The sequence below is a fragment of the Dipodomys merriami genome, unplaced genomic scaffold, assembly GCF_024711535.1.
Source record: "Dipodomys merriami isolate MVZ:Mamm:240054 unplaced genomic scaffold, mDipMer1.0.p SCAF_6, whole genome shotgun sequence".
Taxonomy (NCBI): Eukaryota; Metazoa; Chordata; class Mammalia; order Rodentia; family Heteromyidae; genus Dipodomys; species Dipodomys merriami.
The window spans coordinates 72,676,506-72,798,401 of NW_027206179.1; the positions used below are offsets into that span (position 1 = coordinate 72,676,506).

The window sequence follows — 121,896 nt, forward strand, 5'->3', positions numbered from 1 at the left end:
AGATCATGGTGTCTTCATCATACTTCAAGGGAAAAGTAGTTTTAGGCTCTCTTCTTGTTTGCCAGACCAATCATTAAAGGCCAAGCCTTTCCTGGTTTTTCCAATCCTGACAAATGTTTTTCATTTCTACAGTAGGAAAAAAAGAAGAAAAAAAAATCTCTGTTTAGAAGGATACTCTCTGCTTACATATGTATAATTGACTTCCGGATTTTCTGTAGGTTTTCAATTCCCCTTGCTGTTTAAATTAGTGATAATTGAACTCCTAGAACAAATTGCCTAGCATTGTGGTAAGCCTAGAGTTCCTGGTTTAGTTACTAGTATTTACCAGTAATAAAATAAAAGTAGTGTGTATTGCTTCATAAGATAATATTAAATGTATAAATTAATCCACACAGGTAAAATGGGAAAAAGATAATATTAAAGGCCTTAACTATGCCCATTCAATAGTATGTTGATAGGCTTGCATACTGAGTGTCAGAAAGGCAGAAATGAATCTTAACTGTATGATTCTCACCTGTCTAGAACCCTCCTAAGTGCTGCTGGCTTCCATCTGTATTATACCCCTCTGGTTTCACACTGATTTACACTCAGCTCCACCAGAATGTATTTAAGTTACCCTGAACTCTCTCATCTGAAGCTTCTTTCCACAGAGCCCACTGTCTGGAAGAGAAATCTTTCATCTGTGGTCTCCTCCCAGGCTTTGGTCAGCGCCCACAGCCATGTTTGTGAAGAGTGGGCCACAGTTGGGTGGGCCTACATACAAGTACTTTATTTCTCTCTGCAGGTTTTAGTGACTTAGGAAGTTCATTTTTGACATTACCAGTGGACCTCTCCACTCATTTCCATCTGCTTGAAACACATTATTGAATTGAAATACTGGGATTTTTGTCATGAGCAAAGACTGACACATAAAAGATGAAGCACACATAGAACCTTCTCTTGGAGAGTTTGTTTGCAGTAGGAGGAGGTAAACGTGGTGGCCCCCACACTAGAGTAATACTGAATTCAGGCAGGTTTGAAAGGAGTCTGTTTCAGAGAACACACCTGGGCCATAACTTGGGAAAGAAGGTTGCGCCTACCTGGCTTTATATGGAGAAAATATGTGGAGAAAACGATACCAGTGTTTTGTATAAAGAACAGCTTTCAGCATTGCTTTGACATTTAAAAGTTTCAGATCTTTGGAGGCTTTCAGAAGCTCCACTCAACCTCTATACCCATGCACTGTATCTCAGCTCATGGATTCATACTACCTTGTCGTTCCTTCTGGTCTTGTTAATAGATGGCCATCTCCCATCTCACAGATAGAGAACTTGGGATTCTAATTGAGCATGTGACCTCCTATGACTGAGGTAGAAGTCTAGATCATTCCAAATTTCACCTACCCAAAAATCAGGCCAGGCAAACCAGATTGAAATGGGAGTATGGAAGAGGAGGCAAGAGGAAAGGAATAGAAAATGATCAAGGGCCAATGTGGCAACTGTCACCCAGGGAGATTGAAGCCCCTAATACCCCAGAAGGTGTATATGTATGTGTGTGTGTTTAAATAAATTTGAGGAATGTCTGACATAGGATTTCTACATAATCATGCAGTTTGTTAAGTGTTTTTTTTTTTCTTTTTCATACTAGGGTTTGAATTTGTGGCCTTGGGCTTGCTTGGCTGGTGCTGTACCACCAGATCCATGCTTCCATCCTGTGTTTTTGCTGCTTATTTTGAAGATACCAAGTCTGACATTAATTAATCCTCAGACCTCAACCTCCTAAGTAGCCACTGGCCCTTAGCCAATGTGATAAGTTTTGACATTACTACATTTTTTTTTTCCTCTGTATTGAGGCTTGAACTCAGGGTCTGGGCTCTGTCCCTAAGGTATTTTGCTCAAGGATAGCCCTCTACCACTTGAGCCACAGCTCCACTTCTGGCCTTTTGGGTTTTATTGGAGATAAGAGTCTCATGGACTTTTCTTGCCCAGAAATGGCTTCAGACAATGATCCTCAAATGTCTGCCTCCTGAGTAGGTAGGATTATAGGCACGATCTACTGGTGCCTGGCTATATATTCTGAATGAACATTTCATGCTGAGGCTTTCTTGTACTTTTGCATCAAAGGGCTCTTAAAAGCCTTTTCATTTTGCAATCATTTAAAAAGATATGTTTAAATAACAATGATTATAATAATTATATTAATAATAAATAGTAAAGTAAAAACAAGTTTAAAGACTTGTAAAATAGTAATAATAATATCCCTTTCACCCTTCACCAATTTTTAAATTTTTGCCACACTTGCTTGCATTTTTATGAAGCATATACCCACATTTGTGTGTTTTTGTGTGTGTGTATGATATGTACATACTTACATTTTATCCAACCTGTTCAAGAGTAGCTTCCATAATAAGCAAGTGCTCCTGCGTTCCTGAGATGCATATTCCCAAAGAACAGGAGCAGGACCCAGAGAATTGCTGTCACGTTCAAGAAATTGATTGTGAATACAGGATTGTTATGCATGTTTCAACTTCATTGGCTTCTCAGTAATGTTCTTAATTAAAAGCAGCTTTGTTCTCCTGGCACAGAATCCAGCTGAGGATCACACAGTACATTTAAGCATTACCTTTCTTGAATTGCCTTTGATTTGAACCAGTTGTTAGCTTTCCTATCATTTTTTCATGCCAATGACAACTTGGAAGAATTCAGGTGGGCTCTCTTGTGAACATGACCCACCTAGATTTGGGGAGGAACTGGTTTGAATGAAATAGATCTGAGCAGTGGGGAGGAGAATCTTTGGAGTGGCCTTGTGCTTTGATCCTGAGAGGCTCAGGCCCTAGGTCGGTGGAAGCTGCATGGGAGGAGGCATTGGCTGAAATAGCTTGGCTGTGGCTGAGTTGCAGAAGCCATAGTGATTGCAGGGCTCTGGTGAGCATGATCTAGGAAATGAAGGAAGAAAGGGGGAAGATGTATAGAGAAAAGCAAGAAAGCGCTTTCATGTCTAGGAATATTACGTATGGTAGCGCTGGTGCTGTGTTTAGATAAGAAGAGGGAATTTCTGTTGTGGATCTTGTGGCCAGGTTGAAATTTCTCACATGGAAGGCAGGTGCCTGTGGAGTTGCCCTGCATCACATTTTACTAGCCTTAGATGAAGGAAAGTTTTTGCCTGTTGCTTGGAAAAGTTGAGGATGGTATCCTAGGGTAGAGTCTGGTGGATGCAGTTTAGGAAAGTTCCTGGGTAGGTGCAACCGCCACTGGAGGACAAGCTCTGAAGAGAGGTATTGGAGGAGTTTTTCATCTTTGTTTTGTAGTCTAGATGTTTCTGTGTATTTAATAGTTCACTAACTGCAAAGGGTTACTTCTGAATACTTTTACACAGGATTGTAGGAGCAAGAAAATGTAGGGATTTCCATTGGCATAGAATTCTGTTCTTCAGTGTCTTTACACTTTCTTTTGCTAAGAATGAGCAGAGAACATTTACATGTCAAGGTGTGGGACACAAGCTCTTTCATAGATAGAATGGAGTTAGGTGATATTAAGTTTTCAGTTTTGTAAACTGTTCATTAGTAATTGTTGTCTTGTGCTTGAGACCAGTTTCTTTGTCAGGAGATTTGGGACTACCACATTCTTCAAAGATTTTTTTTGCTGTGTTTTGAGAAATGGGATTAGTCAGAAATATAGTTCATTTCCTAAAATGTCAGTTGGCTAAGATTTGTTCTCATCTTACTCTGTCTTAATAGAATGTGCCACATAGCAGGCATTTTTCTTTCAGAAATTTTTTCTTTAAAAAACATTTTTAAGGTAACGAAAGTTTAAAAAGGCTTTCTTTCATGGTCCTTAGACACATATTTCGTGTAAATTTCCCTATGTCTTTTTTAACATCTGCAAAATAGGGACTAGCACATATTCTTGCTTTTGACAATGTATGTACCTAAGGTATGTACCTAAGGTCTACAAATGGTAATGGGAAAGCTGGTAACTAAATTAAATCACAGCTACGTTTTCCTTTAATTAAAAAAAAATTTAAAAACATTTTTCTTTAATTATTTCCTTGACATATTTTAGTATTATTAGACTACATGCATAGTATTAGAGGGTTTCACTCTGATAATTACATAGGTATTATGTGCTGGGTACTTGGAACAAATTTATCCCCTTTACTGTCCTCCTTCTCTCTAGGTTTAAAGCGTGTTCACTGGGTTTCATTGTATTATGTACTGTGATTCTCTTTATCTCTAAATGTAGAGAGCTGCGAGAGGCCGCACCTGGAAGATGGCGCCGGCTTCCGCCCTCCGCCTTCCCGATGGCGAGTGCTCTCGTGGTAAACAACTCCTGATATGGCTAAGGCAAAGAATCTGGCTTGCTTCTGTGCACCTGAACCTATTGGCGGTTCCCACGTGGCGTATCAGGGTTGGCTACCCAGCGGGTATTTAAGGCTGTGGGGAATTCTCCCCGGGGTTGGGGTCAGAAGATTACTAAAAGGTCCTGAATAAACTGCGGAGAGAAGAGTCCGGTGTCGCGTCGTCATTACCGGCGGTAGCGACATCTAAATACTTTTTATCTTCTTACCCACTCCTGCTGACCCCTTCCCAGACAAATACCCCTTTTATACTGATGTGGTAATCATCATCAGCATTATCATCATCATCATGATTTTAGGTCTAGATTCTACATATGAATGAACACATGCTATATGTAGCTTTAAAATGTTTTATTTAAAAATTTTTGCTATTATTAGTTGTATAAAGAGGTTACAGTTCCATAAGTCAGGTTATGAACACAAAGCTTCTTGACCATGTTACCCCTTCCAATATTATCCCTCCCCTATTTCCATACCCATAAATAGTTACATAGTTTATGTTTTACATAGTTATATTTAGCCGAGTTTGGTTTATTTGAACATGGTCTACAGTTCCACCCATTTTTCTGCAAATGACATAATTTCATTCTTTGTGGCTGAATAATACTACATGGTCTATATTTACCACAGTTTCTTTTTTTTTGGGGGGGGGGTCCGGTCATTGGCTTGAACTCTGGGCCTGGGCGCTGTCCCTCAGCTCTTCAGCGCAAGGCTAGCGCTCTACCACTTGAGCCACAGCGCCACTTCTGGCTTTTTTCCCCCTGCTTATATGGTGCTGAGGAATCGAACCCAGGGCCTCACGCATGCAAGGCAAGCACTCTACCACTGAGCCACCTTCCCAGCCCAATATTTATCACAGTTTCTTCACGCATTCATTGATTTTTGGATCACCTAGGCTGATAGTATAGCTCAGCTATTATTGTGAACAGTGGCACAATGTACTTGGGTGTGCAGATATCTCTCCTGTGTGTTGATTTACAATATTTTGGATTACCCAAGTACAGCAAGGTCAAAATGTCGGTCTAATTTTTATTATTAAAAAAATTACTTTATTGTTATTATAGTGGTGATGTACAGAGGGATTACAATTACATGAGTCAGATAATGAATACATTTCCTTTTGTACAGTGTCTTCTGTTAGTATTTTGAGGAGCCTCCATACTGATTTCTATAGTTGTTACACTAGTTTACATTCCTATCAACAGCCGTCCGTACTTCCTACCTCCCTTGTCATCACCAACATTGATTGTTTCTTTGATGATTGCCCTTATGACTGGAGTGAGATGGAATCTCAGTATAGTTTTCGTATTATTTTATAGCTAAGCATCCCTTCATGTATTTATTTATTGGCTGCTTGTGTTTCTTCCTTTGAGAATTGTTCCTTCAATTCATTTGTCCATTTATTAATTGGATTACTTGTTTAGTGTTTACTTTTTATTTCTTTCTCTTAAAAGTATTTATCTAATTTGACAAATATAATTTGTATATATTTATCAAGTACAAAAATTACAAGGCAGTAGGTGTGGGCATTTATTTCTGTCTTTGATTTGTTCCATTGGTCTTTGAGTACCATGCTGTTTTTGATACTTATGACTCCTGTAATATAATTTGAAGTTCAGTACTGTGATTCCTCCAGCATTGCTCTTTCTGCTCGGGATTACTTTGTTATTTGGGATCTTTGATGTTTCCATATGAACCTTAGGACTTCTTTTTGTTTCTTCAAGGGATTTTTATTTCTACATTAAGATTTTGGTGGGATTTACATTGAATTTGTATATTGCTTTTGGTAGTTTAGGTATTTTTACAATAATCTTCCAGTCTGGGACATATTTTTCATCTTCTGGTGCTTTCTTTAATTCCTTCAACCTTTTAGTTTTCATTATAGAGGTCTTTACTTTCTTACATTAAAATATGTTGAAGTGACTGTTGCTTTATGTAAAATTTCCATACAATCATATAGCCACTTCCCTTTATATAAGTTAGACTCTTTAATTGCATTTACGCTGGTTAAGACTTGAAACTTACAAAAAGCAGTTTTGTACCTGTTCATCCCCTACCAAGCTACATATACATGTCTTTTGCTCTTGCTATCTTCAGTGTCAATGGCAAAAAAATTGGGATAATTACTAAAGTATTTAGAATTTGCTAGGAAAGCACTCTGTTGGCATTGGAAACTGCATGCATGCAGTATAAGTTGTGGATACTATATTAAAGAGGAGAAAGAGATTCCTTGAATTAATTTTTTAGGGGTGATACAACAATATACTAATGGTTATTGTATTAAAAATGTAAGAGAGGATATTAGTTCTAGTTTGTAATAAATATCAATATCCCAAATTCATGATACTACACACTGAAATGGGCCAGTCAAAACTCTGTACTTAAATGGGTAGATACCTTCATTACATTCAATGATACATTCATGAAAATAATGGAACCATACAACTTGAAGATATGGGTGGGGTTATGAAAGATGAAGAACAATGGAAGAGGTGACATTGATCAGGATGAATTGTATTTATAAACAGATTTGTTGAATTGAAACCCCTTTGTACGACTACTTAAAGATAATTAAGTATTCCTTTCCTTGTTAATGACAAAACAAAACAAGTACTAGACTGTATGCACATACCTCCTCTCACTATCCTGTCTTTTTTGTTGTTGTTTTTTGGGCGGTTGTGTGCTTGAATTCAAGGCGTGAGCATTGTCCCTGAGCTTCTTTGTGCTCAAGGCTAGCTCTCTACCACTTGAGGCACAGCACCAACTCCAGTTTTTGAGTAATTTATTGGGGATAAGAATCTCACGGGGACTTGTCGGGCTGGTCTGGCTTCGAACCATGCTCTATGGATCTCAGCTTCTTGTGTAGGTAGGATTGCAGGTGGGAGTCACTGGCACCAGCCATATCTGTCCTGTTTTTGAAACAGTCTTATAAGTGGCTCGGGCTAGCCTGGAAGCCAGTGATAGGCCTCCTGGGATTACGGGCATGTACCCCATGTCGCTCTTCACCTGGACTTTATTTTCAGGCAGTATTTGAAACTTTTGTAATCGATTGGACAAGAGCTGTAAGGCATAAATCTTTCCTGGGTGGGCGTGAGTGGGGGCGGGGCCTGGAGCGGCTTCCCAGAAGCTGAGCGAGCGCCTGCACGCATGTGTACCCGCGTAAGTGCGCATGCGCACGGGAAGGCCGGGACGTGGGACTGGTCGGCTCGGGGTTGGTCAGAGCGTGCGGAGGCGCGCACCAGAGCAGTGTGGGCAAGATGGCGGTTCTGGCGTTTTCCTGGCTTGTCTCAGCCATGCGCTGAACACCGATAAGGAGGAGGCAATGGGTCTGTGTTTTGGGGTGCCGGAGGAGGAGGAGGGGAGTAACTCCAGTGTTGCAAGTACTGGAGAGGAGATGGGCGCAGTGGCTGTGAAGGCCCAGTCCGCCGAACCGTCCCACAGGGACGTGCGCACCCAGGCCGCCCACCAGGTGCTGGCTCCAGGCTTCGTTGAAGGATAAACACACGACTACTGGCCATAGCTTATACCTGCTTCCAATCTGCCCGCGCCCCGAGGAGCGCGGAGTATGAGAGAATCCATGTTCTGACCCATATGGAACCTCGTGCCTCGAATCGCTGGTGGAGCTGCCCAGGATCCTGCGGGAGGAAGAGCCGGCCTTGTCTAGGAGGAAGTGCGTCGTTGCTATCAGGTCTCAGTAACCAGGCTCTGCCCTCTCTGTCTATGTGGATCATGTGTGCAGTCAGGTGTCCGTTGTCAGCGATCAGAGTCGAGCAAAACCAAGAGTTTTTACAGGAGTTGATCCAAGAGAAGAAAGAGCTTATAGAAAAACTTTCTTCTCTAAAATAAAAAAGTTGGTACCCAATATGCAATTACTTAAAACATTTGGAGGATGCATGTTCAAAGACTTCCTACAAAAGCCAGAAGTCATGGGAATTGTATTAGCAGTAATGTGGAACCGGAAGGAGAAAGATGCACACAAGGAGGCTGAAGCAATTGGAATCCACAGGTCAAACAAAAACAAGAGCCCCAAATCTTCAACCTAAATTTTACATCTCTACAAAAGTTCTCCGAATTTATCACGGATTTAAATGCAAGATGTAAAATTGTAATAAAAAAATTAGAAAAAAGTCATGGGGAAATCATTTTGAATGTTTTTCGGATTTCAAAAGCACAGTGTATAAGAAGAAAAACTTGGTATTTGACTTCATCAAAGTCAACATGTTTTGTTCTGCAAAAACAGTTTTAAAGACAAGCTACATTTTTAGAAATTAGTTGCAAACTGTAATATCTTCATCAGCGTGGAAAACAGCATACTGAAAACTTTCTGATTACATTTTAATTAGAAAATGTGCAAGAATTTAATAGATGTGTCACTGAAAATACGAATAGCAAGTAAGGACTGAAAAGATGCTGCACTTCGTAAGTCATAGGGAATTCAAATTAAAACCACAAGGATATATGACTTCACACATTTATCAGAATGGCTAATGGGAAAATAATGAACATATAGAATGTTGAGGATTCAAAATGGTTTCTCATCGATTGATGATAGGAATGTAAAATAGTATATCTACACTGGAGAAGAGTTTGGAAATTTCTCTATGAAGTTAATTTACTCTGCAACCCAACACTTGTACTTCTAGACATTATACCAGACAAATGAAAACCTGTTTTGGCACTGTACAGCTTCATTGCATCTTTATTTGTAAAAGTCCTAAACTGGAAACAAACCAGATGACTTGTAATGGGTAAATGGCTAAACAAATCAGCATTCTCATGGATGACTCTGTCAAAAAGGAACAGACTCAATAAATACAGCTTAGAGGGACCTTGGGGGGTATTTTGGTGCATTTAATAAAAGTCTCAAAAGGTTATATACTGTGTGATCACATTTGTATAACTAAAATGTCAAAGTTAAGTGAATAAAATTAGTGGTTGCTGGGGACAGTGACTGGGTAGAGTGCAGCATTCGTAAGAAGGTGAGTTGATCCAAGGAGTTCATTTGTGCAGATGGGATTGTCTGGTATATTGATTATAGTGCTATGACTGTATAGGTCTTTATAAGTCTGTAATCTACTTAGTATTATATTGTTACTATTTTGGTTAAGGGTATATAGAGTTCTGTAATGTTTTTGGAACTTCCTATAGGTTTATATTGAAAAAAGTTTTTAAGTTTTAAGTATATATCTTAAAAAAACAGCAAAATGCCTGTGTATTAATTCCATTACAGAGTTGCTAAATTATCATTTAATTTATGATAAGATGGGTACCTGGGCTGTAGGATTTTCTCTTGCCCCCATTAGTCCCATTCTCACAGTATGATACGAATCAGAACTATTACAAGTGATAGACTTGAAATACCTGGCAATTGATATTTGGTGTTTTGTGTTGTTTTGTTTGGTGGGTTGTGGGGCTTGAACTCAGGACCTGCACACTGGTTCATGAGCTTTTTCACTAAAAGCTGGCTCTCTACCATTTTGCACCACAACTCTAGTTCTGGTTTTCTGGTGGTTAATTGGAGATGAGTTTCATGGTGACTTTTCTGTGTGGGTCTGGCTTGGAACTGTGATCCTCAGCTCCCAGTGTCCTGAGTAGCTAGGATTACAGGCATGAGCCACTGAAAACCGGACAGGTGGTATTGTTCTTTGGCACAATTTTGAGATGTCGTAAATCGTTTTTGGGTGTTGTAGTAATGTTTATTAAAAATGAAGTTCCTGTAGCACAGTATCTCTGTATGTTCCCAGGAATGAATGGTATATAATAGCCAGCAACCATAATAGCTAATATCCCATGTGGCCCCCTTTATCACTTTTGAGCAAATTATTTTTTGCTTATAGAATAGCCTACAATGAATAAATATATAAACTGTTACGTCTGTGTCATTGTTTACTCCTGCCCCTTTGAGTTTTTGAGAGAGGGTCTCATTATGCAGCCTCAGGCAGGCCTCCAACTTGAGTTCCTGCTGTCACTGACTCATACCAGTGATTATACATGTGCATCACAATGCCTGTCTATTTTTATGGGAGAAATGCATCTCAATATAATGGCTAATATTTTTCAGGAGAAAAAGGTTTTACTTCCATTTTTCCTCTTTCCTTTTATAGCTTACTTGTTTTTGGAAGGAGGCACACTGGGGATGAATTCAAAGCCTTATATTTGTTATGTAGGAACTCTACCACCTGAGCCATGCCCTTGTAGTTTTTTGCCAGTTGTGGGGCTTGAACTCTGGGCCCTTCAGCTCTTCAGCTGAAGGCAAGTGGTCTACCACTTGACACACAGTGCCACATCTGGCTTTTCTGTTTACATGGTGATGAGGAATCCAATGCAGTTCCTCATGCATGTGAGGCAAGCACTCTACCACTGAGCCACCTTCCCAGTCCCTGTAGTTTCTTTTTTAAGAATTTAATTTTTATTGTTTGGTGCCAGTTCTGGTGCCTGAACTCTGTGCCTGGGCCCTATCCTTGGATGTCTTTAATCATCAGCCTTAAGCCAAAAAGGGAAGCTACAGTGTCCAGGCCCTGAGTTCAGGCATCAGCCTTAAGCCAAAAAGGAAAGGGACAGTGTCCAGGCCCTGAGTTCAGGCCACCGTAATAGCGCAAAAAAAAAAAAAAAAAAAAAAAAAAAACAAACAAACCAAAAGAAATAAAACTATTAACTATAAGACGACTTATTAGAGAAAAGGTGAATAAATGCCAGTAGGGGTTTGTTCTTTGTTCTTGAAGCTGGGCACCAAATACCATTTAATACACTTAAATCCCACTTAATACAACATGAAACATAGTCTTTGGGATCTGGAAACAAGTATGTGAGTGGATATTTATTCTGAATTGGTATTCTATATATAGTCAGTGCTTATGAATCTTGAACTGATGTGGAAGGGATATCTAGGACAGCAGATTTGTCATTTTGGCAGGAATGTTGCATGTGGATTTCTGTTTTACTGGTGAAGGAGGGAGGCTACCCAGAAGAGTATATGAGAGCTAGGCTACTCCATATCTCAGATTTACAGTTGCTTGGCATGCCCTCACATCCTACCTTCTCTTTTATTCTTTTCTGTAAGTTCTCTGGTAGACATCTTATTCTTCCCAATGTGTGTTTTGCCAAGGGCTTCACCTCTTCATGTGAAGTCCTTTTCCACCCTTCTAGTAGACTCATGAACTCATCTTTAACACTCATATTCCTCTACAGAATTTCTAGAGGTACCTGGTTCTTTACTTTTTATTTCCTTTTGTTGCTTGCATGCTAGGCAAGTACTCTACTACTGAGCTATATTCCTAGCTCTATTTTTCTATTGTTTTTTCTGTCTCTTTTATACTTCTTTTAGCTCTCCTGCAGGCTGCTTTTATTTTATTTTATTTTTTTGTTGTACGAGCTTGTATAGTATTCTTGTCTCATATTAAGAAATTTGCTTGTCAGTAATATTTTGTCAGTATTCCAAATTACTGGAAATATTTCTCATTATTTCCTTTTTCTTTCTCTTTCCCACATCTGATTGATCAACAAACTCTTAGTCATCTTACATTTTCAATATAGCAATAAGTGGTGTTCTGCAATATGGTATCGTTAGTTTCATAATTGTGGGAAGATCAAAATGTACTTAACATAAGCTAATACTACTGTGATCTCACTGGGTCATATAACCTTAGGGGAGACCACCCTTGTGTCATTCACCCAAGCAGTATTATGTGGCACAGACTGTATGTCCAGATTCCTCCATGTCTTACCTCTTCTCAAGCTGCCCTTGCTCCATGCCTCTGTAATTGCTACCTTGGTGATTGGTGCATCTCTTGACAGGCTTTCCTACGGCCAGAGAGATTCCCTGCTTTAGACCTGTTCCTGGTACCTGGATTACAAACATAACTAAGAGCACTTCTATTGGCCTACAGTTGTCTTTCCTGTCACATTCATCTCCTTTCAGGCCAAGCATCTTCCTGCCTCAGGATTTGACAACATCCTTTACTTCCGTTTGGAACATGGCTTGGCTGACTTCCTTTACCTCACCTCCCTTACTCAGTACCATCTTCCCTGGTCACTGTTGGTTATACACTGTACTGCCTCCTCTTCAGTGTATGCCTGTACTATCTTCTTTGCTGCTTCATTTTTTTTGTTTTGTTGATTGCCATTTGTCTTCACAAAGACAAACATCTTCTGTTCATTTAGTTAACTAGGGGCAGAATAGGACCTCAGGAACTGTAGTTCCCTGAATGTACTTTACCCGCACCTGTGTTCACTGTGAGCCTCTCAGTCTGACTGGGGTGAGGGAAGATGGAGGAAGGTCACTGAAACATCAGCTTGTTTTACTTTCCAGCTACACATGTCTCTGGAGTATAGGAGACACCTTCACACTGGGAGTGCTCATGGATTTCAAGGCAGGAGAGGCCAAGCATCCCAGGAGAAGTATATTAAATAACTGGCCTTAATTCACATGCAGTTCACACTCAACAAGGAGTTGAGAGGGGCCCTGTGCTCTCTGGTGCTGCTTTCCTTGCTCCCAGTCTTGACTTTGGTTTCTTTAATCGAAGAGGTGGTTGAAGGTTGCTCACCAGCTAGGACATGTATTGCTGAGCTGTGCTTCTCTGTGAGGCACGAAGCCTGGCTGTCACTGTGCAGCACTAAGAAACTTCTAGTATCATTCTGAAAACAAAACCTACATGAAGACAGGTGCTCGGCTTTTCACTGCTTCTAAGAGTCAACAACACTGAGTTAGGCGCTGATTACATTTTCTTGCCAGGGACCTTGTTGTGTACTGCTCTCTGGATAGTATTTTCAAGTGATTAAATTTGGGGTTATGATGTTGTGGGATTATGCTTTGAAATGAGGTGTAAGTGGGCATCCCAATCCCTGCCTTCCCATCGATCCATGTCCTGGTGATTATCTAACTTCAAAATTCCAGGCACTGGATGGAGTTGGAGATAGTAGACTAAGCACACAGTGAAGAGTTTGGCTTTTCTAGTAAAACGTGGACTTGCACAGAGCCAGTAGTACCATTTTAGTTCCTTGGGACTTTTGGGATAGTTGTCCACATATTGAACTCTGTTTTTATTTCTTCAGAAAGGCCACTGAAACCAGAAACGAGGACTGACGGGAAATACCTTTGGAAACTTACTATGTAGAGAAAAGGTAACTGCCAAAATGCTAGATTAGATGCTAGTTGTTATGTTTTGTCTTTTATGTTTTTGCTCTTTGAAGAGGGATTTACGTTTTCTTCTGCCTGTTAAAGTTCTTCATGGGTTTTTAAGAAAAAGGAGCTATTTAAATCTGATGAGAATGATCTTTTAGTCCTATGGATGACTATATAATGGAAAAGCTGGGGTTATCATGAAGATGAGGTGCTCCACTGTGGTTGTTCAGGTGACCTGAATGTGCTCCCCTCTTTGGGGACCAGCTTTAAACATAGCAGATGCCAGCACCAAGCTTAACCAAGTAAGAGTCAGGAAATTCAAACTCTTAGCACCTGTGACTAGTCCACGCTGTTCACACTGAAGCTGCATATGGGGGCCTAGTCACTGTTGCTGTAAGAACTGCAACTTTGAAGTTCCAGACTTTGATGTGATTAAAGTCTCAGTCTTAAAATCCCTCCATGTATCATAACATTTTTTGTTTGTTTTGCTCATTTGTTCATTTTGTTTCTGCTATTTCTATTTGCAATGAAACACTAAGCAAATGGTGCTTCTGTCAGTATATAACCATACAAACTGTATGTGTATATTATGTAGCTTTATGCAGAAATCACGCCCTGGCAGAAGTATATTTGGCCTTTCAAATTAAGTGCATAAAGCTACCAGCCAGATGTTTATTTCATCAAGGACAACAAAAGCAGCAAGTTTTCTCTTGTAGTTCAATCATGGGCACAAGTTATATTATGTAAAATAGAGGCTCTGCCATAAAGTTTTAGGATGTAGGGTACAAGAAGGGAGGTGATGAGCAAAATCTTCCATAAATGAAAGTAATTCCACATTGCTACCATACTCCATGAAACCCTGAGATGAACAGTAGTTCTTAAATGCCTGTGCTTGGATCCAGATCCACTAGGACACTTCAGTATGTTTCCAGCTGGCTCATCATCAACTTCCTGCTGTATCCATAGGCCAAAAATAGTGAGTCATTGGCAGGGAATGCTCGAATCATAGTAGGTTTCAATCCAGAATATAAAACTGTTATTCCTAGGAGACAAAATGGTGATGAAAGACTGTGAGAATCCAGTTAGGGATAGTCATGTGCTATAAAACCCATCAAATGAAGAAAGAATTTATTTCCAGGTATCCCTAAGGAAAATAGTCAAAACAAGACAAGGATCAGGCCTTCTCACAAAGGTGATTCATGGTAGGGGCAAAACAGTTCATTTCCATGCCTGGCTAACTCCTGGGAAATGGATGGTGCAGCACCAAGGCCTACCATGGCCAGAAAGAGGTAACTGGAGCCATAGGTGATAGCAAGAGCACCAACAGTGAAGGCTTTGAGGATGGATTGGATAAGGGAAGCATGCGTACTTTGTAAAACTATAGTGTCGTGCAAACTTAAGGAAGTTGGGGGTTACTAGTATTAAATAGAGTTTGTGTGCTATTGGGGCATGAATTAAACTCTGTGTGTGTGTGTGTGTGTGTGTGTGTGTGTGTGTGTGTGTGTGTGTGTGTGTGTGTGTGCGCGCGCTAATACTAAGTCTTGAACCCAGGACCTAGTTGCTATTCCTGAGCTTTTGTGCTCAAAGTTGGCATTCTATCAATTGAGCTACAGTTCCACTTTCAGCCCTTTGCTGGCTAATTGGAAATAAAAAGTCTCTTGAGCTTTCCTGCCCAGGCTGGCTTTGAATTACACTCCTCAGATGTCAGCCTCTCAAGTAGTAAGGGTTACAGTTGTGAGCCACCAGTGCCCACCCTAACCAAAGTTTTAAAATACATAATGGCTGCCAGAACAGGTTTTCACAGATTCCATGGAGTTGGTTACTATACAAGTTAACACTTAAAGTCATTATTCTCCTGCCTAACTCTAAAAGTTGTTCACAAGTCACTTCAGAAGCTGCTTGCTTATTTCTGACTTCAAAAATGTCATCACTAAGGATGTTGTACTTTCTGTAAACCCTTATTGGTCCTCTTACACATTATGTTTGCATAGATCTATACTTTCTAAGAACAAGTGATGTTAACTTCAAACCATAGGAAGTCCACATCTTCGACAATCCATTTAGGCTATTTAGAAAAAAAAATCATGCCAAACCCCTGCCCAGGTATTAGGGGGTAGTTGATAGGACCAACAACAAAAGAACCAATTGTTTTGGTGCACCTAATCTGTTTCTGTACTCAACACACTCACCTTCAGTTTTCAAAACACTAAGAAAGATTTCAACAAACCCTACTTGCTTTCCAGACATGGAAAGGACTTGAATTCTATATTTGATACAATCCACTCGGTAGACAGCAAGCCATAGGCAAATTCCACCAATTCTGACACTTAGCATCAAAGGCACAGGGCCTAGAGGAGAAAAATGGGGGGGGGGTCTTTTGAGGAACCTCCATACTGCTTTCCAAAGTGGATGAACAAGTTTACACTCCCACCAACTATGCAGTAGGGTTCCCTTCTGTCCACATCCCCTCCAGCATCTGTTGTTCTTAGAGTTCTTGATTATAGCCATTCTAACTGGGGTGAGGTGGTATCTCAATGTTGTCTTGATTTGCATTTCTTTTATGGCTAGAGAGATTGAGCATTTCTTCATGTGTCTATTGGCCATTCTTCTTTCCTCTTCAGAGAAGTTTCTTTGTAAGTCTTTAGCCCACTTATTTATTGGGCAGTTGTTTCTTTGAGGATTTGTTGTTGGGGGATTTAATTTTTTGAGTTCCAGGTATATTTTAGATATGAGACCCTTGTCTGTTGTATGGCTAGTGAAGACCTTCTCCCAACCCGTAGCCCTGCTGTTTTTGCCCTGTGTTGCAGCAGTAAAGGAGTAGGGCATGGAAGGTTGCATGATTTACATGGTTCCCTTCAAGCCTCAGGCTGCATCTCCCTGCAGAGGCAGCCAGAGGTGAGGGCATAGACAGCTGTGAGCGTCGCTTGGACATTTGGCTGGTCTGAACAGTATAAATAAATAAATAGTAAAGTGCTCTTGTATACAAAATTGAATGAAAGACAGTTCAGTTTCAGGTGATCCCCAGCCTTCCTCCAACTGAAGGTATTCACAGGCAAATTGGTCAAATGCCTTACTAACCAGGCAAGCCCTGGGAAAATGAACCTCAACAAAGATACTTCGTTTAAAAGAAATCTTGTCTTAAATCTTTGTTACCTAAAAATTATGGAAAATGTAAGACTGATTTTCATTTTTGTGCACTTTAAGATTTGTGTGAGTGAATGTGTGTGTGTGAACATGTTGAAGATGAAAATCGTCAGCATGTTGTAAAAAAAATGAGTGAGTTCAGGTTTGGATGTCAAATGGGTTAAAGGATTATTTTATCGTTTTAAAGAGGAACTTTAGTTAAAAGACTTTCTAAGAAATCTTTAATTTGAAAATTAAAAAATCTGTATTTTAAAATTTGGTATTTTTTAAATGCAAAAGCTGTTTACACTGTAATCAAGTTATCTGACTTAACAAAAAGATATTGGCTTTTGGGGATTTAGTTCCCTCTACTAAAATTTGGGGATAAATATTAGAAATTTAAACGAAAAAGTTTGTTTAACACTGTCAAAGGCTTCACCTGTTCTGTCTGTCTAAAACTGTGTGTTTCTTTCATGAACCAAGAGAAAAGAAAAGGGAAAATCTTAGAAGCCAACAGAAGACCTATCTTTAGAGGTGAGGGGTGAGCTGCAGAAGTGCAGCTCAGCGGTCATGCATTACTCAGTACTACATATACAGAAAAGGCCAGAAGCGGTGCTAGGGCTCAGGAGAGTGCTAGCCTTGAGCAAAAGAAACTCAAGGACAATGCCTGTGCCCTGAGTTCAAGCCCCAGGACTGGAAAAAATATAGGAATGGATTCCTGGATATAAAGTTTGGAAGTAAAATTGTTCTTAACATTTGTCTCAAAGTGCAAAAAGGAAAAATTAGAATTACCAAAATAATTGTTTTATTGCTATTTCAATTTGCTCTTTTAGGTTTTATGTAACAGTGCCCAGCAGACCCACAAAAAGGAGTGAGGATTTTAAAAAATTTGTCAGCTATATCTTTCGGCCCCTAATCAATTCCAGGTAAGACCATGCTTAAAAAAACTATTTCTAATGACCATCTTTATTTCTTTTAATTGGATTAAGTGGCCTTTTATAAGACTCACTGATCTGGAAATTGTGGTCCGAAGCTTGCCCGGGCAGAAAAATGTCCCTATGAGACTGTCACTTGTAATCAGCCAGCAGAGTTGGGGCTCAAAGTGTCAGAGTGCTAGCCTTGAGCCAGAGAGCTGAGGGACAGCATTCAGGCCCAGAGTTCAAGTCCAGTGACCAACCAAGGAAAATGCCAATGAGGCATTTATCCCAGCATGGAGAAGACACTCCTGGAACTAAAGCAGTGGGGAGCATCCAGAGGCAGTAAGCCACTGCTTGGATGCCAGAAATAATGTCAGATCCTAGAGTCGTTTGTGCTTGGTCCTTCAAAAATTGATCAGAGCCAGGAGATCATAGGAAAATAGTTTGTAAGCATATCCATGTCTGTCTACTTCACAACTGCATAAGAACTTAGCAGTCATCTGTGACAGTGGGTAATAAAAGAGGAGATAATTTAAAATTCCAACCCTCTGTATGTGCCAAAAGCCCTAAGTGACAATAACTTTTGAGCTGACACCAGCTACATAAAATTCATCTGTTCAGGAAAGAAAGTTTGTAAACCTGAGAATGTGTCCCTATTGATATCTGTCTGAAGGCCTGCATAGATTAGTTTCTTCAGCCAGCCAGAAAAATGCTTTTGCAAACCAAGTGCTAAGCAAGTTACACTGTTATAGTACCCCAAAAGGTCTGTGCAGTTGTGAAAAGTTAAAATATTGTTCTTAATGCATCTAACCCTGGTAACCACCCTGGTAAAATAGGCTAAGGTTATAGGTTCCTGGCTATGTAGGATCAACACCCCTGAGTCAGCTTGAAGTTACAGAAGATGGACCTTCACCCATCAACCCCCTTTTAAGATCAAGGGTCCAGAGTCAGTTTTGGAAAAAACTGATAGATAAAAGAAAGAGGCATGGGCTGGGAAGGTGGCTCAGTGGTAGAGCGCTTGCCTTGCATCATGAGGCCCTGGGTTCGATTCCTTAGCACCACACATAAGCAAAAAGAAAAAAAGCCAGAAGTGGTGCTGTGGCTCAAGTGGTAGAGTGCTAGCCTTGAGCTGAAGAGCTGAGGGATAGTGCGCAGGCCCAGAGTTCGAGCCCCATGACTGGACCCCCCCCCCAAAAAAAAAGAAAAAGAAAGAGGCATGAGAAATAGTGATAACAAGTGTGCAAGTGTGGAAACTGCACCTGTTGGAGATGCTTACAAGACTAAGCCTATGTCTTTACAAAAATATCTGGATAGTATAGAGTTGTCATCTTGGTAAATTGGCCTGGCTATTGTCTAAACTGTCTTAAAAACCAGTGGGGCCACAGCCTGCCAAGCCTATTAATGTATCCTTAACCAGTGTGTGTGTCGAAATTTGCAGCCTAGCAAGAGGTGTGACAGTCTCGTGGGGCCACTGACTCTGCTGCTACTGCATACCCTAATGGCTAAAGTTCAACAACAGCCTGACAGTCACCTGGAGGGAAATCTACATTGTCATCCTGACCACCTTCAGGATGGTAAAAGTGGACTGGACTCCTGCCTGACTCCATCACCCATGACTGCGTCTCAGGGGAAGACTGCTTCAGATCTGCTAAAAGTAAGATTTTGTGGTACATTCTTTCCATGATATCCAGCAATCCTCTCTACTCCCACAGTGGATACTGAGGGCAAGGACAACATCACTGGCCAGCCTTCGGTAGTCATGGTTATGGTTGGCTCTGGTATTACAGTCATCTGTTTCCTTCTGTGTGTGAGTAGGAGCAGCAATCCCACTAGACTGGCCATTCTCATCATTAGCCTGTGGGCGAACCTGGTTCCACGAGCCAAAGAAAAAAGTGGAAACTCAAGCTGCAAAGAAGCTCAAGAAAATGTATAAAGGGGGGCTGGGGGGAGCGGTGGGGAAACCAAGTTGTTAATGAGATAGGGAAGCAGGGAGTAAAAGGGATGGATGTGCTGCATTTTATAAGACAGAGCTTATAAAACAGCATAAAGGAAGACTTTGGAAAGAGAACTGAGGAAACATAAAAATGGTTTCCGTTAGATTAGAAAGGATTTGGAAAGTAGCTGGTGTCTTAAATGTTTACTAAAGAAAGAAATTTAAGACAAACCCAGAATGTTCAAGTAAGTTGCGGATGGTGAGTGTAAGTACAAGTTGGTGTGCGTATGGGTTGAGTTTTAAAATAGAGCTTATCTTTGTAAAAGACCTACTGAGAGCCTGAGGAGACCAAGGCCACATCTGATGCCCATGTCTCTGACTAATGCCCAGGCGGATGAGACCTCAAACATTGCTCATCTACCCGTTTAACTGTCACTCTTTTGCCTGATCTCACCAATCCTTGCCTGAGGTTTCTAAATTCATAGTGCTACATACTCAGGCTTGTCATAACCCCTGGCCAGAGAAAAAGATGAATTATTTCAAAGGTTTGGAATGTACATAACAGAAGGGGGAGTGTAATATCTGAGTTTCTGTTCATGGCAGAAAGTTCCTTCTGTTATCTGGCTTCAGTCCCTCCTGCTGTTGGAAATTTACTCTCTTCCCTCAACCCCCTTTTCCCTGGGAAAAGAACATCCATGGGAACAAAAATGTGAAATCAGAAATCAGAACAAAATTATTGACAAAGGGAAAAATCTCTTGGTATAGACACACCCCAGACAAAGGCTGACAGCCTTCGTCCCTTCTCCTCCTTGCTAAAAAGCAAAAGAACATCTCTCCCTCAGTCAAGTTTACCAAGCTGGCAGCTTTGCAGAAGGCTACGACAACCTTGAGGCTCATCACCAGCTGCAGTAAGTTACTGTATTAGTCAGGAGCTTATAATAAACTAAGTTCTGTAACAGTGTCAATAGCATTGATAGTATTAGTCATGCTGACCAAGTCAAGATTATGTTTTGCCTATGCTCCTCTGACTCAAGGCTATGTTTTTGCCATGTTTTGCTTCTGCAGCCTTGCTTGCTTGCTTGCCTTAGTAGCAGGGCCTTAAGCCCACCAATTGAAGACCACCACTCAGCGGTCCCACTATGAGTGGCCTATTGCAAATTACTACGTATGATATTTACCATAAAGAACAAATGAATTTAAAGGTCATCTAACTATAACCAATGAAAATGTGCCAAGCCTGCCTTGCATGGCTCGTCTATGTAACTCTATGTAATGTACCCCTATCAAAATGCATCCTACCCTGAGCTCAAGGCCATTCATTCTCCTATACTCCCGGTGGTAGGAAGCGGTCCCTGTGCATGGTAGTAATAAAGTTCCTAGCTCCTTTAACTGGGTGTCTTGTAGTCTCTTTGGATCTGGGATATATAATGTTTCATGTTTTCTTCTCAAATCCACTTGGCCCAGCAAACTTCTTCTAACACTGAATTTTAATGGTGCATGGGAGCCTAAAATGTTCTACAATTTTAGTGCAGCACTTATGTGCCTATGAAGAGCATCCTTACCAGTACCTGACCTACTTTTTTATTAATGTAATAAACCTAGTCATACCACTCAATATGTTTGCTTTTCAAAACAAGTAATGCCATTTAAGTTGTTTTAGTCCCAGGCCTCAGGAAATCTGGCTTGTCAGGTGTCGGTGGCTCATTCCTGTAATCCTTGCTATTCAGGAGGCTGAGCTGTGCTGGTTCTAAGATAGTTCAGGTAGGAGCTGTCTTAGAATTAAACAGCACAAAGCCAGAAGTGGAGTTGTGGCTCAGGTGGTAGAGTGCCATCCTTGAGTAAGAACAAGTATAGCCTTTACATTCAGTTGTCTCTTAGCTTGACTCTGCACCCTGTGTTCTTTTAATAAAAGCTGTATGAATGTGAAAGAGTTCTCAAATGTAGTCCCAGTTCTCATTTTGACTGCAATAACCATTTAGACAATGTAATTTCACAAGAAACACTATATAAAATAGCAACATAATTTGTGTGGAATTATAAAGAGGTCAATTAGTCTTCTGGGATATCTCCCAAAATTAATTCATGAACTCAACACATTGCCAATACGAATTTCAAGGTTTTTTTCTTTCATTACTCTTTCTCCCTCCCTCCTTCCCTTCCTTCTCTTTCTTTCGACCTTCCTTCCTTCCTTCCTTCCTTCCTTCCTTCCTTCCTTCCTTCCTTCCTTCCCTCCCTCCCTCCCTCCCTCCCTCCCTCCCTCCCTTCTTTCCCTTCCTCCTTTTCTCCCTCCCCCCCCCTTATAGCAACAGATAAGGTTACTGAAAACTCTGGAGAAGTATAATGAATGGAACACAAGAGACTCCTTTTTGTATCTGTGTTGTCCCTGGGGCTTCAACTCAGTGTTTCACACTCTCGCTTGGCTTTTCCACTCACATATGGTGCTCTACCATATGAGCCACACTACCAGTCTGGCATTCTACTTATTAGTTGGAGATACTGTCTCTTGACCTTTTCTATCTGGCTTTGAACTGTGATCTCAGCCTCCTGAGTAGCTGGATTACAAGTGTGAGTCACCAGTGCCCAGCTGACTCTTTCCTTCTTATCATGCATAAATAACATGCTAAAAAGGGAAAGAAATTCTCCAGTAACTCCTGATACAGGCTGTCTTCCCACTTTCACCAACAGAGGCACAGAGAGAATTCTAATTTAGAAACACTGATGTGATATTTCCTGTACTCCAGTATTATGAGAGAAAAAAAGTCACAATTAAAATGTATTGCTATTTACTCTTACACCTCTATGCGTTGTTCTTTCCCTATGACAGTTAGAGAAGCTAAGATACAGGGAAATTAACTGATTTTTGGTGGGCTAGCTCAAAACAGGAACCAGAAATAGGGAGCTCTTGGTATTGTGAGGAAAGATCTCCACGTGAGCAATATAAAGTTCAATCCAACTAAACACAAAAGGCTACTGAAGACTCGTGTCACTGAGAAGTTGAGATGTGATCTGGCTTTGGAAAATGGCATTCCTCTAGGGCTCCATGCCAGACAACATGTGGTATCTTCCTGTTTCCTGTCAGTTTTATCTCCTGTGCCAGCTTCATTCTGAAGCTTCATATGATGGCTACTGGCAAGGTCAGTATATTATCTTCTCAGCTTGAAATGCATCTGAAAATATGGCGCTTCATGTACCAGAGTTCATGCAAAAGTTTCATAGAGTCTGGCTAGCTCCAGTTTAGTCACATGAGTCCATCTGTTCATGGGTCACTGAGGCTGGAGGAATAGAAGTCTCCTTTTTCCAGCTTTGAAACACATGCCTGTGTCTGGCGTGTAGTAGAGTGAGAAAGACTATATAATATTTATACATTAACTGAGAGTGAAGAATGAGAGTTATTCTCAGTGTCCTTATTCTTTTTTTTTTTTTTTTTTTAGTCATGAGCCTGAACTCTGGGCCTGGGCGCTGTCCCTGAGCCCTTCAGCTCAAGGCTAGTGCTCTACCACTTGAGCCACAGCGCCACTTCCAGCTTTTCCTGCTTATGTGGTGCTGAGGAATCGAACCCAGGGCCTCATGTAGGCAAGGCAAGCACACTACCACTGAGCCACCTTCCCAGCCCTCAGTGTCCTTATTCTCAGAGGACATTAGAGATACTGTTTTCAAAATGGAAAATGAATGCTGGATGTCAAAATAAAAGCCCCTAGATCACTGCTTCCTTTCCTTACTGCTTATCTTCTGAGTGCAGAGCCATTCCATGGCTCTCTCAGGCTTTTAAGCCCATATTTAAGTGCGAAAGGCACATTCTGTGGAGATCTTGGGAAAGAGGGAGGGGGAGGGATGAGTACCAGTGTAAAGATCTTGAAGAGAAATAAAATTTCTCAGAAATCCCAATACCTATGACATTGTTTGGTTCAATAAGGTTGAATCTCAATTAGTAGACTTTTTAAGCTTAGATCTTTAGCTATACTTGAATTCAACTATAGCTACTTCTAGATCTTATAATCTAGAAGAGCTCTGTCTTTTAAAATGAAAAAGAAAAGGTCTAGAGCCTGGTGTGGGTGGCTCATGACTCTCCTACTTGCTACTTATGTGGCTGAGATCTGAGGATCATGGTTCAAAGCCAGCCCAGACAGCAAAGTCCATAAGACTCTTATATCTCCAAGTAGCCACCCAAATAAAAAGGCTGTAAGGGAACTGTAGCTCAGGAAGTAGAAGACTAGCCTTCAGCAAAATAGCTCAAGGATAGCACCCAGATCTGATGTCATGCATCAGCACAGGCGCACCCACGCACACACACAGAATCTAATATCCCACAGTAATATTCCATCCCTTTGATCTTTGTCTCATCTTTCCAGCCTATGTCTTCAGGATACCAATTCTTCAACATTTTTCAGGATCTTCAACCTGTTGATCTCCCTACTAACTCCTACCCATTGGCCATCTCTTCTACATTTTCTTTCTGCCTGTGGAAGATTTAATGACCTGTCACTGAACTGACTTGTAAAAGTATTTATTTAGTTATTATTAAGTAGTTGTACAAAGGGGTTTCAACTCTAAAAGTCAGGTTATGAGTGCAATTCATCTTGATGAATGTCACCCCTTCTTTTCCTCTCCCTTCCCTACCCTCAGATCCCTTAGTTCATAATGTACATAATATACATTGAATTTACTACCCTTTCTTTCTCCATTCAGAAGACGTTTTGGCTTCCTAAGATTAACTTTGTTGAATGGTTTGATATTAACTGACATTAAACAAGAAAACCTTGATATCTTCACCTGTAATCCTATTTAAGAATCTGAGGTCTGAGAACTGAAGTTTGAAGCCAGCCCTGTAGACCAAACCAGTAAGACTCTTACTTCCAATTAAGTGCAAAGAGCTAGTGGTACTAGTGGTAGAGCACCATTGATTGAAAAAAAATAAGCAAGAGCAAGAGGCCCAGTTCCAGCAAAAGACACACACACACACACACACACACACACACACACACACACACACACACAGATATATACACATTCATTCTCCACAAAACATTAATAATTTAAATATATTCACCCTATTTTTTTCATCATCCCTTCCACACAAATACAAACTCTGCCTCCTTCCAGACTTATCTTTTAGGACATGTTAAAATGATGGGTAGTAATAAAAATCATACAAGTGAAAACACCATTGCTACTAGCTCCATGGCCATATGGAAATCATTTATTCAGCCACTTCATTCATTCCATATGAAATAAGTACCCAGTTGCCATCTATTAGCTATATAATTTGTGCAAAACCACAGCAAGTTTTGTGACTGTGTAGCTTACATCATGTTCTATGTAAACTACCCAGTGTCTCATATACATAGGACTAATTGTGATCCCCTAGCCAAAGAGCTGGAGGCCCACTTGAGAGAAGACCCAAAGCCATCAGATGAGAGCTTTTCATCAGCAGGCCTTCCATGAGACTTGTATTACAGCCCCCTTTTCCTTTCTTTTATTTTGAAGAGATGATCTCTCTGGAGATTGACGGTCTTTTTCTTCATCCCAACAGTTTCACACTGGGACCCTTGGTCTTTGTGGTCTTCCAGATCTGGTGTGCCCCCTGCTTTGCCTGGGATTTGTGTGAATGAATTCTGGGAGCTCACTCTGGGGCAGGGCCAGTATCATGGGTGGAACTAATGCAAGGGTGAATGTATATATCAATGCCTATGCTAAGGGTGGGCTGAGGGTGGACTCTACGCTGAGGGCGGCACATATGCTGGGCCTGTCAATGCTGGGCTTGGGGCAACATTGAGGGTGGGCCTACCTGTAAACAAGCATGTAAGGATGTACCTCGGGGAAGGCCTTATGCTGGGAGCAGGCCTATGCTGGGGACAGGCCTATGCTGGGGGCAGGCCTATGCTGAGGGTGGTAAGGGGGCGGGCCCTATGCCACAACCAACCTATACTCAAGGCAGGCTTGTGCTGGGGGCAGGACCAATGCCAGGATTGGCCCAAGAAAGGGGCAGGTGCTATGCTGGGGCGGAGCTTATGCTGGTGAGTGGCCTGAAGGACAGACCTTTAAAAAAACTTTTTATTGTAAAGATACTGTACAGAGAGGTTACAGTTACATGAGCAAGGTAATGAGTCCATTTCATATAGAGCATTGTTACCCCTCCTCTGTTTTCCTCCTACCATCCCTTCCCTCTCCACCTCCCCAACTCTTCCCTCCTCCCCCCACAAAGTTATAAAGTTCTTTTCTACAGTCTTTTTTAAAATATATTTTTTATGATTATATTTAAGTAGTTGTACAAAGAAGTTCCCATTCAGTCTATGAATACAAGGTGTCTGACAACATTGTCACCCATATCTCCTAACCCATCCTTTCTCACACTTTTTTTTAATTGAGATTAGGTGGTTACATAAATTTCACATATTTCACAGTATTGTGGAATAGTGATATTTAGTTAAGGCACAGACACATTTTAACCTTCACAAGGCACATTGTCATTATCATGGTCGATACAGTTTGTGAATTTTATGAGCTTTGACAATACAAATTACTTCTTGGACATCAGGTGATGATTACATTTCTTTCCTTTTGCTTAGTGTAGGCTGTTCCCTCTTTCCCTCTCATTCCTCCCTTCCCATAGGTGCCTCGGGGTTGCTTCTGTCCAGTGCAGCTGATGGGCTCCTTTGTTGTATGTTGTTCAGTTTCCCCCTTATGCCGTGTTCTACTCATGGCTTCCCTCCATCGTGTGCATGTATCTCCCTCCCCTCCTCTCCCCCAAAGTTGTGAAGTTTATTTTCCTCAGTGTCTTGTACATCTTGTTACAATGGGTCATCCTCTATCCGGACAGAGCTTTGATAACCATTACCTCCAACTTTCCTCGAGGAAACTTAGTTCTGTCTCCAGCACTTTCCTGGGGCAAGATGTGGGGTCCCTTGCAAAGAGCTTCCCGAAAGCCTGGGAGACCTTTTGGCCTGCCGAGTTGCTCTGCAGCTCTGCTCATCTGTGGAGCCCACTGGCCTCTAAGCAGCCTGGGAAGCCTCAGGACCAGAGGCCGCTGCCTGGGAATCTTAGCTGCCAGGCCCGGATCGCTCTCCATTGGAGCTTGGTGGAGCAATACACCTTGGGTCATCTCTACTGCTGTTTATCTACCTCTTGAGTCCTGTGATCTGTGGGGCTTGGCCGAGTGGTGGAGCTGAAGGCCCCGACTTGCTGCGTGAGGGTGCCTACCTCACCCAGCTATGCAAACCATGCAGTGAAAAAAAAGGCACTTTAGGCGCTAGTGCCAGAGCGGAGGATTTTCCTGGTCACCCTGCTGAAGTTTTTCCATAGCTTTGGTGCACAACCTTATCCAGCCCCAAGAGCCGCAGTGTTCTAGAAACATCGGGCCTGGGTAGTAGGATCATGATTGCATGTGTGCCAGCTCTTTTGCTATTGAAGAGCAAGACACCAACCAAGTTCTCTCACTGCAGGACCTGTATCCAGAATGTGGAGATGACCCACATTTCTGCCAGGACTGGCTTCCAGAAGATTTGGGCTTGACCATGAAGTTCCTAATGTCCTCAATGAAGCAAGCAGGAACGGTGTGTAGAACGCAGGTGAAAGGACAAGCCAACCCAGGAGGCCGGGGCCAGGATCACCTTCCACAGACTTCAGGACCTCATTTCCGGAGCCATCGTGACAACTCCACCTGTAGGCTGGCTGTGTTCTAGGGCAGAGAATCTGAGACCAGTGTCTTCAAAGCCTCAGGAATTGAACAATTCTGCATGCATGGAGGGCCTAACATCCATCCCATGCACCTTCAGATGGCAATGTAGTTTATATTTGCCTCTCCTAGAGGTAGAGGGACATCTGGGGTTTTCAACCTATGTATTGAGATCCTACAGTTCACTCTTTTTGAGGTATACACTTCAATACACTTTATTTGCATTTACAGGGTTGGGAAGCTATCACTTAATATTACTATTCTATAATTTTAGACATATTTCTTCACTCCAGAAAGAAACTCTGTACTCAAGACTAGTCAGTCTCTTATTCTCTTACTGACTTCCCACCAGAATCTTAGGACAAACACTGAAGTATTTTTTTCTGCCCTGTGTTTTTATTCCAGACATTTCATGTAGCTATGACATGGCTTGTTTATGGAGCATATTTTCAGAGTTCACCCACCTTAAAGTACATATCTATCTATCTATACTTCATTGCTTTTCATTGTCAAATAATATTCTGTTGTATAGGTATCCCCTTAGTATCAATGACTAATTAATAGTAGTATGAACTCTTCTAAACTACCTTTCCATCTTCTAATGCCTTAATCCATGTTTCTTTTGAGATGTTGTAGTTGTAAGGGAGACTATTTAGTCCTTATTTAGGGTTATCCTAGGTAATTTTTATTTGAGGCTATTGTGGATTGCAATTCCTATTTAAACTTGGTATTGCCTAGTAACTACAAGTGGTATAGCCATATTTCTCATGCACATGCATTCCATTTTAATGAGAATCCCCTCTTCTTGCTCTTTCCCATCTCCCACCCCTGTATTGTTAGCAGCCTTTAGTGAGATTTCCACCTCATACATAGCTTCACTGTAATTTGATGCCATTTACCTTCCATTCTCCTCTCCTTTTTATTTCCCCAAACTGTCCCATAAGTTCTATGTGTGTGTATATACATATATATATACACACACACACACACACACACACACACACACACATATATATATATATATATGCCTTTAAAGTCTTCATTCTACAAGTGAGAGAAAACATGATATTTGTCTTTTTAAGCTTGGCTTGTCTCACTCAAAATGATGCTCTCCAGTCCCCTCCACTTTATTGTAAATGACATGAGTTAAGTATTTCTTTATGACTTGAGTAATATTACATGATATATATGTATATATGTGTATATATGCACTGTAATTACCTATCAGGTGTCAGGCACCTAAGCTGATTCTGCCATTTGTCTATTACAAACAAACCTGCAATAAACATGGGTATGTGGGTGTCTTCCTTGTATATTGATTAGACTCCTTCAGATATATATACCCAAGGGCAGTATGGCAGGGTTCTGACGTATACTATTTTTAGATTTTTAGAGCCTCCAGGGCATTTCACATGCATATGATGTCCTTTAATCAGATTGACTACCTTTGCTTACTCCCTCCTTCCCCATTCTCTCTACCCTTTATTATTCAACAGCTTTTATCTTTTATAATGAGCTTCATTATGCCATTTTCAGTTACAGATGCACTGTTTTCCAATAATTTTCAGCATTATTTTCCTTTCTTCTTCCTCTTAATGCTACAACAGCCCCTCAATGACAAAATGTTGTATGTTTGGGTGTATGATCTCCTGTATCTGTTTACATATGTGTTTTTCCACATATGAGAGAAAAAATATGACTTTCTTTTCTGAAGCTGGACTGAAAACAATATAACTTTACTCATCTTTATGGCTGAATGTTATTCTATTGTGCATCTCATATTTCTCATTGTGCATATCACATTTCTCAATCCACTTGACAGTTTCTAAGGCATCTGTTTCCATAGCTTGGCTATTGTAAATAATGCTACAAAGAAAGTATATTTATAGCTGCCTCTCTTATATTCTGATTTATCTTCCTTCAGATATATGCTGAAGAGTATTTTCACTGGATTGTGTGGTAGACCTGTTTGTTTTTTGAGGGATCTCCATACTGATTTCCTTAGAGCTTATACTTATTTACATTCCCATCAACAGTGCATTCTTTCTAGTATTTGCTGCTGTTTGTGTTCTTGGTGATGGCCATTTTGACTGAAGACAGGAAAACTCTTCCATGTTTTTATTTGTATTTCCTCAATGGCAAGGGATTTGAGCATCTCTTCACGTTTGTACTTTTTTCAAAATACATTTGTCTTTCTGGTTTATTTGCCCATTCATTGTGTTGCTGATTTTTATGGTAAGTTGTATATGGAAATCACCACAGAGTTATTTCTACTGCATTTAAAAAGTTTTATTTGTCTGGCATTTATTTCCTCTTTCAGGCTCATTCAATCATAAATAAGGGGTATAATGTTAATTTACAATTATTTATTTTTTCTCAATTCTTTATGTGTGTGGGAGCAGGACTTGCTTTTAATCTGGCCCAACATTGCTTTGTGTACTCCTTCTACTTCTACTTCCTTACATTGCTGGGGATGATAGATGTATACCACACATTCCAGCAGGCTTCCCTTGACGCTAGGATAACAAGTGTGTAACATTTTACTCAGTGATTGGTTGAGATGTTGTTTCATGAGCTTTTTATTCCCGGGATGACCTTGATTCACAGACTCCCCTCTCCGCATCCCAAGTAGATAGGATTGGAAGCTTCAGCCACCACTCAGCCCTGTTTCCTCCCAATTCCGTGAAATGGTAGCTTGAGTAATTAAAACATTTCCCACAAGGCAGTGGAGCCATGGCTTATGTGGTAGAGCTCAGGGATGGCACTCAGGCCCTGAGTTCAAGCCCAGCACCAACAGAATAGTCATTAAAAAATTCCCCAAGTCCTCTCTGTCCCTTTTGCCTATTTGAACCAAATTAGGTACTGTTCAGAAAACATCCAGGCCCTTGCTCATTCTGTCTAACCTATAGGGAAAGGCAAAAGATAATCAGAATACATTACACATAATTCTGAGATATCCTAACCTGTTACTGGGCATAGGATGAAAAATGGAGAGGAGATCCCCATCCAGGACTTCTCCACTTTGCATTGTCCTTCCCTTTTATTTGTAGCTAATGTAGGCTTTGTGTTATCATTCTTCCTGAATTTTCTCTTTTAAGTACCATGGTGACAATTTTCCTGTTACCTGTCATGTTCTCTCTGGAAGTTCGTTCCAGTACCAACTCTTTATTTTTAGCTAACATATGTCTCAGCTTAGTAAAGCCTTTTGTTTCAGAGATTTCTTAGTTTCATCAGTTTGGGTTAACAGAAGAATTCCCTCCATTAGATACAGGAGAAAAAAATGGGCAAGATAGTTGATGTTCTGAAATTATTATCCTAGGCTCTTTGGCCTTGGTACATGCTCCCCTCCTTGGGCTCCCAGTCTTTAAGGTGCCTGTGTCTTTAATTTTCTGTAGTTAGGAATGAACTACATTCCATTCCTCCTTCAGTGACATCAAGCTGACCAGTGACATCAAGCTGTTTGGGATTACCGTGGGAACAAAATTCGTATTCTCATATTTGTTGTTGAATGCCCAACAGGTAAAGACCATGGGGTGAGGGTCTGAGCAAGGGTAGCCTTACTGACTTCCCAATATGTCAGTTGGGCATGACTTCTCATCTTTACCAAAAGAATAAAAATAAAATGAATGAGTTTTTTTGAGGGAGGGCTTGTGGGATGGTATGTGGAGGACAGAGGGCTGGTGGGAGGAGATGTGGGAGAGAGAAGGCAGGCTGGGGTTTTTGGAGGTCAGCTGAGTGAAGTGTTTGGGTGTATGTGTTTGCTAGTACTGGGGTTTGGACTCAGCACCTGGGCACTCTCCCTTAGCTATTTTTGCTCAAGGATAGTGCTCTTCCACTTGAGCCACAACTTCACTTTTGGCTTTTTGATGCCCTACCATAGGAGATTAGAATCCTAATGGACTCTAAGTCCTAGTAGATTTGCCTGCCTGGCCTGGCTTTGAACTTCACTCTTCAGATATGAGCTCCTGAGTTGGGATTTCTGCTGAAGTTGAGTGGAAGATTTACCTGGAACCTCCCAGGGCCCACTTACCCTGAGCGTGAAATCTAGTTGTGATACTGTGTTGCTGGCCAGGAAATGGGTGATTTGTCTTAACAAGCAAGCTTGAATAGGGGGAATTAGGAATTAAAAATACTGAAAACAAAACAAAAATCCAGCAAAGTTCTTACCCTGAAAGGTAGCGGGAGAATCAACTGCCATCTAGATCTGGAATAGGGTTAGATCCTCCTTTATGTCCAGTTGTATATAAATTGAAAGATGTGAGACTGAGACCAATCATTTTGTCCAATCATTTCCTGCTGCCCCTTACCCTCTTTTGAACCACATCAACCACAGCAGAAGCAGGGCTGGCTACAGGTCTTCTGCTTTGCCTTGCCTCTTCCGGTTCACATCGGTGGGGCACCAGATGCTAGACTGAGAGCTTTGAGCATTCTACTTCCTTTGTGTGTGACCTGTATGGCTGGATGGGATGGGATTTACAAGTGTCTGCTCTAGGTCCAAAAGTCAGAATCAGTATTTTAGCCTGAAACTTTTATTATATATATATATATATATATATATATATATATATATATATATATATATATATATATATATATATATATATAAACAAGGAATATTTTCCTATTTGTTTCTATTTTTCTCTTTCTTGTCAAGGGTTTACAAAGTTACAGCACATTTCTGGTAGCCTCAGTGTAGACACCATATTATTACTTATTAACTTGGCCATTTATTTGGCAATTTTTTGTTTAAGGGGGAGTAATACTAGGGCTTTCACTGAGGTCCTCAAACTCTTGTAAAACTTTTCCACTCAAGGCTGATGCTTTACCTTTTGAGCCACATCTCCACTTTCAGCTTTTTTTCCTGGTTAATTGGAGTCTCATGGATTTGTCCTATCTTGGCTTGCTTTGAACCAAGATCCTCAGAACTCCTAAGTAGCTAGGTTTAAAGGTATGAGTCACCAGACCCTGGATGGTAACTGTTGACTTCGAATTTTCTTGTGTAACATATATCCACTCTATGAAATATTGAGGAGCATATCACTTTCTCTCTAATGCTTTTGAGTTATACTGTACAATGTTTCTAGATAGAAAATCATAAGTTATCATGATGTAGTGAAACTGGTTTTATTTAACTTTCTAAGTCCTCCTATGTAGCAATTGGATTAATCTGTAAAGTATCTTGTACTTTAGCTAAACTTAATATATTTTGAAGATTCAAAAAGTTTTTCTGTATCTGGAACTAAAATATGAAAGGCAATTGCAGAATGTATGTCTCAAGGAATTGATAAAATCTACAGAATTATAGATCTGATAACTTTGTGGGCCAAAAATTTGGAGATGCTGAACACTACCTAAAAGCTTGGTATTTGTGGCTTTCACCTTATTTTTAGTGATACTATAAGTCTGTTTTAGAAACAATGAATATAAAATTCTTATGTGCTTTCCTTTTCTTAGGATTATTTGAATTTGAGAGATTTGTATGTTCAGATCCATTTGCAGATCCGTGTGCCACTGGTTGGTACGCATCAGACGTAACAAGTAAGTCATAGCATTCAAATGTGCTAAATTTTGAGCAAAAATCCTAGGCTTGTTTAGTGAAATCAGGAACACAGCTATACCTTTTTTCTTAATAATGTAAAGTATATGGAAAATGTTATTTAACATGTTCACAGATTAAAGGCCTTGTTCTATGCCTTTACTGTTCGTTAAAATACTGAAGTTTAAGCACTGTGATAGCCATGTTCCAGTCCCTTTAAGTTTCACTCTGGGGGTGGCTGGTTATTCTAATAATAGTGGATAGTGTGTTAGGGATGAGAAACTGGTATTCAGCCTAGCTGTGTTCCACAAGGATGGCCACAAGGGCTTCAGGTAATTAATTAACACCAGAAACATACTTCATTACCATGATGAAGGTAAAATTAGTTTTTATTAGTGATATTAGTGCCTTACAATTCAGCATTATGTATGATAGACTCTGAAAACATAGTTGGGCATGGATGGCTGCAATCCTAACTACTCAGGAGGCTGAGATCTCAGGATTGTGGTTCTAAGCCAGCCCAGGTAGGTAAGTCCCATCAGATTTTTGTCTCCAATTAACCACCAAAAACCTAGATGTTATGCATATACCAAGTGATGGAGTGCTGGCCTTGAGTACCCAAACATTGAATTGAAGCCCCAGTAACTGGCACCAGAAAAAATCCAAAGGGAAGAAAGATGTGACTCAGCCAAAGTATTTTAACGGTAGCTCACATTGTATAAATAGGATGTAATAGTCTGAATAAGGCCTGTGGTGTATACCATTGGAAGAAGGTTGATTCTTATCAGATCCTGTCTTCAGCTGCTGGTTTATTCATGTCCCATGGAGAAGACAGTATCTGTGCCCCCAAGCAGCTTACTAAGGTAGTTTTTCAGGCTTCATAAAGTGCAGTTTTCCCTCACTATATTACAGTTCCCTTTTTGCAGCTTCACTGTATCACGGGTTAAAAATTAAATCCAGGGGGCTGGGAAGGTGGCTCAGTGATAGAGTGCTTGCCTTGCATGCATGAGTCCCTGGGTTCAATTCCTCAGCACCACATAAGCAGAAAAAAACTAGAAGTGGTGCTGTGGTAGAGTGCTAGCCTTAAGCTCTGGGACAGCACCCAGGCCCAGAGTTCAGGCCCCACTACAGACCCCCCCCCCCAAGCAAAAACAAATTCAAATCTGTATTGCAGAGTTTTTGCTATATCATGGGATTTTGCTGATAAAATTATGTAGGTTTAAGAGTATAGAAAGTGGGGCTGGGCATGTGGCCTAGTGGTAGAGTGCTTGTCTAGCACACATGAAGCTCTGGGTTTGAATCTTCAGTACAGAAAAAGCCAAAAGGGGCACTGTGGCTTAAGTGGCAGAGTGCTAGCCTTGAGCAAAAGAAGCCCAGTGACAGTACCCATCCCCTGAGTTCAAGCCCAGGACTGGCTAAATAAATAAATAGTGTAGAAAGTGTTTAAGAGCATGGGAGGTGTTTATAAGTATAGAGTGTGGTAAAGATTAATAAGAGAGTGGGAAAGGTTTACGAAGCCTTAAACTATAAGCATATATCTAAACACACACACACACACACACACACACACACACACACACACACACACACATACACACACTAAAATATACTGCTGCTACTTCACTGCTACTTTCATCTATCATAGGGGTTGATCATTGTATACTCAGTTAAAGGAGTTCTTATAGCATTCATAAATGTCTGATGCTTTGGAGCCCCAAATAGTTCACTAAGTAGTCTATATATAAGGGGTTTGTTCAGTATCTTCTAGTTTTCTTCCTTGACAGAAACCAACTGAAGTGTACATTCTTACTTTTCCATACCTTTGCATACTTTTTCGTGTTATAGTTCTGTGTTGGACTCCTGGTAGAAAGCAGTAGCTATGTAGAGATGACTTTGTTTTGGTTAAATTCAGTCTTTTCTGTTACTACTACCACTACTACTATGACGACTAGTACCATTATTATTATTATTATTTTGTATGTGTATGTGTATCTGTCTTTTTTGCTTTTTACTTTTTTCTTTTTCCCAGTGCTGAGGATCAAACTCGGGGCCCTTCTCATGTTTTTCCACTGAGCTAAATCTTAATTGTTTATAGTCTAACAAAATATCCTTTAAAAATGAATTCATAGGAAAGAAAAATCATTCTAATAAACTAATTTTTGAGGGCTTGAGCCCAGGAGATTACTTCATAAGTACTTCATAAAATGCTGTATAATTGAGCTCTATACCATACTGTACCATAATTTAGACCACTCTTGACCTGTTTACTGTCTCTTTCTTACAGAAGACTCAATAGCAATTAGTCCATGGTATTAGAATATTTGTTCTAGTGTTTTTACTTTTGTTTTTCTTCATAAACTATTACCTGAAACCATCCTTTCATTTCTGACTTACCCAGTGTTTCATTTACCAATGGATTCCAGGCTAGCCTGAATGGTACACAAAATAGGGAAGAAGAAGAGGAAATTCATGAATTCTAAACTTACCTTCTTTCCTTCTTCCTCTTTCCTTCACACACACACACACACACACACACACACACACACACACACACACACACACACACGATTTGTGCACCTATCAGATTATTTCAGGTCTCAGTTCTGTGCTCTGAAGTTGTTTCTTTAGCTCTGTCAAACTTTCTTGTTTGTATTTGTTTTGCTTTTTTTTCTTTTGCTTTTTTACTTTTCTATCCTGAAATCCTAAAGTACCAAAAGTCTCATTGCCTTCCAAAATGTCTGACTGCTTTTTTTGTGTTTTCTACTTTGTAGCAGAGTTATACATGTTACAACAGATACTAGAACAAACTATCCAGAAAATGAACAAAAGTAAGTTGACTTTACTAATATGAGTTGTAAAAGGCATTGGGACTTGATGACAGATTTCCTTAAAAACCACTAGTTTCTGTAGGTAAGTGGTAGAGAATTAGCCTCCAGCAAAAAAGCTCAAGGACAGCCCCCAGACCCAGAGTTCAAGCCTGGACCATTAACAAAAACAAATAAAGTAGCATACAACCTATTTCACAGCTCTAGAGGATCGAAGTGTCAGGTCAAAGAGCCTGCAGGGTTGGCTCTTTATCAGGTCTTTAAAGAATTTTCTCAACCCTTTCCCCCTATTTTGCTGTTTGTCCACAATTCTATGATGTGTATATTCATCCTATAAGTCTGCCTTATTTTGTAGAAGACATTTTTTCCTAGACCTAGAAAGATAATTTCTCATAAATCTGATTCCAAGGTTTCCAGTCAACAAGAACAATGTAAAGACATAACTTACCTTGGATAAAGGGCTTAATCCCTTGCTCTGTGACAAGATTGTATCTGCTTGAATCTGTGGTAACTGGATTTCCTAGTAAAATCTTGTTGCAGATTAGGGTATGTGTGTGTTTTTGTTGTTATGGCTAGAGTTCAGAGCCTTGTACCTATTCTGCTTTTTTATTAATGGCTGATGTGTTAATTCTTTAACCCTTTTTCAATCCACCATTTTGCTAGTTAGTTGCAGATGAACTCTCTAAGATATCCCAATTTGGGTAGCTTCAAATTGTTATCCTTTGTTCTCAGCCTCTGAGTAGGTAGGCTTATAGATGTGAGACAGAGACATGCCCAGCCATCCCAGATTATGTTGAAAGCACAAAAAGGGAGATCACTGAATAAGCCAGCAGAGAAAAAGTGTGACTTGAAATTGAGCACCTAGCTAGCAAGCACAGGGCTCTGAGTTCAGACTAAGTACTTGAGAGAAGTGGTTTAGGAATAGAAGAGCTGGAGGTTTAGCTCAAGAGACTGAGCCTGCTGCCTAAAACTGCCTAGCATGCCCAGGCCATGTTTTCAGTAGTCAGCACTGTAGAAAACAGTGTGATTTCAACTATACTGTCCAACTTAATTTCCTGTTTGTTTCTCATTTGTTCACAGCAGTACCAATGAAGGTGTAACTACTGGGTGAGTTGTTTTCTTTGGTGATCTGCATGGTAAACCATTTTGGAATATGATAACAATCGACAGAATACATGAGGACCTATCAAAAACTGTATGAAATAATTCTCAGTTTTGAAATTAAATAGAAAATGATAAAGCAGGTCAAAAGAGACTTGGTCATGGTCTGCTGTAAATTCAAGGACTGGCAGTCACAATCTTTAGAGGATCAGTGGCTGCATGCATACATACAGCTCATGAAGAGTCAAAGGAGGTGAAAATCCCTCTCAGAATCAAGCAGGTAGTCCCAGTTTTCTGCAGAACCCAGGAGAATGGAGCTCATCAACCCTGGACCAATGCTTCATTCTCTAGGACTCAGTAACCTTGAAGGCCCACCCCCCCATCACATTGGATGGATGTCCTGCTTCTAGCCTGGTGTCCCTATCTGATTCAAGGCAGCTAAGTCAGCCTTAATTCATGTAATTAAAGAGGGAATAGAGAGAACATGGGAAGCAGAATATTTTAAATTAGTCCACAATAAAAGAGAATTAAGTTCTGTTATGTGTACTCTGATAGAAATATTCTTTTGGGGCTGGGAAGGTGGCTCAGTGGTAGAGCGCTTGCCTTGCATGCCTGAGGTCCTGGGCTTGATTCCTCAGCACCACATAAGCAAAAAAAAAAAAAAAACAACAAAAAAGCTGGAAGTGCCGCTGTGGCTCAAGTGGTAGAGCGCTAGCCTTGAGCTGAAGAGCTGAGGAACAGTGCCCAGGCCCAGAGTTCAGGCCCCGTGACTGGACCCCACCCTCAAAATAATCATCATCATTTGTTTCTTATCTATTTTTGTTCCCATATTTATTTAAGCGGGGGTCAGGGCTGAGGCCCTGACCCTGAGCTTTATGTGCTCAAGACTACCACTTGATCCACAAGCCCAAATTCAGCTTTTTTGGTAGATAATTGGAGATAGGAGTCTCATGGACTTTTTGGTCCATGGTGGTTACAAGTGATCCTCAGAATTCTGCTGTTTGAGCAGCTAGAATTGTAGCCCTGACGCACAGGCACCTGCCTAGGACAAAATTATTTTATTTTACTTTTTATTTATTTATTTTTTTTGGTTCCGGTCGTGGGGCTTGAACTCTGGGGCTGGGCGCTGTCCCTCAGCTCTTCAGCTCAAGGCTAGCGCTCTACCACTTGAGCCACAGCGCCACTTCCGGCTTTTTTCTTTTTGCTTATGTGGTGCTGAGGAATCGAACCCAGGGCCTCACGCTTGCAAGGCAAGCGCTCTACCACTGAGCCACCTTCCCAGACCTTGGAAAAAATTATTTTAAAATCATGAATGTAACCTTTTTTAGCCAGGTGTACACTTGTAATTTTCCCCAGAAGCCTCATTTGTAGGGAAAGATAGAAATACTGCTTTTCGTGTAACTGAATATGTAAAATTTGATATTGTACCAATTTATTCATTCTGACCTAATTGTAGTTAACTTGAAAGAAAAAGTAAATTTATGAATTCACTTGGTGTTTGACTGTGTATAACTTAACCCTTTAGCCTGGAGAAGACTGAACCACCAGAGATAATCTATCTTACAACATGTAAACAAACAGTGAGATGTATATGCAACTTAAGATACAGAGATAATAAACTATGGAAACTATATGAAATGGTTGGGTATTCAAGTTATGTCTGTTACATTTCTCCCATTTCTCAGTTATTCGAAAAAATAAGAACCCAGCCAGAAGAGAGACATTGTGCTTTTTCAGTGAGCTCTGAAGAAAACCCTTAGAATGCTAGTAGATAGTCTATATAAAGTAGTATACATTTTCTGTGACTGTAGTAATCAGTTTCTACAAACTAAATATGCCATACATTCACAATTTATCTCACAGTCCTAGGAATAGAAGTTTCATAACAGGTTATAAAAAAATCTCTCTACACCCCTAAATGCTATTTGTTGACAATTTTATGACATATATACTCATCCTCTAGGGCTCTGCCTTATTTACTTGTTTGTTGTTTGTTTGTTTGTTTGTTTAGCTCAGGTCCTGTGGCTTGAATTCAGGTCTTGGGCACCGACTCCTGAGTTGTTGTGCTCAAGGCCAGTATGCTACCCCTTGAGCCATAGGTCAATTTCTGAATTTCTGAGTAGTTTGTTGGAGATCAGAATCTCAGGAACATTCCTTCTTGGGCTGGCTTCAAACCATGCTCCTCAGATCTAATTTGCTGAGTAGGTAGGATTACATGTGTGGGTCACCAGAGCCCAGTTCTGTCTTATTTTGAATGTGAAGTTCTTTGAATTCTAATTTTATTTTTTGGGTGGGGGTCAGGTCGTGGGGCATGAACTCTGGGCCTTGGTGCTGTCCCTCAGCTCTTCAGCTCAAAGCTAGCACTCTACCATTTGAGCCACAGCGCCACTTCCAGCTTTTTTCTTTTTGCTTATGTGGTGCTGAGGAATCGAACCCAGGGCCTCAGGCAGGCAAGACAAGCGCTCTGCCACTGAGCCACCTTCCCAGCCCTGAATTCTAATTTTTTAAAGTGTGAATTTAAGGTTTCTGACATTATGATATGAGTAGTGTAAGGACATGATTTACACTGGATAAAGGGTGAAATCGCTGGCACTATGACAGGTTTGTGACTACTTTAATGTGTTATAACTTAATTCCGTATAAAATCTTGTGCCACATGAGAAAGATTAGGGTGTGTGTACATGTATGTGGGGGGTATGTGTGTGTGTGTGTGTGTTGTTACTTATAAAGCTTAGAAAATTATTCCTATTCTGCTTTCATATTCTTGGCTGATTTGTTAACTTGAGTACTATACTTTCAGCTCAGCATTTTACTGGTTAATTGGAAATGTTCCACCCAAGACATTCTTAATCTCGGTGGCTTCAAATTGTTATCCTCTGGTCTCAGCCTCATGAGTAGATAGAATTATAATTGTGGGAAAGTGGCATACCTATCCATACCAGATTATGACGACAGAAAAAACAAGAAGATAATTGAAAAAGCCAGCATAGACAAAAGTGTGACTGTAAATTGAGCACTTAAATATCAGGAACAGGGTTCTGAGTTCAAACCTCCATATTTGAGAAAGAGGCAAAACAGCTGGCAATGTAGCTCAAGTAACTGAGCACCTGCTTAGTCTACACAGACCTTAGTTTAAAGGTCAGCACTTTGGTATATATAAAAAAAAAAGTATGTTTTTTTTAATTGTGAGAATTAAAGTTCTTTTTTTTCTTTTCTTTTTATTGTGAAAATACCATACAGAGGGGTTGCAATTACATGGGCAAGGTAATGAGTATACATAGTACAACTTAATTTTGTTTCTTTTTCTTTTCTTTTTTTATTGTAAAAATACTGTACAGAGGAGTTACAATTACATGGGCAAGATAATGAGTACATATCTTATCAAGCATTTTAGCTTCCTGCTTTGTTTCCCCTTCCCATCCCTTCCCATCCTCTCCCTGCCCCCCACCCAATCCTCCCCGCCCCCACCAAAGTTGTAAAGTTCATTTTCGATGTAACGACTTGTACATCTCATTGTTGCAATGGGTCCACCTGCATCCCCATTTAAATGATTTGTTTTTCCCTTTCCCCTCCACAAATTATACTGACATCAAATACAGTAAAAGCATGGATTATACTGTGAGGGAGGGACATTCAAAGCAACAAAGAAATAATTTTATAAATGTGTTAGAAACAATCTTATGAAAGAAAAAAATCATTTGAATATATATTTTAGGTTTCATTTCCCTAACATCACCTTATCTGACCTTTTCTACTTGACTCAGACATATACTAGATATTGCAACTAAAGGAAACCATGGGATCTCTGTTTCTTTGGGCCTGGCTTACTTCACTTAATAATTTTCCGTTCATGTTTCATTTGTTCACAGTGACACAGATACCAGACTAGATGTTAATATTTCTAATAACAACTTGACCACTAGGTGAGTTGCTTTCTTTTATCACCACAGGGTAAACCATTTTTTGGGGGGTATGATGACAATCGACAGAATACATGATAACCTATCAAATACTCTATAGTAATTTCAGTTTTGCAACTAATACAAATGCTAGAGCAGGTCAAAAGAGACTTGGTCATGGTCTGCTGTGAATTCAAAGACTGGCAGGCACAATCCTTAGTCAGAGTATCAACATGCATGTATGCAACTCATAAAGAGTCAATGGGGGGCTGGGAAGGTGGCTTAGTGGTAGAGCGCTTGCCTTACATGCATGAGGCCCTGGGTTCGATTCCTCAGCACCACATAAGCAAAAAGAAAAAAGCCAGAAGTGGCGCTGTGGCTCAAGTGGTAGAGTGCTAGCCTTGAGCTGAAGAGCTGAGGGACAGCGCCCAGGCCCAGAGTTCAGGCCCCACAACTGGACCAAAAAAAATAAATAAATAAAGAGCCCAGGAATGTAAGAATTCCTCTCAGAAACACGGAGGCAGTCCCACTGTTCTGTAGATCTCAGTAGGTAGGAGAATCATCTACCTTAAACCAATTCTTCATTCTCCAAAACTCAATTACCCTGAAAGGCCCACCATCACATTGGATGGGAGTCCTGCTTCTAGCCTGCTGTTCTTTGTTCCTATCTGGCAGGCATGAAAGACGGACATGATTGCTTTATGAAGGAGGGAATAGAGAAGACAAAGGAAGCAGAAAATTAGATGGAAAATTAGATTGAGGGTTGAGTTATTGTGAATTAATCTGGATTTAAAATAGTTCAACAACCATAGGGCATTAAACTTTTGTTAAGTTTATAAGAATAGAATTATTCTTTATTTCAATGTGCCAGTCATTGGGCTTGAGATTCGGGTCTGAGCCATGTTCCTGAGTGTGTTTTGCTCAAGTATAGCACTCTAGTCCCCGACCCACAATTCCACTTCCAGTGTGTTTGGTAGCTAGTTAGAGAAATGAGTCTCATGGACTTTTCTGTCTTATGTGGTTAAAAAATCATGATTCTCAGATCTCAATCTCCTGAGAGGCTAGGATTATATCTGTGAGCACATATACTTGTCCTAGTCAGGAAAGACAAATACTCCTTTTTTATATAACTAAATATATAAAACTTTCAAGTTCTACCAATTTATTAGTTTTAAGTAAATTGTAGCTAAGTTGGATGAAAATGTAAATGAATTTGCCTGATATTTGACTGTGTATAATTTAATTGTTTAGGCTGGAAGAGATTAAAACAGGAGATCTTGTACTCGAAGATTTCAGTGAAAGGTGAAATGCATTCCTATATGTATGTATATATGTACATAAAGATACACAGGTATTAAGCCAGAATTTTTGGGAGATGTATCAAAAGATTGGGCATTACGGCTTTGTCTGTAATGTTCTCAGTTTTCCAAGTTAGGTGAATGAATGAGAAACCAGTCAGAAGACAGCCTCAGTTCTATTTTAGTGAGCAGTGAGTAAAACTCCTAGCAAGCTATCAGATAGCCTATTTATGAGACCCTATTTGAATGGACAGTATATATGTTTTATGACTTTACTAACAAATTATCACAAACAAAATAGCTCATGTACTTAAAAATATTCCACAGTCCTAGGGGATAGAAGTCTTATGTCAAAGTGCCATTGGTGTTGGCTCTTTTTCTGGTCTGTAAAAAATAATCTTTTCATACCCCTTTTTCCTATTTTGCTGTTTGTTCACAATTGTATAACATGGGGACTCGTCCTCTAATTCTCTGCATCATCGTTGTTGTCATCCTCCTCCTCATCATCACTATTAGTATCAATATTATTATTATTATTGTCCTTTTGTTCCAGTCTTCGGGCTTGAACTCAGAGCCAGGGTGCAGACCTTGAACATATTTTTGCTCAAAGCTAGTGCCTATCCCTTGAGACACAGGTCTACTGCTGTTGTTCTGAGGAGTTTATAGCAGATAAAAGTCTTAGGAGCTGGCTGCTAGTGGCTCATGCCTGTAATCCTAGCTACTCAGGAGGCTGAGCTCTGAGAATCATGGTTTTAAGCCAGCCCAGGCAGAAAAGTACATGAGACTTTTATTTCCAACCAACTATTCAGAAAAAGCTGGAAGTGGCTTTGTGGTTAAAGAGGTAGAGGACTAGCCAGGAGCAAAAGAAGCTCAGGGACAGTGTCTAGGTCCTGGGTTGTAACCTTAGAACTGCCGTGTGTGTGTGTGTGTGTGTGTGTGTGTGTGTGTGTGTGTGTGTGTGTGTTTGTGCGCACGTGCGCGCACGTGTGTGTGTGTCTCCACAGGACCACATACACACATGCATATAGATGAATGCGCGCGCGCGCGCGCACACACACACACGCATGCAAACACACACAGAGGCTCAGGGACTTGTCTCCCTGGCTGACTTCAAGCTGAGACCCTTGTTTCTCAGCTTCCTGACCAGATATGATTATATGTGTGAGCTACATGCACCTGGCCTAGGAAATCAATAGTCTTAAATCTGCCGTGAAGCATATCTTTTGCAGATGGGTAGATTTACTTTGCCCTAGACACCTTGTTTCTCAAGATAACTAGAAATACCCCTTTCCTTATAACTAGGTATATAAAATTTCAAGTTCTACCAGTTTATTAATTTTAAGAGAATTGTAGCTAATGAATGAAGAAGTTAGGGAAGGAATTTACCCCATATTTGACTTTGCATAATATAATTGTTTAATTGTTTAATGTGGATATAAATGAACCAATCAAGCTCACACTGGAAGATGTCAGCAAAAGATCAGATGCACGCATATATATATATTTGTTTGTATACATACATACATACAAACAAACAAACATATATACATACATAAATACAAAGATACAGAGATATTAAGCCAGAATTTCTGGGAACTATATCAAAAAGGTGGTCATTTATCTTATATCTGTAATATTCCTCTCCTTTCCAAGTTAGGTGAAGAAATGAGAATCCAATCAGAAGACAAACTCTTTGATATTTTAGTGAGCTCAGAAGGCAACCCTTAGAAAGCTATCAGCCTTTGTATAAGATTCTATTGGAATGAATAGTATATGTTTTGATTGACTGTAGCAAGATTATTATGAGCAAAGTACCTTCCAAATGACAAAGATTAATGTGTGTCTGCGTGTGTGTGTGTGTGTGTGTGTGTGTGTGTGTGTGGTTGTGTGTGTGTGGTTGTGTGTGTGTGTGTGGTTGTGTGTGTCTGTCTTTTATGGCTAAAATTCAGAGCCTTGTGCCTATTTTGCTTTCTTGCTTATGGTTGATAGAACCCTTGAACTACTCTTTGAGTCCAGCATTTCCTGGTTAATTGGAGATGGAATCTCAGTTGTTTTCAAATTACTATCCTCAGTCTCAGCCTCTGAGTAGACAGGATTATAGATGTAAGACAGTCGCATGCCCATCCATCCCAGATTATGATGAAAGCACAAACAGGGAGATCATTGAATAAGCAAGTAGAGACAAAAGTGTGAGTCTAAATTCAGTACTTAACTCGCAGGAACAAGGTTCCCAGATTATCCTGAACCCAAACAGTGAGATCATTGAGTAAGCTAGTACAGACAAAAGCATGACTCTACATTGAGCACTTAGTGCAAGTATGGTGATCTGTGTACACACCTCAGTATTTGAGAGATGTCATGGTATGGGCAGAAGATCTGGTGATGTAGCTCAAGTAACTGAGCACCTGCTTAATCTGCACAGACCTTGGTGTCAATAGTTAGCACTTTGATTAACAAAAGTGTGTCTTCTTATACATAGTGCAACTTTATTTTCTGTTTGCTTTTCATTTGTTCACAGTGACACAGATTCCATACCAGATGTTGTCATCCATTCTGGTAACAACTTGACTACTGAGTGAGTTATTTTCTTTTGTCTTCTGCATGATAAACTATTTTTTTGGAGTATGATGACAATTGACAGAATACATGATGACCTATCAAAAAGTATCTGTAATAATATTCAGTTTTGCAACTAAATAGAAAATGATAGAGCAGGGGCTGGGAAGTTGGCTCAGTGGTAGAGTGCTTGCCTTGCATGCCTGAGTACCTGGGTTCGATTCCTCAGCACCACATAAACAAAAACAAAAAAGTGGGAAGTGGCGCTGTGGTTCAAGTGCTAGAGCACTAGCCTTGAGCTGAAGAGATGAGGGACAGTGCCCAGGCCCAGAGTTCAGGCCCCACGACTGGACCCAAAAAAAAAAAGAGAAAAGAAAAGAAAATGATAGAGCAGGTCAAAAGTGACTTGGTCATTTTCTGCTGTGAATTCAAAGACTGGCAGGCACAATCCTCAGTCAGAGTATCAACATGCATTTAGGTGACTCATAAAGAGCCCAGGGATGTAAGAATTTCTCTCAGAAACACGGAGGCAGTCCCACTGTTCTGTAGATCTCAGTAGATAGGAGAATCATTTACCTTAGACCAATTCTTCATTCTCCAACACTCAATTACCCTGAAAGGCCCACCATCACATTGGGTGGGAGTCTTGTTTCTAGCCTGCTGTTCTTTGTTCCTATCTGGCAGGCATGAAAGACTGGCATGATTACTTTATTTCTTTTTTTGTCTGTTAATGGTTTTTTAAATTTGAAAATACCATACAGAGGGGTTACAATTACATGGGCAAGATAATGAATACATTTCTTTTTTTTATTGTGAAAATACCATACAGAGGGGTTACAATTACATGGGCAAGATAATGGGTACATTTCTTGTAGCCTCCTCCTTTGTTTCCCCTTCCTATCCTTCCCATCCTCCCCACTCTTCCTCCCCCACCCATCCTCCCCACCCCCAGAGACTACATTTCTTATCAAGCATTGTTGCCTCATCCTTTGTTTCCCCTTTCAATCCCTTCCCATACCCCCCCACACACATGATTATTAAGGAGGGAATAGAGAAGGCTTAGGAAGCAGTATATTAGATGGAAAATTAGATTGTGAGGGTTGCGTTATTGTGAAATAAGCTGAATTTAAAATTAGTTCAACAACAATAGGACATTAAACTTTTGTTATGTTTATACGAATAGAATTATCCTTTATTTCAGTGTGCCAGTCATTGGGCTTGAGATTAGGGTCTGAGTCATGTTCCTGAGTGTGTTTTGCTCAAGTCTAGCACTCTAGTCCCCAACCCACAACTCCACTTCCAGTGTGTTTGAGTATCATGGACTTTTCTGTCCAGTATGGTTAAAAATATGATCCTCAGATCTCAATCTTTTGAGAGGGTAGGATTATACAAATACTTGGCCTAGTAAGGAACTATTCTCCAATCTTTCCTGAAACCTTTATTTAGCAGGTCTAAACATGTGCTTTCCCCTCACACCCTCATTTTGAGGGAAAGACAAATACTTCTTTTTATATAACTAATATGTAAAACTTTCAAGTTCTACCAATTTATTAGTTTTAAGTAAATTGTAGCTAAGTTGGATGAAAATGTAAATGTATTTGCCTGATATTTGACTCTGTATAATTTAATTCTTTTAGCATGGAAGCGAATAAAGCGGGAGATCTTATACTTCAAGATGTTAGTGAAAGGTGAGATGCATTCCTATATGTATATATACATGTACATAAAGATACACAGGTATTAAGCCAGAATTTCTGGGAGATGTATTAAAAGATTGGGTATTACAGCATTGTCTGTAATGTTCCCAGTTTTCCAAGTTAGGTGAATGAATGAGAAGCCAATCAGAAGACAGCCTTAGTGCTATTTTAGTGAGAAGTGAGTAAAACTCCTAGCAAGCTATCTGGTAGCCTGTGTCTGAGTCCTTATTTGAATGGACAGTACATGTGTTTTATTACTTTACTAACAAATTATTACAAACAAAATAGCTCATGCACTTACAACTTATTCCACAGTCCTGGGGGATAGAATTCTTATGTCAAAGTGCCATTGGTGTTGGCTCTTTTCTTGCCTGTAAAAAATAATCTCTTCATACCCCTTTTTCCTATTTTGCTGTTTGTCCACAATTGTATAGCATGGGGACTCATCCTCTAATTCACTGCATCATCGTCTTCATCATCATCATCACCACCATTATCATCATCATCATCATCATCACTATTACTCTCATTATTATTGTTGTTGTTGTTGTTGTTTCTAATCTTTTGGTTGAATGCAGAGCTGGGGTACAGTCCTTAAGTTTACTGTTATTATTTTGTTCAATCTTCAGGCTTGAACTCAGAGCCAGGGTGCAGACCTTGAGTGTATTTTGCTCAAGGCTAGTGCCCTACCCCTTGAGACACAGGTCTACTTCTGTTGTTTTCTGAGTTGTTTATAGCAGATAAAAGTCTTAGGAGCTGGCTGCTAGTGGCTCATGCCTGTAATCCTAGCCACTCAGGAGGCTGAGCTCTGAGGATCATGGTTTTAAGCCAGCCCAGGCAGAAAAGTAAATGAGACTCTTATTTCTAATAAACTATTAAGAAAAAGCCGGAAGTGGCTTTGTGGCTCAAAAGGTAGAGGTCTAACCAGGAGCAAAAGAAGCTCAGGGATAGTGTCCAGGCCCTGAGTTGTAACCCTAGGACCGGTGTGTATATGTGCATGTGTATGCATGTGTGTTTGCGGGATTGTGGAGACACACACACACACACACACGCACACACACACACACACACACACACATGCAAACACACACAGAGTCTCAGGTACTTGCCTCACTGGGCTGACTTCAAGCTGAGACCCTTGTTTCTCAACCTCCTGATCAGCTATGATTATATGTGTGAGCTACATGCACTTGGCCTAGGAAAGAAATATTCTTAAATCTGCCGTGAAGCATTTCTTATGCAGGTATGTACATTTACTTTGCCTGACACACCTTGTTTGTGAAGATAACTGGAAATACTCCTTATTACTAGGTATATAAAACTTGCCATTTCTACCAGTTTATTAACTTTAGGAGAATTGTAGCTAATGAGTGAAGAAGTAAGGGTAGGAATTTACCCCATATTTGACTTTGCATAATATAATTGTTTAATGTGGATATAAAGGAACCAATAGAATTCACACTGGAAGATCAGATGCATGCATATATATATTTATGTGTGTATACATACATACATACATACATACATACTTGAATACAAAGATATAGAGATATAAAACCAAAATTTCTGGGAACTATATCAAAAAGGTGGTCATTGTTTCTTATATCTGTAATATTCCTCTCCTTTCCAAGTTAGGTGAAGGAATGAGAATCCAGTCAGAAGACAAACACCTTGCTATTTTAGTGAGCAAAGAAGAAAACCCTGAGAAAGCTATCAGCCTTTGTATGAAATCCTGTTGGAATGAGTATTATATGTATTGATAGACTCTAGTAAGATTATCATGAGCAAAGTACTTTCCAAATGACAAAGACTAATGTGTGTCTGCATGGGTGTGTGTAGTTTTGTGTGTGTGTGTGTCTGTCTGTTATGGCTAAAACTCAGAGCCTTGTGCCTATTTTGCTTTCTTGCTTATGGTTGGTGGAACTCTTGAACTACTCTTTGAGTCCAGCATTTTGCTGGTTAACTGGAGATGGACTCTCATAGGCATTCTCACTCTAGGTGGTTTCAAATTACTATCCTCAGTCTCAGCCTCTTAGTAGACAATATTATAAATGTGAGACAGTAGCTTGCCCATTCATCCCAGATTATGATGAAAGCACAATAAGCAAGTAGACACAAAAGGGTGAGTCTAAACTGAGCACTTAACTGGCAGGAACAGGGTTCCCAGATTATCCTGAACCCAAACAGGGAGATCATTTAGTAAGCCAGTACAGACAAAAGCATGACTCTACATTGAGCAAGTACAGTGATCTGAGTTCAAACCTCAGTGTTTGAGAGATGTCATGGTATGGGCAGAAGATCTGGTGATGCACCTCAAGTAACTGAGCACTTGCTTAGTCTGCACAGACCTTGGTGTCAATAGTCAGCACTTTGATTAACAAAAGTGTGTTTTCTTATACATAGTGCAACTTAATTTTCTGTTTGTTTTTCATTTGTTCACAGTGACACAGATTCCATACCAGATGTTGTCATCCATTCTGGTAACAACTTGACTACTGAGTGAGTTCTTTTCTTTTGTCTTCTGCATGGTAAACTATTTTTTTGGAGTATGATGACAATCGACAGAATACATCATGACCTATCAAAAAGTGTCTGTAATAATATTCAGTTTTGCAACTAAATAGAAAATGATAGAGCAGGTCAAAAGAGACTTGGTCATGGTCTGCTGTGAATTCAAAGACTTGAAGGCACAATCCATAGTCAGAGTATCAACATGCATTTAGGTGAGTCATAAAGAGGCGAGGGATGTAAGAATTCCTCTCAGAAACACGGAGGCAGTCCCACTGTTCTGTAGATCTCAGTAGGTAGGAGAATCATCTACCTCAGACCAATTCTTCATTCTCCAAAACTCAATTACCCTGAAAGGCCCACCATCACATTGGATGGGAGTCCTGCTTCTAGTCTGCTGTTCTTTGTTCCTATCTGGCAGGCATGAAAGACTGACATGATTGCTTTATGAAGGAGGGAATAGAGAAGACAAAGGAAGCAGAAAATTAGATGGAAAATTAGATTGAGGGTTAAGTTATTATGAATTAAGCTGGATTTAAAATAGTTCAACAACCATTGGACATTAAACTTTCGTTATGTTTATAAGAATAGAATTATTCTTTATTTCAATGTGCCAGTCATTGGGCTTGAGATTCGGGTCTGAGCCATGTTCCTGAGTGTGTTTTGTTCAAGTCTAACACTCTAGTCCCTGATCCACAATTCCATTTCCAGTGTGTTTGGTAGCTAGTTAGAGAAATGAGTCTCATGCACTTGTCTGTCCAGTATGGCTACAAACCATGATCCTCAGATCCAAATCTCTTGAGAGGCTAGGATTTTATCTCTGAACACAGACACTTGGCCTAGTAAGGAACTATTCTCAAATCTTTCCTGAAACCTATGTTTAGCAGGTCTAAACATGTGATTTCCCCTCACACCCTCATTTTGAGGGAAAGACAAATACTCCTTTTTATATAACTAAAATTGTAAAACTTTCAAGTTCTACCACTTTATTAGTAAATTGTGGCTAATTTGGATGAAAATGTAAGTATATTTGCCTGATATTTGCCTGTATATAATTTAATCCTTCAGCCTGGAGGATAAAGCAGGAGGTGTTATACTTGAAGATGCCAATAAAAGGTGAGGTTCGTTCCTATATGTATATATACATAAAGATACACAGGTATTAAGCCAGAATTTCTGGGAGATGTATCAAAAGATTGGGCATTACGGCTTTGTCTGTAATGTTCTCAGTTTTCCAAGTTAGGTGAACAAATGAGAAACCAGTCAGAAGACAGCCTCAGTTCTATTTTTAGTGAGCAGTGAGTAAAACTCCTAGTAAGCTATCAGATAGCCTGTGTATGAGCCCCTATTTGAATGGACAGTATATGTGTTTTATGACTTTACTAACATATTATCACAAACAAAATAGCTCATGCACTTACAACTTATTCCACAGTCCTTGGGGATAGAAGTTTTACATCAAAGTGCCTTTGATGTTGGCTCTTTTCCTGACCAGTAGAAATCTCATAACAGTTTCTCCTGTTTTGTGGTTTGTCCACAATTGTCTAACATGTGGACTCATCCTCTAATCCTCTGCATCATTGTCATCATTATCATAATCAGCATCATCATTATTACTATTATTATTATTAATTTGTTCCAGGCATGGGCTTGAACTCAGAGCAGAGGTGCATAACTTGAGCTTATAGTTATGATGATTATGAGGATTATTATTATTATTTTGTTTCAGTCTTCGGATTTGAATTAAGAATCAAGGTGCAGAGCTTGAGCGTATTTTGCTCAAGGTTAGTACCTTATCCCTTGAGACACAGGTCCACTTCTGTTGTTTTCTGAGTTGTTTATAGTAGATAAAATTCTTAAGAGCTGGCTGCTAGTAGCTCATGCCTGTAATCCTAGCTGCTCAAAAGGCTGAGCTCTGAGGATCAGAGTTTTAAGCCAATCAAGGCATAAAAGTACATGAGACTCTTATTTCCAATAAACTATTCAGAAAAAGCCAGAAGTGGCTTTGTGGCTCAAGAGGTAGAGGTCTAGCTAGAAGCAAAAGCAGCTCAGAGACAGTGTCCAGGCCCTGGGTTGTAACCCTAGGACACACACACACACACACACACAAACCACACCCCCCCCCCACACACACACAAACAGCATCAGGGACTTTCCCCCCTGAGCTGACTTCAAACTGAGACCCTCATTTCTCAGCCTCCTGGTCACCTATGATTATAAGTGTGAGCTATGTGCACCTGGCCTAAGAAAGAAGTAGTCTTAAATCTGCCGTGAAGCATTTCTTTTGCAGATGTGTACATTTACTTTGCCCTAGACACCTTGTTTCTCAAGATAACTGGAAATATCCCTTTTCTTATTACTAGGTATATAAGACTTTCAAGTTCTACCAGTTTATTAATTTTAGGAGAATTGTAGATAACTTGAGTGAAGAAGTAAGGGTATGAATTTACCTCATATTTGACTTTGCATAATATAATTGTTTAATGTGCATATAAACAAACCAATAGAGCTCACACTGGAAGATGTCAGCAAAAGATCAGATGCATGCACTCATATATGTATGTGTGTATGTGTGTGCATGTACCTATACATACATACATGAATACAAAGATACACAGATATTAAACCCGAATATTGGGGCACTATATAAAAAAGGTGGGCAGTGTGTCGTATATCTGTAATATTCCTCTCTTTTCCAAGTTAGGTGAAGGAATGAGAAGCCAGTCAGAAGACAAACTCCTTGCTATTTTAGTGAGCTCATAAGAAAACCTTAGAAAGCTATGAGTCTTTATATGAGATCCTATTGGAATAAGTAGTATATGTTTTGATGGACTGTAATAAGATTATTATAAGCAAAGTACCTTCCAAATGACAAAGATTAATGTGTGTCTGCATGTTTGTGTGTGTGTGTGTCTGTCTGTTATGGCTAAAACTCAGAGCCTTGTGCCTAGTTTGCTTTCTTGCTTATGGTTGATGGAACTCTTGAACTACTCTTTGAGCCCAGCATTTTCTAGGTTAATTGGAGATGGACTCTCGTAGGCATTCCCAGACTCAGCCTTTGAGTAGATAGGTTTATAGATGTGAGACAGTAGCATGCCCATCCATCCCAGATTATGATGAAAGCACAAACAGGGAGATCATTGAATAAGCAAGTAGAGACAAAAGTGTGAGTGTAAATTGAGTACTTAACTAGCAGGAACAAAGTTCCCAGATTATACTGAACCCAAACAGGGAGATCACTGAGTAAGCCAGTATAGACAAAAGCATGACTCTAAATTGAGCACTTAGCTCAAGTATGGTGATCTGAGTTCAAACCTCAGTGTTTGGGAGAGGTCATGGTGAGGGCAGAAGAGCTGGAGATGTAGCTCAAGTGGCTAATCACTTCCCTAGTATGCACAACGCCATGGTTTCATTAGTCAGCACTGTATGTAGTTAAAAAAAAAGTACCGTTTCTTATACACAGTCCAACAAAATCTTATGTTTGTTTTTCATTTGTTCACAGTGACACAGATTCCATACCAGATGTTGTCATCCATTCTGGTAACCAAGTATGGTAAGCTATTTTTTTGGAGTATGATGACAATCGACAGAATACATGATGACCTATCAAAAAACTGTAATAATATTCAGTTTTGCAACTAAATAGAAAATGCTAGAGCATGTCAAAAGAGACTTGGTCATGGTCTGCTGTGAATTCAAAGACTGGCAGGCACAATCCTTGGAGTATCAACATGCATGTAGGCAACTTACAAAGAGCCCAGGAATGTAGGAATTCCTCTCAGAAACACGGAGGCAGTCCCAGTGTTCTGTAGATTTCAGTAGGTAGGAGAATCATCTACCTTAGACCAATTCTTCATACTCCAAAACTCAATTACCCTAAAAGAACCACCATCACATTGGATGGGAGTCCTGCTTCTAGCCTGCTGTTCTTTGTTCCTATCTGGCAGGCATGAAAGACTGACATGATTGCTTTATGAAGGAGGGAATAGAGAAGACAAAGGAAGCAGAAAATTAGATGGAAAATTAGATTGAGGGTTGAGTTATTGTAAATTAAGCTGGATTTAAAATTGTTTCAACAACAATAGGACATTAAACTTTTATGTTTATAAGAATAGAATTATTCTTTATTTCAATGTGCCAGTCATTGGGCTTGAGATTCGGGTCTGAGCCATGTTCCTGAGTGTGTTTTGTTCAAGTCTAGCACTCTAGTCCCTGATCCACAATTCCACTTCCTGATTGTTTGGTAGCTAGTTAGAGAGATGAGTCTCATGGACTTTTCTGTCCAGTATGGCTACAAACCATGATCCTCAGATCCAAATCTCTTGAGGGGCTAGGATTTTATCTCTGAACACAGACACTTGGCCTAGTAAGGAACTATTCTCAAATCTTTCCTGAAACCTATGTTTAGCAAGTCTAAACATGTGATTTCCCCTCACACTCTCATTTTGAGGGAAAGACAAATACTCCTTTTTATATACCTAAAAATGTAAAACTTTCAAGTTCTACCACTTTATTAGTAAATTGTGGCTAATTTGGATGAAAATGTAAATATATTTGCCTGATATTTGCCTGTATATAATTTAATCCTTCAGCCTGGAGGATAAAGCAGGAGGTGTTATACTTGAAGATGCCAATAAAAGGTGAGGTTCGTTCCTATATGTATATATACATAAAGATACACAGGTATTAAGCCAGAATTTCTGGGAGATGTATTAAAAGATTGGGCATTACGGCTTTGTCTATAATGTTCTCAGTTTTCCAAGTTAGGTGAATGAATGAGAAACCAGTCAGAAGACAGCCTCAGTGCTATTTTTAGTGAGCAGTGAATAAAACTCCTAGCAAGCTATCAGATACTTGTGTATGAGCCCCTATTTGAACTGACAATACATGTGTTTTATTACTTTACTAACAAATTATCACAAACAAAATAGCTCATGCACTTACAACTTATTCCACAGTCCTTGGGGATAGAAGTCTTATGTCAATGTAGCTTTTTCTGGCCTGTAAAAAATAATCTTTTCGAACCACTTTTTCCTATTTTGCGGTTCATCCACAATTGTATAACATGGTAACTCATTCTCTAATTCTCTGCATCATCGTCGTCGACATCATCTTCATCATCGTCATCATCATCATTATCACTATCATTATTATCATCATGATCATGATCATCATCATCATCATCATCATCATTATATATTGTTCTAGTCTTCAGGCTTGAACTCAGAGCTGCTGTGCAGACCTTGAGCTCACAGTTATGATTATGATTTTTTTTTAGTCTTCAGGCATGAACTCAGAGCCAGGGCATAGACCTTGAGCATATTTTGCTCAAGTCTAGTGCCTTACCCCTTGATACATAGGTCCAGTTCTGTTGTTTTCTGAGTTGTTTATAGCAGATAAAAGTCTTAGAAGCTGGCTGCTAGTGGCTCATGCCTGTAATCCTAGCTACTCAGAGGGCTGAGCTCTCAGGATCATGGTTTTAAGCCAGCCCAGGCAGAAAAGTACATGAGACTTTTATTTCCAACCAACTATTCAGAAAAAGCCAGAAGTGGCTTTGTGGCTCAAGAGGTAGAGGTCTAGCCAGGAACAAAAGAAGCTCAAGGACAGTGTCCAGGCCTTGGGTTATAACCTCAGCACACATATTCACACCAACAGAAACACACACACACACACACACACACACACACACACACACACACACACACACACACACACACACACACACACAGAGCATCAGGAACTTTCTTCCCTGGGCTCGCTTCAAACTGAGACCCTGATTTCTTAGCCTCCTGGTCAGCTATGATTATATGTATGAGCTATGTGCACCTGGCCTAAGAAAGAAGTAGTCTTAAATCTGCTGTGAAGCATTTCTTTTGCAGATGTGTACATTTACTTTGCCCTAGACACCTTGTTTCTCAAGATAACTGGAAATATCCCTTTTCTTATTACTAGGTATATAAGACTTTCAAGTTCTACCAGTTTATTAATTTTAGGAGAATTGTAGATAACTTGAGTGAAGAAGTAAGGGTATGAATTTACCTCATATTTGACTTTGCATAATATAATTGTTTAATGTGCATATAAACAAACCAATAGAGCTCACACTGGAAGATGTCAGCAAAAGATCAGATGCATGCACTCATATATGTATGTGTGTATGTGTGTGCATGTACCTATACATACATACATGAATACAAAGATACACAGATATTAAACCCGAATATTGGGGCACTATATAAAAAAGGTGGGCAGTGTGTCGTATATCTGTAATATTCCTCTCTTTTCCAAGTTAGGTGAAGGAATGAGAAGCCAGTCAGAAGACAAACTCCTTGCTATTTTAGTGAGCTCATAAGAAGACCCTTAGAAAGCTATCAGCCTTTGTATTAGATCCTATGAGAATGAGTAGTATATGTATTGATGGACTGTAGTAAGATTATTATAAGCAAAGTACCTTCCAAATGACAATGATTAACGTGTGTGTGTGTGTGTGTGTGTGTGTGTGTGTGTGTGTGTGTGTGTGTATGTGTGTGTGTGTGTGATGGCTAAAATTCAGGCCTTGTGCCTATTTTGCTTTCTTGCTTATGGTTGATGGAACTCTTGAAGTACTCTTTGCATCCAAAATTTTCCTGGTTAACTGGAGATGGACTCATAGGCATTCCCACTCTAGGTGGTTTCAAATTATATCCTCAGTCTCAGCCTCTGAGTAGACAGGAGTATAGGTGTGAGACAGTAGCATACCCATCCATCCCAGATTATGATGAAAGCACAGACAGAGAGATCATTGAATAAGCAAGTAGAGACAAAAGTGTGAGTCTAAATTGAGCAGTTAACTAGCAGGAACAAAATTCGCAGATTATCCTGAACCCAAACAGGGAGATCACTGAGTAAGCCAGTACAGACAAAAGCATGACTCTAAAATGAGCACTTAGCTCAAGTATGGTGATCTGAGTTCAAACCTCAGTGTTTGGGAGAGGTCATGGTGAGGGCAGAAGAGCTGGAGATGTAGCTCAAGTGGCTAATCACTTGCCTAGCATGCACAACGCCATGGTTTCATTAGTCGGCACTGTATGTAGTAAAAAAAAAAAAAAGTACCATTTCTTGGGGCTGGGAAGGTGGTTCAGTGGTAGAGCTCTTGCCTTGCATGCCTGAGGCCCTGGGTTCCATTCCTCAGCACCACATAAGCAAAATGAAAAAAGCCAGAAGTGGCCTTGAGCTGAAGAGCTGAGGGACAGAGCCCAGGCCCAGAGTTCAGGCCCCAGGACCGGACCCAAAAAAAAAAAAAAAAAAGTACGGTTTCTTATACGCAGTCCAACATAATCTTATGTTTGTTTTTCATTTGTTCACAGTGACACAAATGCCATACCGGATGTTTTCATCGATTCTAGTAGCAATGTGACTACTGGGTGAGTTGTTTCCTTTTGTCTTCTGCATGGTAAACCATTTTGAGGGGTATGATGACAATCAACAGAACACATGATGACCTATCAAAAACTGTCTGTAATAATATTCAGTTTTGAAACTAAATAAAAAATGCTAGAGCAGGTCAAAAGAGACTTGGTCATGGTCTGCTGTGAATTCAAAGACTGGCAGGCACAATCCTCAGTCAGAGTATCAACATGCATTTAGGTGACTCATAAAGAGCCCAGGGATGTAAGAATTTCTCTCAGAAACACGGAGGCAGTCCCACTGTTCTGTAGATCTCAGTAGGTAGGAGAATCATCTACCTTAGACCAATTCTTCATACTCCAAAACTCAATTACCCTAAAAGAACCACCATCACATTGGATGGGAGTCCTGCTTCTAGCCTGCTGTTCTTTGTTCCTATCTGGCAGGCATGAAAGACGGACATGATTGCTTTATGAAGGAGGGAATAGAGAAGACAAAGGAAGCAGAAAATTAGATGGAAAATTAGATTGAGGGTTGAGTTATTATGAATTAAGCTGGATTTAAAATAGTTCAACAACCATTGGACATTAAACTTTCGTTATGTTTATAAGAATAGAATTATTCTTTATTTCAATGTGCCAGTCATTGGGCTTGAGATTAGGGTCTGAGCCATGTTCCTGAGTGTGTTTTGCTCAAGTCTAGCACTCTAGTCCCTGATCCACAATTCCACTTACTGTTTTTTTGGTAGCTAGTTAGAGACATGAGTCTCATGGACTTGTCTGTCCAGTATGGCTACAAACCATGATCCTCAGATCCAAATCTCTTGAGAGGCTAGGATTTTATCTCTGAACACAGACACTTGGCCTAGTAAGGAACTATTCTCAAATCTTTCCTGAAACCTATGTTTAGCAGGTCTAAACATGTGATTTCCCCTCACACCCTCATTTTGAGGGAAAGACAAATACTTTTTATATAACTAAAAATGTAAAACTTTCAAGTTCTACCACTTTATTAGTAAATTGTGGCTAATTTGGATGAAAATGTAAATATATTTGCCTGATATTTGACTGTGTATAATTTAATCCTTTAGCCTGGAGGAGAATAAATCAGGATTTTTTATACTTGAAGATGCCAGTAAAAGGTGAGGTTCATTTATATGTACACACACATATATATACATATATATGTATATAAAAATATACAGGTATTAAGCCAGAATTTCTGGGAGATGTATCAAAAGATTGGGCATTACAGCTTTGTCCGTAATATTCCCAGTTTTCCAAGTTAGGTGAATGAATGAGAAACCAGTCAGAAGACAGCCTCAGTGCTATTTTAGTTAGCAGTGAGTAAAAGTCCTAGCAAGCTATCAGATAGCCTGTGTATGAGACCCTATTTGAATGGACAGTATATATGTTTTATGACTTTACTAACAAATTATCACAAACAAAATAGCTTATGCACTCACAAGTTATTCCACAGTCCTAGGGGATTGAAGTCTCATGTCAAAATGCTTTTGTTATGGCTCTTTTTCTGGCCTGTAAAAAATAATCTTTTCGAACCACTTTTTCCTATTTTGCCGTTTATCCACAATTTTATAACATGGGGACTCATCCTCTAATTCTCTGCATTATTGTCATTTTAATCATCATTATCATCATCATCATTACTATCATTATTATTGTTTTTATTAATTTGTTCCACTCTTTGTGCAGGAACTCAGAGCCGGGGTGCAGACCTGAGCTTACAGTTATGTTGATGATGATGATGATGATGATGATGATGATGATGATGATGATGATGATGATGATGATGATGATGATTTTGTTTCAGTCTTTGGGCTTGAACTCAGAGCTAGGGTGCAGACTTTGAGAGTATTTTGCTAAGGCTAGTGCCCTATCCCTTGAGACACAGGTCCACTTTTGTTGTTTTCTGAATACTTTATAGCAGATAAATGTCTTAGGAGCTGGCTGCTAGTAGCTTATGCCTGTAATCCTAGCTACTCAGGAGGCTGAGCTCTGAGGATCATGGTTTTCAGCCAGCCCAGTCAGAAAAGTACATGAGACTCTCATTTCCAGAAACTAAATAAAAAATGCTAGAGCAGGTCAAAAGAGACTTGGTCATGATCTGCTGTGAATTCAAAGACTGGCAGGCACAATCCTCAGTCAGAGTATCAACATGCATTTAGGCGACTCATAAAGAGCCGAGGGATGTAAGAAGTGGCCAGAAGTGGTTTTGTGGCTCAAGAGGTAGAGGTCTAGCCTGGAGCAAAAGAAGCTCAGGGACAATGTCCAGGTCCTTGATTCTAACTCCAGGACCAGTGTGTGTATGCATTTATGTTTGTGTATATGTTGGTGTATATTTTTGTGTGCACACACACATATATACACTAACACACAGGCATGGACACGCACATACATGTACACACAAACAGACACACAGAGTCTCAAGGACTTTCCTCTCTGGGCTGACTGCAAACCTCATTTCTCAGCCTCCTGATTGTATGTGTGAACTACATGCACCTGGCCTAGAAAGGAAATAGTCTTTAATCTGCCATGAAGCATTTCTTTTACAGGTGTGTACATTTACTTTGCCCTAGACACCTTGTTTCTCAAGATAACTGGGAATACCCCTTTTCTTATTACTAGGTATATAAAACTTTCAAGTTCTACCAGTTTGTTAATTTTAGGAGAACCATAGCTAACCTGAGTGAAGAAGTAACAGTATGAATTTACCTCATATTTGATTTGCATAATGCATGTGGTTAATGTGGATATAAATGAACCAATAGAATTCACACTGGAATATGTCATCAAAAGATCAGATGCATGCATTCATATATATATATATGTTTTTGTGTTTATATATGTATATATAATACATATGTGAATACAAATATAAATATGTACTAAACAAGAATTTCTGCGAAGTATATAAAAAATGTGGGCAGTCTATCTTATATCTGTAATATTCCTCTTTTTCAAGTTAGGTGAAGGAATGAGAAGCCAGTCAGAAGATAAACTCCTTGCTTTTTTAGTGAGCTCATAAGAAAACCCTTAGAAAGCTATCAGCCTTTGTATGAGATCCTATTGGAATGAGTAGTATATGTTTTGATTGATTGTAGTAAGATTATTATAAGCAAAGTACCTTCCAAATGGCAATGATTAACATTTGTCTCTCTGTATGTGTATGTCTGTGTGTGCTTGAATATTGTGTTTGTGTGTTGTTTTGGTCACGGATAAATTTGGAGACTTGTATCTATTCTGCTGTATTTTGGGGGACATTTCTATGGATGGAACTCTCTGGTCCTGGGCACTGTCCCCAAGCTTCTTTTGCTCAAGGCTAGCAGTCTACCTCTTGATCCACAGTACCAACTCCAATGTTTTCTCTTTATGTGGTACTAAGCAATGTACCCAGGGATTCAAGCATTCTACCAAGTCCCTCTTCTGCTTTTTTGTTCATGGTTGCTGTGTTAACTCTTTTTTCTTCTTTTTTAAATATATTTTTATTATAAAAAATACTGTACAGAGAGGGTTTACAGTTACATGAGTAAGATGATAAGTATATTTCCTATGGAGCCTTGTTTAGCTCCTGCTTTGTTTTTTCCCTACCATCGCTTTCCTAGCCACTACCCCAACTCCTCCCTCTCCCCACCCCCTCAGAAATTGTAAAGTTCGTTTTCAACATAGAGTCTTGTACATCTCATTGTTTAAATGAGTCAACCTGAATCCTTATTTAAGCATTTTCTTATTTCCCTTTTCCTCTCCAAATTATAAAATTGTATATGCAAGATGTAGGGCACCAGAATCAAATACAGTGAAAACAGGGGTTATACCTTGGGGAAAGAACATACAAAAGAAATTTAAAAATCACATAGTATATTAAAGTATATTAAAAAATAATATCAAGAAAGAATAAAACCACTTGTATTACTATTTTGGTATTCATTTCACTTAACATCATCTTATATGGTCATATGTACATAGCTTTTGAACTTTTGTTCTTGTTCTAAACATATACTAGTTATTACAAGTAAGGGAAATCATGGGGCCTATGTATCTTTGGTCCTGACTTACTTCACTTAATATAACTTTTTGCAAGTCTTTCCATTTCCTAACAAATGGGGTGATGTCATTCTTTCTGATGGAGGCATAGAATTCAAATATATGTATATATTATATGTATATATGTATACATATTATATGTATACATATTACGTTTTCTTGATCCACTCATCTACTGAGGGGCATCTGGGTTGGTTCCATATCTTAGCTATGGTAAATAATGCTGTGATAAACATAGTTGTGCTGGTCGCATTACTATAGCTTTGTTTGTTATTATGTAGGTAAATGCCCAAAAGTGGGATTGCTGGGTCATAGGGGAGCTCTATGTGGAGTCTTTTAAGGAACCTCTGTGCTGCTTTCAAAAGTAGTTGAACAAGTTTATACTCCCACCAACAATGCAGTAGGGTTCGCTTTTGACAACATCCCCTCCAGCATATGTTGTTATTGGATTTCTTTGTTATAGCCATTCTAACTTGGGTGAGATGGAATCTCAATGTTATTTTGATTTTCACTTCTTTTATGGCTACAGAAGTTAAGCATTTCTTCATGTGTCTATTGGCCATTCTTATTTCCTCTTCAGAGAAGTTTCTCTTTAAGTCTTTACCCCACTTATTTATTGGGCAGTTGTTTCTTTGAGGATTTGTTGTTGGAGGATTTAATTTTTTGAGTTCTAAGTATATTTTAGATATGAAACCCTTGTCTGTTGTATGGCTAGTGAAGATCTTCTCCCAATCCGGGATTTTTATGATTTTGCTAGATATATCCTACGCCTGCATATGTTCATTAAAGAAATGAGTCTATAGTTCTCTTTCTTTGATGAGTCTCTGCCTGGTAGGCAGAGGTTTAGAATGGCTTCATAGAGTTTGGTAGTGAACTTTCACTTTCAATTTCATTGAAGAGTTGGAGGAGTATTGGTGTGAGTTTCATTTTGAAGGCCTTGTAGAATTCAACTGTAAATCCATCCAGTCCTGGGCTTTTCTTGGGTGGGAGGTGTCTTATTGCTGTTTCTATTTCAATGCTGGATATGGGTCTGTTAAATTTATTTAAATTATCTTGGTTTCATTTCGGCATATTGATATTTGCTAGAAAATTATCCATTTCTTCCACAGTCTCAAACTTACTAGCATGGTTTGAGAAGTATTCCCTTATAATGTTCTGAATTTTGGTTGTTTCTGTGGTGATGCTTCGATTCTCATGTCTGAGTTTGTTTATTTGGGTGTGTTCTATTCTTTTGCTGATAAGATTTGCTAAGGGTTTGTAAATTTTGTTAATGTTTTTGAAGAACTCTTTGTTTTGTTGATTCTTTCTATGGTCATTTTGTATTCTAATTCATTTAATTCTGATTTAATTTTAATTATTTGTTTCCATCTACTGGATTATAGTTTAGCTTGCTTCTCTTTTTCAAGGAACTTCCGGTGTCTCCCTAGGGGAGATTCATATTCAATAAAGTGATAAATTCCAGAAGTCAGAAGATCCACCCAAGACACTTTTTGTTTCTTTTTGTACTTATATATTGGGGCACTGATTATTCAATCTATAGGCTTATACATACCAAGCATCTCAATGAGTCTATTACTTATTTTTGCAAACAAAGAAGCTGGACACTAGTGTCTCACACCTGTAATTTTAACTAATCAAGGGGCTGAGATCTGATGATTGTGATTGAAACACAGCCTAGAAAGGCAAGTCTATGAGATTGTTACATCTCTAGTTAGCTTCCAAAAGCCAAATGTGTCACTCAAGTGGTAGAGCATCAGTCTTGAGTGAAAAGACTGAGAGTACCCACCATATAAACACAAAAAGAAAGAAGTGATAGAACAAAGGAAAGAAGGAAGAAAAGAAAGATCAAAGGAAGTAAATATACCTCAATAGCAATGACAAACACAGTTAAAATGGAAGAATAGAAAAGATTTTCTAAGAAATGGAAATTTAGCAAATGTAAATATACATTTACATGATCCCAGCAACCCATGAAACTTTTTCCAAAGTAAATAATATTCTAGGGCATAAATGCAGTATTATTTTCTTTTTACTTCTTTTCGTTTCTTCTCTCTCTCTCTCTCTCACTCTCTCTCTCCCCCATTACTCTATAGTAATTTTACAAATGTAGTCTTAACAAATATAATAACATATTATACTCCTGAATTTTATCATACCACCATGAAATCAAACTAGATATAGACATCAAAATTAACTGCAGAAAATGTTGAGCTACATAGTGATAGAACAAAATGGTTTAGACTGATTTGGGGTTATTGAAGAAATAAGAGAGGAATATATATATATATATATATATGTGTGTGTGTGTGTGTGTGTGTGTGTGTGTGTGTGTATATATATATATATATATGATGGATTGACTTGAAATCAATTCAGTTATAAAATATAAAATACTGTTACACATTGGAATTAGTTTCAGTAATAAAGACCAGAACTCAAGTCATTCACTTTGCTGACATGTTTGAATTTGTATTTTAAATTGAATTTTTAAAGATCAGAAGACCTCAAGGTAAGAGCAGACACCCTGAAAAAAATACAGGAAGGATTAGGAGAAACTTTAGGGGTCCTTGATACAGTCTTACATTTTCTTAATAAAGAACCAGAAACACAATAAATTGAAGAATGGATGGACAAATGGGATTGCATTAAACTGCAGCACTTCTGCATGTCAAATGACATAGCTAGCAAGATCAATAGAAAGCCTACAATAGATCTTCAATAGAAGATCTTCACTAGCCACACTACAGACAAGGGCCTCATATCTAATATAGTTAGAACTCAACATTTTAAATCCCCCAAGACAAATGCTCAAAGAAACAACTGCCCCATTAATAAGTATGCTAAAGACTTAAAGAGCGACTTCTCTGAAGAGGAAGTAAGAATGACCAATAGACACATGGAGAAATGTTCATTTCTGGCCATAAATGAAATGTAAATCAAGACAACATCGAGATTCCACCTCACCCCAGTTAGAATGGCTATAATCAAGAAATCCAATAACAACAGGTGCTAGAGGGGATGTGGCCAAAAAAAAAGGAATGCTACTACACTGTTGGTGGGAGTATAAACTTGTTCAGTCACTCTAAAAAGCAGTATGGAGGTTCCAGAAAAGACTAAACATAAAAAAATGACTAAACATAGAGCTTCTCTATGACCCAGCAATCCCACTTCTGGGCATTTACCCAGATGACCACAAACAAGGCCATTCTAAAGCTACCAGCACAACTATGTTATCACAGCATTATTTGCCATAGCTAAGATTTGGAACCAACCCACATCCTCCTCAATAGATGAAGGGATTGATTAAATGTGAGATAAATATACATATGTGTATATGTATATTTATATATGTATGTGTTTATATATAAACACACACATACATACAATGGAATTCTATGCTTCCATCAGAAAGAATGACACTGCCCCATTTGTAAGGAAGTGGAAAGTCTTGGAAAAAATCATATTAAGTAAGCTAGGCCCCCAAAAAATAGGTCCTAGGGTTTCTCTCATTTGTAATAATTAGTATATGTCTAGGATAATCCTAGCAGATAAGCAGAGTAGCTCAAAAGCTGTTTACATGTGAACATATAAGATGATGCTAAGTGAAATCAACTCCCAAGACATGGACACAGAGGGTTTTCTTTGTTGTTGTTTTTAATCATTTCTTGTTTCTTTTGTGTTTTTTTTCTCCCTATGGTTTATCCCTTATTTTCACATATTTGATTTTTGATACCCTGGATATTGTATATATGTTTATCTGAATTAGGTAAAGAAAGGGAACAACAAAATGGTGAGACAAAGGACAAAGGGGGAACTAATGTTGCAGCAACACTTACAAGGCAGTCTGTTGGAAGTGATCTGTACAATTGGGAGAGGGAAAGAGGGAAAAAATGAGGAAGGGTACAGCAAGTTGAACAAGAAATATACTCACAGCCTTACTTACTGTAACTCCTCTGTACATCATGTTGGCAATAAATTTTTTTAAAAAGGTGCACAAAATTCTAAGTTAAACTACATCTAATTAGAACTAAATATCAAGTCTAGGAAATCAAACAATGTCTGATCATATGTTTTGTTTTCTTCTTCTAGTGAAATTTTATCTGACTACACAATACAAGTTGACCAAGAAGATGTCAAAGAAACGTGAGATCTAAATATGCAAATATTTTCACCTATGTGTATAGATAGATAAATATATAGATACACACATATATATGAATGTAAACACATCTACGGAAGTGAAGTCACAGACAAGTATTTTTTTTTAATATCCAGAGCTACCGTTCTAGCTTAGATGCCTGAAAGAAGAAATGCCATAAGACTGCTACTTATTCCTAATCTGTTGTAGTAGCCAAAAATAAGAGAGTATGATGCAACTAAAGTAGGCAAGAGAGGAGAGAATTGTGCATGGCATCAGCGGGCAGGAAAAGTAGCGCCCTCAGAAGAAATAATGGGGTTAAGAGACCTGGCACCTGTCTTTAGCCTCCAGAGCTCTGCCACTATATGAGACTGGTACCCAAAATCCAAAGCCAGTATCATGGTCCCAGTCCCAGTCCCAGTCCTCCCCTCCCTCCCCACATCCAAGGCATGGAAAAGATACCTATGAGATGTGAAAAGTACAGGGTGGAGGAGGAACTTGTGAACGAGGAAATTAGAGAAGGAAAGGATGATGCATACCTAGACACTCAAGTTGAATTTCAAAATAAATTTAGTCCAAAATGTTGGTGCATATATTAGCCAGTTGCAGTAATAAAAATTCAACTTCAACTTTGATTCTCGAAGCTTTTACAGTAATATTTCAGAGGAGGCTTTATACTGATTATCTTTGCACCATAGGAGATTTAATAATTATAGGTAAAATTGGTATACTACTTTGTAAATAACTACTCAATCTATTGTAAATAACCACTCAATCCCCTTAGAGAATGTAGAGTAATTGTACATGTTCTGGCCAAAAAGAAATTAAGTCTGAGAAATCATTTGTAATCTCTAAATCTTATTTTTAATCCTTCACACTGATATGAACAAAATGACCTCAGTAATCTCTGACTCGTCTAAGAGATCTTTGATGCCTTTCATCTTACAAAGATTGTATCATCAAAGACTACTGACTGACACATGTACACATGTATGTATAGCATGTAAATTGATACTTAGAACACACAAAGTTTACCTATATGTGCATAGAGAGAAAGGAAGAGACAGAGTGAGAGAGATTATCACAATTAAATCTTGGAAATAGTCATGGTAAATTAGAGTTCAATATAATGAGTCTAAAATTATTTCTTTAAAATGTTTATACTTACCCAGGTGCTGGTGGCTCATGCCTGTAATCCTAGCTACTCAGGAGGCTGAGATTTGAGGATTGTGATTCAAAGCCAGCTCACCAGAAAACCGCAAATGGCACTGTGGCTCAAGTGGTAGAGCCCTAGCTTTGAGCTGAAGAGCTGAGGGACAGCGCCCAGGCCCAGAGTTCAAGCCCCGTGACCAACAAAAAAAAAAAGTTTATACTTTAGACTTAAAGAGTTTTATTGTTCAGATAATTTCTACATGTAACAAGTCTCTAATGATATAGTTTGACTTTTGTTAATGAATGATATATAAACCAATAGTTCAGGGTGGATGATGGTGATGAATATGTTGCTTCCAGAAAAAACATGAGTAAAACAGTCTGGTGTTGGAGAGAAGAAGCTATTGACGGATCCTGTACCCTAGGAAAAGTCGTATATTACTGGGGTGGGCAGGGAGTGGGGAGAAAAACTGTAGAAAGATACTAAATGTATCGAGGTTGTTTTATCACCCACAATATTGGAGTATAGAAAAGGCTGTTAATTTTATGTGTTGTTTTTGAATCCTGCCACTTCACTGAAAGTCTTTATCACATCTAAGAGAGTTTTCTTGGTAGAATCTTTGAGCTATTTTAGATAACTTCTCACTATCTGCATAAGAATAATTAGATTTCTTCTTTATGTTGGCATCCCTTTCATTTCTTTTGCTTCCCTTACTTCTCTGGATAAGATAAGGGGCATTACAGTAAATGAGGGTGGAAATAGAGACACCTCTGCCACATTCCTAACTGTAGAGAAAATGGTTTCATTTTTTCCTATTTCATACAATGTTGGCTACAGGCTTTACACTGATAGCCTTGCTTTCTATTCCTAGTTCTTTTAGGCTTCTACCATGAAGTGTGATTGATTTCATTTTTGTCAAAAGTATTTTCTGAGCCAGGTGCTCTTGGCTCATGCCTATAATCCTAGCTACTCAAGAAGCCTCCATCAGAAGAAAGTCATGAGATTCTTTTTTTTAAGACAAAAAATTCATTGTGTCATATACTGATATAAATATCTATGGGTTCTTTTTTTTCACTTGAATAATGTGGACATTTTTTTATTGTGAAAATACCGTATAGAGGGGTTACGATTCTTATCTCCAATAAACTACTCAGAAAAAGCCCAAAGTGATGCAGTGGCTCAGTGGTAGAACACTAGCTTTAAGAGAGAGGCTAAGGAACAGAGCCCAAACCCTAACTTCAAGACCTAGGACTGGCAAACAACCAAACAAAACAATGTATTTTCTGCATCTATTGAGATGATCATGTGTTTTGTGCTTTGCTCTATTATGCCCTATATTATGTTAATTGATTTGCATAAGTTGAGCCATCTTCATTCACATCCTTGGAACTAAACCCAATGCATTATACTGCAGTGTAAGATATTTTTATGTTGTTGAATTTAGTTTCTATTATATTTAGAACATATGCACCTACATTCATCAAGGACATTGGCTGAATTTTTTTTCTTGGTTCTTACTTGTTTTTGGTGTCTGTTGGTACTGGCTCTGTGGAATGAGTTTGGTAGCATTCCTTCCCTTTCTACTGTATGGAATTTTCAGAAACATTAAGATTAATTCTTTAATGCTAAGAAAAAATTCCACAATGAATTCATATGGTCCTGGACTGTCTTTCTTGGCAGACCTTATTACAGTTTCAATTTCATTGCTTATGATAGATCTGTTTAGCTGATTTAGGTGTTTTGGCTAATTACACCACATCTCCCCAGCTCCTGCTTTTTCTTCCTTTTATTATTGAGAGTTTTATGTTTTTTACTTTTGCTCTTGGAGTGATTTATTTGAATTTCCACCTGGTGCATTTGATGCTTCATTAAATATCCTTATGTATTTTGTAGTTTTGAATTGTTCTTATTGGACACCTTTCTCTTAAGACCCTTTCCTGATGCCTGCCACTTCATTTTGATTCCTTCCTGTTGGATTGAGTACACCTTTGGATTAATGGCTTTGAAGAGCATATGTGCATGCCTATTACAGTTTGAGTTGCTGCATGTTGGAGTAGCTATCTTTTGCTTCCAAATATAAACAGAACTTTTTCTGCATACAGGCTTATCAACTCACAGTCTTTTTCCTGTAAACACTCTGCACAGACTGGTTGTAGCTACATAGTGCACTCTTTAACAATAACTAGAAGAGAGATTGGAGGGGCCAGAGCTACCTCCAAGTCTCTCCTGTGTGCCTCCATGAACCTGTCACACATGGCTCTGTATTGTCACCCAGTTAGGCAAGTTCACATTTATTATAACACTTCTTCACTGCACAGAATCAATTGGTGTGGGAGATTAGAAGGGCCTTGTAGTGAGGGACTAGAATTCCTGGGGGAGAGAATTCACCTCTTGGGCCAGCTTGGTTCCTCATGCACACCACCTAAGTATGCTAAGCCAGGATGAAGTAGTAGGCAGTAGGCAGTAGGTGAGGAGATGAAGGGAAGATTACAATTGGGAATTCCTGTATCTCAAGTTAACCTCAGTCATCCATGGGCAGCTTTGGCACTACCTCTGTTCTCAGTGTCCATTTCACAGTTTTGGGCACAGGCTACGGGCCTTGTCTTGGAGTTTGTTCCACTCAGAGGGGAAGTTTGCTCCCTTCTTGGAAGCCTCAGCAGCATAAGAAACTGCTCTCCAGAGGCTGCATTATATTCAGCTATAAGATAAAAGAAGACAATACTTTATACAGGCTCTCCTTTTGATTAATGGGAAAAGCCCAATCTTTAGGGTCTTTTTTCTTTGAAATAGGTTTTACTAAAATGCCTTACCTTACTCACTCTAAGTATGTGCTGGATGTCTGACTCAAGAGACGAGGATTAAAAGACAAGAGACCCATTTACTGCCCATTTTCATCCCTGATGGCTCCCATTTCATTACTGTGGGTACAGGTCTGATCAAAGTGTAATGACTTGCCCAGGATTCTGCAATCTGTTCACGGAGGAACTGACATCAGAAAGCAGCTCCCTTCTACCATATGTACACTAGTTGATGACTTCAAGATTAATTCTACCATAGTCAGATTAGGATAGTATGCCCAAAGGAAATATTACTAATTATCCACAACTTGGTGTTCGTTTGTTCTCCACATATATTCAGGATGTGAAACTGAAAAACACATGAAAGAGAAATGTAAACATTTCAGCTATTAGTAAAAAAATATTTTGTTATAAAACCATTGAAGAATTTCCTTGTAAATTGATATTTATGCTTAAATTGATATTAATGGAGGCCTTTGCTTTTTGGTTAATCTTATAGTATGTGTTGGAGAAACAATATGTGATTGGTTTGATTTTTATTCATTTTACAGCAACATCAAGAAAACTGTGACATCATTTGTGACATCTATAGCTTTTAGGTATGTGAGATTCTAGAAACACAAGCAATGGACTATGTATACGACAGTTAGTATCCAAATTTGTACTTGCAAAGGATCTGAAAAGGTCAAGGCAGAACAAAAATAATTTTCACTGACAAGATTTAGCAAAATACCTTCTTACAATCTATCTTGGAAAATTGCCTTAAGCCAGACATTTAAAGTTGCAAAGAAATGACATTTGTCTCAATCTATATAATGCTATACTGATTTTCTACTTATAAAAGTAAAAGTAATAAAGCCTGCATCATAAAGTTTTCTAAGTATAGGAAGTGGCTCTGTGGTTCAAAGTGGTAGAACACTAGCCTTGAGCACACAGGCTCAAGGATGGCACCCAGGCCCTTAATTCAAGCCCACAACTGACACCAAAGAAAACTTTCAGTTTTATAAGTGTAGATTACATTTTATTAAGTACCTTAAACATGTAATTACTCAGTTCTGGAAACATGTTACTTAGGCTACATCTCTACATGAAAGAATGATTTTATACTGTGACTTGGGTTTCTGTAAAATTAATAATAATTTAATTTGAGTTGCAATTACAAAAAAATTCTTTGGGCTGGGAAGGTGGCTCATTGGGAGTGCTTGCCTTGCATCCATCAGGCCCTGGGTTTGATTCTTCAGCACCACATAAGCAGAAAAAGCTGGAAGTGGAGTTGTGGCTCCAATGATAGAGCACTAACTAGCCTTGAGCTGAAGAGCTCAGGGACAGTGCCCAGACCCAAAACAATAAATTCTTTGAAGTCTATTTAATATATCTTCATAAACATACAAATAATACAATTAATGGGGAGTATGTTTCAAATATATGAAAGAAAGTCTTAGGAGCACTTAAAGTTTAATCATATACATACTTATTCAATTGAATTCTTTGGTTTTATTTTTCTTACTATTGTTTTTAATGTACCTATAATGGACTATGTGATTGTTTGGTTTCTTTTGTATGTTCTTTCCCCCATAGTATAACCTGTTTTCACCGTATTTGATTCTGTTGCCCTGCATCTTGTACATACAATTTTCTAATTTGGGGAGGTGAAGGGAAATAGCAAAATGCTGAAATAAGGATACAGGATGACTCATTGTAACAACCAGATACACAAGACACTATGTGGAAAATGAACTTTAAAACTTTCGGAGGGAGGAAGGAGTTGGGGAGGTGGGGAGGAAAGGGATGGTAGGGGGGAAAAAAGGAAAGGATAGCAATTCTTGATAGGAAATGGACTCATTATCTTACTTATGTAACTGTAACCCCTCTGTACAGTATCTTTACAGGAAAAAATATTTTAAAAAAGAAAACAAAAAAATGAATTCTTTTTCTTGTGCCCATTGCTGTACTAAAAGTACCCAGGAATACATATGTGTGTACTTTTGAAAAACCTCATTGCTAAAAGAAAAATCATTCTGGTCCAAGTGGCATTGGAGGGTTGGGATGTAGCTCAGTGGCAAATTACTTGCCTAGCAAGTGCAAAGTCCTATATCCTGGGTTCGATCCCCAGTAATTGGTATTGTTCTTTGGTATTAGGGCCTCATCCTTGCTGGGCAGGCATTCTACTATCTGACCCACATTCCCAGCACTTCTTGCTTTGGGTTTTTGTTGTTTTTGTTTTTTATGTCAGTCTTGGGGCTTGAACTCTGGCCCTACGGGCTATCCCTCAGCTCTTCAGCCCCAGTCCAGTGCTCTACCACTTTGAGCCACAATGCCACTTCTAGTTTACAATAAAACAACATATATTTTTTTAAAAAGAAGAAAAGAGAATTAACACAGCAAAAAGTCACAAAAAAGTCAGAAGAAAAACCATAGAAAGCTGTCAGCCTTTGTATGAGATCCTGTGAGAATGAGTGGTATATGTTATGATTTACTGTAGTATAATTAAGCAAAGTACCTTCCAAATCACAATGATTAACGTTTGTCTGTGTGTGTGTGTGTGTGTGTGTGTGTGAATATTGTGTTTGTGTGTTGTTGTTGTTGTCATAGATAAATTTAGAGAATTGTATCTATTCTGCTGTATTTTTTTTTGTCATTTTTATGGATGAAACTCTCTGGTCCTGGGCACTGTCACCAAGCTTCTTTTGCTCAAGGCTAGCAATCTACCTCTTGAGCCACAGCACCACCTCCAGCTTTTTCTATTTATGTGGTACTGAGCAATGCACCCAGTGATTCATGCATGCTAGGCAAGTGCTCTACCAAGTCCCCCTTCTGCTTTTTTGTTCATGGTTGTTGTGGGATTTTGACTTTTTTCTTTGACTTGCCTGGGCTTCAGTCTTCCGAGTAAGGTTTCCTGACGTAACTGGGAGAACAGGCACACCCAGCTTGTTTGGTTGAAATGGGTCTTGAGAATGTTTTGCCGGTGCTAGCCTTGGCCTGTGATCCTCCTAAGCCTTCCAAGTAGTTAATATTAAAGCTGTGAACCACTGCACCCAGCCAAAGTCATCTTTCCAGGGCTTAGATCAGGAAGGACTTCACTGAGATTTGACAATTGAATTCTTAAAAATTACTAAGATTAATGACATTTACTATAAGAAACTAAGAGATGCTTCTTATGAAATTCTCAAATTTAAAGAGTTTACACAGATATTTGTCACTTTATTTTAGTTTTGTTCTATCTGATGTATCTACATTACATCCAAGTCATTGGTTTGGCGGAAATGTCATTCACTAATGACTGCTTCTGTTGAATAAAGATAGAGTAATTGCCAGGCATGGGTGGCTCACACCTGTAATCCTAGCTACAGGAGGCTGAGATCTGAGGATCATGGTTCAAAGCCAGCTCACCCAGGAAAATCCGTGAGACTCTTATCTCCAGTAAGCTACTCGGGAAACCAGAAGTGGCACTGCGGCTCAAGTGGTAGTGCACTCGCCTAGAGCTGAAGAGCTGATAGTGCCCATGACTGACAAACAAAAAAAAAGAGCAATGTTTTTTAGATTCTAATATACTATAATTCTTCCTGCCAGTTGCCTTTTGGTTTCTGATGAATGGCTTTAGTAATTGTTAACTGTGGAGAAAAACCACATTATCTTTATTTATTTCAGATTATTTGGAATCTTGCTGCTTTTTATTGATGTGGGGCTTGTTGTGACTGAACCTTATATTCCTATGCAACTTCAAATTGTTTCATTGGCAATCGCTATATTTTTCTTTATTAATGTGCTCCTTCAAGTTTACATAGAAGGGTAAGTTTTATTCTTTCTTTAAGTCTAAATTAACATTGTGCAGTTTTAAGAAGAACCCTAGGCTCCTGAGCCAACCAGCTCAGGTCCACTGTTTCCTTTAACCATGTGCATTAAGCTCCTCTTACACTCTCTATTAAAAACTCATTGCTTTACCACTACATATAAAAGAAGCCTAAGATAATTAGCAAGTCAACCCAACTATATGTGTCCCTCTTCTACAAAATAATAATTCTTGAAGTCATGGGCCACAAATAAAGGTCAGTCTAAACCCGGTTTTCACTGACTGGCTTTAATTAGTTTTATATTGCACCCGACACTCCCACAATGTATTCTAGAAAGCACCATTCAAAAAAGGGCTAGGCAATTAATATGTTGACATGCATGTTAAGAAGAGGGGAATATGTATGTGATGTCTAAATATTAGTGCTTTGGTTACAACTTGAATCTCAACTAAGATTTGAAATACTAGCTACTAGGTCATAAATAGTCATTCATGAAAGTGGTCATTTCATTCAAACAAAAACTTTAGATGAGAGCTGGAGGTGATGTGAGGAATGCTTATCTCATTAATGAAATGTGGTAGGAAGAAAGTGATAGATGTTTTTCCTTTTTGGATTGCTGGTTTTCTAAGAAGTTGGGTAAATCAGACAAGCCTTGCAGCTGGGCTGCTATGAGAGTCAGGGACTGGATCTCCCAGCCTCCCTTTCTCCAGAGTACTTCAGAAGGCAGTTTGTGTTCTTTCCTAATGACTTTTTATCCTCCTGCTTTTGAGCTAAGGAGAGTTCACTGCCAGGTTAGTGAGAGCCTGAAAAAGGCTTCCTCAGAGGTAGAAGATGCTTTCCTGGAGACCTACTGCTCAGCTCTGCAGGAGCCAATGTTGGAAAGGAGCTTGTGGTGGATGGAAGTCTGTCTTTGTCCTAGGAAGGAATCAGCAGCCTGTTGTGATTCCAGCAAGACCAGATCAAAAGTTCAAAATAGCACTTCCTTCCCCTCTCAAAAGCTCCTCCTGCATTCTTTCTTAGCCCATTGCTTTAAGGATGTGATGTACTGATCTTCCTGTCCAACAGAACTATACAATCACATGTTTCTTCCCCTCATATTTGGGAGAATGCAGTGCATGCCTCTAGTTAAGTGGTTTGGTTATGTCTCTTATTTACTCGGTTTAAATTGCCATCATAGATGCAAATATATAATAAGTATAAATTTACTACTTCTGAACTTTCCTTAATATTATATATCCCTTAATCTAGTCTAGACAATGCATTTTAAGTTCTCTCTTAATGTACATATTTCTAATGAAGATGAATCAAGTAACTTGTGCTGCTAAGATATTCCTATATCCTCTTGGAGAAAATAACCCTCTTTATTATCTCTTACAGGGAAAAGTATTATTTTTCTGATTTACTTAACATCTTTGATATAGTCATCATTGGCATCACACTATGTATTAATATCACCTCCGTAGTTTTTGAATTTAATATTTTTACAGGCATTCCAAGGTATGAAACATATATGACTTACTCATTAAAGTCTTTTTAATTTGTTCTTTTACTTTTTAAAATTTCCATGCTTTAATTGTGCATATTTAAGGTTGATTTTTGTTTAGGTTCAGTACCAAATAAATTTTTAGAAAATAAAATATTTAGGAATGGGTAATAAAGGGTTGAGTAATAAAGTACCCACTTAACAAGTAATTATAGTGAACCTCTGTTACCAAAAAAGAGTACTACCAGTTGACAAAACTCAGTTCATTTGGGGGGGAAATGAAAAGTACTGATCTTAAACCAAAGTATTTAATCTACAGATTCTAATAAACTTGTTATTTCTCTACAATCTAATTTCCCAATTTAGCATTATTGATATTTTAGATTGGATGATTATTTATTCAGGTAGATTGGACAGAAGGCAGAAACATTCTAAAATTTCCCCTAAATTTCCACTCATTGTAGGTGTCTAGCAGCATTTCTAGCCTCCATCCCTAGGTCTGTTGTAACAACTAAAAATATATACACATGCTACTGTAAATCCTCTGGGGCCAGGGGTATAGCTGACAGATAGAACAGTAGTGAAGCATGCACAAGGCACTGGGGTTGAAGAATTAGTACATGCATGCCCGGGCACACACACACAAACACACAAACACAGTTTAATATCCACACTGATAAACTCTTCTATTTCTGAACCAAAAAGAAATCCTTTCAAATTTATCTATAAATTTATTTAGACTGACTGTTGTATTTCGACCTATACGGCTTATCACTCTATTGAGACTATTTCACCTGGCAAATCAAATAAGACATCTTGAACAATCAACCAGAAGAATGGTGAGTGGGAAAAACATGTTTTTTCCTACCATGAAATACTTGCAAAAGATGTAGATAACAATATAAAATTCTTTGTGATTGATTGATATTTTTCAAGCCAATGATTTTTTTTAACACCCAGGTGTCTGGAAACAAGAGGAGATACAAGAAGGATGGATTTGATATAGATTTAACCTATATCACAGGTTTGTGAAACTTAAATGTTGATTTATTTATTCTAATTACAGTACTGAGTTTTGAGTTTAAGTCTTGGTTCACTTATCTTAATTTCACATTTTTCTCGTAATAGTAATATTCTTTTTTGTTTCTCCAAACCAAAATATTTGTATCTAAAACATGTTGGCTTGTACTCATTTTATTTTTATTTTGTTGCTGCTTTTGATTCTTTGTGGTACTAGGAATGAACTCAGAGCCTCATGTTTGCTAGAGAGGTGCTCTACCACTTGAGCCACAACACTAGTCTCTTTATGTATTGTTTATTTTCAAGGTAGGGTCTTACTTTATGCCCCTGCTCTCCTGGGCTACAATTCTTCTAGTTATTCTTACCCATGCGACCATACCAAGCCATTAATTGAGATGAAGTCTTGCCATGATCCCCTGATATTTGCCTCCCAAGTAGCTAGGTTTCCAAGTTCCTGCTCCCATGCCCAGCTTTTTTCTCCCTTTCTTTCTCCTTTCTTTCTTTTTTTGGTTTCTTTCTTCCTTTTTCTTTTTTTTTCTCCTTTCCTTCCTTTTTTTCAACCTGTCTTCCTTCCTTCTTTGCTTGCTCGCTTGCTTGTTTGCTTTCTCAGCATATTCTGGCAACGTACTCTATCTGTGATGACATGCTACTAGGTTAGGGTAACATATTGATAGGTTACCTTTGGGCACAGAAAAATCTCATGTCATTTCAAATCAAGACTTGGTGACTGGGATGTATTTTTCATTTATTTAGTTTTGGTAGATACATCAAGGATCCAAGAGAGACTTTTTCTCTTCCTAAAATCTAGAGAATAAGGTCACTACTCTGTAGGTCTCAGACTTTCTGAGCCAAGAGGGCTGGAAAACACCAAGTACCAATTGTGCCTAAAAAAATACCATGGTAGTTTAACTATTATTCTGTTGCATAGTTTAATCCTCTTAGTTATCCTGGAAATGTATTACATTTTCCTCTCAATTCCTATCTTTAAAGTTCTTTTTGATTTTGAAAGAAAATGTTTTGTTATATATGTGGAATAGTTTTTCTATGTTTCCCATCTATAAAGACATTCATAATAGTGATCATTTTAACTTGCAGAGCGCATGATTGCCATGTCATTTCCTGCCTCTGGACGACTGGCATTGTATAGGAACCCGATAGAGGTAAGCATATTTATATACCCAGTGGGTATTTCTCACTGTACACTGTGGACTCAGGCTTAAGATTGACCCAGGGAGGGCAGTGTTCTACAAGTTTATTCTTTCAAGTGAAAAACAGGTTAAGGCTGTGACAAAAAGGGTTTTCCAAGAGTAGTAGACAGCACTTTTCCCCCTCGTATCTTTAGTTGTACAAAGGAATTGCCATTCAACTAAGCAGTTTATAAATATATCTTCTCTTTTTTAGGAGGTCACCCGATTCCTCGACACCAAACATTTTGGCCATTATTTCGTATACAACCTCTGTAGTATGTATATAACTTAATTTTGCTACTGTAGATAGAAAACCTATAAGAAAATGATCACTCTTTTCTGCTTCATTTAGTCGTAAATATTTAGTGTGGGGATTTACATGAGAAATCCCAATTGGGGAAGTGGAGCTGTGGCTCAAAGTGGCAGAGCGCTGGCCTTGAGCAAAAGAACTCAAGGACTGCACCCAAGCCCTGAGTTTAAGCTCCAAAATTGACAAAAAAGAAAGAAAGAAATCCTTATTTTGTGCTGGTCCTGTGTGGTGGGAAAAGTTAGCTTGGTAGCACAAAGTTCCCTCTGAGGGAGATAGGCCAATGAGACCAGAGAGTCAAATAGTGAGGAAGGGTTCAGGGAAGGTCTACTGGTGCTCTTAGGCTTAGAGAAGTCTCTCTGTCTTCCATGCCAGATTGTACTGAAGACAATTCAGCAGGTGTGTTCTCTGACTCCCCGGAAACTGGTGATGATGAGAACAAGGCCCCTGATAGAAAACAACAAAAACAAACCTGTAGAAAAGATTCCCATTGTGTCTGTCTTGATTTTGTTTTTCCTGTCTACACATTAAATGACCATTTATTTCCCAGGGTCTGAGCATGGTACAATGTGTGATGACAGAATGAGTAGTCTGCTAGAAGGCTAAAAGTGAAGTATATGAAACAACAGCTTGATTCTAGATTACCAGAAGTGAACAAACCAAGTATCCTTCCCTAAAATTCTTCACCTCTCCTTTGCCTCTTAGGTCCACGGGGGGCCTGCCAGCCTCCCTCTTAGGGAATTTTGTGCTGTTGGTTTCAAGAATCGTTTTAGAGCAACAGGCGCTTGCTTCCCAGAAAACCCCTTTGGCAACAAAATAGCAATTACCAAAAGAGAATTTGAACTTTATTCCTAACATCTGCATTATTAGCCATAAAGATGTGATGTGCATATTGTTTCTTGTAGGTGAGAAATCTTATAACCCGCTACATTTCCACGACCGAATGCATAGGATAATGATTGATGACCATAATGTTCCCAGCCTTGAGTAAGTTTTGTGCCACACTGACTGTCAGGAGAGTATGGGTGTCGGGAGAGTGCTAATTTCACTGGGCTTGAATTTTGGAGCTATTTTTAATCACGTACAAATCTTCTGTGTGAAATCAGGGAGATGATTCAGCTCTCCAAAGACATTGTTGGTTGGTTGGACTTGGATCCTCAAAATGTCGCTGCGCTTCACTGTAAAGGAGGCAAAGGTAAGAATGCTTTTCTTTCTGTTCCCCTTTTCTAAAGATGACTGAAAATAAATATTGAAGGGCTAGCAGAGGATTTGTACTGCTGTACAGCAGTATTAATATTTTTAATTTTTATTTTTTGTCAGTCGTGGGGCTTGAAGTCTGGGCCTGAGCACTGTCCTTGAGCTCTTCAGCTCAAGGCTAGTGGTCTACCACTTGAGCCACAGCACCATTTCCAGTTTTCTGGTGGTTAATCAGAAATAAGAGACTCTCAGACATTCCTGCCCAGGCAAGCTTTTAACTAGGATCCTCAGATCTCAGCCTCCTGAGCAGCTAGGATTACAGGCGTGAGACACAGCACCCAGCTAGTGTTATTTATTTATTTTGTCAGTCCTGGGACCTGAACTCTGGGCCTGGGCGCTGTCACTCAGCTCTTTAGCTCAAGACCAGTGTTCTACCACTTGAGCCACAGCGCCACTTCCAGCTTTTTCTGATTATGTGGTGCTAAGGAATCGAACCCAGGGCTTCAAGCATGCAAGGCAAGCACTGTACCACTGAGCCACCTTCCTAGCCCTAGTGTTACTATTTTTATGTTGGTTTTTGAATATTGATTTTAAGGTTGAAGAAAAAAAGAAGGATAGAAAGGAAATAGAAAAGGGAGGGAAGAAGACAGGTAAAGTGTAATGAAGGAAAAGAACAAAAGAAAAAAGGTAAAGAAGGTATTTTTCTCTTAATTGGTGATGATTTGGGTTTCTTCATTTCTGATTCTTCAGTTTATGTGTCAAAATATAAAGGATGCTTGACTTCAGAATGTTAGAGTAGTCTTTAAAATTTTTATTTTATCAAGGTGATATACAGAGGGGTTACAGTTTAATATATAAGGTAGTGAGTATGTTTCTTGTCAAATGTTGTTACCCACACCCTCATTTTTCTCCTATTTTCCTTCCCACTCAATGTGTAACAGTATTTTTTCCTTTATAACTGACAAAATTGTGTTTATGTGTGATGTGCCATATAAAATTTTTATATTTGTTTGCATTGTGGAATGGCTAAATGAAGCTAGTTTTCTAATGTCTTATCTTACATAGTGACATTGAACATTATTTATATCTCTTTTGGCCATTTGCATGTTTCTTTTTGAGAACTGTCTTTCCAAGTCCTTTGTCCCACCAAATCCCATTTTTATTATGGGAGTTTGAGGTGATTTTGTTTTGTTGGCATTACTGTTGTTTGAGCCCAAAGCTCACACACCTACCCTCATCCCTTTTTGCTTTAGTTACTACTCAGAGAGAGGTTCAACACAGTCGTAGGCTGTGAGCCTCTGCTTCACATTTTTCACATATATGGCATAATGGGCACACATACCGGTGCTCAACTTTTTACTTGAGTTGAAGTCTTGCAAACCTTTTGCCTGTTCATAAACAATAATCTTCCCCATTGCCACTACCTGAATAGCTAGGATTACAGTGTGACCTACCATGTCTAGCTTTCTCTTTTGTTTTGTTTGTTTTGTTGGAGACAGGCTTTCCTTATGGAGCACAAGCTATTGTCAAACTTGTGATCCTCTTGCCTCAGCTCCTTGAGTACTGTGAAGATGGGGATAACCACCATACATATCTCTTCTTTTTTTGGGGGGGGGAGTTTATTTTCTTGCTATTTTGTTGAGTTCCTTAAATCTTTTTGAATATTCCATGGGTCATGTTTTGCTCAGTTATTTTTATTGACTTTCCTGTGCATTTTGTGTTTTCTCTCGTGTTTAATTTTTGCTTTTATTGTCTCTGCTTTTCAATTTATATCCAAAAATTATTTACCCCAGATGAGTGTTACAAAGCAATTCCCCATTATTTTCTGCTACTAGTTTTGGAATTATAGGTCTAATGTTTGTCTCTAATCATTAGGAGATGTTGTGTATTGGGGTGAGTGAGATATGGTCCAATTTCATTGTTTTGCTCAAGTATGTTCATTTGTTCCCATATCATTGATTGAATATATGCTTCTTTCCCATTGTGTTTTCTTGGTAACTTTGTCCAAGATCAGTTGATCAGAAATCCATAAATCTATTTCTTGGTTCTCTATTCTGTTCCACTGGTCTAAATTCCATTTTGTTCCAGTAGAATTTAAAATGATTGTTAAACTTTGTGAGAAACTATTAAGGTTATATAAGCCTACAAAGATAGGACTTATTAAAATTCCACTGGAATTTTTAGTGTGTGATGAAATGAAGTTGGTTTGGCAGGGAGTAAATAAAGATATTTATTATTGTTTGATTGGTAGTATTTTAAATAAAGCTAATTTAAGTGTTTGTAGGTTTTCTTTCACTTATCTTTGGGCTTGAAATAATAATTTCTGCATAGTTCACAGTGCTATAAAGCAGCTGTTAACATTTTCTTTTAAGAAAATGTAACAGCAAAACTTCAATAGAGTAAAGTTATATCCCACTGGTTAACAAGGTAGAAATATTCTGAACTTTGCAATTTACAAGCCCATGGAAAAATGAAACTATTGCTATGGCTTGGATCTTAATATCCCTAAAAGGCCCATCCATGCATTAAAAGTTGGGACCTCAGCTCATGTCACTGATGGAATCTTTAAAAGATGGAGCTTCAAAGAAGGTTGCTAGGCTCTTGGAGGCATGGCTCTGAAAAGGATATGGGGACCTTCCTTTGCTTCCTGGTCATCAGGAGGTGAGCAGCTCCTTCCATCATGTGCTCCCACTCTGATATCCTGTGTGCCACAGGCCCCAGAGCAACAGGCTAGCTGATCTCATCCTGCAAGCAGGCCCTGAAATCATGAGCCAAGATAAACCTTCCCTGGTTTGGATTATCTTCGGTATTTTATCTCAGTGGCAGAAAGCTGACATAACTATGGGCGTTGAGCCACATGAAACTGCCAGATATTTTTAAAATTTTTGTTTGTCTAGGATATTTTATATGGCCCAGCCTAAAATAATATGATCCCAGAAATTGGCGTCAGTTTCCTTGAATTAATGCTAATTCTCTTCTTGAAGCCAAACATCATTTTATCTTTATATTTTTGATCAGAAGGTATTTGCATGATCTTGTGTTTGCATATATTTCAGGGTTCTGTCTTTTGGATTGTTTGTAGGATTAGTTTTTACCTTGTTTGTACCAGTTTCTTTTTTTTAGTATTCATTCATATTGATCTTACTTTCTTCCTATGACCTGCCACCTTGATATTGCCACTCATGGCATGATAGCCAAGGTGTTTTATTATTGCTCTTATTTAAGGAATTTGAATGCTAATATTTGGTAATAGTATGGAAATGCAACTATCTTTTCCCACTGTGTAGTCCTTTAAATTTGATTGGCATATTTTTTCATAATGAGGTTATTGTGCGTTTTTCATATAGAATATTCGGGTTGTAATTTTGATTATAGTGAAATTTTTCATTCTTAGTACAAGTGTATGTGTGTGTGTATGTGTGTGTGTGCACACGTGCGTGTGGGTGTGGGTGTGCAGTGTGTGGTTCATATCTTTTACTTACTTAAGAAATTGACCATGGGTGTTGCTGGCTCAAATCTGTAATGATAGCTACTAAGAAGACTGAGATTTCTGTGATTGATTGTCTCAGTACAGTGGATTTTTATTTTCAACTTTGCAGTTAGCAACTTTACTAAGCCTACTTCATTCTAATTTATCCGTTAATTCTTTTTGGTTATGTGGTTCCTGACTATATCATGTGAAAATAATAAGTTGTGGGTTTTTTTCTTTTCAGTCCTTCTTACTCCCCAACATTGGGTAGACTGTTCTGTACAGGGTTGAATTAGAAATACAAATAGTTACTTTTTAAAATTTGTTTCTGATCTTAAAGGAAACGTTTTTATCATGTCACCTGCTGTTTTAGGACTGTGGGGTGATATATTTTTTTTTTTTTTTGGTCGGTTGTGGGGCTTGAACTCTGGGCCTGGGCGCTGTCCCTCAGCTCTTCAGCTCAAGGCGAGCGCTCTACTACTTGAGCTACAGCGCCACTTCCGGTTTTCTGGTGGTTTTATTGGAGATAGGAGTCTCGCGGTCTCTCCTGCCCGGGCTAGCTTTGAACCGCGATCCTCAGATCTCAGCCTCCTGAGTAGCTAGGATTACAGGCGTGAGCCACCAGCGCCCGGCGTGGGGTGATATTTTTGACTTTTAGATCTGTTTTATTAGAATAAAAAAATTCCTTTAGTGAGCTAAGGAGATATTTTTAAATCATGATTGGATATTGAATTCTATCATAAGCTTTTCCTGAGTTTTTGAGATGGTAATAAGATTTTTCTCTTTCAACATATTAGTGTAATTAGTTGCTCTTTATATTCTGGGTGAATCTGTGTGAATTAGTATGATTCTTTTTCTAAACTAGAAAAGAGAATCACCAGTGAAGTAACTCTTAAGACCCAGGCAGAAAAATTCATGAGACTCTTGCCTCTACCCAGCAGAGACCTGGAAATGAAGGTGTGACTCAAGTGGTAGAGCATCCTGCTTGAGCAGAAGCAGCCAAGGGAGATCCTGAGTTCAAGTGTCCCAGTACCAGCACACACAGAGACACACAGAGACACACACACTCACACACAGCCCCACAGAGTCTCTTAAACTCATAGACCTCAGGTTTTTCTTTCTAATGGCAAGATATCATCCTAACAGATTTAAAGATTATGTGAGATCTGTGAGTCAGTGGATAAAGGTTAGCACGTCAAGTGTCTGCTATTTGATATTAGAATTACATCAAAAAATTGAATATTATATAAATCTGAAAATATCAAACTGAACAGAATAAGTTTTAATTTCATGAAAACTAAGTTGTGTGTTTCAGGAAGATTCTATGAAGTTGAGTGATGATATCTATTATTACAGTTAAATTCAATACAAGCAAGACCACTAGTAAAATATTAGGGGAAAGCCTCTAGTTAAAAAAATGTAGCTCAAGTGGTAGAGCGCTCGCCTTGAGCTGAAGAGCTGAGGGACAGCGCTCAGGCCCAGAGTTCAAGCCCCACGACCGACAAAAAAAAAAAAAAAAAAAAAAAAAAATATCTAGGATTCCATGTCTTGATTTGTCTGACCAATTGGAAATGAGATTGTTGATGATACTACAGGCCTGACATTTCCGGCTGGGAGAACTCATCATCGTCTAATTTGAGAGGTTTAGTGATGAATGTTTGCCAAATTATTACACAATGATTACTGTGTGCTTTATGGTTTCCTGTTTCACCTGGCTAGAGGAGAGGACACTTACTGATCCGGAAGCTATACTTATTCACAGCATTGGCATGGGAATGTGCCCCATGTTAGTGTATCTATAATTGCTAAAAGAACTTTTCACAACTTTCCTTCCCATGGGAAAATATCATACTTGCAGAAACCCAGATATGTCCTGCAGAATTGACACATTTGCAGTCAGTGAAGCTGAGAGAAGCAATAGCCAGTCGCCTCATCTAGCAGGAAGCTTGTGTTCATCAAAGCTAATGATGCCAGTCACTTTCCTTTGTGGAAGAACTTGGTTAGATTAGTACTTTCAGACAGGGGTGGCAAAGGTCAATGAGTGATTCATTTAAAAGTTTTTAGAGGATAGATCAGAAAATGTTGTAATTCTTAGGGAAATGGGTACATTTAGAATTATATAAAAGCAGCTAATCCAAAATCTACAGAAGATTGAAGAAAGAGCAATATTTTTCAAATCTAAATTTTTATGTCAGAACTAAAATATAAATTTGAATGCAATATAAGAGACTTGGAGGGTGAAGTTATTTGAAGTGAGAAGTCAACGGTGCACTTTAAAACACTATGACAGAGATAGACAGAGAGAGAGAAAAGAGAATATAGGCAGGCAAGCCAAGACATAAATTAAGCAAGCACAGAAAAAAATTCAGAATTATAGAACCTGTGGAATAGGTACATAAATATTGATGATACTGCCGTTCTCTCTACATTCTTTATTTTTTTAAGATTTTCTAATGCAATTGCAATAACTAGTACAGTTAAGTAGAGATGCTAAATGCTAATGTTTTGAGTTTCTATTTGGGTTTGAATTCAGTACCTTACAACTGCTTAGCTAGCACTCTGCCACTTAAGCCATGTGGCCTTTCTTGTTTTGCTTCAGTGATTTTTTTCAGATAAGGTCTCATACTTTTTCCTGTGCTGGCCTCCAACTTTAATCCTGTTCTGTGTCTCTCACATAATGGCACTCATGGGTATGAACCCCCATGCACAGTTTGTTGGTTGAGAACGAGATTTTGCCAACTTGACCTGAGCTGGCCTGGAACCACACAGTCTGCCTGATCTGCCACCAGAGTAGCTGGTGAACCACCCTGTGTGGACCTGGTTTATCTTTTCGTTGTGTTCATTAAAATAAGGTCTTTCTATTTCTCAATTGGAAATGTTGACAGAGGCACATTCCAGATGAAAAAGAACTGATGCCCAATGCACACTTTGAGTACTTCCAAGTGTATTTTTACACTGGAGCAAAGGTTTCTTGAACTAGTTTCTTTTCTAGGGCGAACGGGAACAATGATTTGTGCCTGCCTTATTGCAACTGGAATATTTTCAACTGCTAAGGTAGGAAAGATGTTACTGTTCTCTGTCTTATATTTATTGAATTTTTTGGTTCTGAAACATTCCTGGTAAAATGTTACATAAATTGTTAGATCATGATACCTAAGTGAAAAACTGGATTTGTGCTGCCTTGTTTAATGTGCAATTAATGTAACTGGCCTAGTGTTCTTGTTCTGAGCCAGGACTATGGTGAGAACAATCAAAGGGAATGGCAACTTCAGAATATCTAAGATATGAACAGCCTTTTTAAAGTACGTTTTTATTATCTTGAAGTAGCTGCACAAAGGAGTTTCCATTCAACCAAGCACTTCATGAAGACAGTACATCTTGATCAATGCTGCCCTTTCACCAATGTTGCTCCTACATCCCTTCCAAACCCACCCATTCTCACACTTTATTTAATTTTGTAGGCCATGCATTATCTCTTATGACTGTGTAATGCAATATTTTAAAATCAAGGAAACGATGGTCATTGGTGACTCACACCTGTGATCTTAGCTACTTGGGTGTTTGAGAAGAGGAGGATTGTGGTGTAAGGATAGTCTGGACAGAATAGGTCATGAGACCCCCTTCTCAAGTCACAGCTGGGTAGAGTGGTAAGCACCTGTCATCGCATGCTTTGTGAGAAGTTGAGAATGAGAGGATCACATATCCAGGACAGCCTGGGCAGAAAAGGAGGCCACAAAACTCCAGCTCCACAAAGGGAAACCTGACATGACGGTGAGGACCGGTCTTCCCAGCAACGATGAAAAAACCTGCAGTGGGCAGATCATGGCTCAGGTGCATGCCTGAATGGAAAGCAAGCGCTGATCCTAAAGTTAGCTAGCAAAAAAGGTTGAGAGCATTATTTAGCAGAATCATAGAAGCCTAGCAAGCATGAGACTCAACAGTTCAAAACCCAGCACTTCCTAAATAAATACAGTTCAAAAGTCCACTGTCAGCTTGTGTGTGTGTGTGTGTGTGTGTGTGTGTGTGTGTGTGTGTGTGTGTTTGTGTATTGTACTGGAATTTGAATTCAAGACCTCATGTTCTCTCACTGCCTTATCCCTCCAGCCCTTTTCTACACTGGCTATTCTTGACATAGTCTCCCTAACCATCAGCCATACTCTTGGCCATACTAATTTTAGGTTTTCTGTCCTAGCTGAGATGACAGGTGTGTGCCATTATGTCCTGCCTCCAGGCCTGGCTCTCTTGAGATAGGAGTATAAAAGACATTTTCCAAGGCCGGCCTCACGCTATGATCCTCCAGTCTTCAATCTTCCAAGTGGAGAGGATTGTAGGTGTAGGCACTAGCATCTGTCACCATTTTAAATAAAGGATCCCATAGGGGCAGAATGAAGGTAAACTAATAAACCAAGTTATGCAAATGCAAAATAAACTCTGGCTGGGTGTAGTGGTACAGGCTGTATTCCAATAGTGAGGAGGCAGAGGCAGGAAAGAATCACAATTAGAGTACAGTCTGATCTACACAGAACAAAACCCTCAGTAATTAGATGCCCCTGTGACCTCCCCAATAGTGTGACTTCTTTCTTTCTCAGAAAAAAAAGATCAAAAAACACCAGTTTTCCAAAGGACTTTGACCATCCTTTGAATTGCTAAGTTCATCAAAGTTGCCACTTTTCAACTCAGAACAAAGTCAGTCCTCTATTTTGTTATCCCTGAGAGCCTATATTTCAGGGATGTATGGCCTTTGGAAATTTCTGCAGAGACACAGTGGGCTGCTACCCACTGTAAAGTAGGACCCAGTGCTATTGACATGGTCTTTCAGGGAAATTCCCATCTGCAGACTGTACCCCCAACAGCTCCACTCAATTCTTGGCCTACAGTCTAGAGAAGAGAAGGCTTGACTTGAGTTTTGCACCATGTCCAACTTTGTAGTGCCACCCTTCTGTTATCCTAACTTGAGTCACACAAGTTTGTTTCCCATGGCCCCTATGGCCAACACCTTCTCTACTCTCAGAATGGACTGGTTGGGCCAATATCTAGAGCCCAAGGGCCTGGGATAAAGAGGAAAAAAGAAAATGAGTGTTCTAGGAAAGTGATTTTCAAATTATAACCAGTAAGTTATAAAATCAACTTACTTGATTGTCACCAGCATTTTTAATGGAAAGGAAGAGAGCAGGATAGAAAATATGAAAAGTATTGGGGTTCTTTAGCCTGTTTTGTGTGTGTGTGTGTGTGAGAGAGAGAGAGAGAGAGAGAGAGAGAGAGAGAGAGAGAGAGAGAGAGAGAGAGAGAGAGAGAGAGAGAGAGAGAGAGAGAGAGAGAGTGTATCCTAGATTTAGTACTGTGGATCATAGATCCAAAAACTGCTGCAGGCTGTGCCCCATGCCTGCTGTACTGCAGGTCGCTTGGTTGTCTTTTGAGTTCCACCTTCTCGTTTGTAAAATGGAAGGTAGAAAGAAGAGCTGGACCAGATGATTTCTAATGTTGTTCCAGCTCTAAATTTAGTTCCAAGTCTTTATGAGTCTTTAACTAGACAAATTCTTGACATAGGTTTGTTTTGTATTTTTTAGTAGCTCTGCACATAACTTGCTGATAACTGTGGCTGTATTATCTCTTTTTCTGCAGGAAAGTCTGAAATGGTTTGGCTGTCGCAGAACCGATTTCAGAAAAGGTTCCAAATTTCAAGGGGTAGAAACCCCCTCACAAGTAAGTTTTCTCTTTTGAAAGGGAGTTCTTTGTTTGGTTTTTATGGAGAGTGGCTAGTGACACCATTAATTTGGTTACATTTGAAACCCTTCTCTAACAGTCAGGTGGCAGCACTTTTGTGCCTTGTAACAATTGCCTAATCCCTTCCAAATCCCAAAGCCATGCCTCTGGGGCTGCCTGGGTAGGCATCTCCCCAGAGAATCCAAATTTCCCCTCCTCAGCAGGAAGGTCCAATGCCTAAGGCTTTCCTGGCTTCTGAAGATTCTCTCAAATCTACAGGCATTTGATTTCTCTGGAAAGAGGGATTGATCTTTCACAAACCCCTGCTAAGACAAGGAGCAATTCAACTCTGTAGAACATCAAAAGAATTGTTTCTTTTCTTAATTTATTGAGATTAGGTGATTACATGAATTTCACATATTTCACAGCATTGTGGAGTAGTGATACTTTGTTAAAGTCACAAACACATTTTAACCTTCATAAGGCAAATTGTCATTATCATGCTCTATAAAGTTTGTGAATTGTATGAGCTTTGACAATACAACTATTTCTTCCACATCAGGTGATATTTACATTTCTTTCCTTTTGCTTATTCTCTCTCTCCTCTGCTCACTCTCTCCCTCCCAGGGCTGCTTTTGAGTTGCTTAAAGAACTGTTTCCTGAAGAATCCTCCCCACATCCCCAAATTCCCTCCCCTTGTAGAAGAGAGGAAGACAGAGACGGGGGAGAATAGGGGAGACAGAGGATAAGAAATAAAGGTAGAGAAAGAAAGAAAGAGAAGGAGAATATGAAAGAATGAAAGAGCCCTGTGCAAGTGGCTCAGGCCTCTAATCCAGGCTACCCAGGAGACTGAGATCTGGGGATTGCAGTTGAAAGCCTGTCCGAGCAGGAAAGTCAGTGAGACTCTTAGCTCCAATAAACCACCAGAAAACCAGAAGTGCACAGTGGTTCAAGTGGTAGAGTTCTAGCCCTGAGCTGAAAAGCTGAGGGACAGTGCCAAGGCCCAGAGTTCAAGCCCCAGGATCAACAAAAAAACAAAAACAAAAACAGAATAATAGAGAATAAAAAGGGAAAATAAATATTTTTAACTCCTATTACACAATCATACATTTTTGTATTTCCCATTATATATTTGTAACATTCATGTGAAGTATATACTGTTACCCTATTTTTCTTGGAAATGTTTCATTACGAAACATAAAAATTTGCAAATATATTGGATTAGACTGTTGGTCTCTGTGACAAATACCTAACAAAAGAACTTAAAGGGGAAAGAATTATTTTGGCTCACACTTGATTACATTGCTTTGGGCCTGAGGTGTAGTGGAGCAGGGCCCTCAGGCCTACATCAAGGAGGGTGTAGTAGAGCAGGGCTGCTCACCTCAAGGTAGTCAGGAAGCAGGAAGTGGCAGGAACAAGATACATCCTTGCCAATGACTTCCTTTCTTCAACAAGGCCCCACCTCCTACTAATGCTATAAATTTATGAAGCTCTGAGTGGATTGCTCTATGGATGAACTCAGAAGCTTCAGGAGACAATTACTTCCCAAAGCCTTGCCTTTGAACACTGGTAGATTTGGGACCCAGCCTTTCCCAAATGAACCTTTTAGGAGCACATTCCATATCCAAACCCAAGCACACAAAGATTGAATCATACAGTATATGAGTCTTCTTCTCAACCCACAACCAATCATGCTTCATTCCTTTCCTCCCAACTCTCATCAAACACTGGATGCCCCTTCTTATTCTGTCCTAAAACAAGATTTCTTTGAAGGAAATTCCAGTCATCAGATTCTTTATCTCACAAGTAGTTTGGGATGACACCCAATATAGGCACTCTTACTAACAAAAACAAAAACAAAATAATCCCCTACACACACACACACACACACACACACACACACACACACACACAGAGAAAAAAACAACAGGCCCTGGTGGCTCACATCTGTAACTATAGCTTGTCAGGAGGCTGAGACCTGAGAATGGGGTTCAAAGCCAGCCAGGGCAAGAAAGTCTGTGAGACTCTTATCTCCAATTAAGCACCAAAACATGCAGGATTGGAATTGTGACTCCAGTGGTAGAGCACTAGCCTTGAGCAAACACAAAACAACTGCGGGTTGCCAGTGCCTCATACTGTCATCCTAGCTACTTAGGTGGGTGAGACCTGAGAATCAGAGTTCAAAGCCTGTGACACTCATCTCCAACTAACCTCCAAAAAGCCAGACATGGAGCTGTGGATCAAGTGTTAGAGCACTTGCCTTGAACACAAAAGCTCAGGGACAGTGCACTGGCCCAGAATTCAAGGCCCAAGACACACACACCCCAGTGACAATATTGATTATATCCAAACACATTATATTTTAATATCCCTAAACTACCATTTTCTAATTCATATGTAACTCTCCATAACAGTCTAAAGTCCCCTTTTAGTTTACTTCATTTCAATCAAGTACTAAACAAGACTACATTTCATTGATTAATATAACTCTTCAGTTAAAGTTTATTGGTTTCTCACCTTTTTTGTATTTTTCATAACTTATTTCCTGAAGAAACCAAGGTATTTATCTCATAGATTTCACATCCCAAACTGTATTAAATCTTCTAAGGCTTTACTATTTATTATCTCAGTTGATCTTGTTAAATCAGAGTGGGCACTTTGATGTAAATTGGGAAGTTGTGTTTAGAGAAATTAATGTTTTGAAACAAGCACTCAAATCCAGATGTGTGGGCATCCAGCCCATCACTTCCTGTGCTGTGTGCAGTGCCTTGTCTGTATTTCCCTTCAGGCCATGTGGCAGCGAGTGGGGGATTCCTAGCTATGGATGTGGCTGCCAATGCCAAGTTTTCTTTCAGAGAAGTGCTGGAGTTGAACAGCAACTTGTACTTGTAGCAGAAGACTATATAATTACTCGTCTCCAGCTTGGGCAACAAAATAGCAGCCTTATCTATAGATAGGTTTTCCCTTTGTCCAAATCACCCTATCCACAAGGTACCCACAGAAGGCTGAACCTAACACATGAACTTAGCCAAGTCTGTTCCTAATCATGCCATTTCCATGCTCATATTCATAAGGGCTTCCTGTTGCAACCAACTAAATGTTCTGAGCTGAACCTGAAGTCTTCTACAATGTATGTGTCCAGTCCTTTCTCCCACGCTGTGCATTTATACATCCTGCACTCCACTGCCTTAGGAGGTTTGCTTTTTCCCAGAATGCCAGCACTTCATACTCCCCAAGTCTTTGTTCACATGGGCCCTTTTTCTTGCAGTCCCTTTCCCTCCCTGGCCCGTAGGAATGTCCCACCATATCAGGCCTTACAGCCCTTTGAGGGTTTGATAGGAACTATGGCATTTATTCTGTGGCTATTTCAAGTGCAATGTATGTATCTCCTTAAAGGCAAGGCCATGTCCTGTCAATCTTGCCACCCTTGGCATCCCAAAGTGCTTTGCCACTGGCATAGTACCTTCCTTGTTTGGATGAGTGCTAGCTGTGCGTCAGTTAATGTGTAAGGAAACCCCTCTTTCTTTAAACTGCATCAGGAGAAGGAAGTGTGAGAGTGGAAGCAGCTCAAGAGCCCTTCTGCGCAGAAGTGGAGAATCCGGTGGCAGGATCCAATGGGGATGTTCCCTGTGTCTCCTGCGCAGGTCTGCAGACAGCTCCCCTTCCTACTTCTGCAGTCCCACAGTTTCCCTGACTTCAGTCCAGACGTGACTCACCATGGGTGATGACAGCGCTGCTGACTCCCTGGGAGAGCAAGGCAGGGGAGAGAGGCTACAGGGCCGAGTCTGCTCTGCTGGGAGGTCCTTCTTACACACTGCCACATTATTCTGCCCTTCTGTGTGGCCATTCCCCTTGACACCTGAGACTTAAGAACTTTCAGGCCTTTCTCACCACTGCCCTTTCCTTTTGTGCCAGTACTGGGGCTTGAACTCAGCGACCTTGTGCTCAGTAGGCTTTCCCTGCTTATAACTGGCACTCTACCAGTTGAGCCACACCTCTAGCCCAATTTTTTGTTAATTAATTGGAGATGGATTCTCCCAGACTTTTCAGTCCTGAATTGCTCAGCCTCAGCCTCCTGAGTAGCTAGGATTTCAGGCATGGGCCACAGGCACCCACCACACTGCTTGTGCTAATTGGAGATGTGATCACTAATGTTATCAGCCCTTCCCACTTGGCTCAGCACCAGAACTCTTCAGTTCCTCAAAGAGAGGTTCCAGGAAAGCCCTTGTGAGCAACTTTTTGTAGAGGAGGAATGTGAGGCTTAGAGAATTCCAGGGTTTCCTTAACAAAAACAAATTTTGGAAAAGGGCAGATGAAGAAACTCTAGCTCTTAGAGACACTCAAAAATGACATAATTATCTACTGCTGCTAGTAGGTCTCTTTCTGCCCTGATGAAGAACCATCCACCAAACCACAGTCCTTCCTCTAACCCATTACAGCAGCTTCTGCCATAGCAGTTTTAGCCCGTAGTAGTCCTTTAAATCATAAGCAAGCCATAGGCAAGGGTTTGCTCCTTCCATGTTCCTCCCTGCAGGTCTGAGGTCAGTGCTTTTTCCCATGGTAGATAACTAGTCATGAGGCAAATGCATAAGAATGTTAATTATGTAATGGAACATTGTTTGCTTAATTTTTTGCTACTAATATCAAGTTTAAAAAGATTTGTATGCTGACTTTAAACCTCTAGACCTACTAAAATTGAGGCTTCTGTTGCTTTCCAGAGTCGGTACGTTGAGTACTTTGAGATCGTTAAAAAAATATTTAATTGGAGTTTACCTCCTCAGAGAACAGTGAAAATTACCAAGATTATAATCTACTCAATTCACGGTAAGTGCTTTAGACTTTAGGGATGGGACCTTTGGACAAGTGTTCTTTGAGAGGGTTTTGCTCACAGTTGTGTACATAGATGATCATAACTCCTAGCCATCTAAGTTTCCCTACACACAAACTCTGCTCTGGAGCTTTGCACTGGGCAGGCAATGCATAGCCATGTCAGCTACTCTTAGGTGTCTCTCTTCTTCCTTTGCCCATTTCCACTTGAGGGGAGGGCTCCATCCCCTTGCTTTCTTTCTCATGGCTCTGTCTCAGCTCAGAGTAGGCCTTTCAGGGTTGGAGCTTTAGAGGTGAGGAGACCCATGAACCCTTGACACTGCTTCTTTCCCAGACCCACCTTCATGGCTCCTCAGCAGCAGTGTCCCTCTATCACTTTCTATCTACTCCTTTTTTCTCATCTTTCTTTTCCCTCTTCCCTCCTCCTCTAAGCATCACAACCCTAGCACCTGCCTTAAATACCTGATCAGAAATGCTTTATTTGCTGCCACATAACTGAGTCCCTTGACAGGATAGGCCTTATGCTAGCATTCAGCATGGGTGGTCAGCAGAAAAGAGAAATCAGTGCATAGATTAAAAAAAAAGCCAACTCCAAGCTGGGTGTTGGTAAGGCTCACATCTAAAATCCTAGCTAGTTAGGAGGCTGAGCTCTGGAGAATCAGTTTGAAGCCAGGCCAGGCAGAAAAATCTGAGTCTCCGTGTGCAACATATCCAGAGACTGTAGGGTTGGAGGCATGACTCAAGTGATGAGTGCCAGTGAAGCCAGCTGAGCAAGCTCAAGGCTCTGAGTTCAAACTCTGGTGCCAGGAAAGAAAAAGCTGAACACTGTTTGGGAACACAGAAGTAGGAACTACAGAGAAGCTTCCTAAAGAGCAGCTTAGACCCCCAAACTCCCCATACACACCTGAACCTCATGTGGGAGAAACTGGTGTTTTACCAGATCCCTTAGCTACTACCAAGATGCTGCCTACTTCCCAAGAAATAAGACTGCCTGTGTTTGGCTTCTCATCCTTGCTGGGATGATAGGCACCCATGACCATGTCGACAGTTTTCCCTCTGGCCTAGCTCCAACTGTGATCCTCTCAGTCTCAACCTCCCAACCAGCTAGTACTAGAGGCATAAGCCACCAATACCTAGCTGCTCTAGTTGTTTTTGGGATAAAGTCCCATTTTTTGCCAGTCTGGCCTAGAAAACTAGTGAAAGAGGTTATTTCTTTGGGGGCTGAGGATCTACATGGGTAGAAGGAAAAGGGTAACACAAGAAATGTTCACCTCATTTTTTCCTTCTTTGTAAATGATGAAATACATTTATGTGACTTAAAGATGTTGAGATGTGAGGGAAGTCAAGGGCTTAAGCCAACATTCTTGTCATGCAAGAAGAATTTGTTTTTTTCTGAGAATGAGGCTTAGTGGTAGAGTGCTTGTCTAGCATGCATGAAGTCCTACGTTCCATTCCTCAGTACCATATACACAGAAAAAGGCCAAAAGTGGCTAGAGTGGTAGAGCGCTAACCTCGAGCAATAACAGCTCAGGCCCTATGTTCAAGCCCTAGAAATGGAATTAAAAAGAACCCACAACACCACCGAGAAAAAGAAACAGCACATTGATTTATAGTTCTGGGTCTAACATACTTCTAGTCTTTCTAGAAGTTCGAGAGGTTTCCTGGCATATGACAAAAATAGAATTAGTAGACTTTGTAGGTTTTGTGTTAAAATCCCTAGAAAAGGTCTTCTGAAAATCTCAGCATACTAGCCCACTGGGTAGGTGGACAAATGTCCTAGAGTGCTCATATTTTGAAGACACTTTTCAGATTATAGTTAGTAACATGTGTTCAGTCAGTGAAGACTGCTATGTACATAGGGGATGAAGTGAGTCCTTACTTGAAAACATCTAGTCTCTCTAGATGTTTAGAAGTGCCCAACATATGTTCAATGTAGAGACAGTAAAATACCACCTTTTAGAGATCCTTTTGCTAACATTCACATGAAACACTGTCTTTACAAAATGGAAGTGGGGAATCACCTCTGTGAGCAGAATGGCAGGTTCTGCCTGTACTCATTCATTGGTTTGGAGGAGAGGTGGAAGTGAGCAATTGCAAAAAGTAATGTGCTAGTGTATTCATACCTGGACATCCTCAGATACCATTTTACTGTATGGCGCATCTTGTTTTGCTGTGTATATAGTGTCTATACAAAAAGTCCAACTTTGCAACATCTAGTCTCTACATGTTAAAGAGGTTACCAGTGTATGACAAAGTAGTAAAATCAGCACATTTTGTGTTGAAATGTCATAGGAAACTTTTTTCTATAAATGACAATTAGATATGCATTTGTTTAACTATCTGTAAGCATTACATATGTCTGTATTTGTCCCCTGGATTGAAGGCAGAAAGAAGGAATTGAGAAGGGAATGGCTCAGGGCCACAATGGCCCTATTTAGAAGATACATGGGGTTACAACCACTGCTGCATGTACAATTGTACTCACCAGTGCTGTGAGCACAGCAAGCAAGTTTGCATTGGTTATAACTGTGTTCAGAACTGGAGTTTTTAAACCACCTCTGTGAACAATGTACTGTCTGTATTTGTTCAGTGGGTTGAGGAAAGTGGTAGAAAGGAAAAACTTTCTCAGTGTGTGTGAAAAAATTTCAGCTCATCATCCTTTACCCTGTATGTTACATACATTTTGTTTGACTTTTGTGTATAACATATATTGTGTATAGACTGGACAAACGAGTCCTAATTTTATACTATCTAGTCCCTAGCTATTAAAGATGTTGCCAGTGTAGTGAGTAAACTAGCATGTGTTGTATATATTGTGCTAAAATTAATAGAAAGGCTGTCTTCTGAAAAAGATGAGAAGCAAAATTGTAATATCTGTAAGTCACTTTGTACCTGTATCAAGTGTAATACTGGAATTGGAAGAAATAAAAGGTTCTAGGCTAGAATAGAATGCTCCCACCTGGAAGACACTTTCAGATAGAACCATGGTTACATGCCTGTAGTTTATTCAACACTGTTGTGTATACAATGGACAATTAAGTCCTTTTTGAGACATCTGCTCTCTCTAGGTGCTTAGAAGTGCAGAAAGCATGATAAAAGTAGAGGCAGTAAATCATTTTGTAGCTATTGTTTTGCTAAAATTCATAATGACATTTTGTCTTTTGGAAATGGAATGATGAAACGGCTTCTGAGCAGTACACAAGGTGTGTGTACTGGTTCAGGGAAGGAGAAGGGAAAGTGCTGAGGGCTTTCTACCCATGGGTTTATGGTGAAGCAAGATTGCCCATTGTCTCTGGTGTCTGTGCATTTTAATTTTGTTCTGCATATAGTTTTATAAAAGACAGATGGGTCCTAATGTACAGTTTCTAGTCTTACTAGATGTTAAAAAGGTTGCCAGTGACAGAAGTAAAATTAGTAAACTAACACATCAAGTATATTTTGTGTCAAAAGTTAAAGACTTTAAACATTGAAGTTGAATGATTGAAAGTCCCCTTGAAATATTACATTTGTATAAATAACCCTGACATTGGGATGCTGGAGATGGGAAGGGTTCTAGGCTAGAATTTTCAAATGAGAGCTTTTGTTAGTGTGTGTGCTTTTTGTGTCATTACTTGTATATTTGTTTGGTGGGAAACACAAAACTATTAGCAGCATCTAGTTTTTCTCGACATCTCAACATGTTTAATCTTGTAAAAGTAGAGGGATAACATATTCCCCTTGAAGTATTTTTGTAGTTGAATTTGGGAGTGAATTGTAATGTCTTAGAGACTGTGCTGTTCAGTGGGTGGCAGCAGGGGTGGGGTTGGGGGAGGACGTGTGCAGGCTATCTTGGGCCTCTTCTGTTGGTTCAGGTTGTCTAGACTTGGCTCCTTATGTGTATTTTAGTTCATATTACTAGGTATTAAGGGTTAAGTCTTAATGCCAAAAGTAAGAAGTAGAGAATAATCCCTATATAAATGTCCTTTTGGTAGTGTTTAGGGAAAACTGTCTTCTGGGAGTGAAGTTGTGCTTATCACAGAGTTAGTTTCCAGAGTGATGGAGAAGGAGAAGAGGAAGGTTGGGAAGGGCTCTGCTAGCACCGCCACATCTAGAAGATGTATATTTTTAGTAAAGTACTGATATCATATACTAAGTTCCCTATTTCAGAACATCTAATCTTTATAGATGTCCTGAGTGACAGTGTATGGTAAAAAGTAGAAGTAGTGAATTAGCTAACTTGTAAATATTTGTTACAATTAGCAGATCCATCTTGGATGGATTTTGCCACCTCTGGGCGATAAAGTCAGGACTTACTTAGAGGCCGGCAGCAGAGGGTAGGAGGAAGAAGCCTGCAGGGAGAGATGTGTGCTCAGATTTATACTTTATTAGAGCTATTAATGTATATGGTTCTGGTTGTACCAGAGGGATGCATATATTTAGTAGAAACATTCTTCCTAATATTTTAATATAGTATATTATAAACCTACTAATGAGCCTAGGAATTGCTTAGTATAGCTTGCTTTATGTCTCATATTGAATTGAGCATGAAGGAAATGCAGTATTTTAATTGTAACACTGCCAATACTTCTGTCTAGATGTTGCTGTTTTTGTCTTCAGTGGGAAAAAAAAGCTTTTATTTTGTTGTTGTTGGCCGTGGAGCTTGAAGTCTGGGCCTGTACACCATCCCTCAGCTCTTCAGCTCATGGCTAGTGCTTTACCACTTGAGACACACAGCTCCACATCTGGTTTTCTTGTGGTTTATTGGAGATCAGTGTCTCACAGACTTTTCTGCCTCACTGTATTTGTTTGTTTGTTTGTTTTTTTGTCGGTTGTGGGGCTTGAACTCTGGGCCTGGGCGCTGTCCCTCAACTCTTCAGCTCAAGGCGAGCGTTCTACCACTTGAGCTACAGCGCCACTTCCGGTTTTCTGGTGGTTTATTGGAGATAGGAGTCTCACGGTCTCTCCTGCCGGGGCTGGCTTTGAACGGCGATCCTCAGATCTCAGCCTCCTGAGTAGCTAGGATTACAGGCGTGAGCCACCAGCACCCGGCTTCTGCCTCACTGTATTTGAACTGCAATCCTCAGATCTGAGCCTCCTGAGTTTCTAGGATTACAGTATCAGTCTCTCATGATAACTGGCAAGACATTTTGCTCTGTGCTCTAACGAGTGTGTCATTTTACTTTTATTAAGGAGTCGGACGAGGAGATGGAACTGATCTAAAAATAGACATCATAATGCATCGAGAGACCATATTTAGTAGCACACCCGAAAACTGCGTGGTAAGCAAAAGCATTTGAAGTGAGAATTCTGGTGTTTGTTCCCAGTTCACAGTCCAGCCGGCTTGTTGTCATCCCCAACCATCACTCACCACACAGACTCATGCTGCCCTCTGGTGGCCAGCTTGGTGTTGCTTAGTTCTGATGCAAATCAAAGCCTTGTTCCAAACAGTCCTTGCAAAACATTTCCCAAAATAGGCTACAGTTCATTGTTCCTTTGTCTTCACTTACCCACACATGCTAAGAATGTCCCCAGGAATCAATGGAGGTTTCAAATTCCCATGTCAGTATTAGCTATATTATCTTCCTTTTGGTCATTTTTTGGGGTCATTTATCGTATAGCTCTGATCCTGCAATTTAGTGTTCTTGACAACCACCCTGACACTTGTGAAGTTGGAGTCAGGAAATGTGGAATGGGTGCAGAAACTGTCCACTCCACAATGACCTCAGTGACACTAACTCCAATGTTCTGTGGGGAAGAGTGTGTCGACTGAGGAGAAACCTCTTTACACGCAGCTGTAAGAGGAGAATATATTGAACTGTAATGCTGAAGAAATGCTTAAGACTGTAAACCTCTTCTGGAAAAAAAAATAAGCAACTTGCCTTTGTGATCAAAAGTAAAGTTAAATTTCCTTCAGAAGTTACACTCTCTCTCTCTCTCTCTCTCTCTTTCTCTCTCTCTCTGTTTCTCTCTCTCTCTCTCTCTCTCTCTCTCACACACACACACACACACACACACACACACACACACTCCTGTGTGTATGCTGGTCCTGGAGCTTGAACTCAGAGCCTCTGAACTTGAGAGTCTCTGAGCTTTTGTGCTAAGGCTCACACTCTACCACTTGAGCCACAGCTTCTTAATCAGAGAGTCTCATGGACTTTCCTGCCTGGGTTGGCTTTGAGTCATGATCTTCAGATCAAAGCTTCCTGAGTAACTGGGATTACAGTCATGGGCCACTGGCTCCCAGCCCGATAAACACTTTTCAAAACGTTTATTCATTTTTGTTTGGCTTCACTTTGCTGAGAGCATTCACCCAGACCCCGTCCTTGGCTTTCTGTTCTTGTCTATGAGAAGACTCTATTTTTGGTCACATTCACCATGGCCCTTCCATAAAGTAGCATGGGTTCTTTCAGTCACTCAACAGATATTAAGGAGCCCCTTCTGTCTACACACATTTCAGCAATCCTGATTTATCAAACAAGTTTTTCCTATGCTTCTTAAATGCAACCAGTATTCTCCAACACAGGCTTTACAATTAGGAATTCTTTTTTTTTTTTTTTTTTGCTTTAGTCTCTTAATCACATTAATCACCAGCTCCTATGGAGGATGCTTTGAAATTTCTTTCACTTTTTCATGTTCCCGCAACCTAGTCCAGGGCTTCACTTGCTCATTTCTAGATTTATATAATAGTCCACGTTCTTTGTCTTTCTCCCTATAAAAGTTAGCATGTGGATGTGTGCAGAATGCATCCTTAAATATCGTTCTCATTGTGAGCAGAAGACACAGTGTACCATGGACAAAGACAAATGACTGCCTTTGGCTCAAATTCTTACTATAACACAGGCCACATCTTAAGTGTCGTGAGATTTAGGTAACGCATTTGAAGTAACTTTATAAACCATAAGTTACTAATTCAGTGTTACAGGTGATAATTATCCAGCCACATTGTTATATAGGACATGCCCCCAGCGATTCCTACCAACTTTTCACTCTTGTTTTCCTGGCTCTTAAGCTCTCAAGACACAACAGCGCTAGCAAAGCCGAGCTATTCCCATCAATAACTTGACCTACAGACTCCCAATAAAGGAGGATGGGTCACCCCTCTGGCTCTAGAAATACAAGTCTAATTACAAGTCTAATACAAGTCTAATTCATGTTTCTGCAGGTATCTTGTGCCTGTGCTACTCCTCATTTATCCAATGACCAACTCAAGTTTTACTTCCTTGGGGAAGTTTTCCTATTCAACTATAACTCCTCCTCCACACACACACTACATAATTGCACACAAATCTTCTTTGTGCAGCTTTTCTGCATATTATTGTACTATTGTTCTTTATGTATAAAAACTACTGAAGGGTTTGAAAAAATGTGAGGGTTTTGGTTTTGGTTTGTTTGTTTTTTGTCCCACAGGGCCTATCATAGCCCCTGTATAGTATGACGGTGAATCAATACCAAAGAAATACTTAGACTGATTTCAAAATTGTTAATTCCTAAAACATGACCTATCTCCATTCACTGGAATCTAGCATTGATCCCACTAGCAAAGTAAGGGTTTTTTTTATTTTTTATTTTTTTTATTGTGAAAATACTGTACAGAGGAGTTACAATTACATGGGCAAGATAATGAGTACATTTCTTATTCATTATAGCCTCCTCCTTTGTTTCCCCTTCCCATCCCTTCCCTTCCGCCCTCCGCGCCCCCCCACCCAATTCTCCCCACGCCGCGCCCTCCCCCACCCCGCATGAAAGTTATAAAGTTCGTTTTCGACATAACAACTTGTACATCTCATTGTTGCAATGGGTCCACCTGTATCCCTATTTAAACGATTTGTTTTTCCCCTTCCCCTCCACAAATTATACCGACATCAAATACAGTGAAAGCAGGGGTTATACTGTGGGGGAGGAACATACAAAGCAACAAAGAAATAATCTTATAAATGTGTTAGAAACAATCTTATGAAAGAAAAAAAATCATTTGAATATATATTTTAGGGCTCATTTCCCTAACATCACCTTATCTGACCTTTTCTGCTTGACTCAGACTATCTAGTATATATCTGAGTCAAGAAGATTTTTTTCTATAAGAACGTGATTAGGTAAGCATTGCTTTTCGAATATCAACGTGAGCTTTAAAATTAAGCTGTATAGTCCATTATCTTAAAACAATATGAAATTCAGATGATTCTCATTGAACTGTGATATTTATTAGGTTAAATTCCAGTAAAACATGAATACATTGCTTCTCAACAGTTCCCTATTAGAACCCTCAAACATGTAGAGTTAATGTAAAGAAAAAAAGATTACTGTTAATTTCTGTATGAAATGACGAGGCTATGAAACTTGAGAGTATATACTGAACTTTGTATGCTTGGATTGGTGAAAATGAATACTTACTACCAACTACATTTATAGTTCCTAATTCTGTGTGTTTATTCATAGTTACAACATGATGTAGAGACCAATAGAGCAATAATCCTTATGTTAGACTGTCCGAACTTACATGCTGACATAAAAGTGAAGTTTTCATCACCGGTGAGTATGAAAAATCCCTGTATAACCTGGATTTGTGAATATTTTTGTTTGGGGATGTCCTTTGCTGCAGTTCTCAGCAAGAGAAAGGATAGAGAGCAATCCATGTCCAGAGAAGAGGAGAAAAACACAATTCAAAACTATCAGGATTTTTTAAAAGATATTTAAAGTGTGGTTTTTTTCTAAATATTTTTTTTAACAAGTTCTTGGGCTTGATCTCAGGGCCTGGAGCACTGTCCTTGAGCTTCTTTTGCTCAAGGCTAGCACTCTACCACTTGAGCCACAGCACCACTTCTGGCTTTTGCTGAGTATTGTAGTGCACATAAGAGTCTCATGGATTTCCTACCCTGGTTGGCTGTGCATTGCAGATCCTCAGATCTCAGCCTCCTGAGTAGGATTACATATGTGAGCCACCAGCACCCACCTACTTTTATCTAAATTCTATGCAATTTGCTGTTAGTTTTCAAATAAGAAAAATAAGAAAACCAGGATTCTAAAAAGAAGGTAGTATTGACAGTTTTGTATCTTTTAAACATATTGCCATCAATGCTTTTACACTATCAATAACTGAGGGAGACATTATCATTAACTTAGCATCATTACTATAAGAGTCATGAGTGTATAATTTCTATTAATTAGTTGTACACTGTTATGTCTGAATGGTTTTGTTAATAATGAATTTCAGCAGCTCAGTAGCTGTATTTTTCTGTTAAATCATCCATCTCCACTATCAACAAGGAAGTTAAATTTCATTCTCTGTGCATTCCTTCATCACCTGCTTACTCACTGCTATTAGCTATTGCGATGGTGAATGTACGGAAGCTAATGACCTGGGTAGTCATTGTATTGGGAGGTTATCTCTCAGATGATGGAACACCTCAGATGATGGAACAACTCTGAATCCTTGCTCAACTAGTCTGTAAACAGAAACTGTGGTTTCTTCACTGGCTCAGGGAACCTTGGCAATAGAAATTTCAGTGATGATTATCAAGGGTCAAGATGTGAAGGCACATTTAAAAAAATTAGAAATTTCTTTGCTCACCAGTTTTGTGTGCGTGTATTTGTGGGGCTTTTTTTTTTTGTAGTACCAGGGTTTGAACTCAGGGCCTCATGCTTTGTTTGCTTGCTTGGCTGGATCTCTACCACTTGAGCCATGCCTCCAGCCCCGATTCTTGCTGGTCATTTTGGAAATGGAATCTGACTTTTCTAAGATCCTCCAGATCTTAGCCTCCTGAGTAGCTCTAATCATCACCAATAGGGATAGTTAATCTTGAAAAGTAGCTGTTGATGGTAGCAATAGATATATATTTCTTCTAGCTTGGTCTCAAGGACCGTCTCTTGAGAGCAACTATAAATTCTAGCTTTGCTCTCATGGGGCTCCAGGTGAGGTGGCTGTGGATGCTGTACCGTGTGTCTTTCACAGGATGATTGTTTACCCTGATGGGTAGCCTAATGCCTCAGTGCCACTGGTGACAGGTGTCCTTCTCAGAGGAAACCTGTTTTACTGGCAGATGCCCTGAGGCTCTTGTCTGACTTGTTGTTTTTAGTTTCTTCCTATCCAAGTAGATACTGCAGGAAAGCCCTGAGAACAGACACAGGTTTGTGCACGCTGCTCAGATAAGGCACCAAGCAGGCAGCACAATGAACACAGAGAATAGGAGAAGCAGGTCAGCAATAGGAGAGGCAAGGGCAGCAGCAGTCTGGGCTAGTGGAAAGAGGGCGCCATCCAGGAGAAGCTGATGCCCAACCAGTGGTGGGGAGCCACAGACACAGGGAGACCTGAGGAGCAAGTCGCCTTTATGCTGGGCCCAGGGTGTTACCTGAGCAGGTTTCCCATGGGGGGGTTCCATTGTGGTCTCAAGAGTCATGCTGTAACCCAAGTGGTCACGAGACATACTGTGCTGAGCAGGTGAATAGCATCATGCTTAGATCAAGAAGTTTCGCTCCATTTATTCTAACACTTCAAATATAATCCACACCAATATCTAACTCTTACACCTAATTCTACCAAGCGTGTCCCACACCCGTGGGTGCTCACATGGCACACTACTTGATGTGATCCTAGGTTGAGGGGAGTCCATCGAGGTGTCCTCTGGAGTAGTGGCCCTTTGCCGGGTGCTGCACTGGAGGGTCTGTCTGATGTGTGGCCCTTTGCCGGGTGCTGCACTGGAGGGCCTGTCTGATAGGGGTCGCCTTGCTTGGAGAGGCCATCTCGCGGGGTCTGTGCTGCCCTGGGTTTTTATATGTTTTAGGCTGGGCTTTGTCATTTCTGGCTATGGCTGATTATTATAGCAGGCAGGGTTGCCTTGCTGACAGCTTCATTTCTGGCCACGACTGGTTATCATTGAGGGTAAGGTTGCCCTACTTCTGGCCAAGTCTGTTCCTTGTGGTGGGCTGGTTGCTTTTGTGATGTCTCTGTAGGCTCCATATGGGTGTCCTTATCTCTATCTTCCATAGTTGTATCTCATAACTTGTAATTCCTAATTTTACATCTTAATATTCCATACTATTTCACAGCACATATATACTCACTACCTTCCTATATTCAATAATACACTACGTCAGTATTTGGTAAGACGCTATGTCAGTATTCCGGAATATTCACTACACATACCTGCACAGGTTCCCTGGAGAATGGGTTGAGTGAAGCAAAGGGATTGTATCTTCTGTCACATAAGAAGAGGGATGCATGGGACAAATATCCAGATCAGGCCCACTGAGGAACTGGGAAGGGACAGAGACTGGAAACTGTCATGGGTGGCTGTGCCCTGCTCCTGTTATGCCAGTCTAATGTACACTCAAAATGGAAGCACAGGCAACAGCAATGAGTTAGAATGCACCACAATGTGATTGGGTGTAAAAGTCATAGGTCTTTAGTTGATTATTTAGCATTATAGAAATAAGATCAAGCTGGGCCATGCCAGGAATCCTAACTATCCAGGAGGCTGATCTCTGAGGATTGCAGTTCAAAGACAGCCCCCAGGCAGCAAAGTCTGTGAGACACTTATCTCCAGTTAACCACCAGAAAACCAGAAATGGTGCTGTGGCTCAAGTGATAGAGCACTGGCCTTGACTTGAAGGGCTCAGGGATAGCACCCAGGTCCTGAGTTCAAGGCCCACAACTGACAAAAAAATTTTTTAATCAGTATATATCTATTATGGGAAAAACTATTCCTCAAGTGGCTTTAGTAATTCTATGTTTAATTTACTGAGTAGTCACCAAATGGCTTCACCGTTTTACATTTGTGCCAGCAAGGCCTGAGGGCCTTTGATTTTTTTTGTGGTGATCCTAGTAGTGTGGCATGTGGTCTCAGTCTTTGTGTGTGCTTGTAGGCCTTTTGGATACAGACTCTGGAGAAATGTGTGTTTAAGGCCTTGGAGTTGATCTGTTTTTATCTGCCTTTTGTCTTTGAATTGAAGAGTTCTTCTGAATACAACACCCTCATCAGACACATGGTTTGTATATATGTCCCTCCATTGTGTATCTTCTTTTTGTTACTCTGTTCCTAGTGACTTTTTATGAAATCCTCTTTCTTCTATTTCCCTGCACTAATTTTGGCCCATTATATTTTAATTGAAACAGTGTTCTCCTAAGCCTCTGAGTACTTTGCTATAGAAGGCTGCAACTGATGGCATACACAAAGGAATAAGGGAGGAATTTTAATCTCTTTGGAATCACTAGTTTTTGGTATCTATTTTACTATGAAAATAACCTTTAACCATGTGTTTTTAGATCATACCCAACTACTATGATGACTGCGCCTTCTTCTTCTGGTTCAACACTGCTTTAATAAGGAGGAACCGGTAAGGACATAATGTAATCCAACAGAAAGAGCTTCATCTTCCATGTCTGTGTATAAACTACAGTGGGAAGTTTTTTTGCCCACTGTTTACACAAACACAAAGTGCTGGAATGAGCCAAGTAAGGAAAACAAATGGGACGTAGGTTTTGGTTGCAGCTAACAAGTCTCTTTCTAAAACAAGGGTGTTGTATTGCATGACTTGTCTGTTAGCCCTAAAATTAAATGTAATTTATTTTTTTCCTCCCTACCCTTAGACTGTATCTCTCACGACACCATTTGGATAATCCGCACAAAGAAAAGACTTGGGATATTTATGGCCCTGATTTTGGCACAGAACTGTACTTCGAAGAAGTATCTTGAAGGACATACAGTGCAGAGCACTCTGAGTGGCTAAACCCTTCATCCAGATTTATATTTAATACCTATTTTTATAAACTATGTAAATATATATACATATATATGTACTCAATTGTGACTTCTTTTGGGGGGAATATTTTCATTATCTTTACATAATTGTACAAAGGAGTTGTTATTCACTGAAGCAATTAATATGCTGCATCCTGATCAATATTCCCATCCACCCCTCCCAACACACTCCTCCTCTTAATTTTAGTATAGAATATGTTAGTTTTCATTTTAACCACTTTTTGAAGAGTATAGTTTGGTGGCATTAAAATTTTGTGTTTTTGTAATTGTGGTGAAAATCGAAATGGTAGTGGAAGAATCTTTTCTTCTTGTTACTCTGCCCTCTGGACATAAAAGTAGAGCAGGTTTTTGAGGTAGAAGATTCTACAAAATTGCCTTCAGATTGTTTTAAATAACTAGTTCTGGTTCTGTAATACCCATGTCCTGCAGTGGCCGCCTCCTTTACAGTTAGGGAAATGAGATATGACGTACCACCACTCTGTTCAATGCACAGGCTTGCACGGCTTACCTCTGTTCACCTCTTATTTAGGCTTTTCTCCGTTGGTTTAATGGAAATCATTCTCTAGACCTTAAAATAGAAAAATCTGCTCAATGGTAATTTGAGAGTTCCTACATTCAAGCATGTTACATAAGCTGAATCACCAGCTTCATTCCATAGAGCAAGACCAAAATATACCTGCCACCTTACAACTAAGAAATGGGAAAATGTACACTGACACAGTGAAAGTAGCAGTCAGCCAAGGCCTAGAACCTAATCTGCATTATTCTCACAAAGTGTTGTCAGTCATTTTGTTTTAAGAGAGAGAGCTGAAACTTTTTTCACAGACAAGTGAATGATGAATAGATTAGACAGTGAAACTCTCTCTTCTATAAATCACCAAGTCTACTTGTAAGTGTGCCTTTCACTTTGATAATATTGAAGTTGCTTGAGCATGTTCAATCAAATCTGACAGAAATATCACAGGACACTAAAGTGGTTTATTTTTTTCTCTTTTTTGCAACACATACAAATTTCTCTGCAAATCATATTGCAGAAAATGTCTTCAACTGTTGCCTTTCTCTTTCCCATATGTTCTCTTATCTTTGCATCTCCAATTTCCTTTTTACATTTATTAGTTCAGAGGAAGTGTTTGAGTATTTTAGTGATAACTAGAAAATCTTAGCACACTATGGCTTCAGTGATAGTTGATAGAGAAATCGATTTATTTCTATGCCCTAACTTTGAAAAGGCAATTTCATAGGAAATTTTCCTATGAGTCATTTTCCCATGAAGTAGTGCCAGAAAAGTAAGAACCAATTCAGTGTCAATGAATTAAGAATCTTGTCTTCCATGCTAAACTTTTTATCTCAGATGCCCTCAAAAAAAGTGTAAAATGTTGTGATTGTGGGTTATAAAGTTTATGTTCATCATCTAGGAAATGCTTATATTTCTATTGATTTATCAATAAATATGTCAATAGATTTCCTCTAGATACAGCTCCAAAGAGGACATTCCTAAACATCCATGGTTATCACGAAAGGCAAAGTGTTCAAGTTGCTCTCAGATAGTACAGCCATGACTAAGGCTAAACAAACTTAGTCCAGTTTGAGCATCTGACCATCCCTGCCCAGGAGGAGATAGCTATTTGAGATTCTTTCTCTATTTTTTATTGAGCAGACATTTTTAAGTTTCTCTATCACTGTGTATATCAGAGTTGGTATTCTGCAGGATGCTACAATGAATAGTCACCTGTGAAGTTCCTGGAGGAATCTTAAACAAGAGCAAGATAAACATACCTAGATAGGACTTTAGGATTATAGTACCTAAGTGATTTGTTTTTTTGTTTTTTGTGTTTTTTTTTTTTTTTGGGTCCGGTCGTGGGGCCTGAACTCTGGGCCTGGGCGCTGTCCCTCAGTTCTTCAGCTCAAGGCTAGCGCTCTACCACTTGAGCCACAGCGCCACTTCCGGCTTTTTTCTTTTCGCTTATGTGGTGCTGAGGAATTGAACCCAGGGCCTCTGGCATGCAAGGCAAGCGCTCTACCACTGAGCCAACTTCCCAGCCCCAGTGATTTGTTTTTTTAAATGTGGAAATAAGAGTTCACAGGAACATTTAAGTGGAAAAAGAGAGAAATGGATAACAGAAAACCCAACCATCTTGAGTCTAGCCATTGTCTGTCTTGTAGCATGTCTTTAGACTATAAAAATAGTGTGCATTGAGCTAGAAAAAAATGTTCTTAAGCTTAGTTTTCTACTGTAGCATTAGGTAACCATTGAACATCTGTGATAAGTTTAGTAGGAATAAGGAACTGATTTTTAAATTTTTATGTAATTTTATTTGATTAATGGTTGTTTAATTGGACAGCACAATTTATTTCAGTGGATTTTTTTTGGTTTAGTGGGCATGTGGTTACCTAGTAAAAGATTGCTATCGCCAGATTTACTATAGTTAGCTACAGAGGGATGAGGAAAAATATAAATTATCAGAATTCCAGATCATCCCATTTAAAACATGGTGTGTTCCTCTTCTTTCTTCTTTTCTTTATAACTGACTAGAATATAGACAGCTGGCTTACCCTTCATCATATAAATTAGGATATCATTTTGAGGGATGATAGAAACACAACTTAGGCTTAGCTATGCCACTACTGCTTGAAGGTTTACATTTAGTTTTCTTACTAAGTGTAAGAAATGCTTACATTTCATTTTCTTTTTTAAAAATATTCTTCCTGTGATATTTCTTTTTTAATTTTTTGATATTTCTATATTTTCTAAATCTAAGGGTTCTCAAATTTTCTCAATCATTATTGTTTTGACTATTCAATCTTTATTTTTCCTTTTTTGGACTTTTAAATATTGAATTAAACGTGTTCAGACTTGTATTTCCATCTATCTTAACTGACATATTTCGGTGTTTATATGTGTGAGTGTATACTGAGTAATTTCAATTATGATTCTCCAATGTTATATTATTATGATGATTATGATTATTATTTATGCGTATGTGCATCATTTGGCATTCAGATAGTAATTTCAGAGTTCATACTGAAGTCTCCTTCATTTTCTCCTCAAGTTGTTTGATCTCTTGTTTTCATTGTATAATTATCTTTTTTCTCAGTGCTATATAATCTGATGACTCATGCTTGAGAGTGTTGGATGTCTAAATTTAATGGTAAGTTAAACAAATATTTTGGTGGTTCTAGAGATCAACCTCAAGCATTCTATTGATGAGTTAAGTCTTCAAACCTTGGGGGTTTTTTCTTTCTTTGATTTTTTTTGTAACCAATTTATTTTTTGTAATTTTTTATTGTGATTGAGTGATTACATAAATTTCAAAAATGTCACAGTATTGTGGGATAGTGATACTTAGTTAAAGTCACAACCACATTCTAACCTTCATGGGGAAATTGTCTTTATCGTGCTCTATAAAGTTTATGAGTTCTATGAGCTTTGACAATAGTCATTTCTTCCACATCGGGTGATATCTACATTTCTTTCCTTTTGCTTAGTGTCAGCTGTTCCCTCTTTCTTGCTCATTCCCTCCCTCCCATCACTGCCATTGAGTTGCTTAGTTCATTTTGATCAATGACCAGTGCAGCTGATGGGTCCCTCTGTTCTATGTTTTGCCCTGTTTCCCTCTGGTTCTGTGTCGTCCTCCTGGTTTCCCTCTGATGTGCACATATATGCTATATATGTAGTCAGGAGCATGGGGTCATTTAGTAATGATTTGACCAGATGAATGGAGGTCCTTTGTTTCTCAAGTCTTGTTTACTTTGTCATATCACCTTATGCTTCTTATATCACCTTAACATCCACTTATCAGGGAGACCATGTGCCATTTGTCTTTTTGCTCTGACTTTACCTCACTTAACATGATATCTTCTAGTTCCATCCATTTCCCTGGGAATGCCGTTATTTTGTCCTTTCTAATGGCTGCATAATATTCCATTGTATATACATACCAGTTTTTGGATCCATTCATCTATAGAGGGGAATACAGGTTGTTTCTATATCCTGGCTATTGTAAACAGTGCATGGAGGTGCATGTGTCCTTGTATCCTAGTTCCTGTTGTTCAGGATAGATGCCTAGGAGTGGTATGGCTGGGTCATAGGGGAGGTCAATATTTAGCTTTCTGAGGACCCTCCAGACTGCTTTCCAAAGTGGTTGTATAAGTGTATACTCCCACCTCTTTCTCCACATCCCCTCCAGCATTTGTCATTGGCTGACTTTAGGATGTGGGCCGTTCTGACTGGGGTAAGGTGGTATGTCAGGGTTGTCTTTATTTGCATTTTTTTTACAACCAGGGAAGATGAACATTTCCCCATGTGTTTCTTTGCCATTTTTATCTCCTCTTCTGAGAAGTCTCTCTTTAGTTCCCTTGACCATTTAGTAATTGGTTTGTTAGGTTTGGGAGGGGTTAGTTTCTTGAGTTCCCTGTATATAATGGATATTAACCCCTTGTCTGATACATTGCTGCTAAATATTTTTCCCAGTTAGTTGGCTGTCTTTCTAATTTGGTTGCTATGTCTTTAGTTGTGCAGAAACTTGTTATTTTAAGGTAGTCCCATTTGTCGAGTTTCTCTCCAATTTATTGTGACCCTGGAACACTATTCAGGAAGTTCTTGCCTGTGCCTATAAGTTCAAGTGTCTCTCCTACTCTGCTGCAGTAGTTTCAGAGTATGAGGTTTGATGTTAAGGTTTTTAATCCATTTTGAGTTGATGTTAGTGCATGGTGACAAGCTGGGGTCCACTTTTAGTTTTCTGCATGTGGCCTCCCAGTTTTCCCAGCACCAGTAGTTGAAGAAGCTGTGCTTCTTCCACTGTACATCTCTGGCTCCTTTGTCAAATATCAGCTGGCTGTAGGCATGTGGTTTTATTTCTGGATTTTCTATTCTAATCCATTGGTCTTTGAGTCTCTTTTTGTGCCAGTACCAAGCTGTCTTTGTTATTATGGCTCTATAGTAGAGCTGGAAGTCTGGCATCAAGATCCCTCCCATGTTTCTTTTTTGCCTAGAATTGTTTTGGCTATTCTAGGTCTTTTGTTGTTCCATATGAATTTTTGGACTGTTTTCTGTATTTCAGTAATGAACATCATTGGCATTTTTATAGGAATTGCACTGAATGTGTATATCAATTTTGGCAGTATGGCCATTTTCATTATATTAGCCTGCCTATCCAAGAACATGGAAGGTCTTCCCATTTCCTTGTATCCTCTATAATTTCTTAAAGTTTTTATAGTTTTCATTAAACAGTTCTTTTACGTCTTTGGTTAGGTTAATTCCTAAACATTTTATTTTGTGGGGGTTATTGTGAATGGGGTTGTTTCCTTGATTTCCCTTTCTCCTTGTACATTGTTGGTGTACAAAAAAGCAACTGATTTTTGTGGACTGATTTTTTTGTATCCTGTTACTTTGCTATGGTTTATAAATTCTAAGAATTTGGGGGTGGAGTTTTTGGGATCATGGAGTTATGTATCATGTCATCTGCAAAAAGGGACATTTTAACTTCTTCCTTCCCTATGCAGATCCCATTAATGTCTTTTTCTTGCCTTATTGCTCTAGCTAAGGATTCCAGAATTATATTGAAGAGGAGAGGAGAGAGTAGGCATCCTTGCCTTGTTCCTGATTTTAGGAGAATTCATTGTAGTTTTTCCCTACTAAGTATAATATTGGCTGTTGGTCTGTCATATAAGGCTTTTATGATTTTAAGGAATGTTCCTTCTATTCCTATTTTCTCCAGAGCTTTTAGCATGTATGAATGTTGTATCTTGTCAAAAACCATTTCTGCATCAATGGAAATAACCATGTGGTTCTTGACCTTGCATCTTTTGATGTGATGGATTACATTTATTGATTTACGTATGTTAAACCATCCCTGTATCTCTAAGATGAAGCCTACTTGGTCATAATGTATGACTTTTTGATGTGTTTCTGGATTCTGTTGGCTATAATTTTGTTAAGGATCTTTGCATCTGTGTTCATCAAGGAGATTGGTCTGTAGTTTTTCTTTTTTTTGTTGGTCTTTGCCTGATTTGGGGATGAGTATGATATTGGCATCGTAGAATGAGTTTGGGATAGCTCCCTCTGTTTCTATTTCTTGGAAGAGTCTTAGGAGTATGGGTATTACTTCCTCTTCAAAGGTCTTATAGAATTCCGTAGTGAATCCATCTGGTCCTGAGCTTTTCCTTGTTGGAAGGCTTCTGATTTTTACTTCTATCTCATTGTATCTCATTGTTATTGGCTTATTTAATTGATTTATTTCTTCTTGGTTCAGTTTGGGCAACTTGTTTTGTTTTGTTTTGTTTGGTTTGGTCCGGTAGTGGGGCCTGAACTCTGGGCCTGGGCGCTATCCCTCAGCTCTTCAGCTCCAGGCTAGCGCTCTACCACTTGAGCCACAGCACCACTTCCGGTATTTTTCTTTTTGCTTATGTGGTGCTGAGGAATCGAACCCAGGGCCTCAGGCATGCAAGGCAAGCGCTCTACCACTGAGCCACCTTCCCAGCCCATGTTTGGGCAACTTGTATTTCTCTAAAAATTCATCCATTTTTGCTAGGTTTTCTTTCTATAGAGTATAATTTCTGGAAATAGTTCTTTACAATTACTTGGATGTCTTGGGTATTTGTTGTAATTTTTCCTCTGATCTTATTTATTTGGGTTTCCTCTCTTATTCTTTTTTTTTGTGTTGGTCGTGGGGCTTGAACTCTGGCCCTGAGCGCTGTTCCTCAGCTCTTCCTCAGCTCTTCAACTCAAGGCTAGCGTTCTGCCACTTGAGCTACAGCGCCACTTCCGGTTTTCTGGTGGTTTATTGGAGATAAGAGTTTCACTTTCTTCATAGGTCCCATGGTTTCCCTTATTTGCAATGTCTAGTATATGCATGAGTCAAGCAGAAAAGGTCAGATAATGTGATGTCAGGAAAATGAACCCTTAGATATGTATTTTAATGTTTTTTTTCTTTCATGCATGTGTTTCTAATGCATTTATAAGATTATCTCTTTGTTGCTTTGTATGTCCCTCCCCCACAGTATAACCCCTGCTTTCACTATATTTGATGTCAGTATAACTTGAGGAGGAGATGGGGTAAAACCAGTTGTTTAAGGATACAGGTGGACCTGTTGCAACAATGAGAAGTACAAGTTGTCATGTCCAAAACAAGCTTTACAACGTCGGTGCATGGGGGGGGGGGAATGGGGGGAAGGAGAAGGATTGGGATTGAGGGGGAGGAGGGAGGCTGGGAAGGGATGTGAAGGGTAAACAAAAGGAGGAGGCTGCAATGCTTGGTAAGAAATGTACGCATTATCCTGCCCATGTAATTGTAACCCCTCTGTACAGTATGTTCACAAATAAAATTTAAAAAAAAAAAAGAGTTTCACTTTCTTGCCCAGGCTGGCTTTGAACCATGATCCTCAGATCTCAGCCTCCTGAGTAGCTAGGATTACAGGTGTGAGCCACCGGCGCCCAGCTTCCTCTCTTTTTTTAAAGTTAATCCTGCCAAAAGTCCATAAATTTTATTATTTTTTTCAGAAAACCAACTTTTTGTTTTATTAATTTGATTTGTAGCTTTCTTAGTCACTATCTCATTTATTTCAGCTCTTAATTTGGTTATCTGGCTCCGTCTAGTAACTTTAGGCTCAATTTTTTCATGCTTTTCTAGCAGTTGCAATTGTAACATGAGATTATTTACTTGGTCTGTCTCTATTTTCTTGATGTGTGCACTGAGAGCAACAAATTTGCCCCTCAGGACTGCTTTTGCCGTGTCCCACAGGTTTTTGTGACGTATATTCCTTTTCATTGAATTGTAGGAACTTCTTTCTTTCTTTCTTTCTTTCTTTTTTTTGGTCTGGTCATGGGGCCTGAACTCTGGGCCTGGGCGCTGTCCCTCAGCTCTTCAGCTCAAGGCTAGCACCACTTCCAGCTTTTTTTTCTGCTTATGTGGTGCTGAGGAATTGAAGCCAGGGCCTCATGCATGTGAGGCAAGCGCTCTACCACTGAGCCACCTTCCCAGCCCTTTAATTTCTTTAATTTTTTCCATTATTCATGTGTTGCTCAGAGTGTTCAATTTCCATGTATTTGAGTAATTTCTACGGTATGCTTTGTTATTGAGAACTAGCTTGCTTCTACTGTGGTCAGATAGGATACAGGAGATTATGTCAATCCCCTTGTACTTGCTTAAATTCCCTGTATAAACTATGATTTGGTCTATTTGGAGAAAGTTCAATGAGCTGCTGAGAACATGTACTGTGTCATTTTAGGGTGGAAAACTCAGTAGATATCAATTAGTTCCATTTGAAATATGGCCTCACTTAATTTGATGACTTGTGACAATGGTGGTCTCTAGGAGCCTGGGTTCCACCTTACTGGGCCCAGAAGAAGGCCTCCTCACCCATCTGCCTAGGATGCACCATTGCTGGGTGGAGGTGGGCATGGCACAGCAAGGTGAGAAAAATGGCAGAAACTTTCTCGGGCTGGAGGAGACCACAGGTGGCCTTGGAAGCTAGCCAGCATTTTAGGCCATGGAGCCTGATGATCCTGGGCCTGGCTTGACTTCCATGTCCCACAGGGGTAACCTCCTGCTGCAACAAGGACAGACCAAGGCCCTAAGGGTCCTGGAAGATGAGCGGAGCCTGGAGGACTGTAGGTGTAATGGTTGGTGGCCTGGGAGGTTGGGTTGATGCCAGTGGAGAAACAGGAAGTGATGACATAGGTGCCCACTGGAAGTCCCCAAAGATTTACTGGCTGCTTGTAGGCCTGTGCATATAATATGAAGAAGCATCTGTCAGGAGAGGAACTGGACAATCCACATAAACCAAAAGCACGGACTATTTACCGCTCTGATTTTGCCATAGGATTCTACCTTGAACAAGTATTTTGATGCAAAATAACTTAGACTTACAGTGCAGGGCACTCTGAGACACGTGTGGCCAAACCCTTGCTGATTAAATTATGTACATTATGTAAATTATGTAAATACATGTGTAATATATGTGTATCTCTCTCTCTCTCTCTCTCTCTCTCTATATATATATATATATATATATCCTCGAAGTTATTTCTCTTGGAGGAGATATTTTCATTATGTTTATGTAGTTGTACAAAGGAGTTGCCATTCACTGAAGTAATTAATATAGAGTATCCTGGTCAATGTCACCCCTTTCAGCATTCTCATCCACCTCTCCCAACCTACTCCTCTTAATCTTAGGTTATATATTGCAATTTAACAAAGCAGTTTACACGTATAATGCATCTTGATCTGTGTCACCAATATCTTTTTTTAATACTTTATTGTAAAAATAATGTACAGAGGGGTTACAGGTGTAAGGTAATCAGTACATTTCCTATGGAGCATTGTTACCATTACCATCCCTTCCCTTCCACCTCCCCAACCTCTCTCCCTCTCCCCACAGTTGTAAAGTTCATTTGAGCCAGCTCCCCGTATCCCCATGCCCCACTGCGGTGATTTGATGGCGGTGGTGGTCTCTCAGAGCCTGGGCTCCGCCCTGCCAGGGCCAGAGGAAGGCCTTGCCCAGCTGCCTAGGATACAGCCTTCCTGGGTTGTGGCGGGCTTGGCTCAGCAAGGCGAGAAGAATGGCTGAGGCTTTCACTGGCCGGAGAAGGAGACCACAGGCGGCCTTGGAAGCTAGCCAGCGTTTTAGGCCCTGGAGCCCGCTGATCTGGGGCCGGGAGTTCTTACACACAAGTCCCAGAGACCCTCCGAGGACTACCGAGAGACCAGGCAACCCGGACTGCAAAATGCAAGGTTTATTCAGCAAGCCAAGGCTCGGGCCTCGTCCCGTACCCCCAGACGCAGCAGAGGAAGGGAGGGGGCCCAGCAACAGTATGGCTGGGCCTATAAAGGCAAAAACCGCACAATTACAGCCATGCTATGGTTAGGGGCAAGTTGGATTCTGCTTGGTCAGGGACCAGGTGTGTGCTGGAGCCATCGAGGCTGACATCTCCTGTGGTTAGGCTTCTGCTGACTGGGTGTCGCCACCATCCTGTTCTGGGGTGTTCTGCAATCTTTAAATAACAGTTCCCGAAAACTTTGCACAGCCATGTTATTGTTCAACTCATTTTTGCAACATTAACTCAGAGCAGGAATTAGGGACTGACACCAGTTAACCTTTAGAAGCTGTCACAAAATGGCTTCAGTTTGGTTCTTACAGCGTGAGCTGCCCGCCCCTCAGGGGAGACCTCCCCCTGCCATGAGGACAGATGAAGGCCCTAACGGCCCGGGAAGGCCAGCGGAGCCCGGGACGATGTGGGGCGGGTGCCAGCGGAGAAACGGAAGTGAGCACACAGGCGCTCACCGGAAGTCCCGGAGGCCTGCCGGCCCTCGTGGGCCTGTGCACGTAATATGGGGACGCTGCACCCCACTCCCCCAGCCTTTCTGTTTGTTGTTCTCATGGGGGTGGCAGGGATTGTCCGTTAGTGCTGGCAGCGGGGTAGATGTGCGTGGACTGGAATAGAGATGTGAGGGGATCGGCGTGATTCCTGGGGTGCCGGCAGGGTAAAGGTCAGGCCGGTGGCAGGAGAAGCAGGAGCCCGCGGGGCTCCCCGGGGGAAGAGGGGGGACTCCCTCGGCGGGATTTCTGGATCTTTCCCAGCCCAAGGTGGCGAGCCGCTTTTCCTGAGTGGCGCGGCTCAGAGCACTGTCGGGCCCAGATCCCGCACCTGCCCTGTCCCCCGCCAGGAAGGGCGCGGGAGCCCGCGGGCGCGGCCCAGGTTCAAGTCCAAGCGCCCTGGCTGAACTCCACCGGGTCTCCAGAAACATCTCCCGTTGGGGCCGGCGTGTGGGGGTCTTCTGCGGGGTCCCACAGCGGTGGGGGGGGGGGGGCGGAGCAGGGCTAGCGTCGCGGCCTCGTGCGCGGCCAGCCAGCGATTCGCTGTCCTGCCCTGCACGGTCTCCCCCTCCTTCCCCAAGTCTAGTCCACGGAACATCACACCCCATCGCCCAGGTCCGTAGTGGCTCTTCCTGAAGAAGCTGCTGTTCCGGGAGGTTCCGCGGGGCTGGGCGCTGCCCTCCCGCCCCCGTGTCGCATCCCCTCCCCGGCAGCTCCCCGCACCCGGCCGGCCGCTGCCCGCGCAGGGCTTCCCACCCCGGGACGAGCCAGCCACAGTGCGCCCAGCCAGGCAGAGGGCTTCGGGCAAGGAAGGGGGCTTTGTGGGAGAGTACTTGCCTAGCGTGCATGAGGCCCTGCGTTCGATTCCTTGGTATCACATAAACACTAAAACAAAAATTAAAAAAGAATGTACAGTAAGAGTAAAAGGATTTCTGTAAGGATCGTGGTAACTCATTTCGATATCATCATACATTTCTAATTGGTGACATGTTTGTCCCCTCTCAAACCACCAGTTTCCTACGGTCTACTTAAGGGATTCTGGGGAAACACAGTTCTTGGACTTCGCATTTTGAGATCATTTTAGATTTATAGAGTAATTACAAAAGTAGTTCAAAGAGCTACTTGTCTTCTATCAGCATCTCCTAAGGCTGAAAACCCACAGAACCTTACTATCATTACCAAGAGATGTAATGCTTTAAACTAAACTGCTTTAGTTCATTGGCTTTATTAGCACTCACCAGCATTTTTTACTAATACTCTATTTCCATCACAAAAATCTAATCTAGCCTGCTTAGTTATCCAGTCTGCTTACCTAATCTGCAACCATTCCTCTGGCTTTCCTTGTCTTTCATTAACTATGGCTTTGAGGCTTTCAAATATTAATTAACTACTCAAATAAAAGGCTGGAACAGTCTTCCAAGCAAATGGTCCGCCTAAACAGTCTGGAGTAGTTATACTAGTATCAGATAAAATATATTTCAACTTACAACTAGTCAGAAAAAGCAAAGAAGGACGTTTCATAGTAATAAAGTGAACTCTCTATCTGATGGGGTTCCCTATTCTTGATTATGTTCTTCGGGATATATTCCCACTTTTAGTAACTGAACTGCTTGTGGCACTACTTTGCACTTTGCTCATATGTGTTTTCTGTAATGCACATGTTAAAGGTTATTTTTAAAGAAGATTTCGATTTAGTTCTACTTTTGGTTAACTGTCAGTAGGCATCAGTAGAGAGAAGCTGTGCGACTGGAATGGCAGCGGGGGCAGTGTGGCAAGAAGCCGCGCTTTCTTGTCAGAATTACTCTCATAGTGGTGGATAAACAAAACTAAGAGAGATCAAAGCAAAACAAAACAAGAAGAGTGATTAAGCCCGGTTAACTTTATTTGTTAAGGGGAAATAGGCAGGGTTGAAAGGAAAAAAAGTTAATTAAGGGCTCTGAAGCCAGATCTTTGAGGCAATGCTAAGGGAAGTGGGCCATTTGAACAGAAGAAAACGGCATAGGTCACACACTGATGGCTCATGCTGAGTTACCTAGGAGGCCGAGATCTGAGGATTGTGGTCTGAAGCCAACCCAGGTAGAAAAGTCCTTGAGACTCTTTTCCACAATTAACCAGCAAACAGAAGTAGAGGTGTGGTTCAAGTGATAAAGTAGCAGCTTTGAGCAAAAAAGCCAAGAGAAAACATGAGGCCCTGAGATCAAGCCTCAGTTCAATGAAGTAAGTCAAGTCTAAAGAGACAAAGGGTACATGTTTTCTTTCATATATCTCATAATTTATAAATAGACAAGTACACATACGTCAGGTTGTATGCAAGTGCACACAGCCATCTTAATCAAAGCATGGTATTGTATGGGAAAATCCAAGTGAAGTAATTCCCTAAAAACCTCACAGTGCAATCAAAGGAATACCAGGAAACTGGTACTGGAAAAGCATCTGTGGGGGGAGGGCAGATGAATGAAGAGAGGTTGGGCAAATGCAGTCATAATATTTAAGGCATATCCTATGAAATTAGGAAAATTGAGGGAAAGGTGGGTTGGGAGGGATGGGAGAGAATGATGAAAGGGGTGATATCCATGAAGATGCTTTTGTATTTACAAACTGGTTTGTTAATTTGTGCAACTACTTAAATATAATAAAAATATTTTTTAAAAGAGTGAGGCATAGCCAGGCACCGGTGGTTCACACCTATAATCCTAGCTACTTAGGAGGCTGAGATCTGAGGATTGTGGTTCAAAGCCAGCCTGGGCAGGAAAGTCTGTGAGACTCTTTTCTCCAATAAACCACTAAAAAACTGGAAGTGCACTGTGGCTTAAGTGGTAGAGTGTTAGCCTCGAGCTGAAGAGCGCAGAGTCAGCGCCCAAGCATAGAGTTCAAGCCCCAAGACCGACCAAAAAAAAAAAAAAAAAAAGTGAGGCATAAGACCATTTGAAACATATACAAACAGTCATGTTTGGGTCTGCTATCCTATATTTTCATAGAGATTGACTTAGAAATTGACTTAAAGCAGGGCAAGAGGAATTTAGACTGTTATCATTAAAGTCTAAAGAAAGCATGGCATTAGCAAGAAGCTTTGTTGGTCACCATCCCTAATTTTTTTTTTTCTGGAAAGATAAGGCTTCTTTCAGAAGCTAAATATACTATATGTAGATTTGCTCTCTTTTTCTCTGATGTTATAAACTCTGCTTTAGGAGACAGAAGCTGGTTATCAAGGACAAAATCCATGCAAGATGAAATGGTTAAATATCACTTCATCGTTAGTTGGCACTGTTTTTTCCTTTTAGTCTCTCGTGATAACTGGTAAGACATTTTGCTCTGTGCTCTAACGTGTGTGTGTGTGTGTGTGTGTGTGTGTTTTACTTTTATTGAGGGGTTGGACAAGGAGATGAAACAGACATAAAAGTAGACATCATAATGTAGCAGGAGACCGTATTTACTTGCACATCAGAAAACTGCACAGTGAACAAAAGCATTTGAAGTGAGAATTCTGGTGTTTGTTTCAAGTTCACAGTCCAGCCGGCATATCGCCCTCCCCAAACCATCACTCACCACACAGACGCATGCTACACTCTGATGGCCAGCTTGGTGCTGCTTAGATCAGATGAAAATCAAAGCTAGGTTTCATAGAATCTTCATAAGACATTTCCCAAAATATGCTACATTCACTGTTCCTTTGTCTTCACTTGCCATACATGCTAAGAATGTCCCCAGGAATCAATGGAGGTTTCAAATTCCCATGTCTGGTCAGTATTAGCTATATTATCTTCCTTTTGGTCATTTTTTGGGTCATTTATCGTATAGCTCTGATCCTGCAATTTAGTGTTCTTGACAATCACCCTGACACTTGTGAAGTTGGAGTCAGGAAATGTGGAATGGGTACAGAAACTGTCCACTCCACAATGACCTCAGTGGCACTAACTCTGATGTTCTGTGGGGAGAGAGCATGTGGACTAAGGAGACATTTCTTAACATGCAGCACTAAGGGGAGACAATATTGAACTGTAATGCTGAAAAAATGCTCAAGACTCTGCTGGAAAAAACAAGCAAATTGCCTTTGTGTTCAAAAGTAAATATTTAGAATTTCTTCCCAGGTTCTTGTGCTCAAGGCTTGCACTCTACCACTTGAGCCACAGCACCACTTCCAGTTTTCTGGTGGTTTATTGGAGATAAAAGTCTCTTGGACTTTCCTACCAGGTCTGGCTTTGAACTGTGATCCTCAGATCTTAGCCTCCTTAGTAGCTAGGATTACAGGGGTGAGCCACAGTTTCTTAATGGGAGAGTCTCATGGACTTTCCTGCCTAGGCTGGCTTTGAATCCTGATCCTCAGATCCAAGCTTCCTGAGTAACTGGGATTACAGTGATGGGCCACTGGCTCCCAGCCTGCTAGACAGTTTTCAAAATGTTTATTCATTGTGTTTGGCTTCACTTTCCTGAGATCATTCACCCAGACCCCATCCTTGGCTTTCTGTTCTTGTCTATGGAAGACTCACTTTGGTCACGTTCACCACGGCCCTTCCATAAAGTAGCATGGGTTCTTTCAGTCACTCAACAGATATTAAAGAGCCCCTGCTGTGTGGACGATGCCAGAGCTGCCACACGGGCATTTTCCACACCCACTGTCTACACACATTTCAGCAATCCTGATTTATCAAATAAGCTTTCCTATGCTGCTTAAATGCAACCAGTGTTCTCCAACTCAGGCTTTACAATTTGGAATTGTTTTTAATTCATTCTTTATCTTAGTCCCTAAATCACATTGATCACCAGCTTCCATGGAGGATACTTTGAAATTTCTTTCACTTTTTCATGTTCCCACAACTGCTACCTAGTCCAGGACCTTATTTGCTCATTTCTAGATTTATACAATAGTCCACTTCCTTAGTTTTTCTCCCTATAAAATTCAACATGTGGACTTGTGCAGAATGCATCCTGACATATCATTGTGAGCAGAAGACACAGTGTGCCTTGAACAAAGCCAGTGACTGCCTTTGGATCAAATTCTTATCTATAAAATAGATCACTACTCAGGTGTTGTGAGATTTAAGTAATGCATTTGAAGTAACTTTATAAACCATAAGTTACTAATTCAGTGTTACAGGTGATAATTATCCAGCCACGTTGTTACATAGGACATGCCCCCAGCGATTCCTAGCAACTTTTCACTCTTGTTTTCCTGGCTCTTAAGCTCTCAAGACACAACAGCCCTAGCAAAGCCGAGCTATTCCCATCAATATCTTGACATACAGACTCCCAATAAAGGAGGACGGGTCACCTCCCTGGCTCTAGGAATACAAGCCTAATTTCTATTGATGTTTCTGCAGGTCTCTCATGCCTGTACTACTCCATATTTATCCACTTCCTCCAATGACCAACTCAAGTTCTACTTCCATGGGGAAGTTTTCCTATTCAACCTCTCTACTAGAAACTCCCACTGCACAGGCACACTACATATTTGCATACTCAATCTTGTTTGTGCAGTTTGAAAATAATAGATTGTTGTACTATTGTTCTTTATGTATAAAAATTCCGGAAGGCATTGAAAAAATCTGAGGGTTTTTTTTCCTTTTTTTCCGATGGTGCTTATCATTGCCTCATTATAGTATGAAGGCGAATCAATACCAAAGAAATAGAATAATTTCAAAGTTGTTAATCCCTAAAACTAGAGCTATTTTTGATCACTCCATGGAATAGGGCATTGATCTCACCAGCAACATAAGATTTTTTTACATAAGCATCATCAGTTATGCATTGCTTTTTGAATGCCAATGTAAGTTTTAAAATTGAGCTTCACAGTGCATTTTCAAGAGAATGAAAATCAGATGATTCACATTGAACTGTAGTTTTTATTGGTTTAAACTTCAGTAGAAAAACAAATATTTTGCTTCTCAACAAATGTGACCCTCAAATATGTAGAGTTCATGTAAAGAATAGTATTACAACTTCAGAAAAAAATACTATTATATATGAAATGACTGGGCTATGAAACTGGATGCCTAGGTGTGGGAAAATGAATACTTACCACAAATTACATTTATAGTTCCTAATTCCATGTGTTTACTCACAGTTATTACAGGATCTCAAAAGGAATATGGCAATATTTCTTCTGTCACAGAATTGTGTGATAATGTAAAAGTCAAATTTTTTTCACCTGTGAAAAATTAAGAACCCTGTGTGATTGCTCTTGTCTACCCTGTATGATTTATCTTGTCTTTTGACTGATTTGGAGTTGAGATTTCCTTTCCCTCCAGGGAAAGGGAGGAAAGCACAAATCAAAACTATCACAAATTTTTACACATTTAAAGTGTTTTGGCTTACTTTTCCCCCTAAATTCTGTGCAATTAACATCTGTTAGTTTTCAAGTAAGAAAAATAAACCAAGAATGCTAAAAAAGGTTTCTTTTATACTGTAGAGCAGTATTGATAATTTTGAATCCTCTAAACACATTGTCATCAATGTGTTTATACATTATCAATAACTGAGGGAGATTTTACTTTCCTCTGAGTTGATACGTGCTATAATTATCTATTAACTTAGAATCATTACTGTTATAGTCACGAGTATATACTTTCTATTGATCAGTTGTACAATGAATTTCAATGGCTCAGTAGTGGTATTTTTCTATTAACTCATCCATCACCACTACCAACAAGAAACTTTAATTTCATTCTCTGTGCCTTCCTTCACCACCTGCTTACTTACTGCTGAAGAAGTATCTATGAGCTATTGAGATGGTTAATGTTGAAGCAAATGACCTGGGCAATCCTTATATTGGAAGTTTGCCCCTGAATAATGGATCTATTCTTGAATTCTTGCTCAACAAGTTGTGTAGGCAGAAACAGTGGTTTCTGAACTGGCTCCAGGAGCTTGGTAGTAGCTAGTTTTAGTGATGATTGTCAAGGGTCGAGAGTGAAGGCATATTTTTTAAAATTCAGGAAATTCTTTGCTCACCAGTGTTTTGGGGGAAGTACTGGGGTTTGAAGTCAGGGCCTCATGCTTTGTTTGATTTTCTTGCTTGGCTGGATCTCTACCACTTGAGCCATGCCTCCAGTCCTGATTTTTGCTGTCTTTTTAGAAATGGAATCTGACTTTTCTGCCCAATCTGTCTTTGATCCTCCAGAGCTCAGCCTCCTGAGTAGCTCTAGTCATCACCAATATGGGTGGTTAATTATTCATAATAGACATATGTTATATTTCTTCTAGCTTGGTCTCAAGGACCGTCTCTTGAGAGCAACTATAAATTCTAGCTTTGCTCTCATGGGGCTCCAGGTGAGGTGGCTGTGGATGCCGTACAGTGTGTCTTTCACAGGATGATTGTTTACCCTGGTGGGTAGCCTAATGCCTCAGTGCCACTGGTGACAGGTGTCCTTCTCAGAGGAAACCTGTTTTACTGGCAGATGCCCTGAGGCTCGTGTCTGGTTTGTCATTTTTAGTTTCTTCCTACCCAAGTAGATACTGCAGGAAAGCCCTGAGAGCAGACATAGGCTTGTGCACGCTGCTCAGATAAGGCACCAAGCAGGCAGCACAATGAACACAGAATAGGAGAAGCAGGTTGTGATAGAGAGAGGCGAGGACAACAGCAGTCTGGGCTAGTGGAGAGAGGGGAGTTAACCAGGAGAAGCTGATGCCCAACCAGTGGTGGGGAGCCACAGACACAGGGAGACCTGAGGAGCAATTTGCCTTTGCACTGGGCCCAGTGTGTTTCCTGAGCAGATTTCTCATGGAGGGGGTTCCATTGTGGTACAGGGAATCATGCTGTAACCCAGGTAGTCACAGTGACATACCTACATAGGTCCCCTGGAGCATGGGGTGA

At 39.8% G+C, this 121,896-nt stretch overlaps 1 protein-coding gene across 3 annotated transcripts; it reads left to right on the forward strand.

The window, feature by feature from the left end:
- The first annotated feature begins 32,553 nt into the window (after positions 1-32,553).
- Tpte2 (transmembrane phosphoinositide 3-phosphatase and tensin homolog 2) lies at positions 32,554-103,751 on the forward strand. 3 transcript variants are annotated; one of them, XM_070003170.1, is made up of 31 exons: positions 32,554-32,639; positions 35,409-35,465; positions 36,543-36,569; positions 40,433-40,486; positions 41,714-41,764; positions 44,279-44,335; positions 45,954-46,004; positions 48,456-48,512; positions 49,590-49,637; positions 52,024-52,074; positions 53,114-53,161; positions 55,868-55,924; positions 56,998-57,048; positions 64,058-64,111; positions 68,609-68,656; positions 71,706-71,846; positions 73,226-73,345; positions 74,071-74,170; positions 74,292-74,355; positions 75,447-75,511; positions 75,753-75,813; positions 76,751-76,832; positions 76,952-77,040; positions 83,504-83,565; positions 86,134-86,214; positions 90,933-91,038; positions 96,211-96,299; positions 99,457-99,549; positions 102,880-103,002; positions 103,280-103,350; positions 103,604-103,751. In XM_070003170.1, the coding sequence occupies exons 1-31, from the start codon at positions 32,581-32,583 to the stop codon at positions 103,707-103,709; spliced, it is 2,223 nt and encodes a 740-aa protein (XP_069859271.1). In that variant the 5' UTR covers positions 32,554-32,580; the 3' UTR covers positions 103,710-103,751. The 3 variants fall into 3 exon arrangements, with proteins under 3 accessions (XP_069859271.1, XP_069859272.1, XP_069859273.1); XM_070003171.1 differs by lacking the exon at positions 102,880-103,002; XM_070003172.1 differs by lacking the exons at positions 90,933-91,038; positions 96,211-96,299; positions 99,457-99,549; ... (1 more) ...; positions 103,280-103,350; positions 103,604-103,751 and adding an exon at positions 89,754-89,815.
- Positions 103,752-121,896: the final 18,145 nt, after the last annotated feature.

Excerpts from the sequence above, each read along its gene's own strand:
- Tpte2 (XM_070003170.1), top strand. The coding sequence starts at position 32,581 with ATGTTCAGATCCATTTGCAGATCCGTGTGCCACTGGTTGGTACGCATC. Across the intron at positions 64,112-68,608 it reads CAAGAAGATGTCAAAGAAAC|CAACATCAAGAAAACTGTGA; the intron begins GTGAGATCTAAA and ends TTCATTTTACAG. Across the intron at positions 68,657-71,705 it reads GTGACATCTATAGCTTTTAG|ATTATTTGGAATCTTGCTGC; the intron begins GTATGTGAGATT and ends TATTTATTTCAG.